The 135,103-nt window shown below is 42.6% G+C and overlaps 1 non-coding gene and 4 pseudogenes across 1 annotated transcript; 3 read left to right on the top strand and 2 right to left on the bottom strand.

Moving 5' to 3' along the window:
• The first annotated feature begins 19,935 nt into the window (after positions 1-19,935).
• Positions 19,936-46,260, top strand: LOC130018787 (RNA-binding motif protein, X-linked 2-like; annotated as a pseudogene).
• Positions 46,261-57,439: 11,179 nt separating this feature from the next.
• Positions 57,440-84,309, top strand: LOC130018786 (RNA-binding motif protein, X-linked 2-like; annotated as a pseudogene).
• Positions 72,890-72,996, bottom strand: LOC130018798 (U6 spliceosomal RNA). Its single transcript, XR_008791646.1, has one exon. It is a non-coding gene; the product is annotated as a U6 spliceosomal RNA (small nuclear RNA).
• A 4,050-nt stretch (positions 84,310-88,359) lies between the features above and the next one.
• LOC130018779 (elongation factor 1-beta-like) lies at positions 88,360-89,030 on the bottom strand (annotated as a pseudogene).
• Positions 89,031-128,680: 39,650 nt separating this feature from the next.
• LOC130018785 (glucose-dependent insulinotropic receptor-like) lies at positions 128,681-129,666 on the top strand (annotated as a pseudogene).
• Positions 129,667-135,103: the final 5,437 nt, after the last annotated feature.

The following is a 135,103-nucleotide window of genomic DNA, read 5'->3' as shown; positions in this document are numbered from 1 at the left end:
GAAATCTTTCATGTTGAATTAGATCTGGCTTCCTTGAGAAAGTTTTTCTACATTGTTTTTATTTGTGTTTCTCTCCTGAGAGACTCTGTTTTGAGTTATCTCTCATCCATGGCTCTACTCCTTGTTTTATTTTTATTTTTTCATGGCTCTACTCTTTCTTCAACTTGATGATTGCTTCAGGTGTGATGACAGAATGTCCCAATGATTCCAGGTCCTGTAGTTTTCCAGTGTCACCTCACTGAACGGGGTCCTCTGTTCATCAGCCAGGAACTGTCATTCTTTCCATGTGAAGTTCACACGCTCCTCCTCAAACAGCACTGTCCCCAGACGTGATTTCATTGGGAAAGCACTAGCATCAGAGGACATGAGTATGTATGGGATGGAGGGCTCCTGAGGTACAGAAGGAATGGTCTTGTGTTTTAGTTGTTTTGTTTTGTTTTGTTTTGTTTTGTTTTGTTTTGTTTTGGGACCACACCTAGCGATGCTCATTCATTATTCCTGGGTCTAAACTCAGGACTTAATCCTGGCAGAACTTGAGGAACCATATTAGATGCTGTGGATAGAAGGTGGATTCAAGAAGTAAAAGGCAAATGTCCTACTCACTATTTAGTGCTCTTGCCCAGTGTTCTGGTAGTTCTAAGAAAAATCATAAGCCAATTCTTGTCCACAGTCTGAAATCATATTTTGGGTGGTCTTGCCATTCCTGGATGCAAAATGCTTCCTGGGTTCCACAATACTCATTTCCTATTCGAGCATTCCAAAATCTTTGTTCCTGCCATCCAACCAATCAGTTTGATGTTGCAGGGGCAAACCTGGGAGTCTTTTGTGTTGGGTCCTGCTTTTCCCATGGACAGGATGCCAGGATTGTTGTGTTCCTAGATGAAATTCTCCTTATTCTGCATCTCCTTAATTTTTTACCTTTTAAAAAAAACATTTAATTGTAGCCTTTGTCTATCCAGTGCTTTGTGATGTGCCCTCCTAGGGTCTCACACCTATCCCTGCTTTCTGACAGGAGAATGCAGGAGTCTGGCCACCAAGTGAGAGTTCATCATCAACAGGCACAGTTTTAGGGGGCAATGGCGGCTTGGCCCCCATGAGGGAGACTCAGTGTACCCAGTCTTTCTGAGGTAGCAAGGAAGCTTTTTCAGTGATGTTGATGGCTTTTTAATTATTTATCTTCACATCTGGATGGCAATGGCAAATGGTGCGTATAGTTTTGGGCCTGTACCACTGCAAAGAAAAAAAATACATAGATAAATAATTTAATAGAAAATATATATACACCTGGTGTCTTTAAGACCTGTTCCGAAAGAAACTAGGCTAGGATTATTATAAACACAGAGAAAAGATATTTACTGTAGGAAGTGTCTAGAACCTGCATATGCACACGCTGCATTGGTCCCATCAGAGGTACTTTTTCTGAAGTATCTGAACTTTGGGACGGTGGGGCTGGAGGAACTCAGGAGGGGTCTGTAGTGTGGTTGGGGTCCCGGGTGTGGGGGCCTCGGGCTCTGGTTCCGTGTTCAGCTCAGCAGCATAGACGATTAGGTCGGCGGTGTAGAAGAGCAGGAGTTTCACCAGGTGGAACTTAACCTGCTGTTGGGGTGTGAGGGGGTCGCCCAGGATCTGAACAAGTGCACTTTTTTTTAAAATCTACTTTACAATGTGAGGTTTTTCGTCAGGGTGACTTCCATATTTTTGAATTAGATATTCTAGTGGGAAAGATTTCCGACATGCTTTACACCCCTAAGATTTCATTCTGTATGAATTTGATATTGATGAATTCTGCATGACGTTCGTGAAAATGTTTTGTTCCGTTTCACATTTGAAATGTTTATCTCCAGAGGGTCTTCTATATTGCTGAAGTAGATGTGATTTCAGTGGGAAAGATTTCCAACCTGCTTGCTTGCTTTGTATGCAGCCCATCGGTTTGATCGCTGGCATCCCAGGACTCTGTCTCAGCATTTGAGGTCTGGTAATTTGCTGACAGATACCAAGTGATAAGTGTTTGTTATTTTGTTAATACCCTGGCTGGCAGATACTATTTGAAAAGTTTCTTGAGGATTTGACTCGCATTACCCTGATCTTTCACTTGCCTGGAATATACTATTCTCCGGATATATGTATCTGTTAGATTCTAGCAAGTAAACAACTCGGAAGTGAAGAATGTAGCCTCTTTTGGAGAGGCTTGATCTGATTGGCAAGGCCCACTAGAATTTTGAGGTTACTGACTTATACTTAAATATTTCTAGGGCTGGGGCCACCCCGCATCAGGTAAGATGGTTCCCTTGTATGTGGTCGACCCGGTTTGATCCCTGGCATCCGAATAGTTGCCTGAGTGCAGATCCAAGAGTAAGCCCTGAGCAGATTGTGCACTGGACCGGACTGGGATTGATCCCAAATCCAGAAGAGATATTGCTGTAACTTGCATGGGCTGCTGGTAAATTTAAGAGAATCAGAAAGAACAAAGGACTCATCAGGCAGTCTCACCTATATGAGGTGTAAGGAAACAAGGTACCACCCAAGGATAGTGGAAAGAAGACCAGGAGGATTATTCCATGGTAGGAAGCCTGCCTGAATGGCTGAGGGATTCCCAGTGTCTCCCTCTTTGGGTTTTTAATTGAATTAGATATTTTTTGTGAGAACGTTTTCCCACCTCTTCCGTGAAAATTAAACCTGTGTTTTGCACTAAGATCCTCCTTCACATCACAATGAATTTGAGTGAAGCAGCGATTTTGACCCAGGATAACCCTGGCAGCAGCAAGTTCTGGTGGATAGCGTCAATGGAATTTTGATGGGCTCTGCAGGAAATCTTTTGAATGCTTTGGACTGACCAGGAGAATTGTGCCACCCCTTGAACACCAGGGTTTTCTTCCCTGGTGATCCTGATAGGAAAAGTGTATCCCTTGAGCTCTGTGTAAAAAAGCTGTGGCAGCTACTGCTCTTAAAGCACTTGGCCATCCTGCTGCACCTGGCTCTGGCTTCTTGTTTGAATATCCCGTTGGTCTTTTTCTGGGACCTAATGACTGGGTTAAATCTCCAGATGCTATGCCTAACTTTTGGAGTCAAACATTAAAGCGCTTGCGTGTGCAGCTGTGGCAAAGGTAAAGCTGGGGCTCACGTTTAAGCCCACATTGGGGCCAGAAAGGCAGTTCTCCGTTCAGATCTACAAAAGAGGAGGAATATCCTTGGCATCCCTCAGACTTTCACGTAGGGCTTTATTGCACTGTAGAATCAGTGGTTCAGTCCACACTGTGAGGCTTGAAGGTGCTTCTGGGTTGTAGGCATTGAAGCGTCAATATAGCATGGAAAGTCTGGTTCTAAGGTTCTAGTCGTGGGGACCCGAATAACTCCCAGGCATTTCACCTGTTATTGGTTGAGCTTGGCCTTATTTCTTAGGATTTCATACAGCGGGTAGGGCGTTCGCCTTACACGCGGCCAACATGGCCGACCCGAGTTCGATTCCTCCGCCCCTCTTGGAGAGCCCGGCAAGCTACCGAGAGTATTCGATATGCCAGACACAGTAACAACAAAGTCTCCAATGGAGACGTTACTGGGCCCGCTCGAGCAAATCGACGATCAAAGGGAGGGCCTTTACCTTTACCTTTACCTTCATATCCCCAAAGCTAAACATTTAGAGGAGTTTGCACAGTTTTTGTTAACCTTATTGTGTAGGGGAACAGATGAACAGATTATCCACACACTGAACAGGTTTTACCTTTGTAAGAGTACATCCTCTGGATCATGACCCAGAGCGCGTGCACATAGAAGAGCATGGTTCCAAAAATCCTGAGGAAATAGACCTAATAAAACGAGTAGGTTGTTTCCCCGCATCCCACTTTAAAGGTAATAGGTGCTGCGAGTCTGAATGCAGAAAGGATTTTTTCGATCTACTTCTGTCAACCAGAGTGTGGACGGAGAAATGTTTCCCAAGATACAGTTGGGATTTGGTAGTGTAGGCTAGATTGGAATAAGAGGTTCCTGGGGTGCTCTTAAAGGACTTTTGTACCATCCTTCATTGCGCACACCTGGTGATGCACAGGGGATACTCCTGGCTCTGCACTCAGGAGTTACTCCTGACCATATGGGATGCTGGGACTTGAACCCAGTTCGGCCACATGTAAGGCAAATGCTCTACCCGCTGTGCTGTCTCTCCAGCCCCTGTTCTGGTAGTTTTAAGAGAAATCATAAGCCATTAATATTGTGCACAGTCTGAAATCATATTTTGGGTGGTCTTGTCATTGCTGGATGCAAAATGCTCCCTGGCTTCCACGATATGCATGTCCCTTTGCATGCCAAAATCTTTGTGCTTGCATTCCAACCCGTGAGTTTGATGGTGCAGGGGAAGAACTGCGAGTCTTTTGTATTGGTTCCTGCTTTATGCCATGGACAAGATGCCAGGATTGGTGTGGTTTAAGATGAAATTCTCATGATTCAGCATCTCCTATTGGTTTTTTTTTTATTTTTAAACTTAGCCTTTGAATATCCAGTGGTTTGTAATGTGCCCGCCTAGGGCCTCACTCCAATCCCTGCATTCATAATAGGAGAATGCAGGAGTCTGGCCACTGAGTCAGAGTTCTTCAGCAACAGACATACTTGTAGGGGGCAGAGAGTGGCTTGCTCCCCCAGAGCGAGACCTAGTGCTCCCCTTCTTTCTGAGGCAGCTTTCCCGTCTTTCCCTGGTGGTGCTCAGGGAACCGTATAGATACTGGGAATGGATCCCGGGTCAGCTGCGTGCAAGGCAAAGGCCCACCCGCTGTAGTATGGCTCCAGCGCTGAAGGTCTGATTTCTTGTAAAAAGTTTTCCTCTATTCTTTACATTCATAAGGTTTATTTCCTGTATGAGATTTACAGTGACTCAGGAGAACTTTTAGGCAGAAGAAATTTTTCCTTCAAAAGATTTCTCTCCTGCATGAATTCTTCGTTTTGAGTGAGACAGGATTTGGGAAAGTCCTACTGTGTTTATTACATTTCATAGGGTTTCTCACCTATACAAATTCGATATTGCTGAATTCGATATGATTTTAGTGAGAACGACTTCCCACGTTCTTTCATAAGGTTTCTCTCCTGTATGAATACGATAGTGTTGTATTAGGTATGATTTTAGTGAGACTGGGTGTCCACAGACAACTTCATTCACAATGATTATATGTGGGCAGAAGAAACCTTGTATATGCGAGCCAAGTCGTTGTGGTTTCAGAGTTTGACACTCTCCCGTCCTCAAAGTATGCCCTGCTAGACCATTCTGAGTCATCTCCCAGGAGTCAGTCTCTTTCACCATTTGCTGTTATTTGTTAATAGAGTTGATTACAGATAAACTCATTGTTGATTTGATTTGCATTTTCCTGGTGTAGGAAATTGTCAATTAAATCTTCCTTGGCTGGGATGTACAACTTTTCCATATATATGTGTCTGTCAGATTCTAACCAGAAAACTACTCAGAAGTCAAGAAGTTAGCTTCTTCTGCAGAGGCTTGATCTCTCTGGGTAAGACCCACCAGAATTTTGAGGTTACTCACTTAGACGAGTGTATTTCTAGGGGTATAGCGATTGTGCAGCAGGTAAGATGCTTTCGTTGGTTGTGTTTGACCGGGTATGCTCCCTAGCATCCGTACAGTTGCCTGAGTGCAGAGCCAAGTGTAATCCCTGAGGCGTAGTGTGCGCTGGACCGGCCTGGGATTGATCCAAATCCAGAAAAGCAAATGCTGTAACTTGCATGGGATTGGATGGACTTCGGGTAAGGGAAGAGAGTCAGAAAGAACAAAGGGCTCATCGGGCAGTTTCACCTATGTGAGGTGAAAGGAAAGAAGGAATGAACCTAGGACAGTGGAAAGAAGACCAGGAGGATTCATCCATGGTTGGAAACCTGCCTCAAAGGCTGTGGGATTCCCAATGTCTTTGTCTTTGAGTTTTTTAATTGAATTAGATATGTTTTTGTGAGAACATTTCTGTACCTCCTCCGTGAAAATTAATGGGGACTGTTAACTGTATGAATTTAATGTTGTTGACTTAGTTGTTACTTTAGTGAGAAAGGTTTCTCTCCTGTCCGACTTTGATATTGTTGAATTAGTTACGATTTCAGTGGGAACGATCTCCTACATGCTTACACCCCTCGGATTTCTTACTATATGAATTTGATATTGTTGAATTCTGCAGGACTGTCACGAGAAAGTTTCTCTGCCTGTTTTACATTGAGGAGGTTTTTGATCATAGTGACTTCCATATTGTTGGTCTCCATATGATTCTAGTGGAAATGGTTTCCGACATGCTTTACCCCCTTAAGATTGCATTCTGTATGAACTTGATCTGGCTGAATTCTGCATGACTTTGTGAAAATGTTTTGCTCACTGTTTCACATTTGAAATGGTTGTCTCCTGAGGGTCTTCTATATTGCTGAAGTAGATGTGATTTCAGTGGAAAAGATTTCCTACATGCTTGCTTGCTTTGCATGCAGCCCATCGGCTTGATCCCTGGCATCCCAGGACTCTGTCTCAGCATTTGATGTCTGGTATTTTGCTGACAGATACCAAGTGGTACGTGTTTGTTATTTTTTTAATACCCTGGCTGGCAGATACTACTTGATAAGTCTCTTTAGGATTTGACGTGCATTACCCTGATCGTTCACTTGCCTGGAATATGCTATTTCTTCGATATATGTTTCTTTCCTATATTAGCTAGAGAACTACTCGGAAGTTAAGATGTTAACTTCTTCTGGAGAGGCTTGATCTGATTGGGTAAGATCCACGAGAATTTTAAAGTTACTTACTCATACAAGGGGATTTCTAGGATTGAATTGATTGAGAATCAGATATGATGCTTCCCGTGTCTCTGGTCAACCCGGGTTTTTTCCATATTATCTTTATAGTTGCCTGAATGCAGAGCCAAGAGTAAGCCCTGAGCACAGTGCGGGCTGTTCTGGGGTGAGATTGGTCCAAATCCAGAAGAGAACATTCTGTAACTTTCATGGGATTGGATGGAGTTCTAGTAAGTGAAGAGAATCACAAAGATAAAAGAGGTCATTGGGCAATCTCACTTATGGGAGTTGTAAGGAAATAAGGTACCACTCAAAGACAGTAGAAAGAAGACCAGGAGGATTGTTCCATGGTTGGAAGCCTGCCTAAAAGTCAGGGGGATTGCAATGTCTCCCTGTTCTTTTTGCTTTATAATTTTATTAGATAGGATTTTTATGATAGCATTTTACTACGACCTATTAGAAAATTCATGGGTTTTCCTACCTGTACCCATTTAGTGTTAATGAGTTAAATGTGACTTTCGTGAGAAAGGTTTCTCACCTGTTCTGAATTTGATATTGTTGACTTTGATATGATTTCAGTGGAAAAAGTTTCCTAAATACTTTAGATCCCTCGGATTTCTTACTATATGAATTTGATATTGTTGAATTCTACATGCCTTTCATGAGAAAATTTTAGTACGTGGTTTACATTGATAAGGTTTTTCATCAGAGCGACATCCATATTGGTGAATGAGATATGATTCTAGTGGGAAAGATTTCCTACATGCTTTACACCCCTAGAATTTTATGCTGCATGTTTTTAATATTGCTGAATTCTGCATGACTTTCGTGCGAAAGTTTTGCTACCTGCTTTACATTTGAAAGGTTTATCTTCAGAGTGACTTCCATCTTGTTGAATTAGATGTGATTTCAGTGGGAAAGATTTCCTACATGCTTGCGTGCTTTGCATGCAGCCCATCGGTTTGATCCCTGGCATCCCAGTACTCTGTCTCAGCATTTGATGTTTAGTATTTTGCTGACAGATACCAAGTGATTAAGTGTTTGGTATTTTCTAAATACCTCCCTGGCAGATACCAAGTGATAGTTCTCTTGTGGTTTTGACTTGCATTTTCCTGATCTTTTCCTTGCCTGGGACATAGTATTTTCCCAATATATTTTTCTGTCAGATTCTAGCAAGAAAACAACTTGGAAGATAAAAGTTAGCTTCATCTGGTGCGGCTTGATCTGATTGGGTAATATCCACCAGACATTTGAGGCTAGTCACTTACACTTAAAAATTTATATGGCTGGAGCATATTAGATGCATACAGCAGATTAGATGCTTTCCTTCCTTGGGTCCAACTTGGTTTGATCCCCTGCACAGCAAATAATTTCCTGAGTACAGAGCAGTTGGGATCAGAATAGGGACCATTTGACAATGATGGTTGGAAGGGATTTCTCTGGATGGAGATGTGTTTTGAAATTGGGTAACGGACCAAACATGATGATCTCTCTGTATCGGTATTGGAAGCTGTAAACCCAATAGTTGAGAGAGAGAGACAAGATTAAATATGCCTGTCTACAGGAACACTTGGTGGCCCAGAATGTGTGGAGCTGGTAGAAGGGAAACTCAGGACATTGGTGGTGGTAAGTGTATTTGGTGAAAGGATGGATGTTGGAACATTGTATATCTGAAACCAGATCACGAAAAGTTTTTAACTATCTCACATATTCAGTTCAATTACTATGAATTAAATAATATAGGTACTATTATAAAATATACATACATATTTTAACTAAAAGTACAATGGTTAAGGGTGATCTGTACTTTGGTGCTTTCTAAAATGCACAATATCTTTGTACTTGAAAACTATATATGTTAATACTTTCATAACATGTTACTTTCAGTGCAATGAAAATGAAAGAAAAATGTAAAACCTCCTCTGGTGGAGGTGGGCACTTTTCATTGGGAAGTTGTAATTTTGGTTGAGGGAAATGGAGACTATGGTCTGGACTGTGGTGTTTAAAGGTTATTTTCTGAAACGTTATCATTGACAATATTGTAAAATTGTAAATTTCTCTGAAATTAAAAAAAAGCATTTTATAGCAACTGTGCTCTCCCTGATTACTTGATGGCAATAAACAATCTGCTGTTCTGTGTATACAAAATACAAACCAAAATTCTTGACCACTGTATAGGTTATAACTGTTGTAAGCACATTGCCTTCAATGTAATAAAAATTAAATTTTGTGTGTTTGTTTTGTTGCTTTTTGGGTCACACCCAGCAGTGCTCAGGGATTACTCCTGGCCCTGCACTCAGGAATGACTCCTGGCAGTCCTGAGGGGACCATATGTGATGCTGAGAATCGAACCTGGGTCGGCCATGGGCAAGACAAACACCCTATCCGCTGTGCTATTGCTCCAGCCCCGTAAAAATTAAATTTAAAAAACCCTACTGTTTCCTGTTATTACCTACATCTACATAAATTTTTGTAGCTTTTTGCTCAGACCCAGAGATGCTCACGGATTACTTCTGGATCAGAACTCAGAAATTATTCCTGGCGGTACATGGTGGACCATATGGGATGCTGAGAATCATACCCAGGTGGGCAGCATGCAAGGTAAATGCCCTATCCACTGTTATATGGCTCCGCACCCTGCATATATGTTTTTGCAGTAACACTGAGTTTGACACTTACTAACTGAATACTTCAGCCTCAGTGGATACTGTAGCCTACTATCCCATCCCCAGGCCTCAGAAATATCCTGCTATTGCATAAAAATGCTATGAACCCTTAACATATGTTACACTTGGATCATGTAGGGCAGTGTTTTCTTCGGGGGCTTTCAAAAGTGGGGATATGGTGTAATACTTGGGGGACGACTGGAGTATCAGAGATAGTGCACTCGCCTTGCATGCTGTCCACTCAGGTTTGATCCACAGCATCCCAGATGCTCCCCTGAGCCTTGCCAAGAGTAATTCCTGAATACACAGCCAGGAGAAATCAATATCACCAGGTATGGACCCCAAAAGAAATCAATACAAAACAAAAAGTAGTGGGAACCCCCAGTAAGAAAATACGGATGGAAGGAGATATCATGGTCAGAAAACGGTTGAGAAACACTGATGTTGGGTTTCATCATAAATACCAAAATATTTCTTATTAGAAGTTATATAATTTTTCTCTGTATAGTCAATAACCTGTGAACTGTTTCTATTTTTACCTGTTTGTAGGTATGAAACTTCACTTGGCTTAATTCAGGTTAACATAAACGTTAATCATCACAATTTACACTTGTTCGTGGAGGGGGCTGTTTCAGAGGTTTCCACTTTCCTCACTCTGGCATCACTGAAACTACAGGCCAAGGATCCACTTAGAAGTTAACTCCCAACTGCCGACTTACTCCCACTTATGTATGGTGGACTTGAATATGGCTGCTGTGTAAGTGTGCGGGCCCGTTACAGGCCTCTTTTAGTTAGTTATTACTTGGCCCCTGTAAGCATCCAGTCTAACAGGAGCTATGAGGGTGGTTTTCAACCTCTATCTGTACTGCTGAAAGCTCAGCACCTCTTTCTTGCTCTCCATAGGTCTGTTTCCCCAGTATGCACACATTCAAGTAAGTGCCTATATGATTCACCTTGGGATAAGCAGCGGGGAATTCATCATTGCCACATAGTACCCTTCCTCCTTGAGACCCTGTTACTTATCACAGATCTAAAAGGCTTTAAATGGAAACTAAGCAAGGAATTATGACTTTTCATTGGGAGGGCCCCTTGGTGTAAACACCCTGCTTCCCCATTCTTCCCTCTCAGCTTGCAGATCTTGTGCTGTACTGTTTGTAACTCTGTCTCTATTCTTTCAAGGATCACCATGATGGTACTTAGCATCTCCCTAGATCTCTCTGGGTATAAACCCCTTAGCTGCCATTTGGACCTTGTGGTTCATATTGGTATTTGGTGGACAAGGCGTTGGTCCTGGCTTGTAGTGGAAAAGCACTTTTATGTGGCATTTCATACTCTGGGTCCCTAGTTTGCTCACTGTTGGCTAGGACTTCTCATGGGCTTCAGAGATCCACATAGTTTTCACCCTGGTACCCTGGGGATTAAATCCTGTGTAGAATAACACTGCCACGGGGAGCTCAGGTTTGTCTGGTCACACCCATCACAGTGCTCTCAAATCACTCCCATTCCTCTGTTTATCTTTAAATTCTTCTCTGTGCTCTCCTCCCCAGCCAGTTAATCACCTTTTCTCCCTAATCAGATTCTGTTAGCTTGTAAGATCAGATCCTTCTAAGGATACTGATCTTGTATTGTAATTTATGTCCTTTGCATATTATACCTGAAAGCAATGTCCTTTCTGTATCGACACAGGAAGACAGTTAATATTATGTTTTGTAACTTGGGAGTTGATTGAGTCCAAATAATATTTACTCGTGGGCATCTGCCTTCTTGTCTCAGTTGCCCTTAGTTCCTAGCACCCCAAAAGCAGGGTCCCACCGAGGGACTTAATGGACCCAGGGAAAGCTATGGCATCGAAATGGGACAGGCCAAAGCGCCACGATGCTCAACTATAAATTGAGGGCATGATCATAGACAAATGCTGTCATGATCCAAAAGTAAGTAACGACGAGACTAGGATCCTGCTGGGCTAGGAAGACTAACCTGGCCTGAGGACTCTAATATATATATATATATATATATATATATATATATAGTGAGATGTCCTCAGGGAGAACCAAACTGTAAGTTTATCTCTTGGTGTGCTCATAGAGAATGACATAATGACATTGCTAGAATTATTAGAAGTAGACTTCCTACAACTATTTAAGTAGATTACAAGATGAGGAAAGAACACACCCTTGTTGGGATCCCACACTTGAGCTGATCTCCTAGTAATCTGGAATAAATCTCTTTAGATGCGATTTAATCCTTGAGTTAATCTCCTCCAGGAGTGGTCTTATCTCTCTTTGCTTATTTGTTAATGTTCAACCCACCTTTGTGTCACCACCCTATGTGATTGCTATATAAACTAAGTCTGTAAGCTCCAAGGAAGCTTGGGCTCAAGAGAGCAGAGACTGAGTTGAGGCTGAGGCTGAGGCCCGGGCAGAGGCTCAAGCTGAAGCGCAGGATCGGGCTCCGGAGCTTAGGCTCCAGAGGGCAGAATCAGAGGTGAGAGTGAAAATTGGAATAAACTACATTTGATACCGACCATCCTGGCCCTCGTTCGTTCCTTTGCCTGCCCATCGCCATCGACTTCCCTGAGGTGGGGGACACGGCTCGAGACTACCGAATGTGGGTGGCAGGAAAGATAGAGCGCCCCTGGACCTTCTGTAAATACACAGTCCTGCATCCTGTTACATTGTTTTTGAAAAAAAGTTTTAACAACTTACTTATGTAAATCTCCTGCCCCCTGTTCCAAGCTGTCTCAGCCGGGAGTGGGAGAGCCTTGGAGGTGGGTGAGTTGAATTTCCCTTCCCGCCCCAAACAGAGCCCCTCAGCCTCCTCTGTCCAGATCTCCAGGTTTTTAGTAGCTTGGTAGTCACAACCACAAACTGCCCTGTGCACAGTGTAGTCTCATCAATAACCAATATCCAGAGACTATAAAAAAAGTTCCTGGAAGAGAGCAATGCAGAATCTCTTGCCCCTGCGCCAGGCTGTTTTCACCTGGGACCCTTGACAGGAAGGTGGGTTGAGTTTCCCTCCCTGTCCTAAGCAGAGCCCTGGCAGCCAACAAACTCCAGAACCCAGCCACAACCATGTTCAAGGCCACTCTCCACTTGCTCAGGTGAGATCACCCATGAAGGAACCCTCAGAGGAACCCAGCTATGTGGGGCTCATGGCTGAAATCTCCAAGCCTGCTTGGATCGAGACTGGGCCCCCTCCACCCAGATCCCCAGTTTTCCAGAAGCTTGGCAGCAACACCCACAGTTCGCCCCTGGTTCCATGTAATCTCATCAACAGCCAAGATCCAGAGAATATAAAATAAATCTCCCCCAAAAGAGCAACGCAGTTTTTCCTGGAGAGTGTGGCCGACCAGTGGACCGAAAGCTTGCATTCGGTGGACAGAGAGTAACTGTAAAAGTGATTAGAGGCCGCCCCAGAAGCCTCTGTCCTTCCCCGAGAGCCTGGCAAGCTAGCGAGAGTATCCTGCCCGCATGGGAGAGCCTGGCAAGCTCCCTGTGGCATATCGGATACGCCAAAAACAATAACGAGCCTCATTCCCCGTACCCTGAAAGAGCCTCCAGTTCGCCATTGAGCTATGCTAGCATGTGACAGGGATTAATGGAGTAATTACTGGTGCCTGCTCAAGCCAATCAATGATCAGCAGGATGACAAGTAACTGGTGTAAAATATGCAATTCAAAGGAGTTTAGCTTGATGCATCTCTGTGTGTTGGTGTCACTGTCTTCACATTAAAAAAAGATCTTGTAAGTTATAAAGGAATATGGAACAACAAATGGCGAAAGTCATTGAAATTGAAGGTCTTGTTTGCATGAAAAGTGTAAGCAGTATTCTCATAAATCCTTCTATCAGAATGGTTTAAAAAACAGAATCCTGCATGTTGAGAAAGTGTCACGGTCTATGACTTCTTATTTTTCTGTTCCTGAAAGGGGGCTTTTGATTGTGGGGAGAAACGCACCCCCAGCATCTTCTGCAATGAGGCAAGTGCTGGTTCTTACTAGGGCACAACAAATTGAGGCTGAGCAGGGTGGATGCAGAGCAGACATCCTCAGGCCTGGGTCAGGACAGCCCCCCCCCCACCATGCCGTGTTTCAGAGTTTACCAACCAGATGACCTTGGCTTTGACGTAGCAGACCCACGATGTATTAAATATGGAGCATTACATCTCGGAGTTCCATTACTATTTTTGCACTTCTCTGGTGGTTCTACTTTGGCCATTTCTCCACTGTTGGAAATGAGAGCCAATTTGTGTGCTCTACAGAAACGCTCTCTTAGTCTTTTTTCTACTCCCGAACTGTCATCCATTTGCCATCACGCTAATAGAGAGAATTAGTGCAACCATCACCATATTTGTAGGCCTTATTCCTCCCATAGTTTTTCAAAATGGAATCAGCTCAACTGCAGGGCCAGCCTCTCTTTTCCCAGGTCATCCAAAGACATACTGAACAAGCTATCTTGGGCCTCTTGATTCCCACCCCAAAATGTGCTGTCTTAAAAAAATAATTTATTTTGTTTGGGATGAGGGTTGGTTTGGGGGTCACACTCCGCTCTGTTCTGCTCAGTTCTTAATTTTGGTTCTATATTTAGGGTGTTCACAGTACTGAGAAGACCATATGCAGTGCCAGGATTGAATGTGGGGTTGGCTATGTACAAGGAAAGCAATATTTTTCACTATATATATATTATATTTACAAACATAGTTCACAATAGTTCATTACAGAAATAGTTCATTACAGATAATATTTAAACACCAATCCCACCACCGAGCACCTTCCCACCACAGTATAGAGGTAAGTGTGTGAGGGTTGTTGTCTTTTATTCTGGAGCCATTTTAGCCCGAATATGAGAGAATGCAAGCAAGTATATTAGAAACCAAACAAACGTGTGATACTTTTCATAAGTAAGTGAGGTAGAATATATGAGGTCGCGTGGCCGAAAATGTGGCCGCACTCTCCAGGGAGGCAACTTAAGCCCTATCTTATCTCTCTGGCCCCTGAGCATAGTGCCTTTTTTCCCCAACATACATTGACTGAAGCATGCCAGAACCAGCTGTTTTCTTGGTCTCTCCTGCAACCATTTGTGCTAGTCCGGGATTCTCTGAGAATGGGATTCCAAAATGGGATTAGGCATGCTGGATTTAGGAAAACCTCTGGGAGAGGACCATGGGGGTGAGGAGCTAGAGCTGTAAGGTAGAGCTGTCAGACCGGACACAGCTTTCACCCTTGTGGCAAAATGAGGGGAGAGCTGACGGGGTTGCAGGAAGGAAAAGCCAGACTGCAGTGAGGTGCTAAGAACTGGCAAATCAAATGTGTAAGGAGAGGCAATCCACCCTGGCCCTCAAGCATCCCATTGCATGTTCTTGGTATGGATCTTTATTCATTCATTCATTCATTCATTCATTTATTGCTTTTTGGGTCACAGCAGGGATGCTCAGGGTTTACTCCTGTCTCTGCAGTCAGGAATTCCTCCTAGCAGTGCTCGAGGGACCATATGCGATGCTGGGAATTGAACCTGGATTGACCACGTGCAAGGCAAATGACCAAATCTGTGTCCCTAGTGTGGACCTTTAAAGGAAGATGTGATACGGAACATTTCCTGTAAGACAAGGTAGCATTTTGTGTTAGTAAGTCCTGAGAACAACCAGATATGGCCTGAAAACAATCAACAACAAAACCCAAACCCCCACAATATTGCATTACTTTTCACTCTATAATGAACATGCGTCAAAATGTTGTGTTTTCCATTTAGAATGGAGAACAGAACTTTGGGAATGATTGCAGACATGTAGGTTCTTTAAAGAAACCATTCAGTCTTAACTAATGCTTTGCTCTCATGCTTGTGAGAAACAGATAATACCATCCCATTCCATTCTCCTTAGTTTACGTTTAGAATTGGCTTTTGAAGAGATGTTTTTAATGACACTGATGATGCTTTTATTTATTTAGTTTATTTTTCTTTCTGGATCACAGCCGGGGATGCACAAGGGTTCCTCATGGATCTATACTATGGATTTACTCCTGGTGGTGCTTAGGGGCCCATATGGGATGCTTGAGATAGAATATGGGTCGGCTGCATGCAATGCAGACACCTGCAACCCCATAGCTCCAGCCTCCTGATGATGCCTTTCAATGAGAAAGGTGTTAACTAATTAACAGCAAAAAAATCCTTCATGATTATTAGTTTGACTCTCCAGTGTCTTTGAATTGTTATAAGTATACCATGGGGTATAAGTCAATTATTTGTTTTAAAATGTGATGAGTTTCAGGATCAGAGAGATTGTACATTGAGTAAAGTGCTTGCCTTGCACGTCCAGGCATGATTCCTGAGTGCATATCTAGGAGTAAGCCCTGAGTGCACATGGGTGTGGCCCTGCTATTTGCATCTTTTTTTAAATATACCTTTAATTTACCATGTTTTGAGCATATAGTTGTAATATTTTAATTTGTACAAAGGCTCAATGCCTTACTTTGGTTTTTGGGCCACACCTACCAGTGCTCAGAGCTTATTCCTGGCTCTGTATTCAGGGATCACAACTGGTCGTACTCGGAAGAGCATATGAAATGCCGGGGACAGAACTCGGGATAGCTGTATGCAAGGCAAATGCCCTATCAGCCATGCTATCTCTCCGGCCCACCTTGACTTACTTTTTAATATCACGTTTAATAATCTTGTGAAAATTTTTGTTCTTTTAAATGTCACCTTGTTAATGATTTCCTTTTGCACAGCGGGTAGGGCGTTCGCCTTACAAGCGGCCAACATGGCCGACCCGAGTTCGATTCCTCCACCCCTCTCGGAGAGCCCGGGAAGCTACCGAGAGTATTCGATATGCCAGACACAGTAACAACAAAGTCTCCAATGGAGACGTTACTGGGCCCGCTCGAGCAAATCGAAGATCAACGGGAGGGTCTTTTATTATTTATTTTATTACTGATTTCCTTAGACCACAGTCCCCAAAATGGAAGCAGAAGATGCAAAAAAAAAAACAGGTTCATAGAACCATAAATTGTCTTATTAAATTGCTTTTATGAAAGATCAGGTATGTGGAACCATCAGCACTATGAAGCTTATGTTCAATTATTTCCCTACAGTCTGACAACACTGGGCTGTATTCCTTTTTTTCCTCTGCAAGGTATATTGTGTTAACTTCAGGCTACTCTAATTTGCAGTTTTAATTGCGACTCGGCCATGATTTCATTTTTAGTGCTTTTGTGTGTTTCTTTGTATTTAAGTAGTTCCTTCTCCAATAAATAATTGATCTACAGAATTGAGTTGTTGGGGGTGGGTGTTGAAAGGGAGGGTGTTAGGTTCGTTGCGGAGCTACACTGGTGGTGGGTGTCATGTTGAAGTTATGTGCATGAGAAACCATTATTAATAGTATTGTAAACCACAGAATATAAATCAATATATTTTTAAATGTGATCATTTTCAGGGTTCGAGAGATAGTACATCGAGCAAGGTGCTTGCCTTGCACCTCCAGGAGTGATTCCTCAGCACAAAGCTAGGAGGAAGCTCTGAGCATGGATGGGTGTGGCTCCCCCAAAAGTGATCAACTTGTATATTTTTTCAAATATACATTTTAATTTACCTTGTTACAAGCATATGCTTGTAGCATATTAATTTGTATATCAAAATGCGATGTGCAAATAAATGTTACTTAAGCTAAATAATTATAAAATATAACTACGGGACTAGGCACAGAGCTCAGTGTGAAAGCACTTGACTTGCATGTGTGAAGCTCTAGGCCCGATTCCTAGTACTGCAAAAGGTATAACGCAAAAAGTCTACAATTTATGTTCTGTATGTGATAAATAAGTTAGGGCAAGGATGAGTGTGTACATGAAGGCAACAATATGAGGCAGAATGGTTTACCATTCTCTTTCCTAACTCTGTCACAATTTTTGGAATATAGGTAGAGCATAGAGGAAAATTTGTTTTGAAATATCTCCTTAGAGAGTCTGATAAGTTGGGACCTATCTCTGCCCTAACTTCTTAGATAAACCTGGGGGATAAGAGTAGTTGAGTGAGAATCTTCTTGTGATATAAGAGAGAGGTGGTCAGCGGGGGAAGGAGGAGGAGATGAGAGAGAGTGGGTGGGGAAGAGAGAGATTAGAACGGTGTTTTCAGTGGTAAAGTGGTTTCTGTCACTGAAAGCAGTTTCCTAAAAATACTGCTTGTAGGAAAGTCTTTCATTTGCTCTGTGGTTTCTTGACTTCGTATTCTAGATGGCGCCTGAGTTATGTAAGGAGGCTTTAATTTTTGTCCTTGCTAGAGGTTGTGCGAGATTTGGTGACAGTGGCATCAGTTTGTAAAACACTTTGGAAAAAGCTGATGAAACTAAATTTCATCATCTTAGATCCACGTTTCAAAGTGTTCTTTATTTCAGCATCTGTGAGCAAACCAAAAGAGAACTAAGGTCATTTATTGGGTTTTCCAACAGAGCTGTCAGGCTAGGGGGGATTGATAATTTAGAGTGAAAAAAAAGTATTGATGTAATGACGGAGGTTTAAATTTTTTTTAATTTTTAAAAATTTTATTAAAGAGCTAGGATTTACAATGTTACTGATAGTTGAGTTTTAGGCATACAATAATTCTACACCAATTCCTGCATCAGTGTCACTTCTCTCCACCAGTGTTCATAGATTCCCTCCCCAGCCCAATCCCCACTCCATCCCTGATTGTCGACTTGATAGGCACATTACAAAAGTTTCCGTGATTATCACTTGGATCTCATGTTTTCAGTTATATTGAATCTATGTTTTGGAGATAAGGCTGTATCCCTCACTCGTATCACTGGTATAACTGAAGCCCTGATGCCTTTTCACCCATTACTTCCCCTTTCGTTCTTCATTTCTTTCCTTCTCTGTACTTCTCCTCTCTAAACACTGGGGCAAGGGTCACCTAGGCAACCCCCTTTTACAGCAATACATTTCCTCATCCGGTATTCTATATACCACAGACAAGTGAGCTCACAGTGTATTTGTTTTTCTTCTTCTGGCTTACTTCATTCAGCAAGGTGTCTTCCAGCTCTAACCAAGTTGCAGAAGTTGCATGATTTCATCGTTCCTTGGGAGCTGCAAAGTATTCCATTGTGGATTAAAGTGTTATTATGGGGACTTTAGAAATAATATAGTGGGTAGGGTACTTATATTACATTTGGTCAACACGGGTTTCATCCCTGGCCCACCACATCCCCCGGTCTGCCAGAAGTAAGTCCTGAATACTGCTTGTTGTGGCCACAAAACAAAACAAAAATTTTATTATGAAGTGAAAACAATTCTATTTGCATTTATCTCTCCATACATATAAATATAGGTGTATGATGCGTACATATAAAATAGCAGTATTTATTAAATCTGTCTTGCAACACTTGCCAAGCTACTTGTGTCAAATATGAAGGGTTTGGGGCCATATCTGGTGCTCCACTGGTCTATTTACATCTTAGTTTTATTTTGTGAATTTCCACTACAATGGAATTACAACTATTGCTGATATCTTCTGATTAGAATTAGTAATGAATACATTTGTAAGGTCAATAAGTGACTATCATGTATCAGTGGCCATACTATTATTTCCTACCAAATATAAGAAACCTGAGTTCACTGTATCACTGTATAACTGTCATCTGTTGTTCATCAATTTTCTCGATCAGGCACCAGTAATGGCTCCTTCTTCCTAGCCCTGAGATTTTGAAAAGTGCCACATTTGAGGCTCTTTCAGGGTCAGGGGAATGAAACCCATCATTGTTACTGGTTTTTGGCATATTGAATACGCCACAGTGTGTTTGCCAAACTCTGTATATAATAAACATATAATTCAGTATATCACTTGGTGGAGTTCATTATTGTATATTATCTCTCAGGCTCCATGTTATTTTTATAGTTCAAACTTGCAATGTCTAAAAACATATAATGAAGATTGTCACTTTTATTTACTTTAGAGTGGAACTTTTACAATACTCTTTTTTTTTTTGCTTTTTGGGACCCACCCGGTGATGCACAGGGGTTACTCCTGGCTCTGCACTCAGGAATTACTCCTGGCAGTGTTCAGGGGGACCATATGGGATGCTGGGAATCAAACCAGGTTTGGCCATGTTCAAGGGAAACACCCTATCTGCTGTGCTATCTTTCCAGCCCTCTTTTATCATTTTTACAAGTAGCAATGTTGCATTAATTGTACTCAAATGGTTTGGCTGAAGTTGTTTTAAAAATTTTATTTGTTTTTTCTATTATTATCACTCTCAGGCCATAGGAAAAGTAATAAATGCAAACATTGTTCTAACTATAATATTTGCTTATTACAGTGATCTCACTTGTAGTAATAAAAACTCACTACAGAGTGGGTCTGAAAACTCAGCAGGACCATTTTAAGTCAGATCTGAACCAGCATTTAATCCTGTCTTCACATTTCTATTTCCTAGCAAGCCTAACAATAAAACTCTGTGACCTTGGACTCTAGGCTCAACGGGACCTGGGGCAAAGATCCTCTGCCCACTTTCCCCAGTCTCTGGTGAGCCAGAGGTCATGCCCACTAGCCACCTCCTGCTGGCGCAAGATAATCGTGTCATCGGCCACCGTCCAGATCAGGCCCCCATAACCATGCCACCTGACTCACGCCAGGCTGTTTCAAATGGGGTGTGCCAGAGCAGGGTGGGTGAGAACCCTCCCTACCCCAAGGGACCCAGCTCCAGCAGCCAAAACCTCCACAACCTAACCATGGCACGCTCAAGGCCGCGCCTCACGTATGAGTGAAGTCCTACAGAACACCCAGGCATTGCGGAACTCTGTGAACTTAGACTCTCGGCTTAACAAAACCAGGATCTCCACAGTTCCTCTGGCTGCTTTGCCCAGTCTGTCAAGGCAGGGGTCACACCCATACGCCACCTCCTGGCGGTGCTAGATAATCTAATCTTCAGACTCCGTCCAGATCACATGGCTGCTTCTCCCGAATGGGAGCATTACATGAGGCCCCCATAACCATGCCACATGAATCACGCCAGGCTGTTTCACATGGGGTGCGCCAGAGCAGGGTGGGTGAGAACCCTCCCCGCCCCAAGGGACCCAGCTCCGGCAGCCAAAATCCTTCACTGCCCAACCGCCACAATGCTCAAAGCCATTCCCCATGCGCTGTGGCCTAGCCTCACATACGAATGAACATATTCCTGGACACATTATAAAACACTCCCTACTCATTCTCCATAATTATCACACCACACCACATTTGATGGCTTCAGATATTAGGCAACAAATCATAGATGGAAATTATATATATGCATATATTTTTAGATATATATACCAAAGCTCACATCACCCAAACATTAAAAACATGTTAGTGATATCCTATAGAATGTCTTAATGGGTCCGGCCAAAATAGAACAATCTTCACACTGTTTCCTATATGGACACTTTGTTGTAACCATGTTTGTAGGATTACATTGGTTTGTTCTTTCTCCCTTGCCACAGGGAACTTAGGTTTATCGGGTTACACTCGTCACAGTGCTCCCAAGTCAATCCCATTCCTCTGGGTTTATCTGTAAACTCTTCTCTGTGCTCTCCTCCCCAACGAGTTAATCACCTTTTCCCCTAATCAGATTCTGTTAACTTGTATGGTCAGATCTTTCTAAGGATGCTGAACTTGTAAGTTAAATATTGCTTTTCTCGATCCTTTGGACAGTTTACTTTTTTTTGCTTTTTGGATCACACCCAGCGATGCTCAGGGGTTATTCCTGGCTCTGCACTCAGGAATTACTTCTGGCGGTGCTTGGGGGACCATATGGAATGCCAGGGATTGAATCCAGGTCGGCTACGTGCAAGGCAAACGCCCTACCCGCTATGCTATTGCTCCAGCCCCGATTGCACAGTTTACTTTTAAGCTTACTTTTAAGCATTGCCCTTTTTGTATGGACACAGGGAGACATTTAATATTATGCTTTTATAACTTGGGATTTAATTCACTCCAAATAGTCTTCACTCCCGGACACTGCTTTCTCGACTTAAGCCTCAGTTGCCCTTAATTCCTAGCACCCTAAAAGCAGGGTCCAGACGAGGGATTGAATGGACTCAGCGCAAGCTGTGAGTTACCCTGACGTTAGGGGAGAATTTATCATCTTGCCTTTACTCGTTTTAGAAACGCTGTGCAATTCTTGGCTGATGATTATTTCCTTGCATCTCGTCAACCTCTTGCTTCCACGGACACATCCCATCAAACAACCAAGCAACCCACTCTAATCTCCTGTTTCTCTTATAATGATCTTTGTAATTACAACATTGAGCCCACCTGGGAAGTCCAGGCAACTCTCCCCACCACAAGAATCTTAATCACATCTGCAAAGCTCCTTTTGCCAACATAATTACAGGTTCCAGGGATTAGAACATCTATACCTTTGTTTTATTGTGGTTTTAGTTTGGGTCACACCTGATGGTACACAGACTTACTTGTATATCTGTGCTCAGAGATCACTTGCAAGGGTCTTAGAGATGATATGGGGTGCTGAGAAACAAAACCCAGTGGGCCACAAGAAAGGTAAGTGCGCTTCCCACCGTACTATGTCTTCAGATCCTGGACATATGCATATTTGGGATACTTCCATTCACCTTATCATCACCAAGCTTATGCTAAGTTGACAGCAAAAAATTCATTGGACAAAAAGTAACAACGAGATTATTTTTACGAGGGGCGAATTTGGGCTACCCTCTGCACTATCACCCCAGGACTAAAAATTGTATTCTATACAAACCTTTGCCATTCCTTTCTAGTTGGTTAACCTTAGATAACTCCTTTCATCTCTTCAAGAATCAGTTTCTTCATGTGGAATCTGTGGATAACAGAAACACCTAGCTCAGACGGTGTGACTTGAACCTCGAACGTTCTTTGTAAGTACAGTAACCATCACAGAGCAGGTGTAAGTGTTTGATAAGTATAAGGGTTTGATAGGCTTTTTTCCCACTACACACACTGAGCACAGCTTAGCCCTTTGGCCTACAAGAGGCTATGTGCTTGATGGCATGTTTTTGAGCTTAAGATGGGATGAATCCTTTGTTTTCAGCAAAACAGTGGAACCTTAAACACCTGAACCCATGACTGTTTGAATGCTTGTAGGGAAAGAAGCTTTGGAACAGAGCCAGCTTTCTCTTATTTCTCTACAAAAGAGAATTCCCCTAATATCTGAGGGGGCTAATGCCACCAGAATTCCAATAAGTCATCTGGTTCAAATTCAGACTCAGGCATCACAGCACCTAGCACTAAGCAGAATTATAATGGATCAGTGCAAGGCCCACACACACTTGCCTCACACCCAAATATTTGATCTTACACAAAGAGAGATATGAAGATATAGATTAAGTTAAAACATTTTAAGACGGGGGTATTTCATGGATTACACAGGAAGTCCCACTGAAATCACAGGGGTTCTTGAAAGAGCGAGACAAGAAATAGATTACCGATACGGAGAGGCCATTATGTTTGGTCAGCTACCAAATTTCAAAACATCTCCATCCAGAGCAATCCCTTCCAAACATCATTGTCAAAAAGGTCCCTATTCTGATCCAAACTGCTCTGCACTCAGGAAATTATCTGCTGTGCAGGGATCAAACCCAGTTTGCCCCAAGGAAGGAAAGCATCTAATTTAATGTACTATTGCTCCAGCCATATAAATTTTTAAGTGTAAGTGACTAACCTCAAAAATCTGGTGGATCTAACCCAATAGATCAAACTCACAAGATGAAGCTAACTTCTTTTCTTACGAGTTGTTTTCTTGCTAGAATCTGACAGAAAAAAATATCGGGAAAATTGTATGTCCCAGGCAAAAAAATATTAGGAAAATGCAAGTTAAAACCACAAGAGTCTTATCCCTTGGTATACGCCAGTAAGGTATTAACAAAATACCAAACACTTATCACTGGGTACCTGTCAGCAAAATACCAAACATCAAATGCTGGGACAGAATACTGCGATGCCAGGGATCAAACAGATTGGCTGCATGCAAGGCAAGCAAGCATGTGGGAAATCTTTCCCACTGAAATCGTATAGAAGTCAACAATATCGAAGTCACTCCAACGAATAACCTTATAAATGTAAAGCAGGTACTAAGACTTTGGTATAAAAGTCATGTAGAATTCGGCAATATCAAATGCATATCAAATATAGTAAGAAATCCTAGGGGTGTAAAGCATGTCGGAAATCTTTTCCACTAGAATCATACGGAGTTCAACAATATGGGAGTCACCTTATAAATGTAAAGCAGGTAGGAAAACTTGCTCATGAAATTCCTGTAGAATTCATAAATATCAAATTCATAGAATAATAAATCCGAGGGGTTTAAAGCATGTAGTAAATCTTTCCCACTGAAATCATATCTAACTCAAGAATATCAAAATCGAACAGGTGAGAAACCTTTCTCACTTAAAGTGACATCTAAGTCAACAATATTAAATTCATACAGGTAACAGTCCCCATTAATCCTCACGGAGGAGGTAGGAAAATGTTCTTACAAAGGAATATGTAATTCCGTTAAAATACCCAAAGAGGGAGACACTGGGAATCCCCCAGTCCTTGAGGTAGTCTTGCAACCATGGAATAATCCTCCTGGTCTTCTTTCCACTGTCCTAGGGTGGTACTTTGTTTCCTTACACCTCACATAGGTGAGACTGACCGATGAGCCCTTTGTTCTTTCTGATTCTCTTCACTTATCAGAAGCCCATCCAATCCCATGCAATTTACAACATTTTCTCTTCTGGATTTGGATCAATTCCACCCCGGTCCAGCACACAATCTGCTCAGGGCTTACTCTTGGCTCTGCACTCAGGCAACTATACGGATGCCAGGGATCAAACCTGGTCGACCACATAGAAGGGAAGCATCTTACCTGATGCACAATTGCCCCAGCCCTAGAAGTACTTAAGTATAAGTTAGTAACCTCAAAATTCTAGTGGGTCTAACCAATCCTATGAAGCCTCTCCAGAAGAAGCTAACTTCTTGACTTCCGAGTTGTTTTCTTGCTAGAATCTGACACATATATATATCAGGTAAATAGTATATTCCAGGCAAGTGAAAATCAGGGTAATGCAAGTGAAAACTGCAAGAAGCTTATCAATTGGTATCTGCCACAAGGGTATTACCAAAATACCAAACACTTATCTCTTGGCATCTCTCAGCAAAATATGAAACATCAAATGCTGAGACAGAGTACTGGGATGCCAGGGATGAAACCAATTGGCTACATGCAAGGCAAGCAAACATATAGGAAATCTTTCCCACTGAAAAAAACATTTAACTCAACCATATTGAAGTCACTCTGAAGATAAACATTTCAAATGTAAAGCAGGTAGCAAAACGTTCACAAGCAAGTCATGCAGAATTCAGTAATATCAAATTCATATAGTATGAAATCCTAATGGTGTAAAGCTTTTAGGAAATCTCTCCCACTAGTATCATATCTAATTCAACAATATGGAAGTCACTCTGATGAAAAACCTTATCAATGTAAAGCAGGTAGTAAAACTCTCCCTCGAAAGTCATGTAGAATTCAATAATATAAATTTCATCACTGTCACTGTCTTCCCGTTGTTCGACTATTTGTTCGAGCAGGCCCAGTAACATTGTGAGATTGTTTACTGTGTTTGGCATATCGAATACGTCACGGGTAGCTTGCCATGCTTTGCTGTGAGGGCGAGATATTCTAGGTACCTTGCCGGGCTCTCCGAGAGGGGTTGAGCAATCGAACTCAAGTTGGCCATTTTTGCTGCGTGCAAGGCAAACGCTCGAACTGTTGTGCTATCGAAATCAGAGGGGATGTAAAGTATGTAGGAAATTTTTCCTATGAAACAAATCAAATTCAACATCATCGAAGTCACTCTGAAGACAAATCTTTCAAATATAAAGCAGGTAGCAAAACTTTCATGCAGAGTTCAGCAATATCAAATTCATACAGTATGAAATCCTAGGGATGTAATGTATGTCGGAAATCTTTCCCACTAGAATCATATCTAATTCAACAATATGGAAGTCACTCTGATGGAAAACCTTATAAATGTAATGCAGGTAGTAGAACTTTCTAACAACAGTCATGTAGAACTCAACAATATCACATTCATACGGTAAGAAATCTGAGGGGTGTATAGCATGTAGCAAATATTTCCCACTGAAATCATATCTAACTCACCAATATCGAAGTCGGACAGGTGAGAATCCATTCTCACTAAAGTCACATCTACGTCCACAATCAGGAACAAACCCCATGAATGTTCAAGGAGGAGGTAGGAAAATCCTCTCACAAAAATCATATCTAATTCAATTAAAATCAAAAACCAAAAAGGGAGACGTTGGAATCCCCCAGCCCTCAAGGCAGGCTTCCAAACATGGAACAACCCTCCTGGTCTTCTTTCTACTGTTCTTGTGTGGTACTTTGTTGCCTTACACCTCACATTGGTGAGATTGCCTAATGAACCCTTTGTTCTTTCTGTGTCTCTCGACTTGCCAGAACTCCATCCAATCACATCCAAGTTACAGCATTTTCTCTTTTGGACTTGGAGCAATCCTACCCCGGCCTAGCACCCCACAATGCTCTGGGCTTACTCTTGGCTCTGCACTCAGGCAACTATACGGAAGGCAGGGATCAAACCAGTCTGACCACATACAAGGTAAGCATCTTACCTGCTGCACAATCGTTCTAGCCCTAGAAATATTAAGTATAAGAGTCAAAAACCTGGTGGGTCTTACCGAATCAAATCAAGCCTCTCCAGATGAAGCCAACTCCTTGTCTTCTGAGTATTTTAATAGCTAGAATCTTACAGACATGTATATCCTAGGTAAGGAACCTATCGGGAAAATGCAGGTCAAAAGCGCAAGGAGCTTGGTATTTATCAGCAAGGTATCTGTTACCAAGAATATTGAAGTGACAGGGATCTAACCTGGTGGCCACATGCAAGGCAAGGAAACATCTTACACTGCTTTAATATGGTCCCAACCTTAACAGTATTTACGTTTACATTACTTACCTCAATACGTATAAGTGACTACCTCAATTATCTGTTGGGTCTTACCAAACACATCAAGCCTTTCCAGATGAAACTTACTCCAATTCTTTAGAGTTGGTTCCTTTCTAGAATCTGACAGACACATACATAGAAAAAATTGTATATCCCAGGCAAGGAAGATTCAAATGACAATTTCCTATATCAGGAAAATGCAAATCAAATAAATAATAAGTTTATCGGTAATCAACTCTATTAAGAAAATAACAAACAACAAATGCTAAATGAGATCTATTCCTGGGAGATGACTCAGAAAGCTGTAGGATGGCATCCTTTGAGGAAGGCCCATTGTCGATCTCTGGAACCATATCAACTTGTCTCGCACATATAATGCTCTGTCTGCCCTCATGAGGCCATTCTGAACGAAGTTCTATATTGATCCCCAGTCTCACTAAAATTGTATCCAAATCAACAATATGGAATCCATACAGGTTACAAACCCTATGAAGCAATGCAGGAAATCTAACTCACTAAAATGATATCAAATTCAGCAATACAGAATTCAAACAGGTGAGAAATCCTATGGATTGTAAAGAATGTAGGAGGACATTCTCAATCAAATATGTTCACACACGAAGAATTCATGCGGGAGAGAAATCTGTTGAAGGAAAAAATTCATTTGCAAAAAAGTTGTCCCGAGTCACTGTAAATCTCAAGCAGGAAATAAACCTTATAAATGTAAAGAATGGATGAAAACTTTTTACTGGAAATCTGACCTTCAAGGCTGCAGCAATACTACAGCGGGTAGGGCGTTTGCCTTGTACGCAGCTGACCCAGGTTTGATTACTAGTATCCCAATATGGTCCCCTGAGCACCGCCAGGGGCGATTCCTGAGTACAGAGCCAAGAGTAACCCCTGTGCATTGCCGGGTATGACCCAGAAAGAAAAAATAAAAGAATATAGGACAAGAGTTTCTGTGAAATTAAACTTCACTGAACATGAAGAGATCTGACAAAGGAGATAAAGCCTCTGAGCATGGAATGCACATAAAGATTCAACGTGAAATCAAATTTCACTGAACATGAAAAGGATTCACAAAGGAAAAAAATCCAATGACTTTACACAATATATATATATCGGAGGGATGGGGGCCTGCTTAGGGACTGCCCAAACCCTGCAAAACCTTCACCATGCCATTGGCAGGACCTCATTGCCTTGGTATTAAGCCTCTCCTGCAAATTAACTTACTGAATATTCAGGTATACTTGTCCTTGTGATTGAAATTCCAAGGATTTCTCAGAGTCAGTATGGGCTACCTGTGCTCTCCTTCCTGTACTTCTAGAAGCCCAGGTACTCAGGCCTATGATCCACCTCTGCCACATGGAAGCTCATCTACTTAGAGTACTCTACTTTATGAACCCTTGAAACAGACTCATAAATAGATCTCAAAAGAGGACAACCAGCCGCCAATAATCCTGCGGACACCCAAGCATGCCTGAGACATCAGGGTCACCTGAAGGATGGGGGGCCAGCTCGGGGAACTCCCAAACACAACCCCAGTAGCGCCTTGTTCCCATTCTGGGAGAACATCAAATAGCATTTGCAAGATCTTAAAGGGAACTTCAACACCCAGAACCTCCAGAAAAAAGAATTTTCCAGGGGAAAAAATGACCAGAGACAAGACTGCTCTGTGAGAGTTTCAATTACTGAGCCCCCTTTGCGGTGCCCACACAGACCCTGAGAGCTTCCTTCTTAAGAGGCCTCCCAGGACCGTCTGACCCTGATGGATGTTTGTCCGGTGACCATGAACAGGCAGGCAGATACTTGCGCAAAACTGGACTCATCTATAGATATCCCCAGGTTGCAGCTGCTGCCATAAGACCCTTTAATGTACAGATGTTTACCTTGAATGCTATGTAAAGTTCTTGTTGCTGACCTTACCATGTATGATTATATTGCTTTTGCTTGTGACTGGGCCGCTCCGGATCCTATATAACAGCCTGTAGCACTCAATAAAGTCTTTCCCTTTTCTTCTCTGTTTCTACACTGCACTCTGTCTCGTGTCTTCTGTTCATTCGGTCGGTCCCTCCTTGCACCTACGGACCATAGGGCCACATCCGCGGGCCGGAGGATTGGTCTGGAGGGGCCCCCCGCACATGTACTAATTTCCTTCTGCCCCTATATAATCACTGCTTACCATGAATAAAGTTGTATAATGACCACCAGACGTTAGTCTGTGTCTTTTGACCATCCGTTGATAGTCTAATTTGCCTACCAGCTCCATGCACCAGGTAACCATACAGCCTGACAGTTCACCTGTGTTCAACACAGGTCCGCCATGTGCAAGGCTCACACCCTACCCACTTAACATTTGCTCCAAAGAAGCCTTGTTTTAATACTTATCATCATGATTTCCTAAGATATCTCCTGAAATATGCTGCAGTGCTTCCCAGTGCCAGAGATTAGTAAACACCATAGGCACACCGCCAGAGCATTTTGTGGAGCAGACGTCCCATTTATTCTCAGTATATTTTTACAAGTTTCTGGAAAACAATCTCTTGGGAATTTCCAGACTACCATTCTGGTCTTTAGTTTTTCAAACCTTAACAAATTGAACATGGACCAAAAACAGACGGCCGCTCCCCAGAGAACATGGAGTGGAGGGTGAGCAAAATAGGGTAAGGGGCTTAAGGGATGCACTTTCCTTTCAAACGACACCATTATAGAGAATCCCTATTAACCGTGCAGCTCAATTCTCCCCTGTAGGCACTATGATCCTCCACAAAGTATTCTACAGCTGTTCTGTAGTGTTCATTAAAACTCCATGATTCTTCAGAGACCCAGAACAAAGTTTAAGGACATCTGTTAAGGGACCTACAGAACAAATTCTGAATACACAGTAAGTGTTCTAAGGAAAGAGAACATGCAAGAACATGCAAGTGTCCATCTCCTGACACTGAACAGGACAAAACCCAGAGCAATTAAAAGAGTGTGGCCCTTAACTGTAAACATCTAGTCAGAAACAACCAATCTGGTGAAGATAGCTTTAAAAAAATTTTATTAGTGACAAACCATGAGGTACAGTTGTAGACAAAGATAGCTTTGACAGGGAGGAAAGGGTAACACCAGCTGGTTCTGTCAGAGCTCACAGGCAGTGGGGATGGCACAAAAGTGAATCGAAAGACTCACTCTCAACGTGCAAAACTCAAAATGGGGAAATAGATCAGATCCCTGCCACACCAAGGAAAGATGACAGCCTTAGAGATTCAACCACTAACAGCCAGGTATATAAACACGGACAAGTACTTGAGAGGAAATTCTGAAGATGTGCTTGTAAAGTGGCAGTCAAAAAACCCATGACTTTTGTATAAATAAATAATGAAATAAAAGAGGGAGAAATTGAAAAAATAATCCAAGTGCCCAGTAGCTTAACAAAAGAGGAGAAATCCCAATACAAGGAAAGCTATGAAACATTATTTAAATGAAGGATGCCAGGGTTAAGAAACACATTCCTTGCTTATAAATCAGGACGACAAATACTGTCAAAATGGAAATACTCTCCGAAGCACTATAAAATTTAATGCAATCCCAAAACATATCAGTTAAACATCCATGAAATTCATTTGGAAAACAACCCCCAAGTAGTCAAAGCAACCCTAGGGGAAAAACATGGGAAGCATCACATTCCAACTTCAAAGTCTACTACAAATCTGTAGTAATTAAAATCAAATGGGACTAGAATAAGGAAAAACTCTCAGATCAATTGAAAAGAATTGAAAATTCAGAGAGCTAAAAGAAAAAAAAGTAAGAGAGACCACAAATGTCCCAAAAACAATAGAAATGAGATCTGCCTATATGGCCCCAGGAGTAATTCCTGAGTGCATAAGCCAGGAGTAACCGCTGTGCAACGCTGGATGTGACCCAAAAAGTAAAAAATTTAAAAATTAAAAATAAAGGAAACTGTACAACATTTAAAAAAAGAGGAGGACGGGGATGGTGCGATCAGGCAGGGGGCGAGGGGGAGAGGAGGGTAAGAGGAGGGGGAGAGCAGAGCAAGGAGAGGCAGAGAGGAAGACCAGGTAAAGCCACGTGGACATTAAGAGCAGAGGGAGAAGAGGGGAGAGGAGAATGAGAAAGGAAACGGGGAGGGGCAAGAGAAAAAGGGAATGGGAGGGCGAAACGGAGGGGGAAAAAATCAAAACTGTCCACGTGAGACACGTCCCGGTTCTAGTGCGCATGCGTTGCCCGCGTTAAGGCCCGACGTGCCTAATCTCTTCCGGTTTGAACGATCTCTTCCGGGGGAGCTCCAGTCCAATGGGATTGCGCGCTGAAGCCAGGCGACCGTTAAACGGCTTTTTCCGGGGGTCGTTACATCGGCATCTTGCAGCGGGAACCGGTGGAAGATGAAGTAAGCTCCGGCTGTCCTCCGTGGAGTGTGGGAGTTCGGGGCTGGAGGATTGGGATGCGGGGCGGGAGGAGCTGAGGGAAGGGGCTGGGGGAGAAGCGTCCGAGGAGGCGGGGGTTGCGAAGTCCGGACAGCGCCGAGACTCTTCCAGGGGAGCCCTAGTTGGGCGCTCTCCGTCGCCTGGCCGTTTCTTTACTCTGCGGCAACTTCCGCAGCCCGTTGACGAAAGTGAAGTTAATCAAGGAGGTCAAGGAGCGAGGGGTCCAGCTGGGGTGGCGGAGAAGGTGTCCTGGCACTCCGAGTACAAGGACAGCAGCGCCTGGATCTTCTTGGGTGAGTTCTGCCGTGGTGCGCCTCGGGTTCCCCGCCGCTGGGCTTTCCAGGGAGGGTTTCAGCCTTCCGGCTCTCTTCTCCCTGGCTCTCGCGCCGCCCCCCCCACCCCCTCCTCGTTTAGGTGACACCCAGCGATGGTCAGGCGTCACTCCGGGCTCTGCATTCAGCAGTTCCTTCTGGCGGTGCCCACAGAACCAATGGGATGGTCCAGGGATGGTGCCAGGGATCGAACCTGGGTCAGCCTCATGCAAGACGATTGCCCTACCCGCTACACGAGCGCTCCAGTCCTGCCGGCATGTATTTCTGCTTCTTATCTTGGGGGCCACACCGGGCAGTTCTCCTGGGTTTCTCCTGGCTCAATGCACGGTGTCTGGGGAATATATGGTATGCCAGAGATGGGACCCATGATTTTGGCCACGGTCACGGCAAGCGCCATACCCACGGTACTATTTCTCCGGCACCCTTATTTCTGTTCTTTTTCCAGGTTTTCATTTTTTCCCTCCTTTTCACACCCCCCATTCCCTCTTTGTCTTCCCACTCCCCCTTTCCTTTCTCATCCCCCTCTCCTCTTTTCTCCCCTCCCCTTCATGTCCACTTCCCATTCCCCTGTCCTCCTCTCCGCCTCTCCTTGCTCTCCTCTCCCCCTCCCCGTGCTCTCCGCGTCTTCTTTCCACTCCCCCTGCTCTCCCCGTCCCCTTTCCTCCTCTTTTTTTAACGTTGTACAGTTTTCTTTATTTTTAATTTTTTAATTTTTTTTAATTTTTCGGTCACACTCGGCCTTGCACATGTGTCACTCCTGGCTTCTGCACTCAGGAATTACTCCTGGGGCCATATAAGTTCCTGGGAATCAAACCGGGTTGGCCACGTGCAAGGAGTTTGCACTACCTGTGCTATCGCTCAAGTCCCTGTCCTCCTCTTACCCTTCTCATCCTCTAATAATCCTCTCCCTTGTTCCTTTTTCCCTTCCCCTTCTCCCCATCATCCTCTTTCCCTCTCTTCCCCCTCTCTCCCCTCCTCCTCTTCCCCTTCCCTTCCCCGATTTTCTCTCTCCCACTTGCCTTTCCCATGCCTCTCTTCCCCCCACTTCTTCCCTCTCCCCTTATTCCTCCACCTTCCCCTTTTTTGCCTTCCTCCACCCCTCCCACCTCTCCCCCTTTTCTCTTCCCTATGCCCTCCCTCTTTTCTTTTTCCTTACTTTCCTCTTCCCTTTCCCCTTCCCCCCTTTGCCCTTCTCTGTTCCACCTCTTCCCCCTCTTTCCTTTCTCCTCCCCTACCCCTTACTCCTCTCTTCTCCTTCCCCCTGTTCCTCTTCAGTTTCCCCCTCCTCTCCTTGCTTTGTCTGGGACACATTCCTGGCTGCTTTGAACAATGTCATGAGTCGTACTAATAAACGCGTTTATAGAGGTTGGACATGTTTGCATGAGGATTTGCTTTGGTAAAATGCCTAAAAGTTTTATTATAATCCTTAGTCTGTGTGAGGTAGGTTTAGTATTTGCATATTCAAATTGATTTGGGGGGGCAAGGAGATAGTGGGTTAGGAGCGTAGATTATTAAACTAGGTCTGATGTCCCATAGCACTAAAAGCACTGCTCACTGCTTCAACAGGTGTAGCCTTGGTGGCTCCAGAGCACTGCCAGGTGGCACTGGAGGTTCCCCAATCTGCAGTGTCAGTGCAGCACCACATCCTTGGGCCCTTCCAGTGAGTTGTTTGACCCAATATCCACGGAATGGTCCCTGGGTTCTGTTTGTAAGGCCCCTTGCAGACATTTGATTTTGAAGGTAGCTATGGTAGATAATGAGCAGATGACTTGAACAATTTTTTTTTTGTATTTTGGGCACAGTGCTGCTCAGGCTTACTGCTGGTTCTATGCTCAGGGCTTCTTTCTAGTGGGGCTTGGGGAACCATCTGTGGTGCAGGAAATTGAACCTGAGCAAGCTGCATACAATACAAACGCTCTAATTGCTCTAGTATGCTCAGGTCAACTTTATTTATTTGTATATAAACACATACATATATATGTATGTGTACACACATATGTATACACACATATGTATGCAGATACAATCATATCTATACACACAAATTTTGGTTTTGGGGCCACACCCGCTGTGCTCAGGAGTTACGACTAGTTCTACATTCAGAGATCACTCTGGGCTTGGGGGAGTCATATTGGTTACTGAGGATCAATGTTGGGGTAAGGCTAGCATCTGCTATACTCTCCTTTACATGCTGATAATGTATTTTAAGAAATATTTGTCGTGTTGGAAACTAACTCCTTTGTCTACAAAGTTTTGCTTGTGAAGGCCAGCAAGAATATTAGGGTACAGCCTTGAAACTTGCTGACCTTAGTTGCATACCACTTTACCACTTGCCATTTATGGTCCCCTGAGTACCTCTAGGAGTGATCCTTTCGCATAGCTGGATCTCGCAACATAATTGAAACAAAACATTTTAAAACCTAAAAAAAGAAATTGGGGGTTTGAGGAAAGATTATTTTGCTCCATTACTGGTTTTCTTTTGTTGTTGTTGTTTTTGTATTTTTATTTTATTGTATCATCATGAGATAGTTACAAGCTTTCATGTTTGGGTTACAATCACACAATGATCAAACACCCATCCCTTCACCACTGCACATTACCAACCACCAATATCCCTGGTATACCCCACCTTTCCTACCCTCCCCCTGCCTCCATGACAGACAATATTCCCCATGGTCACGGTCACGGTCCTACCGTTGTTCACTGATTTGCTCGAGTGGGCCCAGTAACGTCTCCATGTGAGACTTGTTGTTACTGTGTTTGGCATATCGAATACATCACGGGTAGCTTGCCAGGCTCTGCTGTGCAGGCGAGATTCTCTCGGTAGCTTGCCGGGCTCTACGAGAGGGGCGGAGGAAATGAACTCGGGTCGGCCATGTTGGCTGCGTGCAAGGCAAACACCCTACCACTGTGCTATTGCTCCACATTACTGGTTTTCTTGACCTTTCCATGTTCAAACTTAAAACTTTTTCTATACTTCTGGTGTACTGCATTCTATCAGATGGTGAGTTCAGATCCTCTTTTTTGGTAACCTCAAGGCTAGGCCTAGATCTGGTCCATAGTGCATGCTAGGTCAATGTTTGAACTGAAGTGTGATTTTTCTCTTGTAGGAAGACTTCTTTGTGAACTGACTAAAGGGGATGTTATCTGTGTCTTCTACCAGTAAGTCCGCTTTCATTTTCTGCTTCATGGATTATAGGTATCATTTTCTTCCACGATGATAAAATTTGTTTCCTTACATATTGTAGACTGACTGGCATTTCTCCAGAGGGAGAGCTCAATTCAAGTTTTTGCTTTAGTTTTACCCAGGACATAGATCTAGAGCTCTCCCAGTGTGGAAAACCCAGCAACTCCTCTTGAGGCTTCTGCTCTGCTTCTTTTCCTTTTCTACTTCTTTTTTTGCACTGCGGGGAATCCTTCCTGACTCTGCTTAGGAATCACTCTTCTATTTTCTGTATGGCTGTTTCCTTGATCTTTCATTGAGACTTTTTAAACCTGGTCCTGCGGTAGAGCCGATTAAAAGACTCCTAGAAAGCTACAGTTCCCCTACAAAGTTACTTTTTGACCCCCTACAAACTAAGGATAACAGCCCTTCTCTGCCTGTGTGACACTTTTCACTTAGGGCAAAGTTTGCAGGATTTAGGAGAAAAAGCAAAATATTTAGGTAGCAGTTTGCTTTCTTTGTTTCCAGATAGGTGTCAGGTTACTGAGCCGACCAGATCTCCTCTGGCTGGACAGCTTAGGGGACAGTAGGTTCTGGTCAGGGGATGCGTACCATAGAGGTTAGAGGCCCATGGGAAAGAAACTTGGCAGTGTTTGTGAGAAGTGAACCATGGGTATAGGTTTTGGGCACCCCACTCAGGCTGAGAGCTCTGGCAGGAGTAGAGGTGTCTTCCTCCTAGCTTTTGGGTGTTGGGGAAATTCACAGTAGGTACAGCCCAGGATTATGTCATTTCGTCATGGTATCTGTTCCGGGTCTAGTCTCTCATCTAGGGCTTCATCCTTGCATATCACCTGCCTGCAGACTGGTCCATGGATCCATTGATCTAGATGTTTCTATCTTGTTTCTTTTGAGTGATGGTCAGCTAGTATGTGTATTCTAGTTCTTGCTCCACCGTGCTCTTAATAAAGACCTTTTGCCATTGTTAATAATGCCGTTGAAAAATATTTTTGATTTAGATCATTTGTCTAGGGTTTGGTTCGAACAGAGTGGTTGACTATGTGGAGTTACTGTGAGGGACTTTGGATGGTTATGGAACTGTCTTTGAAATTTCGGAAAAGTGTTTTATTTGGAGACTGAAAGCTAAGGACAACAAACAAACATTGGCAAATTCACTACAGAGTTTTGTTTTTTATTATCAGAGAATTACATTAGTAATTACAACTTGTGAAAAAAATGGTATTGAAAACAATATAGGAAGGAGGACCAGAGAGTACAGTGGTTAGGGAAGCAGGAAAACACAATGGTAGAATTGTCTTTTAATTGTTGACAATGTTTCCAGTAGTTTGCTGTTGTAAATTAAACCATAATATACGTTTTAGTATGCAGCTCTTCTTTGTGCAATTATTGGATTAATGTTGCCAGTTTTCTCTTTACTGATTTAAATTTTTTTTTTTAGTTTTGAGGCTGCACCAGTCTCTGTTTAAGTATCCTTTCTGAAGAGCTCAAGGGACCATATGAGGTGATCAAAGATGGATTGGTTTTGTGCAAGGTAAGCAGCCTGGCTGCTGTCCTCTCTCTCCAGTCCCTCTTTGCTAACTTTTAAATATTACTTTAAGATGTATTTATATTATTGTCAGATTGCTCACCATAAAGGTCTTCCAGATTTTGCCTCAATAGAATGTCCCTTTTTTCTTTATTCTAATCAGCAGAGATTTGTTATTTAAAAATATATTTGCCATTGACTTTCTTAAATTTATTTTATTAAAGACTTATGTTTTCCAAAGTCATTTGCAGTTGAGTTTTAGACATGTATTTCAAAACTTATCCTACTACTGGTGTTCTCTTATTCCCTCCCCAGCACAACCCCCAAACCCCCACACCATTGCCCCGCCTGTCAACTTGGCAAGAACATTACAAAGTTTCAGTGGTTACAGCTTAGATATAATGGGCTATTTTGGGGTCACACCCAGCAATGCTCAGGGGTTACTCCTGGCTTTGCACTCAGGTATTAGTCCTGGTGGTGCCCTGGGGACCATCTGGGATGTTGGGGATTGAACCCGGGTCGGCCGCGTGCAAGGCAAACGCCCCACACGCTGCGGTATTGCTCAGGCCCCTAGATCCCATTTTTTTTAAGTTTTTCTATGTACTTGCTTACTCTTTTACTTTGCTTTTAAGTTCACCATCAGTGACATTAAACATCTTTTTCATAGATCAACAGGTCTATGAAATTCCCTTTAGTATGTTATGTACTTTGCCTATTTTTTTCTAGTGGTGTGTTCCTCATTTTCATAGTGATTTTACAAGGCTCCTTGATAGACTATGCATATTAGTTTTGTTATATCATTTTATCATGACACTGTCACTGTCGCTGTCACGGTCACTGTCCTCCCCTTGTCATCGATTTGCTCGAGTCAGCCCAGGAACGTCTCCATTGGGACATTTGTTACTGTGTTTGGCATATCGAATATGTCCCTGGTAACTTGCCAGGCTTTGCCGGTTTTATCATGTATTTATTGATGTTTAAAATGTGATATATTAGGCTGGACAGAATACATAGATTAAGGTCCTTCCCTTGCATACTATTTTTAACTACAATAGTGGCTCAAATTTGGGCACTGGAGCGATAGCACAGTGGTAGGGCGTTTACCTTGCACGCAGCCAACATGGCTGACCCGAGTTCGATTCATCAGCACCTCTTGGAGAGCCCGGCAAGCTACCGAGAGTATCTCGCCCGCACGGCAGAGCCTGGCAAGCTCCCTGTGACGTATTCGATATGCCAAACACAGTAACAACAAAGTCTCCGATGGAGACGTTACTGGGCCCGCTCGAGCAATATGATTTCTTGAACACAGCTAGCAGTTGTCACTGAACTTCTCTGGGTTTCCTTCTCCAATTTGATGTGTGCTAGAACTGTGCCATCATTCTTTTTTGATGAGGAGTTTTCAATTTGAGACCTAGAAAGGCCTTTTTAACCGGTTCCTCTACTGTTTCTTTGATTTTTATCTTGAAATACCTCTTATATTCCATGTTCATGTATTTTATGCTTTTATTTCAAAACTAATACAGAAAAATTATAAAATGTAAGGAATGCCACTGTATCCCCTTAGCCAAGTCCCTGAATATTACTATTGTAACTAATTGTTATTACTATTTATACCTGTTTGACGGTTTCTGATTTTACTAAATTATCAGAGAGTCCTTTGCAAGACATGATTTGTGTGTTTGGACCATCCCTGGCGATGCTCAGGAATTACTCCTGGCTGTGCACTCAGGAATTACTCGTGGTGGTGCTTGGGGTAGCATATGGGATGCTGGGGATTGAACCTCAGTCACAAGGCAAGTGCCTTTGTACTGCTATCCAGCCCAGTACCAAAATCCTTCTGTTTGTTTTTCAAAAAAAATATGCCATCAGGAAATTAACTCTGATACAGAGCTATTATCAAACCTTTCTGTTTTATTCATTTTCACCCCGTCTCAAAAAGCCCTCTTTTTGTTTCTGGGCCATATCCAGTGGTGCTTAGGGGCTACTCCCAGTACATTACTTGGGTTCGTTCTCACTGGTGCTCAGGGGACCATGTGGTGCTGGTGATCAAACCTGGATCTCCAGCATGCAATGCAGTTGTATCAGCCCTTTGAGTCATCTCCCCAGCTTGCTGATAATCTATTATTGTAGGAGAAATTGCTTTCTGGTCCTTGATCTGTCATGTAAATTATAAAAATCTCTTAGTCTTTTTAATTTTGCAGAAAGTTTTAGGGTTAATATGCTTGTCTTGAATGTGGCTGACCCTTTTTTAATCCCCAGCACTACAGATGTTCCCCTGAGTGCCTAGATTGAGCCCTGAACATAGAAAAAGCCTAGGAGTAACCCTCCAAGCACCAGTAGGTATTTATTACAGGATACAACACATTTTAGGGAGTTCATTTTTTAAAAGTTTGTGTTGAGTATTGATAACAGGGTCTCACATGTACTGTAATGCTGAGCCACCTTCCTGGCCCCTATAAATTTTAGTGCATATAATTTTGTAATCATCACCTGAATTAGATTGAATATCAGTTCCATTACCCTCAAACTTCCTTCGTGTTGTACCTTTTGTAGTCTTTCCTTTGATTTTATTTCTCTATTTTTCTTTGAGTCTGGGCACTCCCAGCTGTGCTCAGGGTTTACTCCTGGCTCTGTACTCCATGATTACTCCTGGTAGGCTCCGGGGACCATATGTGGTTTTTGTTTTCTGGTTTTGCTTTTATTTTATTGGCCATAGCCAGTGGTGCTCTGGAGTTGATATTCTTGGCTCAGTAGTCTGAAGTCATTTCCGGTAGACTCGGAACGAACTCCACCTCCCTCCCACACCGTCGTTTGATTATTTTTCATGGGAAATTGTATCATTCATTCATGTTTCTGGATTTGGAATCAGTTATAAGTGTTTCTACTCACCCACTGGTCTGATTTTTTTTCTCATTTGTATGGCTTTAGTACCATAAATTTAAATCCCTGATCGTTTTAGATTTATTTTTATGGATTTTTTAAAGATACAGATTCAATTTGTCTTTTCAAATGACTATTTTTTGTAGCACTGTTTGTTATTTTACCCTCACAAATTGAAACATTAACCGTACCACATTTGTATACTAATTCATATATGCTTAACTTTCTTGTTTTTTTTCTTTCATTTTATTGGTTTGTCTCTTCATGAGCACATACCAACTAGTTAATCATATGAGCTCTTCCAAGTTTTTCTCGTTCTTTTTTCTTCGTTTTTGGGTCACACCCGGCAATGCACAGGGGTTACTCCTGGATTTGCACTCAGGAATTACACCTGGCGGTGCTCAAGGGACCATGTGGATTGCTGGGAATTGAACCCGGGTTGGCCACATGCAAGGGTAATGCCCTATCTGCTGTGATATCACTCCAGCTCCATTCCTAGTTATTCTTTCTTTTCTTTTCTTTTTTTTTTTATTTAGTGAATCACTGTGGGAAAAGTTACAAAGCTTTCAGGTTTAAGTCTCAGTCATTCAATGATCAAACACATTCCCCTTGACCAGTACTTATTTTTCACCACCAAGAACACCAATATATGAGCCACAAGAATGTTGGAAATTGTTCACAAGAATTTAATACATTCATTATTCCAGCACCAATTCCACCACCATTACACCTTCTCACCCCCATTATTTTGGATTGTCCTACTGCAACTTAAGCCTGCCTTCAAACCAAGTCCTAGATAATACATTTTGTATTACTTGTTATGAATAATGCATTAAAATGATCCAAAAATGTTTTCTTATTGGTATATGTGTGAATATTTTTGTATCTCACCCTAGAGCCATTAAGCCGAACAAGGAATATTTTTATATTTATTTAAATCTCTGTTTCTTTGGGGAGATATAAAAAGTATTACTAAAAGTACAATTTATACTTTATTTTTCTTTTGGGGTCATACCTGATGGGGCTCATGGCTTATTCCTGGCTCTGTTAGAGGTGACCCCTTGTGTCAGATCTCAGGGCCCATATGTCATACCAAGGATTAGGCCAAGTCTGTCACATTTAAGGCAAGCGCTTTGACCCCTGTACTCTCTCTCCAGCCCTGATCAAGTCCATTTTCATTATTTACTTACTCTTTGTTTTGTTTTGGTCATAGTCTGCGTGCTCCGGGCTTATTGCTGGCTCTGCATTCAGGAATTAGACCTGGCAGTGCTTGGGGGACCTTATATAGGGAATAGAACCCAGGTGGGATATGTGTAAGGCATGTGCCCTATCCACTGTACTCTTTCTCCAAACCCTCAAGTTTATTTATTTCTTTATTTTTGTTTTTGGACCATACACGGCAGCAATGCTCAGGGTTTACTCCTGGCTCTGCCCTCAGAAATTTTTCCTGGCAGTGCTTAGAAGACCATTTGGGATACTGTGGATTGAATTCATGTCTGACACTTGCAAGGCAAGTACCTTCCCTACTGTACTATTGCTCTGACCCCTGAAGTTTTTTAATTTTATTTTTCTTGCTAATTATAAATGTGGCTCCTCCTCCATTATATATTTCTAACCAATCACTGTTTGAATTCAAGAAAGTGGTTTATTTGTAATTATATCCTAGTTTTAAGAAAAATTTTAATTAGGCATTGTGATTTTTAAGTAAATCTTGGACTCTTAATTAAGAGTATTTTGGGTTTTCTATAGTACAATCACATCTAATCTTCAAACAGATATGGTTTCACCTTTTATTTCTGATTTATATGTTTTCTCCTAATTGCATTGGCAGATAACAGTACACTGCAACACTGTCCTCCCCTTGTTCATCGATTTGCTCCAGTGGGCACCAGTAACATCTCCATTGTGGGACATGTTGTGACTGTTTTTGCCATATCAAATACGCCACAAGGAACTTGCCAGGCTCTGCCATTCGGATGGGGTACTCTTGGTAGCTTCCCGGGCTCTCCAGGAGGGATGGAGGAATCGAACCTGGGTCGGCTGTACACGCAAGGCAGACGCCCTACTCTCTATGCTATCACTTCAGCAATTAAGTAAGTAAAAAGTTCTTGGTATCACTTGAGCTGTTTTAGTACTTTCTGTTAAAGATTCTAGATTTTGGCAGAAATCTGTGTCTGATTATGTTTATAATGTATTCATCAATTTTTATTTGTTCTTTTTGTTATTTGGCACTATCCAGTGATGTCTGGGAACTTTTCCCAGCTTAGTGCTGGAGGATTACTTCTCGTGGTACCTGGGGGAGCATTTGGTACCAGGAATTGAGCCTAGGTGTCCTACTTGCAAAGCATATACTGAACTCACCACTGAGTTTTCTGCTTCCTGTTTTCTTTTTCTGACTCTATTAAAAATACTAGTTTTTGTTTTCCTGCCTCACCTGGCAATACTCATGGCTTTGGGCTCAGGAATCATTCTTGGTGGTGCTCGGGAGAATGAATGAGATGCCGGGGATTGAACCTGGGTTGGCCGTGTGCAAGACAAGCACCTTACTAGCTATACTGTTGTCCCAGTGACACCGAGCTCTACTCAGAAATTACTCCTGGGTCTGTGCTCTGGGATGTGTCCTGGCAGTGATGGGTATGTTAATTTCGGTGGGAGGCATGCATTTTGAATCTTAAATACTATCACTATGTTTAAACCTTTTACCTTTCTTTTTAATTGAATCACTGTGAGATAGACCCTTACAAAGCTTTTCAAGTTATAGTTTCAGTCAGTGTTCCAACACCCATCTCTCCACCAGTGTACATTTCCCAGCACCAGTGTCCCCAGTTTCCCCTCCCACCACGCTTCACCTCCCACTCTCTAGACTTCCTCTGTGGCAGGAACTTTTCTTCACTCACTTTTTAAATGGGACATTTCCTATTATATTAACTTTTTTTATCTTTTTGGGGGGTGTTACACCAGTGGTGCTCAGGGATCACTCCTGGTGGGTTCAAGGAATGATATGGGGTGCTAGGGATTGAACCTGGTTGACTGCATACAAGGCAAGAGCTCTACTCACTGTCCTGCTTTAGTTCGCTTGGTATACCTTTTTGTTGTTAACCTTCATTCATCATCTGGTTCTAGCTTTGTCTTTTATAGTCAATATTTAAGTTTTGTTTTTCATCCATTCTGAACATTTTACTTCAAATAGTGTGTTTTTTTGGTAAATAGACATGGTGAGATCGTTAACATAAATCTGGTACGGAATAAGAAGACTGGGAAATCCAAGGGATTCTGTTTACTTTGCTATGAAGACCACCGGAGGACAATTCTGGCTGTTGACAATTTTAATGGCTTCAAGGTGAGTAAAAGTATGAAGCAGAATTTGGCTGAATATTTCTGATGTAATGGTTTGGTTTGATTTTTCCCCTGATTCACACAGGCCTAGGGGCCACTAGTATGAGACAATAAAAGTTTCAGGGATGTGGGGAAATTGTTCTAGGAAGCAATAACATGGGCCTCTGCTCCAGTCAGCACTTTTTTCTTCCTCAGTATTAGCTATACCACCACCCACCCAGGGAGGCCTTTGTTTCTTACCTTTCCCACCTCACCACTGTATTTCTCCAGCCCAGGAGAGTTACTCTTAGAGAATTTGTCACTGATTGCACCAGTAATAAGTAGTTACGAGGACAGCATGGAATGGGGTTATAGGTTTTCATTTTATGGATCCTACATTCAAAGTCAGTCAAAGAAGGGATGGTTTTCAAAACATTTTTCCCTCTTTGGTCATACGTAGCGATGCTCAGGGTTACTCCTGACTCTGCACTCAGGAATTACTCCTGGCCTTGCTGAGGAAACCATATGGGATGCTGGGGATCGAACCTGTATCGGCCACATGCAAGGCAAATGCCTTACCCTCTGTGCTATAACTCTGGCCCCTCAAAACTGTCTTTATTTATTTATTTATTTTGGGTTTTTTATGACATCTGGGGATGCACAGGGACTCCAGGCTCTACATTCAGGAATTAATTCTGGCCTTACTGGGGGGAGCATACGGGATGCTGGAAATCGAACCCAGGTCGGCCACGTGCAAGGCAAACGCCCTATCCTCTGTGCTATCTCTCCAGCCACTCAAAAATGTTTTTAAGTTGGAAATTGGATAGATGATAAGAGGTAGATTAGACTTAAAGGTAAAACTAAAATCAGACCTTGTATTGGAACAATAAAAGCTAGACTTTGGGAATGTTGGGTGCCTAATGACTATAGAATTAAGTATCTATTAGAGAGTGAAGTGATCCTACAGTTGGTAGGGCTCATACCCTACTTGTGCCTTACCAGGGTTATGATCTGGACACCCTATATCATCTGAGCACATTCAGTATTGTTTCAATAACCCCCACCATCAAAAAAGAATTTTTAAGTCTATGCTTAAAAAAATGAAATGATGTTGATTAATGTGAGTGATGACTATTTTGTTGTTTGCCCAGAGTTTGTATTTAACAGCAAAAGTATCAGTGTGGGCTAGTCACAAAAATTCCTGGAGTTTTTTTTTTTTTATATCATGACATCAATACAGCACAAAAATATTTGTATGGCACACAGGGGTAAACTGACAGAAGATGCTAGTGCACTTGCCTCAGGGGCTCAGTAGCCCTAAGGCCTGCAGAGAAAATTGCTAGCTGGGAAAGAGTACTCAAACACAACAGTTGGGCAAAGAGTGTTGGAGATTTCCCCAGAGATAGAGTTAGCAGGAAGTTTTTGTGGGTCACTTCATTTGGTAGGAGGGCTGTCTTTGCTGATGCGTCGACTTTCTGTCTTAGTTCAAAGGACGAACTCCTCCAGTGGATCATGTGTCTAACTATAGGGCTCCTATGGACTCAGATGAATTGGATACTGTGTCCAGACTGCTTCAGAAGACGGGCTGTGGGGATTACACACCTACAAACAGTTCATCTAAGGACTCTGAAGATGACAAACCAACAAAAAAACACATAAAAGGTAAAATTTTATGACCAAAAATGATTCCAGGTGGTCTTAATTTTTTTGATGAATAAAGCTGTTTATTGAACGATAAAAAGGTAAGTTTATTTTCAAATAGGAAATAAATGTTCATATAACCAAAACTGTTAAGAAATAGTGACATAACCAAACCACAGAGACAGTCTACAGAATGGGAAAGGATATTCGCCAAATACACATCTGATAAGGGGTTAATGTCAGAGATATACAAAGTACTGGTTGAACTCCACAAAAAGAAAACATTCAACCCCATCAAAAAATGGGGAGATGAAATGAATAGAAACTTTCACAAAGAAGAAATCCGAATGGCTAAAAGGCACATGGGAAAATGCTCCACATCATTAATCATCAGGGAGATGCAGATCAAAACCACAATGAGATATCACTTCACACCACAGAGACTGGCCCATATCCACAAGAACAAAAGCAACCAGTGCTGGCGTGGATGTGGTGAGAAAGGGACACTCCTTCACTGTTGGGGGAATGCCGACTGGTTCAGCCCTTTTGGAAAACAGTATGGACGATTCTCAAAAACTTAGAAATTGAGCTCCCATTTGACCCAGCAATACCACTCCTGGGAATATATCCCAGAGAGGCAAAAAAGTATAGTCGAAGTGACATCTGCAATTGTCTGTTTATTGCAACACTCTTTACAATAGGCAGAATCTGGCAAAAACCTGAGTGCCCGAGAACAGATGACTGGTTAAAGAAACATTGGTACATATACACAATGGAGTACTATGTAGCTGTTAGAAAAGACGGAAGTAACGAAATTTGCATACAAGTGGTACTACATGGAAAGTATCATGTTAAGCAAAATGACTCAGAAAGAAAGGGATAGACATAGAAAGATTACATTCATCTGGGGAACATAAAGTAACAAAATAGGAGACTAACACCCAAGAATGGCCGAGATTAGTACCAGGAATTTTACTCCATGGCTTGGAGGCCAACCACACATACTAGGGGAAAAGGGAGCTCAGATAAAGAAGGGAACACCAAATAAAGGTGTCGGGATGATCCTCCCAGGGTGGGAGAAGCATGCGGAAGGTAGACTATAGACTAAACATGATTGTCACCCATTGACTCATTTGCAAACCACAACACCCAATAAGAGAGAGAACAAAAGGGAATACCCTGCCACAGAGGCAGGGTGGGAGGGCGGTATGGGGGGTGGGAGGGATACTGGGATCCGTGGGTATTTGAGCATTGTATAATTGAAACCCAAGCACAAAAATGTGTAAGTCTGCAACTGTACCTCATGATGTCTCACTATTAAAAATTTTTTTATTAAAAAAAATAGTGACTTAGTAAACTTAAGTTTATTTCAAGATACAAGTATAGAATCACAATGTTTTTCTTTTTGGTTCATACCCGGCAATACACAGGGGTTACTCCTGGCTCTGCTCTCAAGAATTACACCTGTTGGCGCTCATGTGACCATATGGGATGCTGGGAATCGAACCCAGTTCGGCAGTGTGCAAGGCAAACGCCCTACCTGCTGCGTTATTGCTCCACCCCGATACTGTTTTAATTTATCCGACTTCTCTAGAGAAACGTAAATTTAAGGAATATACTGATGGGCTTACGAACTTTCTAGAAAATCTTCTAAGACTTTTACAAAGCTCATCATTTTTAAATTGGAGGATGACGATTGGGATACTTTGACTCTTCATCTTATAAACCTTGCTGTTTTTGCTGTCTTGCCATGAATATTAATATACTATTAAAATTCAAATTATTAAACTGGATGATAATAGTACAGTGAGTGGGTTGGGTGTTTGATTTATACACAGCCAACCCAGTTTTGCACTCTTGCATACTATGTGGTCCTCCAAGCCCCACCACCCCAACTTCAAATTATTTTTGGGGGGTGGGAGTCACACCTGATGGTGCTTTGGCTTACAACTGGTTCTGCATTTGATCTAGTGTATTTAGAAAATAGGAAACTTTGGGGAGAGTTGTATGTTTTTTCATTTCCTATTTGTTCCTCCCGTCCATTTTTTTTCTCTCCAGACAAAAAGGAAAAAGAGAAAATCAAAAGCGGGAGGTACAGCCAGATCCACCAGTCTCCTCTTCATCACCCAGAAGCAAGATGCTAAAGGAAAACAATTCCCTTGACTGTAAAAAGTTCAACAGCAAGAACTCTGAAAAGGTTCAGAAGTAAGAGTCCAGGGAGGGGCTGAAGCAGTACCACAGCTCCTCTGAGGTCAGGACAGCCTACCACTCCGGAGCAGAGGCCCAAGACAGGGAGCCAAAGAAGAAGCCAGACAGGCACACAGGTCCTTATGTAGGAGAGTGGAAAGGGAAGAAAAGAATAGGCCTAGGGACAGAGATCAAAGGTCAGATACCCACTTTGGCTGGCAGGCACAAGGAGCGTTCTGAATGGCATGGTCGCAGGAGTAGGAGTAGGTGTAGGCTACGAGTAGGAGCGGTGATAACTCCCACAGGTATCAAAGATCCTGGCACTCCCAGGATTGGGGATCCCCTACTTCCAGAGACTACAGGCGTCACTGAGACTGCAGCCGATTGAGTTGCTTGGTAGAATTTGAGATGAAATGGTTTCTTATTGTGTGTGTGTGTGTGCGCGCGCGCGCACGCGTGCGCGTGCGTGTATGTATGTAGAGTCCCATCATGAGGTACTCATGACTTCTAGCTCTGGTTTAGGGGTCAATCATGGCAGGGCTCAGAACTATATGAGGTTCCGGGGACAGAACTTAGGGCAACTGCCTGGAAGAGAAACAATCTGTACACCGAACTGTCTCTCTGGCCCCAGATTTGAACTATTTTAAGAAGCAGTTCTTAAAAAGCAAAACCAATTATTTCTCACTTTTGAATATGTAAAATCTTCTGAAGATCAAATATTTTATTCCCTTGTATATCAATCCTTGAGAGAGATGTACTCTCTATAGTCGGATGTCCTTACTTCTTTTCGAGGGGGGGCAGGTAACACCTGGCGATACTTATGGATTTCTCCTGGCTCTGTACTCAGTACTATTGACAGTTCTTGGGAGACCATGTTGGATGCCACGGGAATTGAACGCAGGTTACCTATTTGCAATCGAACGCCTAACCTGCTTTTTTATCTCTCCGTTGCCTGATGTTCTCAATTTTTAAGCGCAGTTTGTTGTCCTTGGGAATATATTTGGTACTAATCAGATTACATGTGGTAAATTGGTTCATATATAGATCCAAGAACCTATAACCCCCCTAAGAAGGATGAGAAATATTTAAGAAATAGGAAAATATCAGTTCTTGAATTTTCGTCTGTGTTGGATGACTGTCCATTTGGCAGATAAAACCGATAGAGATGTGTGACTTAATTCGGTATAAGTAGCGTGATATAGATACAGTAATGAAGCTGTTAGTCTGTTCTGTTTATGTTGAGATGTGTCTTTTCCTGAACAATTTTGTTGATACATTTCCACATATGTTCCTTGCCACTTATTTTTATTGATAAATTGACACAACAAAATTTGCCTCATACAAAAATGCAGTTTTTCAAAATTGCCTTAAAATTGGTTTGAAATATTGTGAAGGTTCTGCTGTTAGCTTCAGACCTTTATATGTGTATAATTGTCACAACATCCACCACCAATCTTTGAGTGCTATCCCACCACGAAAAAGACCGTGCTGGTTCCTTCCACTACCAACTCCTTCTCTCTGAGAGTCACCATTGTGTTCCTTCAGTCTAGAAAGTTTGTTATTTTCTTTCCTTTTTACTGTTTTTGGTGAAGCAAGAGAGTTTTATTATTTTTTAAAACTCAAACTAATTGATTTTTTGGGGGGTCAGACCCGGTGAAGCTCAGGGGTTGCTGCTAGCTCTACCCTTAGTTAATTACTCCTCGCTGTACTCGGGAACCACATGGTTTTGTATTTTAGGCCATATCTTGCTCTGCTCAGGTCTTACTTCTGGCTTTGTACTCAGGAATCACTCCTGACAGGTTTGGGAGAAAATATGCTTTGCTGGGGACCAAACCCAGGTCTCCTGCATGCAAGGCACACACCTTACTTAAATACTCTGTCAATCCTTGAGAATTAACCATTTTGTCATAGACTCGCAGACTGTGATTCTCAGGGTTGATATCTCGGCTCTGAATTCAGGATTCCATGGTTCTGAAAGTTCCATCATTCCTTTAAGTTTCGAAGTTTATTTAAACACTGATTTACAAAGTAGCCTGTCCCAACACTGAGAAAGCCTGTAGATTTTAGTCACAAAGCCTGTAGATTTTGCACACCTGAACTTTCAGCAGGTCAATTTCTGGGTAAGGCTCTGTTCTGAGAGAGTGGAGTCTCTCCAGATGCATGACTGCGATTTTGCTGTTGGAGAGTGAGCAGCTTCTGGGGCTCAGTTTGAACAGGCCCTGGGCTGGCCCCTGAGGTCTCAGCCATGCATGGGTGATAGAAGGAGTTTTGGCTGCTGCTTCATCTCTTTCATGATTTTGAGTCTCTGGAGCAAGAAAAATAGATGAACCTACACGGAATGGTGGGCGATTCATGGGTTTTACTGCCAGAGCTTCTAGAAGTACCAGGGAGGTAAGGGGAGGGAGCCCATCCCAAGTCAAGATATCAGCCACAAAAACTTGCATACTTGAATTTTCAGCAAGGTAATTTCTCAATAAGGCTCAATCCTGAAACAACGGGGTCCACTCAGAGAGAAGGCAGTGTGGGCTGGCTTTCCCACCGTGTAGAAAGTTTTCTTGCATTCACAGGGTTTCTCTCCTTCATGAATCTTCTCAAGTTTAGTGAGGTTTCATTTCATGGATAATCTTTGCCTACGTTTCATGCTCTAAGGGTCTGTCTCCTTTGTAAGATATGTTGTGTATCGGGTGACCTTATTTGTTGTAAAAAGTTTTCATCCACACTTTACATTCATAGGGTTTCTCTCCTGCACGAATTATGTTGAGTGAGGTACAATTTTATCAAAAAGGTTTTCCTACATTCTTTGCAATAAACAGGGTTTTCACGTGTATGAATTCTATATTGTTTAATGAGATATGATTATAAGGAGAAAGTTTTCCTGTTTACTTTCCATTCACAGGTTTTCTCTCCATGAATTTCATTTCTATTCAGTGAGTTATAATTTTTTTTACTACTTGAGTCACACCTGGTGATGCACAGGGGTTACTCCTGGCTCCGCACTCAGGAATTACCCCTGGCGGTACTCAGGAGACCATATGGAATGCTGGGAATTGAACCTGGGTTGGCCGCGTGCAAGGCAAATGCCCTACCTGCTGTGCTATCGCTCCAGCCCAATGTGAGGTATGATTTAAAAGGAGAGTTTTCCTACATGTATAGGGTCTCCTCTCATGGTTAGTGAGGTTTGATTTCAATGAGAATGTTTCTCTACATTTACAGGGTTTCTCTCGTGTGAATCCTGTTATGTTCAGTCAGTAATGACTTAATGGAGAAAGATTTCTTCGTGCATTCACTGCATTGGTAGGGTTTATCACATGTGAATTCTTATGTTTAATCAGACATGACTTACAAGAGAAAGATCTTCAGCATTCAGCACATGAATTAGGTTTCTCTGTTGTTTGAGTTCTTATGTTGAATGAAAGAGGATTTCGCTGTGAATGTTTTCCAACATTTTTTTTTGTACATAGGGTTTCTCTTCTGTATGAAATCTTTCATGTTGAATTAGATCTGGCTTCCTTGAGAAAGTTTTTCTACATTGTTTTTATTTGTGTTTCTCTCCTGAGAGACTCTGTTTTGAGTTATCTCTCATCCATGACTCTACTCCTTGTATTATTTTTATTTTTTCATGGCTCTACTCTTTCTTGAACTTGATGATTGCTTCAGGTGTGATGACAGAGTGTCCCAATGATTCCAGGTCCTGTAGTTTTCCAGTGTCTCCTCACTGAACAGGGTCCTCTGTTCATCAGCCAGGAACTGCCATTCTTTCCACGTGAAGTTCATACGCTCCTCCTCAAACAGCACCGTCCCCAGAGGTGATTTCATTGGTATCTTTTAGAAATTCGGTGAGCTCTTGAAGTAGAGTTGAGGAAGATTGGGAAAACTGGCATGGTTGGCTCCTGTTTTTTAAGACTCTTATATTTATGGGTTGATCAGAAGATTGCACAATTTCATGATCATGCCAAATTAGAATCTTTCCTTCCTATACCTGCTGTCTGTGCTCTTCTGCTGCCTTACAACCTGTGTTTGGTACCAAGGTCTTCCAAAATGAATTTTATTGAAGCAGCCCATCATGTGGAGCGAATTTTGCCCATGACGACTCTGGCAGCTGCAAGTTCTGGTGGAAAGCGTCATTGGAATTATGATGGGCTCTGCAGGAAATCTGTTGAAAACCAGAAGAACTGTGCCACCCCTTGAACACCAGGGTATTTTTCCGTGGTGACCTCTGACAGGGAAAGTGTATCGCTTGAGCTCTGCCCCTCATTATGCTTATCCCAAATTGATCCTCTCTGGGGAGAAGTAATCTATTCTTGGTTAATTTTAATTTTTCTGGGTGGAGGCTGGTGGAGATGGGTATACCACCAGGTCTCAGGGCTTATTCTTGATATTAAGCTCAGGAATCGATCCTGGGTGAGCTGTGTGCAGGGCAAGTTTATTAGTCCTAAGGCTATAGTGAACATCATTGAAATTGGTATGAGTATGTCAGGCAATCTGTTAAATAGTTTTTGTAGGATGGTCAGGATAATGGGGGTAATCTGCTCCCCCCCCTTGGTGAACACAAACTTTTCTTCCACTTCCTAGTTTCCTCTAATAAGGAAATTATATTTCTGGTACCCTTCACCTGTTTTGTTCCCCCCCCCCCCCCCAACAATTGATCCAGCCGTGCCTGTTGTACTGGCTCTCTAGCTCTCTTTTTTAAATTTTTTTTTTAAACTCAAAAATGTAAAGCACAAAACCCTGATGTGTGTATTCCTAAGAGATTGAGTTTTTCAGAATAGCAGCTCCTTCCATCGTTGAATGAGGTGTGGAAAGAGGAAGCTAGCCACAAGCCAGTTGTGTCATGGAAAGGCTCTGGGCTTCCCCTATAGCTCCAGGACTGAATTTGAGTCAGCCACGAGCAAGGCAAACTCCCTATGCTCTGTATTCTGAATCTAGCCCCTTCTGTAATATTTTGGACAACTCGCTCATTGTTTTATTTATTTAATCATGAGCTTCTGCAATCTCACTGAAAGTGGAAAGGGAATATATAATAATATGAAACTGAAAGGAAAGCACTAGCATCAGAGGACATGAGTATGTATGGGATGGAGGGCTCCTGAGGAACAGAAGGAATGGTGTGGTTTAGTTGTTTTGTTTTGTTTTGTTTTGGGACCACACCTAGCGATGCTCATTGGTTATTCCTGACTCTAAACTCAGGACTTAATCCTGGCAGAACTTGAGGAACCATATTAGATGCTGTGGATTGAAGGTGGATTCAAGAAGTAAAAGGCAAATGTCCTACTCACTATTTAGTGCTCTTGCCCAATGTTCTGGTAGTTCTAAGAAAAATCCTAAGCCAATTCTTGTCCACAGTCTGAGATCAGATTTTGGGTGCTCTTGCCATTTCAGGATGCAAAATGCTTCCTGGGTTCCAAAATATTCATTTCCTATTCGAGCATTCCAAAATCTTTGTTCCTGCCATCCAACCAGTCAGTTTGATGTTGCAGGGGCAAACCTGGGAGTCTTTTGTGTTGTGTCCTGCTTTTGCCATGGACAAGATGCCAGGATTGGTGTGCTCCTAGATGAAATTCTCCTTACTCAGCATCTCCTTAATTTTTTCCTTTTTAAAAAAACTTTTAATTGTAGCCTTTGACTATCCAGTGGTTTGTGATGTGCCCTCCTAGGGCCTCACTCCTATCCCTGCATTCATGACAGGAGAATGCAGGAGTCTGGCGACCAAGTGAGAGTTCATCATCGACAGGCACAGTTTTGGGGGGAGGGTGTGGCTTGCTCCCCATGAGGGAGACCCAGTGCTCCCAGTCTTTCTGAGGCAGTTTGGATGCTTTTTCAGTGATGTTGATGGCTTTTTAATTATTTTCACATCTGGATGGCAGTGGTAAATGATGCGTATAGTTTTGGGCCTTTACCACTGCAAAAAAAAAACCAGATAAATAATTTAATAAAAAATATATATACACCTGATGTCTTTAAGACTTGTTCTGAAAGAGACTAGGCTAGGGTTATTAAAAAGAAAGAGAGAAAAGATATTTACTGTAGGAAGTTTCTAGAACCTGCATATGCATACGCTGCATTGGTCCCATCAGAGATACTTTTTCTGAAGCATCTGAACTTTGGGACGGTGGGGCTGGAGGAACTTAGGAGGGGTCTGTAGTGTGGAGGGGGTCCTGGGTGCAGGGGCCTCGGGCTCAGGGTCCGGGTTCAGGTCAGCGGCATAGAAGATCAGATTTGCGGCATAGACGAGCAGGGGTTTCAGCAGGTGGACCTTATCCTGCAGCTGCGCTGTGAGGGGGTCTCCCAGGATCTGAACAAGGTGCCAGTCTGCTTCTTCACGTCCTGCACGATGATGTTGCCTTGCTGCGGTCTGGCCTTCACTGTCTTGATGATCAAATCTTTGCAATTGATCAGGGAGCTCCACAGGTGCTCTGCAAAAGCTGTAGTGGTAGGTCGGTTGAAATGTTCCGCATAACATAGCCTGTTCACTTTCTTTCTTCCTTTTGGGGTCACACTCCATGGTATGGAGGTTTTTCATCTGGCTCAGTCTCAGGAATTACTCCTGATGCTGTTTGGAGGACCCTGTGGGTCAGAATCTCCTATTGATGAGTACTAATCTGCTGGTGCTGTTATGGTGAAGGAAGACTCACCCCGGGATTATTTTGGGAAAGCAGGAACTTTTGTAACCAAAGCCTTTCTTACTGGTACTCAGCAAAAAAATTCTGCTGACTTTGAAAGTCTGCACTTCCCTGCACAACTATTGGATTTTTTTCTCCTATCCCATTCCAATCCATCTGTCAGGTTTCCTCCTGAAGGCAGATCTCATTTCTGTTGTTTTTGGGACATTTGTGGACTCTCTTCCTTTTTCCTTTTTTGAGCTCTCTGAATTTTCAATTCTTTTGAATTGATCTGAGAGTTTGTTCCTTATTCCAGCCCCACAAGATTTTAATTGCTCCAGATATGTAGTACACTTTGAAGATGGAAATAACAGGTTTATGGGGTGCTCTAAAGGTACTTTTGTGCCGTCCTTCATTGCACATCAGATTTCTTTTCTCCCACATTTGGAGATGTACATGAGGCATTGGTTGCAGTCCTGCCCTCACGTGCAGTTTTAGGAAATAGAGATGTCACTCTGAAGGTGATTGAAGTCCTTTAATTGACTACACAGTGTGGAATGTGTCAAGGTTCTCTGTAGTCTACCTGCTGCCTAGAGAGCAGGGTCATCTTACACCATGTTATCCCTCTGCTGAATAACAGGAGGAATAATGGTACTTGGTATCTTTAATAGTGGTGACCAAGAGAGATGGATGCCTTTAAATCTTAAGGATGTCTCTGCACAAATATTATATGAGAAGTCATTCATTACCAAAAAGGAATGACTAAAAATGATCACATCACTGAATAAACGGTGGGTATGTTATGTTAGTTACATAACTGACTGTGGCCTCAATAAGTTGACCAATTTTGAGAGATCAGGGTCCCCAAATAGGACTCTAAAATAGAGCAGATACTTTATGTATTCAGAAGAAACTTTATAAACGTTTTTTTATCTGCTTTACATTGATAAGATTTTTCGTCAGCGTGACTTCCATATTGTTGAATTACATATTCTAGTGGGAAGATTTCCGACATGCTTTACACCCCTAGGATTTCATACTGTATGAATTTGATGATGCTGAATTCTGCATGACTTTTGTGAGACTGTGTATGTTTCACATTTGAAATGTTTGTCTTCAGAGTGACTTCGATATTGTTGAATTAGATGTTTTTTCAGTGGGAAAGATTTCCTACATGTTTGCTTGCTTTGCATGCAGCCCATCAGTTTGATGCCTGGCATCCCAGTACTCTGTCTTAGCATTTGATGTTTGCTATTTTGCTGAGAGATATCAGGTGATACTGTGTTACTGTTACTGTATTTGGCATATCGAATACATCACAGGTAGCTTGCCAGGCTCTGCTGTGAGGGCAAGATACTCTCAGTAGCTTGCCGGGCTCTCCGAGAGGGGCAGAGGAATCGAACTCGGGTCGGCCATGTTGGCTGTGTGCAAGACAAACGCCCCACCGCTGTGCTATCACTCCAGCCCTCCAGGTGATAAGTGTTTGGTATTTTCTTAATATCTTACAGACAAATACCAATTGATAAGCCTCTTGAGGATTTGACTTGCATTACCCTGATCTTTCACTTGCCTGGAATATACTCATTTCCTGATATATGTATCTGTCAGATTCCAGCAAGTAAACAACTCTGAAGTCAAGAATGTAGCCTCTTCTGGACAGGCTTGATCTGATTGGTAAGGCCCACTAGAATTTTGAGGTTACTGACTTATACTTAAGTATTTCTAGAGCTGGGGAAATCCTGCATCAGGTAAGATGCTTCCCTTGTATGTGGTCGACCGGGTTTGATCCCTGGCATCCGTAGAGTTGCCTGAATGCAGAGCCAAAAGTAAGCCCTCAGGAGATTGTGCACTGGACCAGGATGGGATTGGTCCTAAATCCAGAAGAGAAAATGCTGTAACTTGCATTGGATTGGATGGACTTCTGGTAAAGTTAAGAGAATCAGAAAGAACAAAGGGTTCATCGGGTAGTCTCACCTATATGAGGTGTAAGGAAACAAGGTACCACCCAAGGATAGTGGAAGGAAGACCAGGAGGATTATTCCATGGTAGGAAGCCTGCTTGAATGACTGGTGGATTCCCAGTGTCTCCCTCTTTGGGTTTTTAATTGAATTAGATATTTTTTGTGAGAACATTTTCCTACCTCTTCCGTGAAAATTCATGTGAACTGTTACCTGTATGAATTTATTATTTTTGTCTTAGATGTTACTTTATTGAGAAAGGTTTCCCACCTGTCCAACTTTGATAGTGTTGAGTTAGGTATGATTTCAGTGGGAACGATTTCCTACATGCTTTATACCCCTCGGATTTCTTCCTGTATGAATTTGATATTGTTGGATTCTACATGACTTTCATGAGAAAGTTTTACTACTTGCTTTACATTGATAAGGTTTTTCTTCAGAGTGACTTCCATATTGTTGAATTAGATATTCTAGTGGGAAAGTTTTCCGACATGCTTTACACCCCTAGGATTTCATACTGCATGAATTTGATATTGCTGAATTCTGCATGAATTTCGTGAGAATGGTGCTGTTTCAAATTTGCAATGTTTATCTTCAGAGTGACTTCCATCTTGTTGAATTAGATGCGATTTCAGTGGGAATGATTTCCTACATGCTTGCTTGCCTTGCATGCAGCCCATCGGTTAGATCCCTGGCATCCCAGTACTCTGTCTCAGCATTTGATTTTTGGTATTTTTCTGACAGATGCCAAGTGATAAGTGTTTGGTATTTTGTTAATACCCTGGATGGCTGATACCAATTGATAAGCCTCTTGAAGATTTGACTTGCATTACCCTGATCTTTCACTTGCCTGGAATATTCTATTTTCATGATTCTAGCAAGTAAACAACTCGGAAGTCAAGAATGTAGCTTCTTTTGGAGAGGCTTGATCTGATTGGTAAGGGCCACTAGAATTTTGATTTTGCTCACTTATACTTAAGTATTTCTATAGCTGAGGCAACCCTGCATCAGGTAAGATACTTCCCTTGTATGTGGTCGACCGGGTTTGATCTCTGGCATCTGTATAGTTGCCTGAGTGCAAAGCCAAGAGTAAGCCCTGAGCAGATTGTGTGCTGGACCGGACTGGGATTGATCCAGATCCAGCAGAGAAAATGCTGTAACTTGCATGGGATTGGATGGACTTCTCGTAAGTAAAGAGAATCAGAAAGAACAAAGGGCTCATCAAGTAGTCTCAGCTCTATGAGTTGTAAGGAAAGAAGGTGCCACCCAAGGACAGTGGAAAGAAAACCAGGAGGATTATTCCATGGTTGGAAGCCTGCCTCAAAGGCTGGAGGATTCCCAAACTCTCCCTCTTTGGGTGTTTTAATTGAATTAGATACATTTTTGTGAGAACATTTTCCTGCCTCCTCCGTGAATATTAATGGGGACTGTTAGCTCTATGAATTTATTGCCTGTACGGAACTTTCGTGAGAACGTTTTACTACGTGCTTTACATTGATAAGGTTATTCATCAGAGTGATTTCCATATTGTTGAATTAGATATGATGCTAGTTGGAAAGATTTCCTACATGCTTTACACCCCTTGGATTTCATACCGTATGGATTTGATATTGCTGAATTCTGAATGACTTTCTTGGGAATGTTTTGCTACCTGCTTTAAATTTAGAAGGTTGCAGTAGCCGATCTGTTTGATCCCCAGCATCCCAGTACTCTGTCTCAGCATTTGATGTTTGGTATTTTCCTGATAGATACCAAGTGATATGTGTTTGTTACTGGGTCACTTGCAGGCAGATACCAGGTGATAAGCCTCTTGAAGTTTTGACTTGCATTGCCCTGATCTTTCACTTGCCTGGAATATACTATTTTCCCAATATATGTGTCTGCCATATTCTAGCAAGAGAACAACTCGGAAGTTAAGATGTTAGCTTCTTCTGGAGAGGCTTGATCTGCTTGGGTAAGCCCACCAGAATTTTGAGGTTACTCACTTATACAAGGGTAATTCTAGGGCTGGAGCAAATGTGCATGAGGTATGATGCTTCCCCTGTCTATGGTCAACCGGTTTTTGTCCGTGACATCCGTATAGTTGCCTGAGTGCAGAGTCAAGAGTAAGCCCCGAGCAGATGGTGCACTCGACCTGGCTGGGATTGTTCCGAAATCCAGAAGAGGAAATTCATGGGGTTTCTTACGTGTACCCATTTAGTGTTGATGACTTACACGTGACTTTCGTGAGAAAGATTTCTCACCTGTCCAAATTTGATATTATTGTGTTACATATTATTTCAGTGGGAAAGACTACATGCTTTAGACCCCTCCTATTTCTTACTGTATGAATTTGATATTGTTGAATTCTTCATGACTTTCGTGAGAAAGTTTTAGTACCTGCTTTACATTGATAAGGTTTTTCGTCAGAGTGACTTCCATATTGTTGAATTAGATATTCTAGTGGGAGGCTTTTCCTACGTGATTTACACCCAGAGAATATTGTACTACATGAATTTGATATTGCTGAATTCTGCATGACTTTCCTGGGAATGTTTTGCTACCTGTTTCACATTTTAAATGTTTATCTTCAGAGTGTCTTCGATATTGTTGAATTAGATGCGATTTCAGTGGGAAAGATTTCCTACATGCTTGCATGCTTTGCATGCAACCCATCAGTTTGATCCCTGGCATCCTTGTACTCTGTCTCAGCATTTGATGTTTGGTATTTTGCTGAGAGTTACCAGGTGATTAGTGTTTGATATTTTCTTAATATCTTGCAGACAGATACCAACTGATAATCCTTTTGCAATTTTGACTTGAATTTTCCTGATCTTTCACTTCCTTGGAATACACTATTTTCCCGATATATGTGTCTGTCAGATTCTAGCAAGAGAACAACTCGGAAGTTAAGATGTGAGATTCTTCTGGAGAGGCTTGATCTGATTAGGTAAAAGCCACTAGAATTTTGAGGATACTCACTTATGCATGAGTATTTCTAGGGCTAGAGCGATTATGCATCCGGTAAGATTCTTCCCCTTTATGTGATCAACCGGGTTTGGTCCAAGACATCCGTATAGTTGCCTGAGTGCATAGCCAAGAGTAAGCCCTGAGCACTGTGTGGGCTGGACTGGGGTGGGATTGGTCCAAATGCAGAGAGAAAATGCTGTACCTTACATGTGATTGGATGGAGTTCTGCTAAGTGAAGAGAATCATAGAAAAAGGGGTTCATCAGGGACTCTAACCTATTTGAGGTGTAAGGAAACAAGGTACCACCCAAGGACAGTGGGAAGAAGACCAGCAGGATTGGTCCATGTTTGGAAGCCTGCCAATTGTACTGGAGGATTCCATAATTTCCCTCTTTTTTATTTTTTAATTGAAATATATAGGATTTTTTGGGTACATTTTCCTGCCTACTCCTTTAAAATTCATGGAGTTTCTTACCTGTAACAATTTAATATTGTTGACTTAGTTGTGACTTTCGTGAGGTTTCTCACCTGTTTAAATTTGATATTGTTGAGTTAGATATAATTTTAATGGGAAAAATTTCCTACATACTTTTCACCCCTCAGATTTCTTACTGTATGAATTTGATATTGTTGAATTCTACATAACTCTAGTAAGAAATTTTTAGTACTTACTTTACATTGATAAGGTTTTTCGTCAGAGTGACTTCCATATTGTTGAATTAGGTATGATTACAGTGGGAATGATTTCCTACATGCTTTACACCCCTAGAATTTCATACTGTATGAATTTGATATTGCTGAATTCTGCATGACTTTCGTGGGAAAGTTTTCTACCTGCTTTGCATTTGAAAGGTTTGTCTTCAGAGTGACTTCGATCTTGTTGAAATAGATGCGATTTCAGTGGGAAATATTTCCTACATGCTTGCTTGCCTTGCATGCAGCCCATCAGTTTGATCCCTGGCATCCCAGGACTCTGTCTCAGCATTTGATGTCTGGTATTTTGCTGACAGATACCAAGTGATGAAGTCTTTGGTATTTTCTAGATACCTCCCTGGCAGATACCAAGTGATAGTTCTCTTGTGGGTTTGACTTGCAGTTTCCTGATCTTTTCCTTGCCTGGGACATACTATTTTCCCGATATGTTTTTCTGCCAGATTCTAGCAAAAAATCACCATGGAAGACAAGAAATTAGCTTCAGCTCGTGAGCTTGATCTGATTGGGTAAGATCCACCAGACTTTTGTGAGTAGTCACTTATACTTAAAAATTTATATGGCTGGAGCAATAGTACAGCAGAATAGATGCTTTCCTTCCTTGGGGCCCACGTGATTTGATCCCCTGCACAGAAGATCATTTCCTGAGTACAGAGCAGTTGGGATCAGAATAGGGACCATATTGACAATGATGGTTGGAAGGGATTTCTCTGGATGGAGATGTGTTTTGAAATTGTGTAACTGACCAAACATGATGGCCTCTCCGTATCGGTATTGGAAGCCATAAGCCCAAAAGGAGACAGAGAGACAAGATGAAATATGCCTGTCTACAGGCACACTTGGTGGCTCAGAGTGTGTGGAGCTGGTAGAAGGGAAACTCAGGACATTGGTGGTGGAAGTGTATTTGGTGAAATGATGGATGTTGGAACATCGTATGTCAAAAACCTGATCACGAAAAGTTTATAACTATCTCAAATATTCAGGTAAATTAAAATGAATTAAATAATATTGGTCACTGTCACTGTCCTCCATTGTTCATCGATTTGCTCGAGCGGCCCCAGTAACGTCTCCATTATGAGACTTTGTTGTTACTGTTTTGGCATATCGAATACCTCACAGGTAGCTTGCCAGGCTTTGCCCTGCAGGGAGATACTCTCTGCAGCTTGCCGGGCTCTCTGAGAAGGGCAGAGGTATCGAACTCGGGTTAGCCATGTTGGCTGCGTGCAAGGCAAATGCCCTACCCGCACAGCTATCGCTGTAGCCCCATAATATTGGTACTATCATAAAATATACATATATATTTTATACAAAAATTCAGTGGTGGAGGGTCTTTGGTACTTTGGTGCTTTCCAATGTACAATAACTTTGTACTTGAAAACCATAAATGTTAATACTTTCATAATGTATTACTTTCAGTGCAATAAAAATGAAAGAAAAATGTAAAACCTCCACTGGTGGAGGTGGGCACTTTTCATTGGGGTGTTTTAATATCAGTCAAGAGAAATGGAGACTATGGTGTGGATTGTGGTGTTTAAAGTTTGTTTTCTGAAATCTTATCATTGACAATATTATAAAATTGTAAATCCCACTGAAATTTAAGAAAAGCATTTTATAGAAACTGTGCTCTCCCTGATTACTTGATGTCAATAAACAGTCTGCTGTTCTGTGTATACAAAATACAAACCAAAAATCTTGAACACTGTACAGGTCAATACTTTTGTAAGCACGTTTCCTACACTATAATAAAAATTAAATTTTGTTTGTTTTGTTGCTTTTGGGGTCACACCCAGCAATGCTCAGGGGTTACTCTGAGTATAGAAAACCGTTTAAGTTTGAACATAGAAAGGGCAAGAAAACCAGTAATGTGAGGAATATTGTCTTTAATGGAGGCAGGGGGCAGGTGGGAAAGGGGAATATACCAGGGATATTGGTGGTTGGTAATGTGCAGTGGTGAAGGGATGGGTGTTTGATCATTGTGTGATTGTAACCCAAATATGAAAGCTTGGAACTTTCTCATGGTGATTCAATAAAATCAAAATACAACAACAACAAAAGAAAACCAGTAATGGACCAAACTAATCTATCCTCAAACCCCCATTTTTTTATGTTTTGAAATTTTTTGTTTCAATTATGTAGCGAGATATAGCTATGCGAAAGGATCACTCCTAGAGGTACTCAGGGGACCATAAATGGCAGGTGGTAAAGTGGTATGCAACTAAGGTTAGCCAAGTTCAAGGCCTTAACCGAATACTGTTTGGCCTTCAGAACCAAAACTTTGTAAGCAAAGAAGTTAGTTTCCAACACGACAAATATATCTTAAAATATATTATCAGCAGTTAGAGAGTATAGCAGATGTTCCCCTTACGTGTAGCCACCCCAACCTTGATCCACAGCACCCAATATGATTCCCCCAAGCCCAGAGTGATCTCTGAATGTAAAGCCAGGAGTAACTCTTGAGCACAGCAGGTGTGGCCCCAAAACCAAAATATATGTGTGTATAGATATGATTGTATATGCATATATATATATGTGTGTATACATATGTGTGTACACATACATATGTATGTATGTGTTTATATACAAATAAAGTGGACCAGAGTCATGCTAGAGCAGGTGGAGCGTTTGTATTCTATGCAGCTCGCTCAGGTTCAATTCTTTGGACCACAGATGGTCCACAAGCCGCGCCAGAAGGAACCCCTGAGCTCAGAACCAGGAGTAAGCCTGAGCACCACTGTGGCCCAAAAATACAAAAAAAAAATTGTTGAAGTCATCCGTTCCTTATCCCCCATAGCTATCTTTAAAATTAAGTGTTTCTAACGGGGCCTTACAAACAGAACTCAGGGACCATCCCGTGGATATTGGGTCAGACAACTCACTGGAAGGGCCCAAGCATGTGGTGCTGCACTGACTCTGCAGATTGGGGAACCTCCAGTGCCACCTGGCAGTCTCTGGGGCCACCTTTTGATGCTGTGAACAGGGCTTTTAGTGCTGCGGGAATCAGACGTAGTTTAATAATCTACGCTCCTAAACCGCTATCCTGTTGCCCCCCAAAATCAGTTGAAATGTGCAAAGATTAACCCTACCTCACACAGACTAAGGATTATAAAGAAAACTTTTAGGTATTTAAGAAAAGTAAATCCTCGTTCAAATATATTCTACCTCTATAAATGCGTTTATTAGTATGACTCATGAGAGTGTTCAAAGCAGCAAGGAATGTGTCCCAGGCAAAACAAGGAGAGGAGGGGGAAAGTGAAGAGGGGCAGGGAGGAGAAGAGAGGAGTCAGGGATAGGGGAGGAGAAAGGAAAGAGGGGGAAGAGGTGAAAGAGAGAAGGGCAAATCAGGGAAGTGAAATCTGGAAGAGGAAGGGAAGGAAAAAGAAAAGAGGGTGGGCATGGGGAAGAGGAAACGGGGAGAGTTGGGAGGGTGGAGGAAGGCAAAAAAAGCGGAAGGGGAGGGATAAGGGGAGAGGGAAGAAGTGGGGGGAAGAGAGGCATGGGAAAGGCAAGGGGGAGAGAGAAAATCGGGAAGGGAGGGAAGAGGAGGAGGGGAGAGAAGGGGAAGAGGAGAGGGAAAGAGGATGATGGGGCAAAGGGGAAGGGAAGAAGGAACAAGGGAGAGGATTATAAGAGGATGAGAAGGGTAAGGGGAGAACAGGGACTGGAGCATAGCACAGCGGGTAGGGCGTAGGCCTTGCTCATTGCCAACCAGGTTCGATTCCCAGCATCCTATATGGGCTCAGGAGTAATTCCCGAGTGCATAAGCCAGGAATAACCCCTGTGCAAGGACTGTTGTGACCCAAAAAGTAAAAAAAAAATTAAAAATAAAAGAAAATGCACGACATTAAAAAATAGAGGACAGGGGATGGGGAGAGCACAGAGAGGGGGATGAGGAAGGAGAGTGGGAGAGAAAGCTAGGAGGAGGGCGAGAGCAGAGCAGGGAGAGGCGGAGAGGAGGACTCAGCCAAGTGGACATAAAGGGGAAGGGAGAAGAGGGGAGAGGGTAATGAGAAAGGAAATGGGGAGGGGGAAACGGAGGGGTGAAAAAGCTAAACTGTCCGCGTGAGACAAGTGCCGGTTCTAGTGCGCATGCGTTCCTCGCATTACGTCCCGACGTGCATAATCTCTTCCGGATTAAATGGTCTCTTCCGGGGGAGCTCTAGTCCAATGGGATTGCGCGCTGAAGCCGAGCGACCGACCGTTGAACGGCTTTTTCCAGAGGTCGTTACATCGGCATCTTGGAGCAGAAACCTGTGGAAGATGAAGTAAGGCTCCGGTTGTCCTACAAGGAGTGTGGGAGGTCGGGGCTGGGGGATTGGGATGCGGGGCGGGAGGAGCTGAGGGAAGAGGCGGGGGCCGAAGCGTCCGAGGGGGCGTGGATCGCGAATTCTGAACAGGGCCGTGACTCTTCCAATGGAGACCTAGTTCGGCGTCTGGGTCGCTGGGACATTTCTTTACTCTGCGGCAACTTCCGCAGCCCATTGACGAAATTGAAGTTAATCAAGGAACTGAAGGAGCGAGGGGTCCAGCTGGCGGTGGCAGAGAAGGTGTCCTGGCACCCCGAGTACAAGGACAGCGCCTGGATCTTCTCGGGTGAGTTTTGCCGCGGTGCGCTTCGGGTTCCCCGCCTCCTGGCTTTCCAGGGAGGGTTTCAGCCTTCCGCCTCTCTTCTCCCGTTATTCCTCTCCTCTCCCTGGCTCTCGCGCCCCCCCTCCTCGTTTAGGTGACACCCAGAGGTGGTCAGGCGTCACTCCGGGCTCTCCATTCAGCAGTTCCTTCTGGCGGTGCTCACAGAACCTATGGGATGGTCCAGGGATGATGCCAGGGATCGAACCTCATGCAAGACGATTACCCTACCCGCTACACGAGCGCTCCAGCCCTGCCGGCATGTATTTCTGCTTCTTATTTTGGGGCCCACACCTGGTGGTGCTCCTGCGTTTCTCCTGGCTCAGTGCACCGGGATCACGACTGGCGGTGTCTGGAATTATATGGTATGCCAGAGATGGGACCCACGATTTTGGCCACGGGCACGGCAAGCGCCTTACCCATTGTACCATTTTTCCAGCACCCTTATTTCTGTTCTTTTTCCAGGCTTTCATTTTTCCCCTCCGTTTCTCACCCTCCCATCCCATCTTTTTTTTTTTCATTAATGAAACACCATGAAGTACAGTTGAAGACTTACAAGTTGTTGTGCTTGGGTTTTGGTTATAGAATTGATTGAGTACCAATCCCACCACCTGTGCCCATTCTCCACCCCCACCAATACTGGTATCCCACTCCAACCCCCATCCCCCATCTCACCCTGCCTCTGTGGTAGGGCAGTCCCTTTTGTTCTCGCTCTCCTTTTGGGTGCTGTGGTCTGCAGAAGAGACATTGGGTGGCAGTCATGTTCGGTCTATAGACTACTTTCAGCATGCATCTCCCATCCTGGGCAGATCTTCCCAGAACCCTTTATTTGGTGCTCCCTTCTCTATCTGAGCTGCCTTTACCCCTAGATTCTGCCTCTGAGCCATGGAGTGAACAACCTGGTATTTATCACAGCTGTTCTTCGGTGTTAGTCTCTTATTTTGTTACTCTATGTTACCCAGATGAATGCGATCTTTCTATGTCTGTCCCTCTCTTTCAGACTCATTTCACTTAGCATGATATTTTCCATGTAGTACCACTTGTATATATATTTCATGACTTCCTTTTTCTAACTGCTACATAGTACTCCATTGTGTAGATGTACTAAAGTTTCTTTAACCAGTCATCTGTTCTCGGGCACTAAGATTTTTTCCATATTCTAACTACTGTCAACAGTGCTGCAATGAACAAACAAGTGCAGATGTGACTTCGACTATACTTTTTTGCCTCTCTGGGGTATATTCCCAGGAGTGGTATTGCTGGGTCAAATGGGAGCTCAGTTTCTAATTTTTTGAGAATCGTCCATACTGTTTTCAAGAAGGGATGAACCGGTCAGCATTCCCACCAGCAGTGAAGGAGGGTCCCTTTCTCGCCACATCCGTGCCAACACAGGTTGCTTTTGTTCTTTTGAATGTGGGCCAGTCTCTGTGGTGTGAAATGATATCTCATTGTGGTTTTGATCTGCATCTCCCTGATGATTAATCATGTAGAGCATTTCTCGTGTGCCTTTTAGCCATTCGGTTTTCTTCTTCGAGAAAGTCTCTGCTCATTTCATTGCCCCACTTTTTAATGGGGTTGGGTGTTTTTTCTTGTGGAGTTCAACCAGTATTTTGTATATCCTTGATATCAACCCCTTGTCGGATGTGTATTTGGAGAATATCCTTTCCCATTCTGTAGATTGTCTTTGTATTTTGGTCAGTGTTTCTTTGGAGGTGCAGAAGCTTCTTGGTTTAAGATAGTCCCATTTGTCTATCTCTTTTCACTTGGTTGGCCAGTGGCGTGGCATCTTTGAAGATACCATTAGCTTCAATATCATGGAGGGTTTTGCCAACTTTGTTTTCAATGTACCTTATGGATTCCGGTCTGATGTTGAGGTATTTGATCTATTTTGATCTTACATTTTTTTCATGGTTTTAGGCAGAGGTCTAAGCCCAGTTTTTTGCATGTAGTCATCCAGTTTTGCCAGCACCATTTGTTAAAAAGGCTTTTCTTACTCCACTTCGCATTTCTTGTTCCTTTATCAAAGATTAGATGAGCATTTGTTTGAGGGGAGATGCCAGTATATTCAATCCTGTTCCATAGGTCTGCAGCTCTGCCTTTGTTTCAGTACCATGCTGTTTTAATTAATACTGCTTTGTAGTAGAATTTGAGGTTTGGGAGGTTAATTCCTCCCATTTTCTTTTTCCCAAGTGTTGCTTTAGCTATTTGTGGGGGCTTATTGTTCCATATAAATTTCAGGAATGTTTGCTCCATTTCTTTGAAGAATGTCATGGGTATCCTAATAGGGATCGCATTGAATTTGTACAGTGCTTTGGGAAGTATTGCCATTTTGACAATATTAATTCTCTCGATCATGAACAGGGGATATTTTTCCATTTCCTCGCGTCCTCTTTTTATTTCCAGAAGTAGCGTTTTGTAGTTTTCTTTGCACACGTCCTTTACTTCCTTCACTTCACTTAACTTAATCACTTAACTTCCCGTTAGTCGGCGATTTGCTCGAGCGGACGCCAGTAACGTCTCCATTTGTCCCTGTCGCGTGCTAGTGTAGCCCAATGGCATCTGTTCGCTCCGGGAACATGAAGGGCCTCAAACCGATCGTTCATGATCTTCACGAAGACGTCTGACCATCTGGTAGGTGGGCGGCTACGCTGTCTTTTGACATCCCGTGGAATCCAGTCGGTAACAGCTCTAGTCCAGCGGTCATCTTTAAATCTCATTACGTGACCAGCCCATCTGATTTTCGACACTTTGGCAAATGAGACAGCGTCCCTGATTCTTGATCGTCGACGGATGTCAGAACTCCGGATTCTTTCTCTCATTTGAGTGAAACGTGATATTCCAAGCATAGCTCTTTCTATTCTTCTTTAGGAGACCTGAATAGCGTTCTCATCTTGTTTGCGTAGGGCCCAGGTCTGTGAGGCATATGTTAATGTAGAAACAACAGTGGAATCAAAGAGACGTGCCCGGAGCCGGAGGTTCTTCGTCCTCTTAGCTATTTCTTCGACGTTCTTGAAGGCGTTCCAAGCCGCTCTCTTCCTCCTGGGCAGCTCGGGTGCCAGGTCATTTGTCATGTTGACCTCTCGACCTAGGTACACATAGCTGTTGCATTCGGAGATGGTCGTTCCATTGAGAGTGAATGGGGAGTCAGGAACGAGGCTGTTTCTCATAAACATTGTCTTCGTAAGATTCAGCTGTAGTCCTACCTTTCCACACTCACGGTCAAAGTCGGCCAGCATTTGTGTCGCTTGGCTGATGTTTGGTGTTATTAGAACAATGCCATCAGCAAAGCGGAGGTGGTGTAATTGCCGACCATCTATCTTCACTCCCATTCCTTCCCATTCCAGTCGTCGCATGATGTTCTCGAGGGTGGCATTGAAGAGTTTCGGTGAAATGGTATCACCCTGCTGCTCCCCTCTCTTGACATCAACGATCACTTCTTTGTAGAAGTACTTCCTTAGTTAAACTAATTCCTAGGTAGTTGATTTTGTGGCATACAATTGTGAACGGGATTGTTTTCTTCATGTCATTTTCTTCTCTCTCACTATTTGCGTATAGGAAAGCCATGGACTTTTGGGTATTGATTTTGTAGCCTGCCGCTTTATGATACAAGTCAATCATTTTTAGGAGTTTCTTTTTTTTTTATTTTTGTGTCACACCCAGCAATGCACAGGGGTTAGTCCTGGCTCTGCCCTCAGGAATTACCCCTGTCAGTGCTCAGGGTACCATGTCGGATGCGGGGACATTGAACCTGGGTTGGCAGCGTGCAAGGCAAACTCCCTACCCGTTGTGCTATTGCTCCAGCCCCTCTAGGAGTTTCTTGGTAGTGGTTTTAGGGTTCTCTAAGTATAGTATCATATCATCTGCGAATACTGAGAGTTTGATTTCTTCCTTTCCTATTTAGATGCCCTTAATCTCTTTTCCTTGCCGAATCGCTAATGCTAGTAATTCCAGTACTATGTTGAACAGTAGTGGAGACAGTGTACATCCTTGTCTCATCCCTGATCTTAGGGGAAAGGCTCTCAGTTATTCCCCATTGAGGATGATGCTTGCTGTATGCTTGTGGTTGATGGCTTTAACTATATTGAGGAAAGACCCCTCTCTCCCCAATTTGGCGTGAGTTTTCATCATAAACGGGTCCTAGATCTTGTCAAATGCTTTCTCTGCATCTATTGATATGATCATATGCTTTTTATCTTTTCTTTTTTTATATGATGGATTATGTAGATTGATTCCCGAATGTTAAACCATCCTTGCATCCACGGGATGATCCCACTTGCTCATGGTGTATGATCTTTTTGATGAGTTGTTGAAATCTATTTGCTAGTATTTTGTTGAGAATCTTTGCATCCGTGTTCATCAGGGATATTGGCCTGTAGTTTCCTTTTTTGTGGTGTCTTTGCTTCCTTTTGGTATTAGAGAGATATGGGCTTCATAGAAACTGTTTGGGAGAGTTTCTGTGTTTTCAATTTCCTGGAAATTGCTTGTTGTTCCCTATGAGATTTCTGTTGCTGATCTTCAAGCGCGCTGATCCTCTCTTCAGCTGCACTTATCCTATTGCTAAGGGTATTTACTTGCTTTTTAGTTTCACCTACTGAATCCTTTATTTGTGACGCTTCTTTGTGTAGCTATTTTATTTCTGCTCTCATTTCTTCCTGTATTTTCTCGACTATCTGTTCTATTGTTTCTTTCATTTCTCCTTTTAGTATTCTGGACATCTCTTCCATTGACTCTTTGAGTAGATCCTTGAAGACCCTCTGCATTTTGTCCCGGAACTCTTATTCAAAGAGAGCATGCATAATTGTGGACAATCTCGGTTGAGGATTCGCGATTCTTTTCTTCGTATTCTCCTTGTAGTGGAGATTTGCGTTGTTTCTTCATGTTGCTTTGGTTGCTAGAGGTAGAATGCTGAAATCACAGGCACTGTTCCGTCTTATCGTGGGAAAGGATTTTGGTTAAGATTGGTTGATGGTAGCCACCCTTCTCCCAGTCTAGAGTCCGACTTTCTATCGGTAGCTTGCCGGGCTCTCCGAGAGGGGCGGAGGAATCGAACTTGTGTCGGCCATGTTGGCTGTGTACAAGGCAAACGCCCTACCGCTGTGCTGTCGCTCCAGCCCTGACATTGAGTGAAGCTTTGGAGGAGGTGCTTTTTAGGATTGAGATTGTATAGCTTATTTCATACTGGCCTTTTGTTAGAAGTAGAGTAGGCCAGTGGGATGTTGTTATATTGTAGTAGAGGTGGTCAGAAATTTTTGGTCGGTATTAGGAGACAAAGTATGGGATGAAAGTCCTGAGTGCTCAGATTGGGAAATATAACTGTGGCCAGGAGAAGGACACACCCACTTCTGGGAGGCCACGCAGCCTATGTAGTGGCCACGCCCCTGGCCTGCCCCCCTCCCGTTGCCCTCTCCTTCACCCTCCCTGTGCTCTCCCCCTCTTATTCCCATTCTCCCTGCTCTCCTCATCCCCTGTCCTCCTCTATTATTTAATGCTGTACAGTTTCCTGTATTCTTCATTTTTAATTTTTTAATTTTTGGGTCACACCCGGCCTTGCACAGGGGTTACTCCTAGCTTACTCACTCGGGAATTACTCCTGGGGCCATATAGGATGCTGGGAATCGAAACCGGCTTGGTCACGTGCACGGCAAACGCCCTACCCACTGTGCTATCGCTCCAGTCCCTGTCCTTTCACCCTTCTCCTCCTCTTATAATCCTCTCCTTGTTTCCTTCTTCCCTTCTCCCCTTCATACTCTTTCCCTCTCCTCTTCCCCTTTTCTCCCCTCCTCCTCTTTCCCTCCCCTTCCTCAGTTTTCTCTCTGTCCCCCTGGACTTTCCCATGCCTCTCTTCCCCCCACTTCTTCCCTCTCCCCTTCTCTCTCCTCCTTCCTCTTTTTTTTGCCTTCCTCTACCCCTCCCACCTCTCCCGCTTTCCACTTCCCCATGCCCTCCCTCTTTTCTTTTTCCTTACCTTCCTCTTCCCATTTCCCTTCCCCCCTTTGCCCTACTCTCTTCTACCTCTTCCCCCTCTTTCCTTTTTCCTCCTCTACCCCACACTCCTCTCTTCTCCTTCCCCCTGCTCCTCTTCACTTTCCCCTTCCTCTCCTTGGTTTCCCTGGGGCACATTCCTGGCTGCTTTGAACAATCTCATGAGTCATACTAATAAACCCATTCATTGAGGTAGGTTATATTTTAATAAGGCATTACTTTTGTGAAATGCCTAAAAGTTTCCTTCTTAATCTTTAGTCTTTGAGAGGTAGGGTTGATATTTGCATATTTAAACTTATTTTTTGGGGGGGCAAGGAGATAGTGGGTTAGGGGCACAGTTTTTGTTTTGTTTTGTTTTTTATTTTTTTGCTTTTTGGGTCACACCCGGGGATGCACGTGGTTATTCCTGGCTCTGCACTCGGGAATTACCCTTTGCAGTGCTCAGGGGACTATAAGGGATACTGGGAATTGAACCTGGATCGGCCGCGTGCAAGGCAAACGCCGTATTCGCTATGCTATTGCTCCAGCCCCAGGGTTGCAGATTATTAAAGTAGGTCTAGTGTCCCCCAGCACTAAAATCCTGCTCACAGCATCAACCCATGCAGCCTTGGTGGCCCCAGCGCACTTCCAGGTGGCACTGGAGGTTCCCCAAGCTGTAGTGTCAGTGTATCACCACATCCTTGGGGCCTTAGAGTGAGTTGTCTGACCCAGTATCCAGGGAATGGTCCTTGGGCTCTGCTTGGAAGACCCCTTTGAAAACATTTTTTGAAGGTACCTATGGTGTATAAAGAGCGTATGACTTTAAATTTTTTTTTATTTTTGAGCCACAGGCAGTATTGCTCAGGATTACTGCTGTTTCTGAGCTCAGGGCTTCCTTCTGTTGGGGCTTGGGGACCATATCTGGTGCACAGGATTGAACCTAGGCCAGCTGCATATAAGACAAGCTCTCTACCTGCTGTAGTATGACTCTGGTCAACTTTATATATATATTTATATATATATATGTGTGTGTGTATGTATATACATACACATATACACAGATACATACATGCATATGTATTTATATGTATACACACATATATGTATATATAATCATATATCCATACACATATTTCGGTTAGGGGGCCACACCTGCTGTGCTATTGGTTTACTACTGCCTCTACATACAGAGATCATTTCTGGGCATGGGGGAATGATATTGGGTGCTGGGGTCAAAGTTGGGTTGGTACATGTAAGATGAGCATCTGCTATACTATCTCTTTAACTGCTGATAATGTATTTTAAGATACATTTGTGTTGTTGGAAACTTAACTCCTTTGTCTACAATTTTTTTGTTTTGAGGGACACCAATAGTACGTAGGTAAGGCCTTGAAATTGGCTTTCCTTAGTTGCTCACCACTTACCACATAGGGTCCCCTGGATATCTCTAGGAGTGATCTTTGAGCATAGTTGAATGTGGCAAGATCATTGAAACAAAACATTTTCAAAACAAAAACAAATTGGGGGTTTTGAGGAAAATTTATTTGGGTCCATTGGTGGTTTTCTTGACCTTTCCATGTTCAAACTTAAAAACTATTCTATACTACTGGTGTGGGCTGGAGCAGTAGCACAGCAGTAGGGCCTGTGCCTTGTGTGCAGCCGGCCCGGCCAAGCCGGTTTTGATTCCTCCGCCCCTCTCGGAAAGCCTGGCAAGCTACTGAGAGTATCTTGCCCGCAAGGCAAAGCTTGGAAAGCTACCCGTGACGTATTCGATATGCCAAACACAGTGACAACAAGTCTCACGATGGAGACGTTACTGGGCCCGCTCAAGCAATCGAAGAACAACAGGAGGACAGTGCTACTACTGGTGTAATGTATTCTATTAGATTGTGAGTTCAGATCCTCTTTTTTGATAACCTCAAGGCTAGGCCTAGGGCCTTGTAGATAGTACATGCTTGGTAAATGTTTGAACTGAAATGTGATTTTTCTCTTCTAGGTGGACTTCCTTATGAACTGACTGAAGGTGCTGTTTATCTGTGTTTTTGCCCAGTAAGTTCGCTTTAATTTTCTCCTTTCTAGATTATCTGTGTCATTTTCTTCCATGATGAAATTTGTTTCCATACAAATTGTAAGCTGGCTGGCATTTCTGCATAGGGAGAGCTCAATTCAAGATTTTGCTTTAGTTCTACCCAGGACGTAGATCTAGAGCTCTCCCAGTCTGGAAAATCCAACAATTTGTCTCTAGGCTTCGGCTCTGTTTCTATTGCTTTTGTTCTTCTTCTTTTTTTTTATTTTTCGTTGCAGAGTCCTTCAAGCAGTTACTCCTGACTGTGCTTAGGAATCACTCTTCATTTTTCTTTTTGGGTCACACCTGGCAATGTGCAAGGGTTACTCGTGGCTCAGGATTTACTTCTGGCATTGCTCAGGGGACAAATGGCCTGCTGGGAATTGAATCAGGAATCGGCCACATGCAAGGCAGGCACCCTACCAGCTGTGCTATCACTCCAGCCCCAGAACCGCCCATGGTGTGTGGTGCTGGGGATTGAACTCCTGTCAGCTGCATGCAAGTAAGGGCTGTACCCCCTGTATTTTCTCTATGGATATTTCCTTGATCTTTCATTGAGACTTTTTAAACTTGGATCTATAGTAGAGCAGATGAAAGGACTTTTAGATAGCTACAGTTCCCCTACAAGGTTTCTTTTTGACCCCCTACAGACTAGGGATAACAGCCCTTCTCTGCCCACACCTGTGTGACACTATCCATTTAGGCAAAGTATACAGGATGTAGGGGAAAAGAACTAATGGTTTTGGTTGTAGTTTGCTTTCTTTGTTTTCAGATAAGTGTGAGGTTAGTGAGCCGACCAGATCTCCTGTGGCTGGAGAGCTTAGGGGACAGTAGTTTCTGGTCAGGGGATGCGTACAACAGAGGTTAGAAGGCCGTGGGAAAGAAACTTGGCAATGCTTTTTATGAGAAGTGAGCCATAGGTATAGGTTTTGGCCATCCCACTCAAGCTGAGAGTTCTGGCAGGGGTTGAGGTGTCTTCCTCCTAGCTTCTGGGTGTTGGGGAGGTTCACAGTAGGTACAGCACATGATTTCCATTTCTTCATGGTATCTGTTCCTGTCTAGTCTCTCATATAGGGCTGCATCCTTCAATATCACTGGCCTGCATACTGGTCCATGGACTTGTGTTTGAAGACCTATTAATCTAGATGATTTTGTCTTGTTTCTATTGAGTGATGGTCAGCTAGTATGTGTATTCTAGTTTTCGCTCCACAGTGCTCTTCATAAAGACCTTTTGGCATTGTTAATAATGACTTTGAAAACCATTTTTGATTTAGATCATTTGTCTAGGATTGGGTTCGAGCAGAGTGGTTTACTCTATGCGGGTAATATGAGAGATTTTGTAGGGTTATGGAACTGTCTTTGGAATTTTGGAAAAGTGTGTTTTCTGGAGACAAACCTAAGGACAACAAACAACCATTGGCAAATGCACTGCATAGTTTTTTTTTTTAAATTCTTAATTGTCTTTTATTTGTGAGCAGTGTTTCCAGTAGTTTACTACTATAAGTTAAACCATAATATATATTTTAGCATGCTGCTCTTCTTTGTGAAATTATTGGATTAATGTGGCTAGTTTTCTCTTTACTGATTTTTAATTTTTTTTTCGTTGTGAGGCCATACTAGTCTCTGTTTAAGTATCATTTCTGAGGAGCTCTAGGGACCATATGTGGTTATCTAATATGGTTTGGTTTTGTGCAAGTCAAGCACCCTGCCTGCTGTACTGTCTCTCCAGTCCCTCTTTGCTAACTATTAAATGTTACTTTAAGATGTTTTTATATTATTTTCAGATTGCTCTCTATAAAGGTTTTCCGGCTTTCCGCTCAATAGTATGCCCCCTTTTTCTGAATTCTAATCAACAGTGATTTGTTATTTTAAAATTGTTTGCCATTGACTTTCTTTCTGAAATTTATCTTATTAAAGAATTGTGGTTTCCAGAGTCATTGAAAGTTGAGTTTTAGACATTTATTTCATCATCAGCCCTACCACCAGTGTTCCGTTATTCCCTCCCACCTCAACCCCCACATCATCCTCCACCTGAAAACTTGGCAGGAGCATGACAAGTTTCCGTGGTTGCAGCGTAGATCCCATGTTTTCAGTTTTTGTATTTCCTTGCTTTCTCTTTTATTTTTAAAAATTTTTTTAAATATGGAATGCTTCACAAATTTGCATGTCATCCTTGTGCACTGGCCATGCTAATCATCTCTGTATTTTTCCAATTTTAATATATGTGCTGCCAAAGCGAGCACTTGCTTTATCTTTTCGTTTGCTTTTAAATTCATCATCACTGTATCATTGTAGCACAGTCATCCCATTGTTCATCGATTTCTTTGAGCAGGCACCAGTAAGGTCTCCTTTCGTCCTCAACTGAGATTTTCACAAGTTCCACATTGGAGACTTTCTCAGGGTCAGAGGAATGAGAGCCATCATTGTTACTGGGTTTTGGCATATCGAATACGCCATGGGGAGCTTGCCAGACTCTGCCATGCTGTTGGGATACTGTTGGTAACCTGCTGGGCTCTCTGAGAGCGAGAACTAGACACAGAGAGGTCATGCGGCCGGAAATGTGGCTGCATGCTTTCAGGAGCTTGGTTCATCAGCAGTGACATTAAACATCTTTTTCATAGATCAACAGGTCATTATTCTTTTTAGTATGCTATGTACTTTGCCTATTTTTTTCTAGTGTTGTGTTCCTCATTAGTGATTTTACAAGCCTCCTTGATAGAATATGGATATAGTTTTGTTATATCATTTTATCATGTATTAATGGGCTGGAGCGATAGCACAGCGGGTAGGGCATTTTCCTTGCATGCGGCCAACATGGCCGACCCGAGTTTGATTCCTCTGCTTCTCTCGGAGAGCCCGGCAAGCTACCGAGAGTATCTCACCTGTACGGCAAAGCCTGGCAAGCTACTCATGACGTATTCAATATGCCAAACACAGAAACAACAAAGTCTCAATATGGACACGTTACTGGGCCCGCTGGAGAAAATTGATGAACAATGAGAGGACAATGACAGTGACATGTATTAATTGATTTTTAAAAATGTGATATACTAGGATGGAGAGAATACATAGATTAAGGTCCTTGCCTTGCATACCATTTTTGGCTACAGTAGTGGTTCATTTTTGAGCACTTTATATGATTTCTTGAACACAGAGCCAGAAGTTGCCACAGAACTCTCCTGGGTGTCCTTCCCCCACCCCAATTTGATGTGTGATAGTACTGTGCCTTTATTCTTTCATGTTGAAAAGTTTTCAATTTGAGGTCTAAAGAGGCCTTTTTAACCGATTCCTCTACTGTTTCTTTGCTTTTTATTTTGAAATACTACTTATATTTCATGTTAATATATTTTATATGTTTATTTCAGACGTAATACAGAAAAACTATAAAATGCAAGGAATGCCACAGTATTCCCTTAGCCAAGTCCCTGAATATTAGCATTGTACCTAATTGCTACTACTATTTTTTATTAGAGAAACACCATGAGGTACAGTTACAGACTTACAAATTTTTGTGCTTGGGTTTCAGTTATACAGTGATCAAGTACCCATCCCTCCACCAGCACCCATCCTCCACCACCACGGGTCCCAGCATCCCTCCAACTCCCCATCCCCCCATCGCACCCTTTAATACATGCCTCTGTGGTAGGGCATTCCCTTTTGTTCTCTCTCTCTCCTTTTGGGTCCTATAGATTGCAAGAGATGCATTGAGTGGCAATCATGTTTGGTCTATAGTCTACTTTCAGCATGCTTCTCCCACCCTGGGAGGATCCTCCCAACACCCTTTATTTGGTGCTCTCTTCTCTATCTGAGCTTCCTTTTCCCCTAGCGCGTGTGGCTGGCCTCCAAGTCATGGAGCAAAACTCCTGGTACTAATCTCGGCCACTCCTGGGTGTTAGTCTCCGATTTTGTTGCTTTATGTTCCCTGGATGAATGCAAACTTTCTGTGTCTATCCCGCTTTTTCTGACTCATTTCGCTTAACATGATAGTTCCACTTGTATTACCACTTGTATGTGAATGTCATGACTTCATCTTTTCTAACAGCTACATAGTACTCCATTGTGTAAATATACCAAAGATTCTTCAACCAGTCATCTGTTCTCGGGCACTCAGGTTTTATCCAGATTGTGGCTATTCGAAAGAGTGCTGATCCCTATAAGGATACCCATGATATTCTTGAAAGAAATGGAGCAAACACTCCTGAAACTTATATGGAACAATAAGCCCCCACAAAGAGCTAAAGCAATTCTAGGGACAAAGATAATGGGTGGAATCAACCTCCCCAACTTGAAGCTCTACTACAAAGCAGTAATAGTTAAAACAGCATGGTACTGGAACAAAGGCAGAGCTGCAGACGAATTGAACCGATTTGAATATACTGACATCTCCTCCCAAGCATATGCTCATCTAATCTTCTGTAAGGGGGCAAAAAAGTGAAATGGAGCAGGGAAACCCTCTTTAATAAATTGTGCTGGCAAAAGTGGATGGCTACATGCAAAAAAGTGGGCTCAGATCTCTGCCTAACGCCATGCACAAAAGTATGATCAAAATGGATTTATGACCGCAACATCAGACCGAAATCCATAAAGTTCATTGAAGACAAAGTTGGCAAAACCCTCCATGATATTGAAGCTAATGGTATCTTCAAAGATGTCACGCCACTGGCCGAGCAAGTGAAAACAGAGATAGACAAATGGGACTATCTTAAACCAAGAAGCTTCTGCACCTCCAAAGAAATACTGACCAAAGTACAAAGACAGTCTACAGAATGGGAAAGGATATTTTCCAAATACACATCCGACAAGGGGTTGATATCAAGGATATACAACGTACTGGCGGAACTCCACAAGAAGAAAACACCCAACCCCATCAAAAATTGGGCGAGGAAATGAACAGAAACTTTCGCACAGAAGAAATCCGAATGGCTAAAAGGCACATGAGAAAATGCTCTACATCACTAATCATCAGGGACATGCAGATCAAAATAAGGAGATATCATTTCACACCACAGAGACTGGCCCACATCCAAAAGAACAAAAGCGACCGATGCTGGTGTGGATGTGGCGAGAAAGGGACCCTCCTTCACCGCTGGTGGGAATGCCGACTGGTCCAACCCTTTTGGAAAACAGTATGGACGATTCTCCAAAAATTAGAAATAGAGCTCCCATTTTTCCCAGCAATACCATCCTGGGAATATATCCCAGAGAGGCAAAAAACGTATAGTCAGAGTGACATCTGCACTTGTTATTGCTATTTTTACCTGTTTCACAGTTTCTGATTTTACTAAGTTATCAGAGAGTCCATTGCAAGACATGATTTGTGGGTTTGGACCATGCCTGGCGATGATCAGGGATTACTCCTGGCTGTGCACTCAGGAATTACTCGTGGTGGTGCTTGGGGTAGCACATGGGATGCTGGGGATTGAACCCCAGTCACAAGGCAAGTGCCTTTGTGCTGCCCTCCAGGTCAGTACCAAGATCTTTCAGTTTGTGTTTCCAAAAACTAAGGCCATCAGGAAATCAACACTGATACAGAACTATGATGAACCTTTTGGTTTTCTTCCGTTTCACCCTCTGTCTCATAAAACCCTTTTTTGTCTCTGGCCCATACCCAGTGGTTCTTAGGGGCTACTCCCAGTCCATTGCTCAGGGTCGTTCTCACTGGTGCTCAGGGGACCATGTGGTGCTGGTGATCAAATCTGGATCTCCAGCATGCAATGCAGTTGTACCAGCCCTTTGAGCCATCTCCCCAACTTGCTGATAATCTCTTTATTGTAGGAGAAAAATTGCTTTGTGGTCCTTGATCTGTCATGTGCCCCTCTCGGAGAGCCTGGCAAGCTACCGAGAGTATTCGATATGCCAGACACAGTAACAACAAAGTCTCCAATGGAGACGTTACTGGGCCCGCTCGAGCAAATCTGTCATGTAAATTATAAAAATTTTAGTCTTTTTTATTTTGCCAGAGAGAAAGTACCAGGATAAAGGTGCTTGTCTTGCATGTGGGTAACCCTGGTTTTTATTTTTTTTTGGGGGGGGTAATATAATTTTTCTTTTATTTATGGGATTGCTATTATTTTTTTTTTACATTTAAATTTTTTTTTTAGATTTTTAGTAGTGAAACACCATGAGGTACAATTGTGGATTTACAAATTTTTTTGCTTTGGATTCATTTATACAATGATTGAATACCCATCTCTCCACCAGTGGCCATTCTCCACCACCACTGATCCCAGTATCCCTCACACCCCCCGTCTCCCCCCATCACAGCCTGCTTTTGTAAATTTTATTGAATCGCCGTGAGAAAGTTATAAGCTTTTATGTTTGGGTTACAGTCACACAATGATCAAACACCCATCCCTCCACCAGTGCACATTCCCCACTACCAATATTCCCGGTATACTCCCCCCTTTTCCCACCCTCCCCCTGCCTCCATGGCAGACATGATTCCCCATATTCTCTCTCTACTTTTGGGCATTATGGTTTGCAATACAGACCCTGAGAGGTTACCATGTTTGATCCTTTATCCACTTTCTGCACACATCTCCCATCCCAACCGATTCCTCCAGCCACCTTTTTCTTAGCGATCCCTTCTATATTCCAGCTGCCTTCTCACCTTTGCTCATGAGGCAGGCTTCCAGCTATGGAGTAATCTATCTGTCCTGTGTATCTACTATCTTTAGGTGTCAGCCTCGTGTTATGTTGTTTTATACTCCACAAGGGCTGGAGTGATAGCACAGCAGTAGGGCGCTTGCCTTGCACGCAGCCAACATGGCCGACCCGAGTTCGATTCCTCAGCCCATCTCAGAGAGCCTGGCAAGCTCCCCGTGATGGATTCGATATGCCAAACATAGTAACAACAAAGTCTCCAATGAAGACGTTACTGGGCCCGCTCGAGCAAATCGATGATCAACGGGAGGGCCTTTACCTTTTACCTTTTATTTATTTTATACTCCACAAATGAGTGGAGTCCTTCTGCGTCTGTCCCTTTCTTTCTGACTCATTTCACTTAGCATGATACTTTCCATGTTTATCCATTTATAAGCAAAGTTTATGACTTCATCTCTCCTGAGAGCTGCATAGTATTCCATTGTATAGATGCCCCAAAGTTTCTAGGGCACTTGGGCACTTGGCCCAGATTTTGGCTATTGTGAACAGTGCTGCAATGAACATAGAGGTACAGATGTCATTACTACTGTGCTTTTTTGCATCCTTGGGATATAGTCCCAGAAGTGTTATTGTGGGGTCATATGGAAGCTCACTTTCTAGTTTTCGAAGAATTGTCCATATTGTTTTCCAGAAAGACTGGACTAGTGGGCATTCCCACCAACAGTGAAAGAGTGTCCCTTTACCCCCACATCCATGCCAGCACTGGTTGCTTTTGTTCTTTTGAATGTGTGCCAGTCTCTGTGGTGTGAGATGATATCTCATTGTTGTCTTGATTTGCATCTCCCTGATGGCTAGCAATGTGGAGAATTTTTTCATGTGCCTTTTGGCCATTTGTATTTCTTTTTTGAGGAAACTTCTGTTCATTTCTTCCCCCCATTTTTTTCATGGGGTTGGAGGTTTTTTTCTTGTACAATTCTACTTGTGTCTTGTATATCCTGCATATTAATCCCGTATCAGATGGGTATTTATTAGGTAAATATTCGTTCACATTCTGTGGGCTCTTTTTGTATTTTTGCCACGGTTTCTTTTGAAGTGCAGAAGCTTCTTAGTTTGATGTAGTCCCATTTGTGTATGTTTGCTTCCACTTGCATGGGGCTGACCCTGTGTTAATGTCCAGCATTGGTCCCCTGAGTGCCTAGAATGACCCCTGAGTATAGAGCTAGGATTAACCCCCGAGCACCTCTGGGTATTTATTATAGGATAAAACTCATTTTTAGGGTGTTCATTTTTTAAAAGTTTTTGTTGAGTATTGATAACAGTGTCTCACATGTGCTGTAATGCTGAGCCATCTTCCTAGCCCCTGTAAGTTTTAGTGCAATTATTTTGTAATCATCGCCTGAATCAGAATGAAGCTCAGTTTCATTACCCTCAAACTTTCTTCACGTGGTACCTTTTATAGTCTTCTCTTTGATTTTATTTCTGTATGTTTTTCCTTTGAGGTTGGGCACTCCCAGCTGTGCTCAGGGTTTACTCCTGGCTCTGTACTCCAGGATTCTTATTCCTGGTAGGCTCGAGCGACCATATGTGGTTTTTGTTTTCTGGTTTTGCTTTTTTTTTGTTTTTTTGGCCACAGCCTGTGGTGCTTTGATATTCCTGGCTCAGTACTCTGAAATCATTTCTGGTGGACTCTGAACCAACTCCCCCTCCCCCGCCGCCGTTTGATAATTTTATGTGGCAAAGTGTATCATTATTTCATGTTTCTGGATTTGTAATCAATTATAGGTGTTTCTACTCACCCACTGCTCTTTTTTTTCTCATGTGTAAGATTTTAGTGCCATAAATTGAAATCCCTGATCCATTTATAGTTATTTTTATGAATATTTGTGGGACATGGATTCAGTTTGTCTTTTCAAATGGCTAATTTTTGTAAATTGAAACATTAACCGTACCATATTTGTATACTAATTCATATACGCTTGACTTTCTTGGTGTTTTTCTTCCTTTTTATTGGTTTATTTATTCATGACACATACCAAGTAGCTAATCTTATGAGCTATTCAGAGTTTTTCTAGTTCTTATTTTTTTTCCCTTTTTGGGTCACACCCGGCAATGCACAGGGGTTACTCCTGGCTTTGCATTCAGGAATTACTCCTGGCTGTGCTCGGGGCACCATGTAGAATGCTGGGAATCAGACCCGCGTCAGCCACGTGCAAGGCAAACTCCCTACCTGCTGTGCTATCATTCCAGCCCCATTCCTAGTTATTCTTATGTTCATTTTTCCACAAGAATGTTGGAAACAATTTACTCTGCTCCAGGGGAAAAAATGTGTGCACTTTAAAAGTGGAATTGCGTGAAATTTATATATTATTTTTTGAAGGACTTTTATTTTTGCTTTTTTTAAAATTTTTTATTAGTGAATCACCATGAGGTACAATTACAGACTTGCAAACTTTCATGCTTGCATTTCAGTCATACAATGATCGAGTACCCATCCCTCCACCAGTGCCCATTTTCCACCACCAATGGTCCCAGCATCCCTCCCACCACCCCGCCCCGTCCCTTCCACCCCACCCCGCCTCTGTGGCAGGGCATTCCCTGTTGGCTCTCTCTCTCTTCTTTTGGGTGTTGTGGTTTGCAGTAGAGCTATTACGTGGCCATTATGTTCAGTCTATACTCTACATTCACCCTGCATCTCCCCTCCCAATTGGGCCCTCCTAGCACCCTTCTCTATCTGAGCTGCCTTTTCCCCCAGCATGTGAGGCCGGCTTCCTAGCTGTGGAGTAATCCTCCTGGTACTTATTTCTACTAATCTTGGGTGTTGGTCTCCCATTCTGTTACTTTATATTCTAGAAATAAGTGCAACCTGAGAAGGATTTTTAGTGCCTTTGTTATGTTGGGTTATCCTAACCAACAACAAACGATATTTTCCCCTCAATTTTATTTTTATAATGTTGTTCACAAGAATTTATTACATTCAGTATCCCAACACCAATTCTACCTTCATTACACCTTCTCACCCCCATTGTTTCAGGTTGTCCGTCCACCAGTTAAGCCTGCCCCCAAAGAAAGCCATAGGTAATTTATTTTGTATTGTTTGCTATGAATAATATGTTACAAATGATTCAGAAATGTTTTCTTTGAGAAAATTGTGTGAAGATTTTTGTATCTCACCCTAGAGCCATTAAACCCAACAAGGGATATTTTTATATTTATTTAATTCTATGTTTCTTTGAGGAGTTTTAAAAGTTTTACTTAAGATACAATTTGTAGTTTATTTTTCTTTTGGGGTCATACCTGATGGTGCTCATGGCTTATTCCTGGCTCTGTTGTCAGTGACCCCTTGTTTCAGGGCTCAGGGCCCATTTGTCATACCAAAGATTAAGCCAGGTCTGCCACATTTAAGGCAAGCACTTTGACCCCTGTACTGTCTGTCCAGCCCTGTTCAAGTCTTTTCATTATTTATATGTTTACTTATTATTTTGGCCAGACTCTGCAGGGCTCAGGGTTGATTCCTGGCTCTGCATTCAGGAATTAGACCTGGTGGTGCTAGGTGGATCTTTTACTGGGAATAGAACCCAGGTTGGATATGTGTAAGGCATGTGCCCTACCCAATGTACTCTTCATCGGGTCCCTCAAGTTTATGTATTTATTTATATTTGTTTTTGGACCATACACGGCAATACTCAGGGGTTACTCCTGGCTCTGTACTCAGAAAGATTCCCTGGTGCTTCTTAGGGGATCATTTGGGATACCGTGGATCAAATCCGGGTCTGACACTTGCAAGGCAACTGCCCACACTACTGTACTTTTACTCTGACCCCTCAAGTTTATTTATTTATTTATTTATTTATTTTGGTTTTTGGGTCTCACCCAGCGATTCTCAGAGGTTATTCCTGGTTCTGCACTCAGGAATAACTCCTGGCGGTGCTTGGGGAACATATGGGATGCCGGGTATTGAACCCAGGTCACCCACGTGCAAGGCAAATGCCCTACCCAATGTGCTATTGCTCCAGCCATTAAATAGGTAAATAGTTCATGAAATCACTTTAGCTGTTTTTAGTCGTTTCTGTTATAAGATGCTAGATTTTGGCAGAAATTTTGTGTCTATGATTATGTTTATAATGTATTCATCAATTTTTTTTTGTTCTTTTTGTTATTTGTCCCACTCCAGTGATGCCTGGGAACTTTCCCTAGCTCGGTGCTGGGGGATTACTTCTGGTGGTGCCTGGGGGACCATTTGATACCAGGGATTGAGCCTAGGTGGCCTACCTACAAAGCATATGCTGAAACGCACTAAGATTTCTGTTTGATATTTTCTTTTTGTGACTCTAGTAAAAATATTATTTTGTTTTTGTTTTTGTTCCTCACTTGGCAATAGTCATGGCTTTGCGCTCAGGAATCGTTCCTGGTGGTGCTCGGGAGAATGTATGGGATGCCCGGGATTGAACGTCATTCGGCCGTGTGCAGGGCAAGCACTTTACCAGATTTACTGTTGTCCTGGTGACACCATGCTCTACTCAGGAATTACTCCTGGCTCTGTGCTCTGGGATCTCTCCTGGGAATGATTGGATATATTAATTGGTGGGGGGAATTTTGAGTCTTAATTTTTATCACTATTTTTAAACTTTTTATTTCTACTTTTAATTGAGTCACTGTAAGCTAGACCCTTACAAAGCTGTTCAAGATTAGGTTTCAGTCAGTGTTCCAACACCCATCTCTCCCAAGTTTACATTTCCCAGCACCAGTGTCCCCAGTTTCCCCTCCCATCACCTTCCCCCCACCCCCCAGCCTGCCTCTATGGCAGGCACTACTCATCTCTTCATTCACTTTTTAAATGGGACATTTCCTATTATATCCTTGAGTAACTTTTTTTGTCTTGTTTAGGGGTGCCACACCAGTGGTGCTCAGGGATCACTCCTGGTCGGGCTCAAGAGACCATATGGGGTGCTAGGGATTGAACCGGGTTGACTGCATGCAAGGCAAGAGCTCTACCCACTGTCCTGCTCTAGTTCCCTCCGTATACCTTTTTATAGTTAATCTTCATTCGTCATCTGGTTCTAGCTTCGTCTTTTATACTCAGTATTTAAGTTTTGTTTGTCAAGCATTCTGAACATTTTATTTCTAATAGTGTGTCTTTTTTGTAAATAAATAGATACGGTGAGATTGTTACCATAAATCTGGTACAGGATAAGAAGCCTGGGAAATCCAAGTGATTTCTGCTTCCTTTGCTATGAAGTCCAGCAGAGCACAATACTGGAGGTTGACAATTTTAATGGCATCAAGGTGGGTATAAGTAATAAACAGGATTTCGCTGAAGGTTTCTGATGTAGTAGTTTAGTTTTATTTTTCCCCTGGTTCAGAAAGTCCCAGGGGCCACCAGGATGAGACATAAAGAGTTTCAGGGGTGTGGAAAAATGGTTCTATGAAGCAATTACATGGGCCTCTGCCCCAGTCAGCACTTTTTTCTTCCTCAGTATTAGCTATTTCTCCACCCACCCAGGGAGGCCTTTGTTTCTTACCTTTCCCTCCTCAACACTGTAGTTCTCCAGCCCAGGAGAGTGACTCGTGGAGAATGTATCAATGATTGCACCAATAATCAGGAGTTTCAAGGATAGCATGGAATGGGGATATAGGTTTCCATTTTATGGAGCCTATATTCAAATTGCCTCAAAGAAGGAATGGTTTTCAAAACATATTTTTTCTTTTCGGGTTGTATGCAGCAATGCTCAGGGGTTACTCCTCGCTCTGCACTCAGGAATTACTTCTGGCCTTGCTGGGGATGGAATGCTGGGGATCAAACCTGGATCCGTCAGCTACAAGGCAAATGCCCTACCCTCTGTGCTATCGCTCCGGCCCCTCAAAAATATTTATTTATTTATTTATTGCTTTTTGGGTCACACCTGGCAATGCACAGGGGTTACTCCCGGCTCATGCACTCAGGAATTACTGCTGGCGGTGCTCAGGGGACCATATGGGATGCTGGGAATCGAACCCGGGTCAGCCGCGTGCAAGGCAAATGCCCTACCCGCTGTGCTATCGCATCAACCCCTCAAAAGTGTTTTAAATGGGAAATAGGATAGATGAAAAGAGGTAGATTAGACTTAAAGATAAGACTAAAATCAGACCTTGTATTGGAACAATAAAAGCTAGACTTTGGGAATGTAGAGTGCCTGATGCCTATAGAATTAAGTATGTATCGGGGACTAAAGTGATCCTACAGTGGGTAAGGCTCATACCTTACCTGTGGCTGACCAGGGTTATGATCTGGACACCCTATATGACCTTCTGAGCACATTCAGTAGTGGCTCAACTCCCCCCACCATCAAAAAAGAATTTTTAAGTCTATGCTTGAAAAATGAAATGGTTTTGTTTGATGTGAGTAATTACTATTTTGTTCCTTGCACAGAGTTTGTGTTTCACAGCAAAGTATAAGTGTGAACTAGTCACAAAATTTCCCAGAGTTTTTTTTTATGTCATGACATAAATAGAGCACAAAAATATTTGTATGGCACACAGGGGTAAACTGACCGATGATGCTAGTGCACTTGCCTCAGGGGCTCAGTAGCCCTCAGGCCCCATGTGGTTGCCCTGAGAGCAGAGAAAATTGCTAGCTGGGAAAAAGTGCTCAAACACACCAGTTGGGCAAACAGTGTTGGAGATTTTCCCAGAGATTGAAATATCAGGAAGTTGGTGTGGATCACTTAGTTTGGAAGGAGGGCTGTCTTTGATGATGCGTTGGCTTTTTGTCTTAGATCAAAGGACAAACTATTCGAGTGGATCATGTGTCTAACTATAGGGCTCCTAAGGACTCAGATGAACTGGATGATGTGACCAGACTGCTTCAGGAGAAGGGCTGTTGGGCTCACATGCCTTCAAACAGTTCAGCTGAGGACTCTGAAGATGACAAACCCACCAAAAAAAAAACACACACAAAAGAAGGTAAAATGTTATGACCAAAAAAGATTCTAGGTGGTCTTAATTGTTTTTTTTCTTATGAATAAAGCTGTTTATGTAACCATAGAAAGGTATGTTTACTTTCTAATAGGAAATGTTCATATACAAAGCTCTCTAGAAATCATGACTTAGTAAACTTGTTTATGTCAAGATACAAATGTAGATACTCAATTTTTTTTCTTTTTGGGTCGTACCCGGCAATACACAGGGGTTACTCCTAGCTTTGCACTCAGGAATTACTCCTGGTGTTGCTCGGGGTACTATATGAGATTCTGGGAATCGAACTTGGGTTGGCAGTGTGCAAGGCAAACACCCTACCTGCGGTGTTATTGCTCCAGCCCTGATACTCATTTTATTTTATCTCGACTTCCCTAGAGAAAAGTAAATTTAAAGAATATACTGATGTGCATACACACTTTCTAGAAAATCATTGAAGACATTTTCACCGCTCATCATTTTTAAATTGGAGGATGATAATTTGAATCTTTTGACTCTGCATCTTATAGACTTTGCTCTTTTTTGCTGTCTTGCCATGAATATACTATTAAAATTCAAGTTATTAGACTGGATGATAATAGTACAGCGAGTGGGTAGGGCGTTTGATTTATACACAGAACCAGAGTTTGATCTCTTGCATACCATGTGGTCCTCCAAGCACCACCACCCCAACTTCAAGTTAATTTTTGGGGGGTGGGAGGTCACACCCGTTGGTGCTTTGGCTTACTCCTGGTTCTGCATTTGATGCAGTGTATTTAGAAAATAAGTACGTTGGGGGAGAGCTTTTTATTTTTTCATTTCCTTTTTGTGGCTCCCTTCCATTTTTTTTAATCTCCAGACAAAAAGGGGGAAAAAGAAAATGAAGACAGAAAAGTGGGAGGTACAGCCAGAACCAGAGGTCTCCTGTTCATCACCCAGAAGCAAGATGCTAAAGGAAAACGATTCCCCCGAATGTAAAAAGTTCATCAGCAAGAACTCTGAAAAGGTTCTGAAGTCAGAGTCCGGAGAGGGGATGAAGCAGTACCACAGCTCCCCTGAGGTCAGGACTGTTGGAGTACACGGAGCTTAGGTTTATCAGATTGTACCCATCACAGTGCTCCCGAGTCACTCCCATTACTTTGTCTGTCTGTAACCTCTTCTATGCTCTCTTCCCCAACCAATTTGTAAGGTCTCATCCTGCTTAGACACTGAAGCTGTACTGTAAGTTAATATTGTCTTTCTCCTCTCCTTATGTCTTTTGAGCAGTTAACCTTAATGCAATGTCCTTTTGTATAGATACAGGAAGACAATTAATTACTATGCTCCGTAACTTAGGAATTGATTGGCTTTGAATGTTATTCACTCCTGGGCATCTGCCTTCTCAACTTAAGCCTCAGTTGCCCTACTTCCTAGCACCCCAAGGGCAGGGTCCCGACGTGGGACTGGATGGAACCAGGGCAAGCCGGTAAGTTATGTGCTACCCTGGCATCGTGATGGGCCAGGCCAAGGTGCCACGATTCTTAACTATAAGTTAAGAGTTTGATCATAGGCAAATGATGTCATGATCCAAAAGTAACGACGAGACTAGGGCCCTGCTGCTAGGAATAGGAAAGATATCTGGCCTGAGCACTGCAGTCTGAGATCGAGATGGTCCTAGGAGAGCAATTCTATAAGCTCAAAGTATTTCTTACTGTGTCCATACAAAATGATTAATATTATGTATGCTTATATATTGGTTGGACAAGGAGAGGAGAAACACGTCCTAGAAGCAGTTTCCTGTGTGTCCTGACTAGAGTGGATGAGACTGCTTTTATGGAGATGTAGATTCCAAGCTCTAGCAGACTGGTCTTTGTTGTGCTAATCTATGTGCTTGTAGCTTGTGAAAAGGTGAGGCCAGGATTACTGGCCTGGGGATGTAAGGAAACAATGTATGTTTGCTGCCTCAATGTTCTTTCTGTAACTCCTTTTGATGACATCATTATATTGCGCCCTTCAGAGGTACTATGATCTATATAAGGGAGATTTCAGGGCTCTCTGGGGGACACGTGCATCAGAGAACCTGGGAAGATGGGGCTGAGGACAGAAGCGGAGAGAACAAAGGCGCACGTGCTCGAGGATTCCTGAGGCCTCCATGACATACATCTCTTCCATGTAATAAACGGCTACTAAGACCAACTAGCTTGGCCTCGTTCCTTCCTTCACCTGACCATCGCCATCGACCTCCCTGGAGTGGGGAAGTGGCCAGACCGCCGGCCGTTTTATTTTTTGTGTGTTTACACAAGGACAGACTCCCACTCCAGAGCAGAGGCCATAGACAGGGAGCCAAAGAAGGAGAAGCCCAAACAGGAACACAGGTCTTTAAGTAGGAGGGAGGAAAGGGAAGAAAAGAACAGGGATAGGAACAGAAATCAAAGATCAGATATGCAAGTTCGCTGGCAGGCACAAGGAGCGTTCTGAATGGCATGGTCGAAGGAGTAGGAGTAGGAGCAGTGATAAATCCCACAGGTATCAAAGATCCTGGCACTCCCGAGATTGGCGATCCCCCACTTCCAGAGACTACAGGCATCACTGAGACTGCAGCCAATTGAGTTGCTTCGTAGAATAGGACATGGAATGGTGTGTTCTTGTGTGCGTGTGTGTGTGTGTGTGCGTGTGTGTGTGTGTGTTGGGTCCCACTAGGAGCTACTCATGACTTACTCCTAGCTCTGTGCTCAGGGGTCAATCCTGGCAGGGCTCAGGACCATATGAGGTTCTGGGGACTCAACTTAGGGCAGCTGCATGGAAGAGGAACACCCTGTCCACCGAACTGTCTCTCTGGCCCCAGATTTGAACTGTTCTAAGAAGCAGTTTTTAGAAAGCAAAACCAATTATTTCTCTCTTTTGATATGTAAAATCTTTTGAAGCTCAATTATTTTATTCGCTTGTGTATCAATCCTTGAGAGAGATATACTTCCTAAAGTCTGATATCCTTACTTTTTTTGGGCGGGGAAGGCAGGTAACACCTGGCGATGCTTAGTGATTCCTCCTGGCTCTGCACTCAGATATTACTCTTGGTAGTGCTTGGGAGACCATATTGGATGCCATGGAGACTGAACGCAGGTTAGCTATGTGCAGTTCCTATGCCTGACCTGCTTTTTTATCTCTCCATTTCCTGATATTCTTAATTTTTTATGCACAGTTTGTTGTCCTTGGGAATATATTTGCCATTAATCAGATTACATGTGCTAAAAATGGTTCATATATAGATCCAAGAACCTATACCCCCCCAAGTAGGGTGAAAAATATTTAAGAAATGGGAAAATAGGTGTTCTTGATTTTTCATCTGTGTTTGATGACTTTCCATCTGGCAGATAAAACCATAGAGATGTGTGACTTAATTCGGGTTAAGTAGCATGACATAGATACAATAATGAAGCTGTTAGTCTCTTCTGTGCATATTGAGATGTGCCTTTTCCTGAATCATTTTGTTGTTGATACATTCCCACATATTTTCCTTGCAGTTTATTTTTATTGAGAAATTGACACAACAAAATTCACCTCGTACAAAAATGTAGTTTTTCAAAATTGCCTTAAAATTGGTTTGAAATACTGTGAAGGTTCTCCTGTTAGCTTCAGACCTTTGTATGTATATAATTGTCACAACATCCACCACCAAGTTTTGGGTGCTATCCCACCACCAAAAAGACCCCAGCTGGTTCCTTCCACTACCTACTCCTTCTCTCAGAGAGTCACCATTGTATTCCTTCAGTCTAGCAAGTTTGTTATTTTCTTTCCTTTTTACTTTTTTGGTGAAGCAAGAGCGTTTTATTATTTTTTAAAACTTAAAATAATTGTTTTTTTTTTTTTTGGTAAGACCCGGTGAAGCTCAAGGGTTGCTGCTAGCTCTACCCTCAGTAATTATTCCTTGCTGTACTCGGGAACCACATGGGATTCTGGGGGTAGAATGCAGGTTGGTCCTGTGCAAGGCAAATGCTTCACTCACCGTTCTGCTGTCCCGGCCCTGAAGCAATTTAGTTTTGTTGTTTTTGTTGTTCCTGCAAGCCTTTATTGAAGAGCCGTGATCCATAATGGATTTAAATCTCATTGAAAGCAGCCACATCCATGGACTGCACCTAGTACTCAAAAGCAGTGATCTGCTCCTCCAGCATATCTGTTCCAACTTTATCATCTTCAACCACACACTGTATTTGAAGTTTGCTAATTACGTATCCTACTGGTACTAGTTTGGTAGAGCCCCAAACCAAGCCATCTGCTTGAATGCTTCTGATGCACTCCTCTAATTTTGCCATCTCCGTTTCATCTTCCCAAGGCTTCACATCTAGTAAGATGGAAGACTTGGCAACAAGTTCAGTTTTTTTGGCTTTCTTTGATTCATACTGTGCAAGGCGTTCTTCTCTTAGATTCTTTGCTTCTTCGCTCCCCTCATCCTCATCAGATCCAAAGAGATTAATGTCGTCATCATCTTTACTGTCCCCAGCTCCACTTCCCGTGGTGTCTTCCACATTAGCAGGGCCACATTTGCCCAGAGCTTTCTTCACCCCTAGCAGACTGGCCTTCTCCTTCTCGAAGGACTTGATGTGGTTGTACCAGCGAAGGGCATGATACAAGGGGGTGGGCCTGTGACCTCCTCAAACACCGCCACGTTGGTCTGTGACGACACGTACCCCTCGATGTAGCTTTTGTCCGCCAGGTAATCTTTGAGCACCTGGAGGCCTGCGGGAGTCTTCTGAACTCCAAATCCCATGGCGCTTGGCTGCTGCTGCTGGGGCGAGTCTGCCGAGGGAAAGGGTGACGCGGAGCGAGGAGGCAAGAAACGCTCGCCTCTAAGAGGCAGGAAAAAAAGGGCAAAGGAATTTAGTTCTAATTAAAACTTGAAAATCTGTGAGGACAGAGAAAGGAAGAAATGTGTGTTCGGGAGAGAACACAGGATTCTCCAGAGTAGAAAAAGGCAAGTAAAGAACACAGAAGCAAGTGGTATGCATGTTTAAGTGAGTACATGGGCTTAAAGAGCAAGCCAATTTTGTTATTTCTTCGGGGTGTACTTTCTTTAGTAATGCATACTCCAAATGAGTAAATAGTGATGATTGTCTTTAACTTCCAGACTTGGTCTATTCCATTTTGTCCAGAATGACATTTTATCTTTTAAAATGACAGAATAGTATTCCAGTGTCAGTATGCTCTTGCTTCTTTGGCTAGTCATATGTGGATGGGCATTTAGGTGAATTCCTATCTTTTCCCTATTTTGAATATGATATAATCAAAAAGGGGTGTAAATGTCTCTAGATAAGTGTTTTTTATGTCAGATGACTGCCCAGGAGTTTTTTTTTTTTCCAGAAGTGATTTTGTTGTGTCAAAGAATTTCTTTTCTTGTTTTGTATTTTAGGCCATATCTAGCTCTGTTCAGGGCTTACTTTTGGCTTTCTACTCAGGAATCACTCCTGGCAGGTTTGGGGTAACATATGCTTTTCAGGGGACCAAACCCGGTTCGGCTGCGTGCAAGGCACAGCAGCTACTTGAATACTCTTTCCAATCATTGAGTGTTAACCATTATTTTGCGTCACACCTGCGGATCAAAGGGGTTACTCCTGGATTTGCACTAGGGAATTCCACCTGGCGGTGCACAGGGGATTATATGGGATGCTGGGAATCTTACCCGGGTTGACTGATTGCAAGGAGAATGCCCTCCCCGCTGTGCTATAATGCTCCAGCACCGAGAATTAACCATTTTATTGGTAACATTAGTGGCATTTGGTCAATTCATAGTGTTGTGAAAGCACCACTTCTGTCTAGTTCAAAGTATTTTAATCTGCCCTTAATAAAACCCTGTACCCATTAAGCTATGTCTCCTCATGCCTTCCTTGCTCTTCCAAATTCACCCATCTGTTTTCCATTTCTATGAGTTTGTCCATTCTAAGTGACATCCTATAACCATTAACCTTTTGTGTCATTTTTTATTTCAGTTAGGATAATGTTTTTGAGGTATATGGTATGAAAGAAGGATGTGGTGTCATTTTGGGTTAAGTGGAGCATAGTTATCTTAGCGGCATTTGCTGAGGAGCCTTTCTTTGGCCTAACTTCATGAATTCCTCTCCTTTGTAATAGACTCAGACAGAGCCTCTGACTCTGAGGGTTGATATCTGGGCTCTGAATTCAGAATTCCATGGGTCTGAAAGTTCCATCATTTATTTAAGTTTGGAATTGTATTTAAACACTGATTTATAATGTAGCCCATCCCAACACTGAGAAAGCCTGTTGATTTTGGTCACAAAGACCTGCACACCTGAACTTTCAGCAGGTTTATTTCTGGGTAAGTCTCGGTTCTGAGATAGTGGAGTCTGACCAGATGCATGACTGCGACTTTGCAGTTGGGGAGTGAGCAGCAGCCAGGGCTCAGTTTGGGCGGGCCCTGGGCTGGCCCCTGAGGCCTCAGCTATGCATGGATGATAGAAGGAGTTTGGGCAGCTGCTTGGTCTCTTTCAAGATTTTGAGTCTCTGGAGCAAGAACAATAGATGAGCCTACATGGTACGGTGCGTGGTTCCTGGGTGTGACTGCCAGAGCTTCCAGAAGTACAGGGAGGTAAGGGAGGTAGCCCATTCCGAGTCAAGATTTCAGTCACAAAAACTTGCATACTTGAATTTTCAGCAAGTTGGTTTCTGACTAAGTCTCAATCCTGAAACAGTGGGGTCCACCCAGAGAGAAAGCAGTGTGGGAGTAAGAACCTTCTGGGACTCTGTTTGGGCCTTTCCTGGCCTGGCTTGCCGACCTTGGAGAAAGTTCTCTTGCATTCATAGGGTTTCTCTCCTTTGTGAATCTTCTCAAGTTCAGTGAGGTTTGATTTCATGAATCAGCTTTTCCTACATTTCATACTCTAAGGGTTTGTTCTCTTTGTGCAATATGTTGTGTATAGGGAGACCTGATTTGTTGTAAAAAGGTTTTATCCATTCTTGATATTCATAGGCTTTCTCCCCTGCATGAATTATGTCGAGTGAGGAACAATTTTATCGAAAAATTTTCTTACTTTCTTTACAATTCATAGGGTTTCTCACGTGTGTGAATTCCATATTGTTTAATGAGATATGATTATAATGAGAAAGTTTTCCCGTTTCCTTTCCATTCACAGGTTTTCTCTGTGAATTTCGTTCCTATTCAGTTAGGTATGATTTGAAAGGAAAGTTTTCCTACATTCATAGGGTCTCCTGTGTAAATCCTCTCATGGTTAGTGAGGTTTGATTTCAATGAGAATTTTTTCCTACATTTACAGGGTTTCTCTCGTGTGAATCCTGTTATGTTCAATCAGTAATGACTTAATGGAGACAGATTTCTTCCTGCATTCACTGCATTCGTAGGGTTTATCTCATGTGAATTCCTTATGTTCAATCAGACATCACTTCTACGAGAAAGATCTTCTACATTCAATACATGAACAAGGTGTCTCTCTTGTTTGAGTCCTCTCATGTTGAATGAGAGATGATTTCACTATGAATGTTTTCCTACATTGTTTATGTACATAGGGTTTCTCTCCTGTGTGCGTTCTTTCATGTTGAATTAGGTCTGGCTTCCTTGAGAAATTTTTTCTACATTGTTTTTATTTGTAGTGTTTCTTTCCAGAGAGTCTCTGTTTTGAGTTATCTATCATCCATGGCTCTACTCCTTATTTCATTTTTACTTTTTCATGGCTCTACTCTTTGCTTCAACTTGTTGATTGCTTCAGGTGTGATGACAGAAAGTCCCAATGACTCCAGGTCCTGTAGTTTTCCAGCATCACGTCACCGAACAGGGTCCTCTGCTCATCAGCCAGGCAGGAACTGCCAGTCTTTGCACGTAACGTTCACAGGCTCCTCCACAAAGAGCACCGTCCCCAAAGGTGTTTTCATAGGTATCTCTTAGAAATTCCGTGAGCTCTTGAAGTAAAGTTGAGGAAGATTGGGAAAACTGGCATGGCTGGCTCCTGTATCTTAAGTCTTATGTTTATGGTTTGGACAGAAGTCTGCATAATTTCATGAGCATGCCAAGTTAGAATCTTTCCTTCCTGTACCTGCTGTCTGTGCTCTTCTGCAGCTTTACAACCTGTGTTTGATACTAAGATCCTCCTTCACGTCACAATGAATTTAAGTGAAGCAGCAATTTTGGTCCAGGATGATCCTGGAAGCAGCAAGTTCTGGTTGATAGCGTCATTTGGAATTTTGAAGGGCTCTGCAGGAAATCTTTTGAATGCTTTGGACAGACTAGAAGAATTGTGCCACTCCTTGAACACCAGGGTTTTCTTCCCTAGTGATCCTGATAGGGAAAATGTATCCCTTGAGCTCTGCCCCTCATTTTTGTTTCATTTTAAATCTTAATGATTTTACCCGAGATCTCGTGCTGGGGGTTAGGTCAATTGTCAAAACTCTTGGAAAAACACCACTTTTGACTACATTGGTTGAGGTCACTGCAGTATATCTGGACTTAGTGGTGCCCTGTTCCAGAAAGCAGCTGCAATCTGTAAACAGTGAGATCCGAATTTCAAAAGGAGTGTTAGAGAGATCAGGTCTTTTGGTGTATGTATATTCCTAGGTTTGTAGATAAGACTTCTTTAGAGGAGGACCGTGGCCTAGGCAATAAAGTAGCAGGGTTCAGGGTATTACATGAATTTAAGGTGAAAACTGGATATTCTGAAAGAGGACATAACATTGAAGAAGCAACAATCTATCATGCAAAAAATGTGTGTCTTGGTTTTAAAGAGTAGTGTTAATTGATGAGAGATGTGGATTATTCATGCCTGTCCCCAACCTCAGTTATTCGCCTATGTAAAAAAGCTGTGGCAGCTACTGCTCTTAAAGCACTTGGCCATCCTGCTGCACCTGGCTCTAGATTCTTGCTTGAATATCCCGTTGGTCTTTTTCTGGGACCTAATGACTGGGTTAAATCTCCAGATGCTATGCCTAACTTTTGGAGCCAAACATTAAAGCGCTTGTGCAGCTGTGGCAAAGGTAAAGCTGGGGCTCACGTTTAAGCCCACATTGGGGCCAGAAAGGCAGTTCTCCGTTCTGATCTACAAAAGAAGAGGAATGTCCTTGGCATCCCTCAGACTTTCACGTAGGGCTTTATTGCACTGGTTCAGTCCACACTGTGAGGCTTGAAGGTGCTTCTAGGTTGTAGGCATCGAAGCGTCAATATAGCATGGAAAGTCTGGTTCTAAGGTTCTCGTCGAGGGGACCCGAACAACTCCCAGGCGTTTCACCTGTTACTGGTTGAGCTAGGCCTTGTTTCTTAGGATTTCATATCCCCAAAGCTAAAAAATTAGAGGAGTTTGCACAGTTTTTGTTATCCTTATTGTGTAGGGGAACAGATGAACAGATTATGCACACACTGAACAGGTTTTACCTTTGTAAGAGTACATCCTCTGTATCATGACCCAGAGCACGTGCACATAGAAGAGCATGGTTCCAAAAACCCTGAGGAAATAGACCTAAAAAAATGAGGTTGTTTCCCCACATCCCACTTTAAAGGTAATACGTGTTGCGAGTCTTCTATTCTCTGAATGTGCAAAGAAGGATTTTTTTGATCTACTTCTGTCAACCAGAATGTGGACGGAGAAATGTTTCCCAATATACAGTAGGGATTTGGGAGTGTAGGGTAAATTGGAATAAGAGGTTCCTAGGGTGCTCTTAAGTTACTTTTGTACCATCCTTCGTTGCGCATCAGATTTGCTTTCTGCCACGTTTGGAGAAGTACATAGGGGCTCAGGTGTTTTAAAAGACCAACCAGCAGCTCAGATTTTGTCTCTAATTGTTTACAATCCTGCCCTCACTTGCAGTTTTAGGAAATAGTGGTGTCAGTCTGAAGGTGATTGAGGTCCTTTAATTGACTACACAGTGTGGAATGTGTCAAGGTTCTCTGTGGGCTACCTGCTGCCTAAAGAGCAGGGTCATCTTGCATCATGTGATCCTTCTGCTGAATGAACACGACTTCTAATAGTACTTGGTACCATTAATAGTGGTAAGCAAGAGGGACTGATGCCTTTAAATCTTGAGGATGTCTCTGCACAAATATTATATGGGAAGACATTCATTACCAAAGAAGGAATGTCTAAAAATGATCACACCACAGAGAGCGTAGAGGGTGGGTATGGTATGTTAGTTACATAACTGACTGTGGCCACAAGAAGTTGACCAATTTTGAGAGATAAGGGTCCCCAAATAGGACTCTAAAATAGAGCAGATCCTTTTTGTACTCAGAAGAAACTTGATAATCTTACCTGCTACTTCCAATATTACCGTAGGTTCTTCTGTAATATATTTTAAAATTTGGGGGAGGTTGGGAGGTAGTCCCAGCGGTGCTCAGGGCTGACTTAAAAATTTTTTTATAAAGTTCACAATTTATTACACTCAATGTTCAAACACCAATCCCACCACTATTACACCTTTCCAGCACCACCCAATCTGGCCCCCAAAGCAGGTCTTATATTTCATTTTCATTTTATTTCATTTCATCATCCTGTTATTCGTCGATTGCCTCGAGCAGGCCCCAGTAACGTCTCTTTCATCCTAGCCCTGAGACTATATTCAAAGCTATTTAGGAGAATGAGACCCATCATTGTTACTGGTATTTGGCATACTTGGTGCGCCACGGGGAGTTTGCCAGACTCTGCCCTGTGGGCAGGCTACATTCGATAGCCTGCAAGTTTGTCCAAAGTAGGAATAAGACAATAAGATGTCATAAAAAAAAGACCTTAACAGGTCTTATATTATTTTGCATTATTTCTTATGAAAAAGCCTCTAAAATGATCCAAAAAGTTTCCTTAGAGGAAAGTGTGTGAAGCTTGTTGAACCTCACAATAGAGTTGTTAAGCCCTTGTGTAACAACAGGTAATTAACACGTTGTTACAGGCCAAGCCTTGTGTGATTTAATTGGTTGTCTTCTACTTTACACCCCATCTGATGTGGTGTGCTATTCCTGGTACATCAGTGGTGTAGAGTATGGGTTGTTGCTCCAGGAATTTTACAATTTTAAATAGGGTGATACAGCTGGAGTTAAATGTTTAACCTTATGGTGGCTTTGAGGTCTGGAGCATCTCTGCAGCTTGTTGCTCTCTTCTAAGATTTGTGAGTCTCTGGCTCATGGACTTCAGTGAACTTTTATGGCCCCAGAGGCAGTTCATGGGCATGACTGCCAGGGATATGGGGAAAGTCACCCAGTGTCAGTGCTGACTCTTGAGTTTCAGCTCAGGAAGCAAACTTGAGTCAACTGCGTGCAGGCCAAGTGGCTCATTTCGGGGCCCGAAAGGCAGTTTCCTATTCGAAACTCCAAAAGAGGAATGTCTTTTGCATCCCTCAGACTTTCACATGGGGCTCTAGCTAATGAGTTCCAATGTAGAATCCATAGTGAACTCTACACGGCAGGCTTGAAGTTGCTTCTGGTTTGTAGGCATTGCAGTGTCAATATAGCATGGAAACTGTGGCCCTAAGGTTCTAGTCCTGGGAATCAGAATTACACCTAGGTGTTTCACCTGTTATTGGTTGAGCCTGGCCTTCTAATGATTTCCTGGCTCTGCACTCAGGGACCACTCCTGGAAGGGCTCTGGGGATCAGCTATAGCACCAGGACTGAACTTGTGTCAGCCACGTGCAAGGAAAACTCCCTATGCTCTTTATTCTCAACCTAGCCCCTTCTGTAATATTTTGGGCAACTCGCTCATTGTTTTATTTATTTAATCATGAGCAACTGCAGCCTCACTAAAAGTGGAAAGGGAATATATAAAATAATGTGAAACTGAAAGAACTGCAGGGAAAGCCCAAGCATCAGAGGACATGAGTATGTATGGGATGGAGGGCTCCTGAGGTACAGAAGGAATGGTCTTGTGGTTTATTTGTTTTGTTTTGTTTTGTTTTGGGACCACACCTAGTGGTGCTCATTGGTTACTCCTGGCTCTAAACTCAGGATTTCCTCCTGCCAGAACTTGAGGAACCATATTAGATGCTGGGAATTGAAGCTGGATTCAGGAAGTAAAAGGCAAATGTCCTACTCACTATTTAGTGTTCTTGCCCAAAATAGTTTAGTGTTCTGGGCGTTTTTTGGTTTTTTTTTTTTTTGCTTTTTGGGTAACACCTAGTGATACACAGGGGTTACTCCTGTCTCTACACTCAGGAGTTACTCCTGTTGCTGCTCAGGGGATCATATGGGATTCTGGGACTTGAACCCGGCTAGGCCACGTGCAAGGCAAACGCCTTACCCGCTGTGCTACCTCTGCAGCCCCTGTGCTGGTAGTTTTAAGAGTAAACATAAGCCATTAGTATTGTGCACAGTCTGAAATCATTTTTTGGGTGGTCTTGCGATTCCTGGATGCAAAATGCTCCCTGGCTTCCATGATATTCATGTCCCTTTCACCATGCCAAGATCTTAGTGCTTGCCATCCAACCAGTCTGTACGATGGTGCAGGGAAAGAACTGCGAGTCTTTTGTGTTGGTTCCTGCTTTTGCCATGGACAAGATGCCAGGATTCGTGTGCTTTAAGATGAAATTCTCATTATTCAGCATCTCCTATTGTGTTTTTAATTTTTAACCCTAGCCTTTGAAGGTCCAGCGGTTTGTAATGTGCCCGCCTAGGGCCTCACTCCAATCCCTACATTCATAATAGAGAATGCAGGAGTCTGGCCAGTGAGTCAGAGTTCTTCAGCAACAGACACAGTTGTAGGGGGCAGAGAGTGTCTTGCTCCCACAGAGGGAGACCAGTGCTCCCCGTCTTTCCAAGGCAGCATTCCCGTCGTTCACTGGCAGTGCTCAGGGAACCAAATGGGGTACTGGGAATCGATCCCAGGTCAGCTGCATGCAGGAAAATGCCCCACCCGCTGTAGTATTGCTCCAGGCCTGAAGGTCTGATTTCTTGTAATAAGTTTTCATCTGTTCTTTACATTCATAAGGTTTATTTCCTGTATGAGATTTACAGTGACTCTGGAGAACTGTTAGACAGAAGAATTTTTTTCCTTCAAAAGATTTCTCTCCTGCATGAATTCTTTGTTTTGACTGAGAGAGGATTTGCATGAGAAAGCCCTACTATGTTTTTTACAATTCATAGGTTTTCTCACCTGTATCAATTCAGTATTGCTGAATTCGATATTATTTTAGTGAGAAAGATTTCCTACATTCCTTCATAGGGTTTCTAACCTGTATGAATACGATAGTGTTGTATTAGGCATGATTTTATTGAGACTGGGTGTCAACATACAACTTCATTCAGAATGATTATATGTGGGCAGAAGGAACCTTATATATGCGAGCCAAGTCGATATGGTTTCAGAGATTGACACTGGCCCTTCCTCAAAGTATGCCCTCCTAGAGCATTCTAAGTCATCTTCCAGGAATCGGTCTCTTTCACCATTTGCTGTTATTTGTTAGTAGATTTGACTACAGATAAGCTCATTGTTGATTTGATTTGCATTTTCCTGGTATAGGAAATTGTCAATTAAATCTTCCTTGGCTGGGATATACAACTTTTCCATATATGTGTCTGTCAGATTCTAGAAAGAAAACAACTCTAAAGACAGGGAGTAAGTTTCATCTGGAAAGGCTTGATGTATTTGGTAGGACCCAACAGATAATGGGGGTAGTAACTTATACGTATTGAGGTAAGTAGTCTCTATTTCAATACTACTGTGTTTGAGGTCATCGTATAGAAGTTTAAGATGTTTGCTTGCCTTGAATGCAGCCCGCCAATTAGATCCCTGGCACTTCAATATTCTTGGTAATAGCCCTGGTAACAGATATCAAGTGATATGCTCCTTGTGGTTTTGCACTCTATTATCCTGAAAGATTCCTTACCTGGGATATACTATTTTCCCAATATATGTGTCTGTCATATTCTAGACAGAAAACTACTCAGAAGTCAAGAAGTTCGCTTCTTCTGCACAGGCTTGATCTCTTTGGGTAAGACCCACCAGAATTTTGAGGTTACTCACTTATACAAGAGTATTTCTAAGGGTAGAGCGATTGTGCTGTTTCTTACTAGGGCACAAAAAATTGAGGCTGGGCAGGGTGCATGCAGAGCAGATATCCTCAGGTCTGGTCTCAGGTGGTCCCCCTCCCACAATGCCGTGTTTCAGGGTCTACCAACCAGATGACCTTGGCTTTGATATAGCAGAACCACAATGTGTTGAATATGTAGCATTTCATCTCAGAGTTCTGTCGCTCTATTTGCACTACTCTGATGGTTTTGTGTCCATTTCTCCACTCTTGGAAATGAGATCCAATTTGTATGCTCTGCAGAAATGCTCTCTTAGTCTTTTTCTACCCCTGAACTGTCATCCATTCTGAACTGTCATCCATTTGCCATCACGCTAATACCGAGCTTTAGTGGAACAATCACTGTCTTTGTAGGCCTTATTGCTCCCATAGTTTTTCAAAGTGAAATTAGCTCAACTGTAGGGCCAGCCTCTCTTTTCCCAGGTCATCTCCAAAGAAATACTGAACAAGCTATCTTGGGCCTCTTGATTCCTACCCCAATATGTGCTGTCTTAAAAAAAATAGTTTAAGTATGGACGTTTCTCAAAAAATTAGAATTTGATCTCCCATTTGACCCACTAACACCACTCCTGGGAATATATTCCAGAGAGGCAAAAAAGTATAGTCGAAGTGACATCTGCACTTGTTTGTTCATTGCAGCACTCTTTACAATAGCCAGAATCTGGAAAAAACTGAGTGACCGAGAACAGATGACTGGTTAAAGAAACTTTGGTACATTTACACAGTGGAGTACTGTGTGGCTGTTAGAAAAGATGAAGTCATGAAATTCACATACAAGTGGTAATACAAGTGGTACTATCATGTTAAGCGAAATGAGTCAGAAAGAGCAGGATAGACACAGAAAGTTTGCATTCATCTGAGGAACAAAAAGCAACAAAATGGGAGACGAGCACCCAGGAGTGGCAAAGATCAGTACCAGGAATTTTGTTCCATGACTTGGAGGCAGACCACACGTACTAGGGGGAAAGAAAGCTCAGATAGAGAAAGGATCACCAAATAAAGGGTGTTGGGAGGATCCTCCCTGGGTGGGAGAAGCATGCTGAAAGTAGACTATAGACCAAACATGATTGCCACTCAATGCTCTCTTGCAAACCACAACACCCAACAGGAGAGAGAGAGAACAAGGGGGAATGCCCTGCCACAGAGGCAGGGTGGGAAGGGGGAGATGGGGGGTGGGAGGGATGCTGGGACCCGTGGTGGTGGAGGATGGGTGCTGGTGGAGGGATCAGTACTTGATCATTGTGTGACTGAAACCCAAGCACAAAAATTTGTAAGTCTATAACTGTACCTCATGATGTTTCACTAATAAAAAAAAATAAAAGAAAAACAAGAAATACAAAAAGGCAAAAAATAAATATATTTAAAAAAAGAAAAGAGAAAAAATAAAATACAGGGATGGGGACACCATTCCAATGGCAAAGCTTAAAAAAATGCAGCTCAGATATAGAACGGACCCCCAAGTAAAGGGTGCTTGGAGAGCCTACTGGGGTGGGAGATGTGAGCTGAAAGTAGATTGTAGACCGAACATGATGGCCACAAAATATATGCATTGCAAACCACAACACCCTAAGTGAGAGACAGAGTAAAAGGGAATGTGCCTTCCAGAGGGAGGGGAATGAGAGGAGGGATACTGGGAACATTGGAGGTGCAGAATGTGTACTGGTGGAGGGATGTGTACTCAATCATTGTATGACTGAAACATAAGCACGAAAGTTTTTAAGTCTGTAACTGATGGTATTTCATTAAAAATTTTTTAAAAAATTTTAAGCCTCTTCACTCCTCACGCTGCGCTCATCTCGTCCCAAACCCAGGTCAGTTCAGCTGCCGCCTCTTGAACCCGGGACTTGCATCTCTCCCTTCAAGACCCCAGGCGACCCCCAGACGCCTGGAGTAAAGCAGTTATGAGCGTCTGCCCTCCCCTCTTCACACCTCACACTGCACCCATCTCGTCCCAAACCCAGGTCAGTTCAGCCGCTGGTTCTTGAACTCGGGACTTGCATCTCTCCCTTCAAGACCCCGGGCGCCCCCCAGACGCCTGGAGAAAAGCAGTTCTGAGCAGCTGCCCTCCCCTTTTAACTCCTCACGCTGCGTCCATCTTGTCCCAAACCCAGGTCAGTTCAGCTGCCGGCTCTTGAACCCGGGACTTGCATCTCTCCCTTCAAGACCCCAGGCGTCCCCCCAGACGCCTGGAGAAAAGCAGTTCTGAGCGTCTGCCCTCCCCTCTTCACTCCTCACTCTGAGCCCATGTCGTCCCAAACCCAGGTTTCTGTAGAGGCTTGGCCTCTACACAAGTGGGCGTGGCTTCTGCAGAAGTGGGCGTGGGCAATTTTTCGGCGGGCCAACGCTGATGCGGCCGCAAGAGGTTACCCATACTAAGGTATGGAGCGATAGCACAGCAGTAGGGCGTTTGCCTTGCACGCAGCCAACATGGCCGACCCGAGTTCGATTCCTCCGCCCCTCTCGGAGAGCCTGGCAAGCTACCGAGACTATCTCGCCCACACGGCAGAGCTTGGCAAGCCACCCGTGATGTATTCAATATGCCAAACACAGTAACAACAAAATCTCCAATGGAGATGTTACTGGGCCCGCTCAAGCAAATTGATGAACAACGGGAGTGCCTTTACCTTACCTTAAGGAACCTAATCCCCATGGAATCTAGTCCCCAGCCTACACAGCAATATGAAGAAACAATGCAAATCCCCACCACAAGGGGAGGACAACGAAAACAATCTAGAAGATTCTGTCGGTACTCCTCACCTAAGGGACCTCTCTGACACAGAATTCAGATACAAAGTCATGAAGATGTTCAATCAACTCAATGAAACACTCAGACAGACATCCAGTAACACCACAGAAAAAATTGACAAATTACGCAAAAAAATAATAGCAGAAATGTCAAGATTAAAAGATTCCATAGATGAAATGAGAAACTCAGTCTCTTCTCTTAACAATAGAATAACCGCAGCTGAAGAGAGAATCAGTGACCTGGAAGATCAGCTGCACCAAGCCAAAAGGCAACAACAAACAGTGGCAAGGGGCCTCAAAATAGCTCTACAGGGAATCAGAGTTCTAGCAGATGATTCCAAGAGGAACAACATTAGAATCCTTGGACTTCCAGAAGCTCAGGGAAACAATTCCAATGAAAAAAAAACACCGTCAAACAAGTCATTGCTGAAAAATTCCCAGAGCTTCACAATGCAGCAATCCAGGTTAAAGGAGCCCAAAGGGTGTCAGCTAAAAGAGACCCTAACAAAAACACTCCAAGACATATCATAGTTAGAATGATTGATGCTGCCGATAGAGATACAATACTCAAAGCAGCAAGGTCAAAGAAGGAATACACATACAAAGGAGGACCCCTTAGATTCACAACAGATCTATCAGAGGAAACCCTCCAAGACCGAAGGCAGTGGCGAGATACAGTGAAAAAACTCACTGAAATGAATGCTTCACCAAGAATACTCTATCCGGCTAAACTCTCACTCAAAATTGAAGGAACAGTACACTATTTTCTAGACAAACAGCAGCTCAGGAAATTCATAGACTCAAAACCAAACCTAAAACAAGGGCTAAAGGGGCTACTATAAGACAAGACAAACCCTACAACCATAACACACCCTCATAGAAAGATGACACAAAACCCCATAACAATAATCTCTCTCAATGTCAATGGTCTAAATTCACCAATTAAGAGACATAGAGTGGCAAAATGGATTCAGAGACAGAACCAAACATTCTGCTGCCTACAAGAAACTCATCTCAATGGTCAGAGCAAACATAGACTCAAAGTCGAAGGATGGAAAACAATCCTGCAAGCATACAGCTCCCTCAAAAAAGCTGGAGTGGCCATACTAGTATCCGACAGCATTAATTTCGCATGGAAAAAGATTAGAAGGGACAGCGAAAGCTATTTTCTCTTCATCAAGGGATACGGACAACAGGAAGAAATCACACTCTTAAATGTATACGCACCTAATGAGGGAACAGCTAAATATTTAAAACAACTGCTAAGAGATTTTAAGGAAGACATTGCTAGCAACACAATAGTAGCTGGAGATTTCAACATCGCCTTATCACCCCTGGATAGATCAACAAGAACAAAACTCAGCAAGGAAACATTGGCTTTGAAAGATGAAATAGAAGAGAAAGGACTTATAGACCTATACAGCGCTTTACACCCCAAAAAGAAAGAATACACATTCTTCTCCAGTGCGCACGGAACATTTTCCAAAATAGACCATGTCCTAGGCCACAAAACATACCTAAATAGAATCAGGAAGATAGAAAAAGTATCAACAGTCTTTCCAGATCATGACGCACCGAGAATAGAAGTGAATCACACACAGACACGGAGAACCAAATCAAACACCTGGAAATTAAACAACTCAATGCATAACAACGAGTGGATCAGGAATGAAGTCAAGAATGAAATCAAAAGATACTTGGAAACAAATGAGAATGAAGACATGAGCTACCAGAACTTATGGGATGCAGCGAAAGCCGTTTTTAGGGGAAAATTTATAGCTCTGCAAGCATATCTCAGGACAGAAGAAAGGATGCACACAAACACCTTGACTTCACAGCTCAAGATCTTAGAAAAGGATCAACAGAAAGAGCCCAAATTGGGCAGAAGGAAAGAGATCATAAAACTTAGAGCAGAAATCAACGACATGAAAAACAATGAACAATCCGAAAGATCAATGAAACCAAGAGCTGGTTCTTCGAGAAAATAAATAAGATAGATAAACAACTAGCAACACACACAAAGAAACAGAGAGAGAGCCCTAATAAATCGAATCAGAAATAAGAATGGGGATATCACAACAGAAACTAAAGAAATTCAAGAGATCATCAGAGACTACTTTGAAAGTCTGTATGTCACAAAACAAGAGAACTTAGAAGAAACGGATAAATTCCTGAATTCCTATCATCTCCTAAAGGTGAATCAAGAAGATATAGAGTACCTGAATAGACCTGTTCACATCAAGGAAATTGAAACTGTAATCAAAATCTTCCCAAAAACAAAAGCCCAGGTCCAGATGGATTCACTAGCGAATTTTTCCAAACATTTAAATAGGACCTACTGCCAGTCCTTCTCAAGCTTTTACAGGAAATTGAAAACACAGAAACTCTCCCAAACTGTTTCTATGAAACCCATATTTCTCTAATACCAAAAGGAAACAAAGACACCACAAGAAAAGAAAACTACAGGCCAATATCCCTGATGAACACGGATGCGAAGATTCTCAACAAAATACTAGCCAATAGAATTCAACAACTCATCAAAAAGATCATACATCATGACCAAGTGGGATTCATCCCAGGGATGCAAGGATGTTTCAACATTCGTAAATTAATCAACATAATTCATCATATTAATAAAAGAAAAGATAAAAATCATATGAAAATATCAATAGATGCAGAGAAATAATTTGACAAGATCCAGCACCCATTCATGATGAAAACCCTTGCCAAAATGGGGATAGAGGGGACTTTCTTCAATATGGTTAAAGCCATCTACCACAAACCTACAGCAAACATCATCCTCAATGGGGAAAAACTGAGAACCTTCCCCCTAAGATCAGGGACGAGACAAGGATGCACACTCTCTCCACTACTCTTCAATATACTACTGGAAGTACTTGCAGTAGTGATTAGGCAAGAAAAAGATATTAAGGGCATCCGGGTAGGGAAGGAAGAAATTAAGCTCTCACTATTCACGGATGATATGATACTATACTTAGAGAACCCTAAAACTCTACCAAGAAACTCCTAGAAACAATAGGTTTGTATAGTAAAGTGGCAGGCTATAAAATCAATACCCAAAAATCCATGACTTTCCTATACGCAAATAGTGAATGAGAAGAAAGTGACATGAAGAAAACAATCCCATTCACAGTTGTGCCCCAGAAAATCAAGTACCTGGGAATCAGCTTAAATAAGAAAGTAAAGGACATATACAAAAAAACTACAAAACGCTACTCCAGGAAAAAAAAAGAGGACACGAGGAAATGGAAAAATATCCCCTGCTCATGGATGGGGAGAATCAACATTGTCAAAATGGCAATACATCCCAAAGCAGTGTACAAATTCAATGTGATCCCTATAACGATACCCATGACATTCTTCAAAGAAATGGAGCAAACACTCCTGAAATTTATATGAAACAATAAGCCCCCACGAATAGTTAACGCAATTCTTGGGAAAAAGAAAATGGAAGGAATCAGCCTACCTAAATTCAAGCTCTACTACAAAGCAGTAATAGTTAAAACAGCATGGTACTGGAACAAAGGCAGAGCTGTAGACCAATGGAGCAGAGTTGAATATACTGACATTTCCTCCCAAGCATATGATCATCTAATCTTCGATAAGGGGGCAAGAAAAGTGAAATGGAGCAGGGAAACCCTCTTTAATAAATTGTGCTGGCAAAAGTGGACTACTACATGCAAAAAAATGGGCTCAGATCTCTGCCTAACACCATGCACAAAAGTAAGATCAAAATGGATTTATGTCCTCCACATCAGACCGGAATCCATAATGTTTATTGAAGACAAAGTTGACAAAACCCTCCATGATATTGAAGCTAATGGTATCCTCGAAGATGTCACGCCACTGGCCAAGCAAGTGAAAACAGAGATAGACAAATGGGACTATCTTAAACTAAGAAGCTTCTGCATCTCAAAAGAAACAGTGACCAAAATACAAAGACAGCCTACAGAATGGGAAAGGATATTCACCAAATACACATCCGACAAGGGGTTGATATCAAGGATATACAAGGTACTGGTTGAACTCCACAAGAAGAAATCACCTAACCCCATCAAAAAATGGGGCAAGGAAATGAACAAAAACTCGCAAAGAAGAAATCCGCATGGTAAAAAGCACATGAGAAAATGCTCTACATCACTAATCATCACTAATCATCAGAGAGATGCAGATCAAAACAACAATGAGATATCATTTCACACCACGGAGACTGGCCACATTCACACGAACAAAAGCAACTGATGCTGCTGCGGATGTGGCGAGAAAGGGACCCTCCTTCACTGCTGGTGGGAATCCCGGCTGGTCCAACCCTTTTGGAAAACAGTATGGACGATTCTCAAAAAATTAGAATTTGATCTCCCATTTGACCCAGCTATAGTACTCCTGGGAATATATCCCAGAGAGGCAAAAAAGTATAGTCGAAGTGACATCTGCAATTTTTGTTCATTGCAGCACTCTTTACAATAGCCAGAATCTGGAAAAAACCTGAGTGCCCGAGAACAGATGACTGGTTAAAGATACTTTGGTATATTTACACAATGGAGTACTATGTAGCTGTTAGAAAAGATGAAGTTATGAAATTTACATACAAGTGGTACTACATGGAAAGTATCATGTTAAGCGAAATGAGTTGGAAAGAGCAGGATAGACACAGAAAGATTGCATTCATCTGGGGAACATAAAGCAACAAAATTGGAGACTAAAACCCAAGAATGGCTGAGATTAGTATCCGGAATTTTGCTCCATGACTTGGAGGCCAGCCACACGTGCTAGGGGAAAAGGAAGCTCATATAGATAAGAGAGCACCAAATAAAGGGTGTTGTGAGGATCCTCTCAGGGTAGGAGAAGCATGCTGAAAGTAGACTATAGACGAAACATGATTGCCACTCAATGTCTCTCTTGCAAAACACAGTACCCAAAAGAAGAGAGAGAGAACAAGGGGGAATGCCCTGCCACAGAGGCAGGGTGGGATGGGGGCGCTGGATGGTGGGAGGGATGCTGGGTCCCGTGGTGGTGGAGGATGGGCACTGGTGGACGGATGGGTACTTTATCATTGTATAACTGAAGCCCAACCACAAAAATTTATAAGTCTATAACTGTACCTCATGGTGTTTCACTAATAAAAAAAATTTTAAAAAAATCAATTCACCACCCCCCCAAAAAATCACAGCTGGGGGTTGTTTCTTACTAGACCATGATCCAACATGATTCACGTCCAATCACGGGAGTTTAAAAAAAGGGGGTTTATGAATTTGGCAATTGATTCCAAAGCAGCTTTGAACATTCAAGCCACAGGAAAGAAGGGCAATGATTCACTGGGGCCTCGCGAAGAGATGAAATCAGAAATTGAGTCCTATAAAATATTCTCTCCCTCTTGACTATATTTTTCTATGTATATTTAGCTTTATTTTCTCACACTGCAAACTTACCCTCTTCCCATGGAGACAATTTCCATCTTAGAAGTCTCTGAATTTCACCACTCAGTTTCTTCGAGCAGGGGGATGACAGATACTTGGTCTAAATTTCAGAAATCTTAGAAAATATATCCAATTATCCCACCCTGAGTAACCTTTATGCTGCTACATTCAGAAAAATGGTGTATAGGGTTCAGAGAAAAACATAAGACAAAACTGTGTGGATGGAGCAGAGCGAGAAATATTTTCAGAAAAAAAAGAGATGGTTCCAGATGAATAGCTGACAAATACTGAAGTGTAGATTATACATGGATGTACATATACATAAGTATATATAATTTAAGTAAACGTTTAACAGAAATTTTCAGTCCATTTCTATTATACTACATATAGTTCTCAGATCATTTAATATAAAATTTGGAAATAAAAAATGAACAATAAAACTCAAAGAGAAACGATTTTTACTTAAATTCAATATTAATAAGCAAGTCTGGAAATGTGTACTCATTTGTAAATCATGAAACATAAATATATAAATGTTTCTTGCTAATACATTTGCTAATGTATATTTAAATAAAATATTTTTAGCTTATCAATATATGCAAAAGATTACCACACTGCATTATTTGTTATTATTTCTACTAGCAGTTTTTCTTGAGACACAGTTATTAAATATGATGGCCACATCTTATTTTTTATTTTATTTTAATGTATAAATTAGAAGTCAAGAAAAATATTACTATACAAATATCTTATTCTTCTCTGTCAATGACGATATATCCTATTTCAAAGTGATGTTCATATTAAAGATTATTTTCAAAGCTTAAGGTTCTTAATAAGTCTATCACTCCTCACAATGAAAAAAATTTTAAAAAATAGTTTATTTGGTTTGGGGTGGGGTTGGTTTGGGGGTCACACTCCGCTCTGCTCTGCTCAGTTCTTAATTTTGATTCTATGTTTAGGGTATTCACAGTGCCAAGAAGACGATATGCAGTGCCAGGATTGAATGTAGGGTTGGCGTTCTGCAAGGAAAGCGACTGTTTTTTTTTCATTATGTATATTATTTTTACAAACGTAGTTCACAATAGTTCATTACAGATAATATTCAAAAACCAATCCCACCACCAAGCACCTTCCCACCACAATAAAGAGGTAAGTGTGTGAGGGTTGTTGTCTTTTATTCTGGAGTCATTTAAGCCCGAATATAAGAGAATACAAGCAAGTATATTAGAAACCAAACAAATGTATGATACTTTTCATAAGTGAGGTAGAGTATATGAGGTTGCATGGCCGCAAATGTGGCTGCACGCTCCAGGAAGGCAACTTAACCCCGAACTTATCTCTCTGGCCCCTGAGCATAGTACATTTTTTGTCCAATGGGCATTGACTGAAACATGCCAGAACTTCATCTTATCACCAGCTGTTGTCTTGGTCTCTCCTGCCACCATTTGTGCTAGTCCAGGGTTCTGTGACAAGGGGATTCCAAAATGGGATTAGGCATGCTGGATTTAGGAAAACCTCTTGGAGAGGACCGTGGGGGTGAGGAGCTAGAGCTGTAAGGTAGAGCTTTCAGACCGGACACAGGTTTCACACTTGTGGCAAAATGAGGGGAGAGCTGATGGGGTTGCAGGGAGGAAAAGCCAGACTGCAGTGAGGTGCTAAGCATTGGCAAAGCAAATGTGTCAGGAGAGGCAATCCACCGTGGCCCCCGAGCATTCCATTGCACGTTCCTGGTATGGATCTTTATTCATTTATTTATTTATTGCTTTTTGGATCACACCAGGGATGCTCGGAGGTTTCTTCTGTTTCTGCACTTAGGAATCCCTCCTGGCAGTGCTTGGGGGACCATATGGGATGCTGCAAATCGAACCTGGATTGACCACGTGCAAGGCAAATGCGCTACTTGCTGTGACCCTGGTATGGACCTTTAAAGGAAGATGTGATACATTGCATTTCCGTAAGATAAGGTAGCATTTTGTGTTAATAAGTCCTGAGGAAACTAGGTATGGCCTGAAAACAATCAATAACAAAACTCAACCCCCCACAATATTGCATTACTTTTCACTCTATAATGAACATGAGTCAAAATGTGTTTTCCGTTTAGAATTGAGAACAGAACTTTGGGAATGATTGAAGACATGTAGGTTCTTTAAAGAAACCAATCAGTCTCAACTAATGCTTTTCTCTCATGCTTGTGAGAAATAGATAATACCATCCCATCCCATTCCCCTTCCGTTAGGGTTAGAATTGACTTTTTTTTTCCCTTTATTGTATTTTATTTTTTTTTAAAGTTGTAGATTTACAATTTTTTGTGCTTTGGTTTCAATTATACAATGATCAGATACCCATCCCTCCACCAGTGCCCATTTTCCACCACCATGGATAATATCCCTCCCACCCCCATCCCCCCATCCCCCCTGTCTCTGTGGCAGGGCAATCCCCTGTGTTCTCTCTCTCCTTTTGGGTGTTGTGGTCTGCAAAAGAGGCATTGAGTGGCAAACATGTTCAGTCCATAGTCTACTTTCGACATGCATCTCCCCTCCTGGGAGGATCCTCCAAACATCCTTTATTTGGTGCTCTCTTCTCTATCTGAACTGCCCTTTCCTCTAGGATACCCGGCTGGCCTCTAAGTTATGGAGTAATCCTCCTGGTGCTGATCTCAGCTATTCTTGGGTATTAATCTCTTACTTTGTTACTTTATATCCCCCAGATGAATGCAATCTTTCTATGTCTATCCCTCTCTTTCTGACTCATTTCGCTTAGCATGATACTTTCCATATTGTACCACTTGTATGTAAATTTCATGACTTCATCTTTTCTAAGAGCTACATAGTACTCCATTGTGTAGATGTACCAAAGTTTCTTTAACCAGTCATCTGTTCTTGGGCACTCAGGTTTCTTCCAGTTTCTGGCTATTGTAAAGAGTGCTGCAATGAACAAACAAGTGCAGATGTCACTTCGACTATACATTTTTGCCTCTCTGGGATATATTCCCAGGAGTGGTATTGCTGGGTCAAATGGGAGCTCAATTTCTAATTTTTTGAGAATCGTCCATACTGTTTTCCAGAAGGGCTGAACCAGTGGACATTCCCACCAACAGTGAAGGAGTGTCCCTTTCTCGCCACATCCACGCCAGCATCGGTTGCTTTTGTTCTTTTGAATGTGGGCTAGTCTCTGAGGTGTGAGATGGTATCTCATTGTGGTTTTGATCTGCATCTCCCTGATGATTAATGATGTAGAGCATTTTCTCATGTGCTTTTTTGCCATTCGGATTTCTTCTTTGAGAAAGTTTCTGTTCATTTCATTGCCCCATTTTTGGATGGGGTTGGATGTTTTCTTCTTGTGGAGTTTAACCAGTATTTTGTATATCCTGGATATCAACCCCTTGTCAGATGTGTATTCAGCGAATATCCTTTCCCATTCTGTAGACTGTCTTTGTATTTTGGTCACTGTTTCTTTGGAGGTGCAGAAGCTTCTTAGTTTAAGATAGTCCCATTTATCTATCTCTGTTTTCACTTGCTCGGCCAGTGGCGTGGCATCTTTGAAGATACCATTAGCTTCAATGTCATGGAGGGTTTTGCCAACTTTATCTTCAATGTACCTTATGGTTTCTGGTCTGATGTTGAGGTCTTTAATCCATTTTGATCTTACTTTTGTACATGGTGTTAGGCAGAGTTCTGAGCCTATTTTTTTGCATGTAGCCGTCCAGTGATGCCAACACAATTTATTAAAGAGGCTTTCCTTACTCCACTTCACATTACTTGCACCTTTATCAAAGATTAGATGAGCATATGCTTGAGGAGAGATGTCAGTGTATTCAACCCTGTTCCATTGGTCTGCAGTTCTGCCTTTGTTCCAGTACCATGCTGTTTTAATTATTACTGCTTTGTAGTACAGTTTGAAGTTCGGGAGGTTGATTCCTCCCATTTTCTTTTTCCCAAGAATTGCTTTAGCTATTCGTGGGGGCTTATTGTTCCATATAAATTTCAGGAGTGTTTGCTCCATTTCTTTGAAGAATGTCATGGGTATCCTTATAGGCATTGCATTGAATTTATACAATGCTTTTGGTAGTATTGCCATTTTGACAATGTTAAGTCTCCCGACCCATGAGCAGGGGATATCTTTCCATTTCCTCATGTCCTCTTTTATTTCCTGAAGTAGCGTTTTGTAGTTTTCTTTGTACAGGTCCTTTACTTCCTTAGTTAAGCTGATTCCTAGGTACTTGATTTTCTGGGGCACAATTGTGAACGGGATTGTTTTTTTCATGTTGCTTTCTTCTCTCTCACTGTTTGCGTATAGGAAAGCCATGGACTTTTGGGTATTGATTTTATAACCTACAACTTTACTATACGAGTCTATTGTTTCTAGGAGTTTTTTGGTGGACGTTATTGGGTTCTCTAAGTAGAGTATCATATCATCTGCGAATAGTGAGAGCTTGATTTCTTCCTTTCCTACCTGAATGCCCTTAATATCTTTTTCCTACCTAATCGCTATTGTAAGTACTTCCAGTACTATATTGAACAGCAGTGGAGAGAGTGGGCATCCCTGTCTCGTCCCTGATCTTAGAGGGAAGGCTCTCAGTTTTTCCCCATTGAGGATGATGCTTGCTGTAGGCTTGTGGTAGATGGCTTTAATTATGTTGAGGAAGGTCCCCTCTATACCCATTTTGGCTAGGGTTTTCATCATAAAGGGGTGCTGGATCTTATCAAATGCTTTCTCTGCATCTATTGATATGATCATATGCTTTTTATCTTTTCTTTTGTTGATATGGTGGATTATGTTGATTGATTTCCGAATGTTAAACCATCCTTGCATCCCTGGGATGAATCCTACTTGGTCATGGTGTATGATCTTTTTGATGAGTAGTTGGATTCTATTTGCTAGTAGTTTGTTGAGGATCTTTGCATCTGTGTTCATCAGGGGTATCGGCCTGTAATTCTCTTTCTTTGTGGTATCTCTGTCTGCTTTTGGTATCAGTGTGATATTGGCTTCGTAGAAACTGTTCGGAGGTGTTTTTGATATTTCAATTTCGTGGAAAAGCTTAAAGAGCATCGGGAGTAAGTCCTCTTTAAAGATTTGGAAGAATTCACTCGTGAATCCATCCGGGCCAGGAGTTTTGTGCTTGGGGAGATTTTTATTACCATTTCAATTTCCTTGATGGTGATAGGTCTGTTCAGGTATTCCAGGTCTTCTTGGTTCAGCCTTGGGAGTCTGTAGGAGTCTAGGAATTTATCCATTTCCTCGAGGTTTTGATGTTCCGTGGCATAAAGCTTCTCAAAGTACTCCCTGAGGATCCTCTGAATTTCTGTGGTTTCTGTTGTAATGACCCCCTTTTCATTTCTGATTCGGTTTATTAGGGTTTTCTCTCTCCCTTTCTTTGTGAGTTTTGCTGGAGGCTTATCGATCTTGTTAATTTTCTCGAAGAACCAGCTTTTGGTTGCATTGATCTTTCGGATTGTTTTTTGGGTTTCCATCTCGTTAATCTCTGCTCTGAGTTTTATTATTTCCTTTCTCCTGTTCGGGTTGTGCTCCTTTTTTTGGTCCTTCTCCAAGCTCTTAAGCTGTGAGGTTAGGTTACTTTTGTGTGCTCGCTCCTCTTGTAGAGTTATAAACTTTCCTCTTAACACAGCCTTTGCTGTGTCCCATAAGTTTTGGTAACTCGTGTTCTCATTTTCATTCGTTTCTAGGAATCTTTTGATTTCCTCTTTGATTTCCTGTCTAATCCACTCGTTGTTCAATAGTGCACTGTTTAATTTCCAGGTGTTTGATTTAGTTTTCTGTTTTTGTGTGTGATTTACTTCTAATTTCAGCGCATTATGGTCTGAGAAGATTGTTGATACAATCTCTACCTTCTTAATTTTATGGAGGCATGTTTTGTGGCTCAGCATGTGGTCTATCTTGGAGAATGTTCCATGTACGCTTGAGAAGAATGTGTATTCAGCTTTTTGTGGATGAAGTGTCCTGTATATATCTACTAAGTCCCTTTCTTCCATTGTTTCCCTCAAATGAAGTATGTCCTTGCTAAGCTTGAGTCTGGTTGATCTATCAAGAGGTGACAAAGCAGTGTTGAAGTCTCCCACTAGTATTGTGTTGCTATTGATGTCTTTTTCCAAATCTATGAGTAGTTGTTTTAAGTACTTTGCTGGTCTCTCATTAGGTGCATATACATTTATTATTGTAAGTTCTTCCTGTTGTACAGATCCTTTGATCAATAAGAAATGGCCTTCACTGTCTCTTATGACCTTCCTCACTCTGAAATCGATGTGGTCTGATATAAGGATGGCTACCCCAGCTTTTTTATGGGAGCTGTTTGCCTGTAGGATTGTTTTCCAGCCTTTGACTCTGAGTCTGTGTTTGCTTTGACTATTGAGATGCGTTTCTTGCAGGCAACAGAATGTTGGGTTCAATTTTCTAATCCATCCTGCCACTCTATGTCTTTTAATTGGTGCGTTTAGCCCATTGACATTGAGAGAGATTATTGTTATGGGATTTTGTCCCATTGTTCTGTTAAAATTTGGTGTATTTGAGGGGCCTTTCTTGCCTTAAAGTAGCCCATTTAGTTGTTCTTGCAACCATGGTTTTGAGTCTATGAAGTTCCTGAGCTGTTGTTTGTCTGTGAAACTGTGTGTTGTTCCTTCTATTATGAATGAGAGTCTTGCTGGGAAAAGTATTTTGGGGGAGGCATTTATTTCATTGAGTTTTTTTACTATGTCCCACCACTGTTTTCGGGCCATGAGGGTTTCATCAGAAAAATCAGCTGTGAATTTTAAGGATGCTCCTTTGTAAGAGATTTCTTTCTTCGATCTTGCTGCTTTCAGAATTTTGTCTCTGTCTAAGGTTTTGGTCATTTTGATCAGAATGTGTCTTGGGGTATTTTTATTCGGATTTCTTCTAGCTGGTACCCTTCGGGCCTCCTGAATGTGGTCACAAGTTTTCTTCAGCTCTGGAAATGTTATAGCAATGATTTCTTTGACAGTTTCTTCTTCATCGAGGTTTTCTTCCTGTCCCTCTGGGACTCCAATAATTCTTATGTTACCCCTCTTGGCTTCATCACGATCTTCTCTTGCCATCTGTTCCCGAATTGTGAGTCTCTTTTCCATTCTCTGCTCTTTTCTGGAGAGTCTCTGAACTTCATCTTCGAGCTCACTGATTCTGTTCTCAGCAGCTGTTACTCTGCTGCTGAGGCCTTCCACTGAGCTTTTCAATTCGCCTACGAGATTTTTCAGGTCTGACATTTCTGATTGCATTTTCCTCATTTCTGCCTTCAGATCCTCTTGTCTTCTATTGGCATTGCTTTCCATTGTTTCTTTTAATTCCCTAAGCATCCTAAGTAGCTCCCTTCTGAATTCCTTGTCAGAGAGGTTGTCTAACACTACAGTACTGTTGGTGTCATCTGGGCTAGACTCTTCAATATGAAAGTTTGGTGGGCTTTTGCGTTGCTTTACCATTGTGAGAGGTGTGGTTTAGTCCTTCACGTTCACTGTTACTATTCTGCTTTGATATGCAGTGTGAGTTAAGATAGGCTTATGAGTTATTGGCTACTGTGTTTCTAGTGGCTGAGCTAAAATAGAGAAGTTTCCATCTAAGAAGTTAGCTTATGGTTCCTATGGCATATGTAGTGGGAAAATATTTCGCGGCCGCATTAGCGGCCGCGGCTCCGGAAGGAGTCCCTGGCACTGGCGAGGAGTTGGGAAAGTCTCCTGTTTGGAGTTGGAGCGGTTCAGCTTTGTTGCCCAGAGCTGGGCCTCTGTGCCCGTCCCACGCAGATCAGGGGTTGAAAACCGGCTGTCTAGGGGCTGTTTCTAGCTGCGTGTGCCCAGAGAGGGACCCGAGCCCTTGGGGGCGGGCTGTACCTGTTGGAATTGGAGCCGTTCAGCTTTGTTGCCCAGAGCTGGGCCTCTGTGCCCGTCCCACGCAGATCAGGGGAGAATTGACTTTTGAAGAGATGTTAGTAATGACACTGATGATGCTTTTATTTATTTATTTATTTATTTATTTAATTTTGCTTTTTGAGTCACAGCCAGGATGCACAGGGGTTCCTCATGGCTCTACACTCTGGAATTACTCCTGGTGGTGTTCAGGGGACCATATGGGATGCTTGGGATCGAACATGGGTCGGCTGCATGCAATGCAGACACCTTACTTTCTGTACTATAGCTCCACCCCCTGATGATGCTTTTTAATGAGAAAGGTGTTAACTAGTTAACAGCAAAAAAGTCCTTTATTTTTTATTAATATGACTGTCCAGTATCTTTGGATTGTTATAAGTATACTGTGTAATCACACAAAAAAGGAGGGGCAAAAGCGTGGCAGCAGCCTATCTCTCCCACCGCCCGCGTTCAGTGGTCTCAGGCCATTTCCCCACTCCAGGAAGGTCAATGGCGATAGTCAGGTGAAGGACAGAAACGAGGGCCAGGCTGGTTGGTCTTAGCAGCAGTTTATTACATGGAAGAAATGTATGTCATGGAGGCCTCAGGAGGCCTCAAGCAAGTGCACACTTGTTCTCTCAGCTTCTGCCCCATCTTCCCAGGTTCTCTGATGCGCGTGTCCCCCCAGAGAGCCCTGAAATCTCCCTTATATAGATCATATAGATCATAGTACCTCTAAAGGGTGCAATATAGTGATGTCATCAAAGGAGTTACAGAAAGAACATTGAGGCAGCAAACCATACATTGTTTCTTTACATCCACATTGTTTCTTTACATCTGCAGGCCAGTAATCCTGGCCTCACCTTTTACAAGCTACAAGCACTTGGATTAGCACATCAAAGACCAGTCTGCTAGAGCTTGGAGTCTCAAAGATCAGCCTGCCTAGAGCCAGGCATCTACATCTCAAAGATCAGGCCTGCCTTAGCACCTGGGATCTGCATGCCTAAGACCAGCTAGGTTCCTGTGAGATAAGGGAAACTGCCTCAAAATACTGAAATCATTTACTGAAGGCAGTTTGAAGGGGTAAAAGGTTCTGTCTCAGCCAAGCTAGTCAGGACACCCAGGAAAACTGCTTCTAGGACAGATTCTCATTTAGCAGATCAACCCACCCTAGGACAGATTTCCCTGGATGTGTTTCTCCTTTCCTTGTCCAACAAACATGTAAGCATACATAATATAAATCATTTTGTATGGACACAGTAAGAAATACTTTAAGTTCATAGAATTGCTCTCCGAGGGCTATCTCCATCTCAGACTACAGTGCTCAGGCCAGATATCCTTCCTATTCTTAGCAGCAGGGTCCTAGTCTCGTCGTTACTTTTGGATCATGACATCATTTGCCTATGATCAAACTCTTAACCTACAGTTAAGAATCGTGGCACCTTGGCCTGGCCCATCGTGATGCCAGGGTAGCACATGACTTACCAGCTTGCCCTGGTTCAATCCAGTCCCACGTCGGGACCCTGCTCTTTGAGTGCTAGGAAGTGAGGGCAACTGAGGCTTAAGTTGAGAAGGCAGATGCCCAGAAGTGAATAATATTCAAGGCCAATTAAATCCTAAGTTATAAAGCATAATATTGTCTTCCTGTAGCTATACAAAAAGGACATTGCATCAAACAATTCAAAAGACATAAGGAGAGGAGAAAGGCAATATTAACTTACAGTATAAGTTCAGTGTCCTAGAAGGATGAGACCTTACTGTTAGGGCGCGGATTGTGATCTCCGTTTAACGACAAAGAGACTCCAGAGACTGCAAACAGCAAGCAAGGTTTATTGTAAGAATGGCTAGCCAGGGTCAAGCCACCTACACAGACGCGCAGGTCAGTTAGGTGAGGCAAGACCCCGAACTTCTTCAAAGGGGATCTTATATAGGCCTTCACTGGCCGTTACAGCAAAACCCGCGCATTTCATAGCCAATAGATTTGTAACAACATATACTTTCTTAACCAATCCATTTGAAAGTACATCACTCCTTAGCCTATAGATTCAAAGATCAGCATTTACATACATAGGCATTGTGGCTAGTGGGCATCTGGTAACTCGGACATTTGGTTATCACCTGGCTTCCTTTGATTCTCAGCCCTGCATTCCAGTGGAGGTGGATAAGGGAAAAGTTCCTAACAGAGGTAATAGATAAGGAAGGGCCAACAAATGGTTTCAGAATTTACATTTCAATAAGGAATGGTTTCACTCTAAAGCTCTGCTAGGGAGGGGGCAGGAAACGGAGAGTTACTAATTTGTAGAGTTTTAACTCTGGAATTTCCCTCAGGGTCCCTAGGGACCTTACACTTACAAATTGGTTGGGGAAGAGAGCATAGAAGTGGTTACAGACAAACAAAGTAATGGGAATGACTTGGGAGCACTGTGATGAGTGCAACCTGATAAACCTAAGCTCCTTGTACTCCAACAGTATACCATGGGGTATCAGTCAATTATTTGTTTTCAAATGTCATCAGTTTCAGGATTGGAGAGATTGTACATTGAATAAGGTGCTTGCCTTGCACTTCCATGCGTGATACCTGAGCGCATAGCAAGGAACAATTCCTGGGCACAGATGGGTATGGTCCCGCTATTTGCATCTTTTGTTAAATATGCATTTAGTTTACCATATTTTGAGCATATAGTTGTAATATTTTAATTTTTAAAAAGGCTCACTGGCTTACTTTGGTTTGGGGGCCACACCTACCAGTGCTCAAAGGTTATTCCAAGCTCTGTATTCAGGGATCACTCCTGGTCGTACTCGGAGGAGCATATGAAATGCCGGGGATTGAACTTGGGATAGCTGTATGCAAGGCAAATGCCCTATCAGCCCTGATATCGCTCCGGCCCACCTTGACTTACTTTTTAATATTATGTTTAATAATCATGTGAATATTTTTTTCTTTTAAATTTTGCCTTTTTAATGATTTCTTTAGACCACAGTCCCCAAAATAGAAGCAGAAGATGTAAAAATAACAGGCTCATAGAACCATAATTTGTCTTATTAAATTGCTTTTCTGAAAGATCAAGTATGTGGAACCATCAGCACTATGAAGCTTATGTCTAATTATTTCCCTACAGTCTGACAACACTGGGCTGTATTCTTTTTTTTTTTCTCTGCAAGGTATATTGTATTAACTTCAGGCTACTCTAATTTGCATTTTTTAATTGCAAGTGGGTCATTTGTTTTCATTTTTAGTGCTTTTGTGTGTTTCTTTGTATTTAAGTAGTTCCTTCTCCAAAAAATAATTGATCCACACAATTGAGTTGTTGGGGGGGTGTTGAAAGGGTGTTAGGGTCCTTGCGGAGCTACACTGGTGGTGGGTGTCGTGTTGAAGTTATGTGCATGAGAAAACATTATTAGTATTGTAAACCACAGAATATAAATCAGTATATTTTTAAATGTGATCATTTTCCAAGTTAGAGAGTTAGTACATTGAGCAAGGTGCTTGCCTTGTACCTCCAGGAGTGATTCCTCAGCACAAAGCTAGGAGGAAGCCCTGAGCATGGATGGGTATGGCTTCCCCAAAAGTGATAAACCTGTATCTTTTTCAAATGTACATTTTAATTTACCATGTTATAAGCATATGCTTGTAGTATATTAATTTGTATATCAAAATGCGATATGCAAATAAATGTTACTTAAGCTAGATGAGCAAACTACAGGACCAGGCACAAAGCTCAGTGAGAAAGCACTTGACTTGCATGTGTGAAGCTCTAGGTCAGATTTTTAGTACTGCAAAAGATATAACACAAAAAGTCTACAAGTTATGTTCTGTATGTGATAAATAAGTTAGGGCAAGGATGAGTGTGTACATGAAGGCAACAATATGGGGCAGAATGGCTTACCATTCTCCTTCCTAACTCTGTTACAATTTCTGGAATATAGGTAGAGCATAGAGGAAAATTTGTTTTGAAATATCTCCTTAGAGATTCTGATAATTTAGGACCTATCTCTGCCTTAACTTCTTAGATAAATCTGGGGGATAAGAGTAGTTGAGTGAGAATCTTCTTGTGACTTAAGGGAGAGGTGGTCAGCGGGAGAAGGAGGAGGAGATAAGAGAGAGAGTGGGTGGGGAAGAGAGAGACTAGAACGGTGTTTTTAGTTGTAAAGTGGTTCCTGTCACTGAAAGCAGTTTCCTACAAATACTACTTGTAGGAAAGGCTCTCATTTGCTCTGTGGTTTCTTGACTTTTTTTTCTAGATGCGGCCTGTGCTTTCCCACCCTTTGAGTTAGCATCAGTGCAGGACCATAGTATGACTGGAAAATATAAGCTCGTTCAATGGCCATATAAGAGGTTCGTAAATATTGAAAGAGTCCCTGAGGACACTTGGAAGCTTCCAAACCCCTCTGAGGAATGAGATCTTGCACTGCTTTCCGATATGTTTGGGGTAGACTTTGGATACACGCTCACATGTTTCAATCCTGATTGAATTGGCTGGTGTCTGGGAGGTCCATGAGAAATAGTCTTGTTTTCAATAAGTCACTAGCCACATGTGGTTAAATTCAAACAAATACTCATGCTGGTGTTTCAGTTGCCATGTGGTTGGTGTTAGTTTATGCTGTAGGTTTTATGAACTTTTATGAACATTTCCACCCTCACAAGGCTTATTGTAGGCCCGTGTTAACCAGAATGTTGAGCTAGGAGAGAGAACAGAGTGAAAGTCTCCCTGATGTTTACCCTAACTACCTCATCCTACATGTCCTTTTCACATTGCCTTAATTCCACTTCCTCCGGAAATATCTGACCACTCCCGCTCGCATCCATGACCCCCTTTATGGAACCTCTAAAGCACTGGAATACCTGACCATACATAACCATAAAGGCAGCATACTTTGCATTGAAATTAATCCTAGCTTCCCCCTAAGACTAGAGATCCCTCGATTGCAGAACTTTAACCCCACACTGGCCTACTAGATGTATCAGTATGTGAGACAGAGTGCATGAACCAGAATGCCTATCAAAAGCGTTTTTCAAACCTTCCTTTATTTCAACTACCTTTTGGTACTTTGTTCTTTTTTGCTGTTAGTTTTGGTTTGGGGGCTATACCTGGCAGTTCTCTGGGACCATGTGATACTGAGGATCAAACTCCAGCCGCTTTTATGCAAAGCATACACTTATCCTGCTGAGCTATCTCTCTGGTCTTCTTTGCTATTTTTTGTTTGTTTGGGGGCCACACCCAGTGATGGTCAGGGGTTACTCCTGGTGGTGCTTGGGGGACCATATAGGATGTCGGAGAAAAAACCTGGGTCTGGGGTGTGCGAGACAAGCATCCGATTCGCTGTACAGTCTCCTGTCTCCGCGCCAGGCTGTCCTCATCGGAGCCCCTTGGAGGGGGCGGGTTGAGTTCCCTACACGCCGCGAGCAGAACCACGGCAGCCAAAGACCTCTGGAACTAGCCACAACCATGCTGTGACCACTCTCCACATGCATGAAGGGAACGGCAGAGGAACAAAGGCATGTGGGTCCCAGGGCTGAGATCTCCAAGCCTGCTCAGATCGGGGCTGATCATCCTCCACCCATATCCTACATCTTCCAGTAGGCAGGGGTCACACCCATAAACTGCCTCCCCGGGCGTCGTGTAATCCCATCAATGGTCAAGATCCAGAGACTATAAAACCCAGCTCCTGGAAGCAAATGTGGCCGCATGACATCTTACTATCTCATTCTTGCTCTGGACAACTTGGCAGGCTACCGAATGTAACCTGCCCACACAGCAGAGTTTGGCTAACACCCCGTGGCTTACCCAATATGCAAAATACCAGTAACAACAATGGGTCTCATTCTCCTAACCCTGAAAGAGCCTTGAATGCGGCACTTTTTAGGATCTCACGGCTAGGATGAAGGAGACGTTACTGGTACCTGCTCGAGGCAATCGACAAACAACAGGATCATCGTGATCATGATCTTGATCATTCCAACCCCTCTTTGTTCATATTTTTAGTACTTCTAACATGAAGGAAGACAACTATTTTTGAGGAAGGCCACCATGTTTATTGATGTCAGGTAAGGAAGCTTTAATTTTTGTCCTTGCTAGAGGGTTCGCGAGATTTGGTGACAGTGGCATCAGTTTGTGAAATCACTTTGGAAAAAGCTGATGAAACTAAATTTCATCATCTTAGATCCACGTTTCAAAGTGTTCTTTATTTCAGCATCTGTGAGCAAACCGAAAGAGAACTAAGGTCATTTATTGGGTTTTCCAATTGAGCTGTCAGGCTAGGGGGATTGACAATTTAGTGTGAAAAATAAGTATTGATGTAAAAATGGAGGTTTAATTTTTTTTAATTTTTAAAAATTTTATTAAAGAGCTAGGATTTACAAAGTTACTGATAGTTGAGTTTTAGGCATAGAATAATTCTACACCAATTACTGCATCAGTGTCACTTCTCTCCACCAGTGTTCCTAGATTCCCTCCCCAGCCCAACCCCCACTCCATCCCTGATTGTCAACTTGATAGGCACATTACAAAAGTTTCAGTGGTTGTCACTTAGATCTCATGTTTTCAGTTATATTGAATCTATGTTTTGGAGATAAGGCTGTATCCCTCACTCATATCACTGGTATAACTGAAGCCCTGATGCCTTTTCATCCATTACTTCTCCCTCCCACTCTTCATTTCTTTCCTCCTCTGTACTTCTCCTCTCTAAACACTGGGGCAAGGGTCACCTAGGCAACCCCCTTTTACAACAATACATTTCCTCATCCAGTATTCTATATACCACAGACAAGTGAGTTCACAGTGTATTTGTTTTTCTTCTTCTGGCTTACTTCGTTCAGCAAGGTGTCTTCCAGCTCTAACCAAGTTGCAGAAGTTGCATGATTTCATCGTTTCTTGCAGCTGCAAAGTATTCCATTGTGGATTAAAGCGTTATTATGGGGACCTTAGAAATAGTATAGTGGGTAGGGTACTTATATTCCATTTGTTCAACACGGGTTTCATCCCTGGCACACCACATCCCCCGGTCTGCCAGGAGTAAGTCCTGACTACTGCTTGTTGTGGCCAGAAAACAAAACAAAAATTTTATTATGAAGTAAAAACAATTCTATTTGCATTTATCTCTCCATACATATAATTATAGGTGTATGATGTGTACATATAAAATAGCAATATTTATTAAATCTGTCTTGCAACACTTGCCAAGCTACTTCTGTCAAATGTGAAGGGTTTGGGGCCATATCTGGTGCTCCACTGGTCTATTTATATCTTAGTTTTATTTTTGAAAATATGAATTCATTTTAAAACAGCATTTTCACTATTAACACCTAAATATGTGTCTTCTACATTCTTTGATTGGCGCCCACTTGAGCAAATCAATGAGTAATGGAATGTCAAGTGATCAAGAAGTGATCAAGTGGTCTTTGACACATGTACATAATTTATGTCAGTTTCATCCTGACACCATTTTAGGGAGAGCACTCTACTCATTCCTACTTTTTGTAGCTAACTTGTGTTATTGTCACTAGGGAATTTGAGACTTTTATCACTGTTCTTTTTTCATACTCCGATTGATCTATTGATCGACGTTACTTCCACTACCCAGCCGTCGCCACACTCCAGGATGCTTTCCGGATCCGCGTGGCAGCTCCGGCCGAGACTCACGCACGACTGAAGACCCACAGAACAAGATAAGCAGAACTCTCTGAGACCTTGGACTCCAGGCTCGGTGGACCCAGGGACAGAGCTTCTCTGCTTGCTCCCACCAACCACAGGCGACAAAGGGATTCTAATCAGGAGCCCCACCCTACCCTGCCCTGTCTGCTTCCATCAACCACTCAGGGATCGAATTGCGCACAGGAGACCCATCCTACCCAGATAAATACCCCACTGGCAGACTTCCACTCTCAACACTACTTCCACTACCCAGCCGTCGCCACACTCCAGGACGCTTTCCGGACCCGCACGAAGCGGCCACGCGACACATCATAAGACACTAAATACCCATCTTCCGGAATTGTCGTACCGTATTTGATAGGGTTCAAATATGGTAACACCTACAAGGATGATTAGAGGTCGCCCCAAAAGCCTCTATCCCTCTCGGAAAGACTGGCAAGCTACCGAGAGTATTCCACCTGCATGGAAGAGCCTGGCAAGCTATCCATTGTGTATTCGATATGCCAAAACCAGTAACTACAACTGGTCTCATTCACCTGACCCTGAAGGCTTCACCGACATGGCAGCACTCAGAAGGATGAGAAAGGAGAGGCCGACAAAATCTCAAGGCCGACCTAGGCTGCCACAATGAAGGAAGACCAAAATGATCATCTGTACTTTCAATGCGCGTACGCTAGCATCAGATGCATCCATCGAGGACCTGATGGTACAAGCGCGAATGATCAAGTACGACATCATTGGTCTGACCGAGACAAGAAGGCACGAATCTCACCATGCCGTTTTCGACACTGGAGAAGAATTTTTCCTCGGAACATGCGATAAAAGAGGTGGTGGAGGCGTCGGTGTCCTTGTCAACACAAACTTGGCCAAGAGCATTGATTCATTCGAATGCCTAACAACGGAATCGGACGTTTACATTTGAATAGATGTGGCTCACTGCCTGCAGTTTCTATCTTTGTTGTCTACGCACCAACATCTCATTATGATGAAAGAGAAATCGAGAAGTTCTACATGGAGCTAGAGAAGTTCTATAAAGAAGACCACACCTTCTACAAGATCATTGTGGGTGATTTTAATGCCAAGATAGGACCGAGAAGATCAGCTGAAGAACTTCACATCGGGACCCATGGCCTAGAATGGAATGAATAGGGTGAGAGACTGTCTGAGTTCATCATGTCGACCAAGACCATTCATGGTAACTCACAGTTCCAGAAGGCAGAATCTAAACGATGGACATGGGAGTCTCCCGGTGGACGATTCCACAACAAAATAGACCACATCATATTCAATCGACGGTTTTGCCTGACTGATGTCACTGTTGTCCCAAAATTTCGAACGGGATCGGATCAGAGCGGGGAGAAAGGGCTGCAAAGTTCAAAAAGAGAACTCCCAGAATGACCACCAACTGGGAACTCTTTGGTACTATTGCGGCAACATGGGAAGATGCCATTGTTGACAACATTGACGAGGAATACGATCGACTGGTTCAGCACCTCCATGAATGTGCGAGGAACACCAAGAGAGAGATAGCCACAAAAAATCGCCTATCTTGAAGGATCATTTTCTTCACGTGGAATCTGTGGAAAACAGAAACTCCTAGCTTGGATGGTGTGACTTGAACCTCGAACGTTCTTTGTAGTGCAGTAAGCATCACAGAGCAGGTGTAAGGCTTTGATAAGTGTATAAAATTTTCTCCCACTGCACACACTGAGCACAGCTTAGCCCTTTGGCCTAAAAGAGGCGATGTGCCTGATGGCATGTTTGGGAGCCTAAGATGGGAATGAATGCTTTGAGGCAAAACAGTGGAACGTTAAACACCTGAACCCATGACTGCTTGAATGCTTGTAGGGAAAGAAGCTTTGGAAAAGAGCCAACTTTCTCTTATTTCTCTACAAAAGAGAATTCCCCCAATATCTGAGTGGGCTAATATGCCACCAGAATTCCAATCAGTCACCTGGTTCAAATTCTGCCTCAGGCATCATAGCACCTAGCACTAAAGCAGAATTATAATGGATCAGTGCAAGGCCCACACACACTTGCCTCACACCCAAATATTTGATCTTACACAAAAAGAGATATGAAGATATGATTAAGTTAAAACATTTTAAGACGGGGGATTTCATGGATTACACAGGAAGTCCCACTGATATCACAGGAGTTCTTGAAAGAGGGAGACAAGAAACAGAGTAAGATAAAGGTATGAAATATGGAAGCAATGGTTATAGCGATGAGATAAGGAGTGCACGCATTCTCTAAAATTAAACAAGTGTGGAAGGGGGCAAGGCAATAATAGAGGGGTAGTGCATTTGCCCAGCATGTGGCCAACCAGGTTTCAATCCCAGCACCCTAAATGATCCCCCAAGCACCACTAGAAATGACTTCTGAGCGCAGATTCAGGTGTACACCCTGGGCATTTCCAGATTCGGCCCCCAAAGAAACAAAAATCAAACAAATTACTTCCCCCTTTAGACTCTGGAGGAAACTGCCCTACCAACACTTTGATTTTGCACTATAAGACTCACTTCAACTTGATCATTGTATAACTGAAACCCAAGCACAAAAATTTGTAAGTCTATAACTGTACCTCATGGTGTGTCACTGTCACTGTCACTGTCCTTCCGTTGTTCATCGATTTTCTCGAGCGGGCTCAGTAACGTCTCCATTTTGAGATTTCGTTGTTACTGTGTTTGGCATATCGAATACGTCATGGGTAGCTTTCCAGGCTTTGCCGTGCGGGCGAGATACTCTCTGTAGCTTGCCAGGCTCTCTGAGAGGGGCAGAGGAATCGAACTCGGGTTGGCCATGTTGGCTGCGTGCAAGGCAAATGCCCTACCCGCTGTGCTATCGCTCCAGCCCATCATGTTTCACTAATAAAAAAATTTTAAAAAAAAGAAACACTCACTTCAGACATCTGAGATGGAGAAGTCTAAGACAGTGCATTTTCATTGTTTCAAGCCACTATATCACAGCAGCAAAATTAGATGAATACAGTCAGATATCTGAGACTGTGAGAGAGGAAAAGACAATTTTAATGTACATATATATTACCTAGATATCTTGTTCAAATGAAGACTGCTTCAATAGGTCTTGGGCAGGGCCTGAGTATTTGAATATCTACAAAGATCTCAGATAATACCAGTGCTTCAGATCTGATATATACTATGTTTAACAAGGAAGTGGAAGACACTCAATTATACCCGTGTAACATTTCACAATTAATTCATGAAAGCTGCTTCAGAACCATCAGGCATCATTTTGTCATTCCCCACAACTGTGTGAAGTAGGTATGATTGTACCCATGACACACCTGAAGAAATCCAGTGAGGTATCCCATGTGTACAAAATCAAAAATAATGTTGGGCCAGCCCCCACATGTTTTAACTACAGAGCACATGCTTTTGCCACTGGAAAAATGGCAAAATTTTGTTCTCACCTATGGCAGAATTGGGCTGGAGCGATAGCACAGCGGGTACGACGTTTGCTCCGCAAGTAGCCAACATGGCAGCCAACCTGAGTTCGATTCCTCCGCCCCTCTCAGAGAGTCTGGCAAGCTACTGAGAGTATCTCGCCCGCACGGTAAAGCTTGGCAAGCTACCCGTGGTATATTCGATATGCCAAACACAGTAACAATTGTCATAATGGAGACGTTACTGGGCCCGCTCAAGCAAATCGATGAACAACGGGAGGACAATGACAGTGACAGATGGCAGAATTATTATAGTGATTTGAGGATCTTCCTTTGGGGTTTGGGGTATGGGCCACACCTCGCAGTACTACTCCTTGACAGTTGTTCAGGATTGTTTTCTAGTGGTGATTGGGGGACCATACCAGACTGGGGACTGAACTCAGGGCCTTCAGATGCAAAGCAAGTATTCCAGACCTTTCTATACATAGCCTAAGGAATAGTTTTTAAACTTAAATTTTTACTAAAGAGTTTATTTTAATTATTTGTATGGGGACACATGCAGTGGTGCTCAGGACCTACTCCTTCTCTGTGCTCAGGGATCACTGATGGCGGGTTTGGGGACCAAATGGGGTGGCAAGGGTGAACTCAGGTCAGCTGTGTGCAAGGCACATGCCCTGCTCAAACTACTACTGTCCCGGCCACAGGAGAATTTAAGGAAATAAATGTAGGGCGAATTCTTGTGTACATTTTTATCTAGAAATGCAAACATTCCTCACTGCAGTCATGACCTGAGTTGGAAATACTTATGTTCCTGTGTTTATACTTCTATACCAAGACACAGCCACACTTGTGCAGAACTTTGGCGCAGAGCTTTTACTCAGTCTTCTTAGATGGAACAGAAATTACCATGTGCGCTTTTATTTATTCATTTATTGTTTCTTATATGGGGGCCACATAGGCAGTGCTCAGGTTGACTCCAGGGCATGGCGAGGATTGAACCCAGGTGTGCTGTGTGCAAAGCAAGTGTGCTAGCCACTGAACTATCATGCTGCCCCACATGTACCCTTTTTAAAGAAGGCTAACTGAGGTTTCAGCTCATTTGTGAAGTCAATGCAGCCTTCCCATTAGATTAACAGTAAAGTTCTGGATCAGGTTTGGTATCTGCCTATTTTGCCTTGCTCCACTAAGCCAGCATCTAAGCTGATTCTCTAGAACATATGCCACGATATGTTCGATATGCCACCAACTATCCCAGATGTCAAAGTGTCACTCTCACCACCTCCCTGTGAAACATTTAAAACTCTAGCTACAGAGGTCACACACAACACTAACAATTCCAGAATCTCTTGTAGATACTGAAATATAACAATTCCAGAATCTCTTGTAGATACTGAAATATCAATAGTTCGAGGAAATCACAGAGTGGTTCCAATGCACACAAAAGGCTAAAGAACCCCTGCAACAAAAGCAGTGATTTGCTTTTATTGTTTGGAGGGGATGATTTGGGCCACATTCAGTGATGATCAGGGCTTACTCTTGGCTCTTCACTTAGTTACTACTCCTAACAGGTCTCTGGGGGAGGCATTTAGGGTGCTGGGTCAGCTGCATGCAAGGCCCTATTCACTGTACTCTCTCTCTCCATTCCCAAAAGCATTAATTTTCATATTCCAGTCGTACAGCCAGCAGTATTCTACCACCTCGGAATTTTCAGAGATGCAGGTTTTGGGCCCATCCCAGGCTGAATGGATCTGAAGCTCTGGGAGTGGGACCCAAGAATCTGATTTCTAACAAAGTCTCCATGTGACTCCGATACTTTTGATCCTGAGGAAGGGCTTTTAAAAAAGTCTTCTAACTCTAGATCTAGATACAAAATTAAGCACAGTGTCATGCACCTGAAACGGGCCTCCTGCTGCATGTACCAAATAGTAACTGCTGTCAAGTTGACGACTAGAAGAACAAGTTTCCACTTTATAGCCCTTTTGAGTCTGCAAGAGGCATATCTGCCAATGGCCTACACCGACCGCCAAAACATCCTGGAGTAGATTATTTATCTTGCACCCTGTGCCTTGCTCTCCACTCCTTCACTTAACACACTAATGTTGCCCATTTGTGCTGTCACAAGAACTGAGTAAATAAGCTTCTAAAAGCTCTTTTCCCCTCACCTCTATTGCTGGTATCCAAGATGAGAGTAGCTGGCAAAAGTTATTTCTAATGTGCGCAATCTAAAATTGGAGTGACCTTGTGCTGCTGCCCTCCAAAGCAGAGTCCAGCTCACCCATCCCAGCACCACCACCCTCTGGCAGAACCCTAACAAGTCTTTTTCCTGTGAAATGAAAACTTTCCTAACTCAACCCTAGAGCACGCCTTACCTCCACATCTGCTCCAGCGACACACAGGATCAAAAGAAGCAAGGCTTGGTGCCACTACTCATGAGCAGAGACATCCAGCATGGTGTAGAAAACCGTTTCAATGGACTCAACACTTCACAACAGCCTCACATAGGGAAAGGGCTCTATTCTAAACTGAATGCAGATATTAAGAGTCCTACTTTTCTGAATTTCTAAAACACAGTTTCAACGAATGAGAAAAAGAACCCCCAACCCTTGAAATGAGGCTCTAGGAATACAACTTAAGAAACAGCTTAACATTCCAATTCACTTGCCTTAAAGTATCCTGGACCCTGAAGTAACTTGCTTGCCCTGACTTCCCACATCAACTGATTATTATCACCTTGCTTGACTGAAGGCAACCATAAAATTAACTGAGAATAAGTTACTAAGTAATTGCTTAATTAAGCGGAAATTCGTTTTTCAGGTAGTCCTTTAGCAGGGGTTGGGTGGAGGGTGGAAACTTATTATCAAACTCTGAAGACAAAATGTGATTTATGTTAATTATGTCTTCTGCCAGACAGGACACCTGACTAATATCCCAGTCTGTCCAAACAGAGCCCTCAAATCATCATAAAGGCAGAGAGCCTGGCAAGATGATGTGCACCAGCTACTTAGGAGTTGTCTGGTAACTTGGTTGTTCAAAGGGTAGGGACTAACTCAGGCTCAGGGGATAGGATATATGCCCTTTGATTGCTACCTTCAGAGAGCTGGAGAGGCAAGAGGATGAGGAGTGAAAAGGAGACTGGGAATAACTCTAGAAGACTAGCGGGATTCCAAAGATGGCAAGCTGCCAGCCTAAATGACCAAAGAAGAACAGAACTGTGCCACAGCCCTGAGCCCACAGCTCCTTTAGCCCTTGGGAATTTGAGCTGAGTAAGTGGGTATCATGCTTCTTCAAGACATGGAGTTATCGTCCCCATTTGGAGTGACCCTCGCTGTCCTGTCCTCGCTCATCAATGCAGCTAATTCACTAGTGGTGTGGCTCTGCTGTTTTTGATCCACAAGAATGATGGAGTGAGTCTCTGCTTCACCTCGAACCTAGCTATGACTGATGCTGTGCTTGGTGTAGCCATCTCTGGCCTGGTGACAGATCAGCTCACTAGCCCCACCCGGCCCACACAGAAGACCCTCCGCAGCCTTCGGATGGCATTTATCACTTCCTCGGCAATTGCCTCAGTCCTTACAGTCATGCTGTTGCTTTTGACGGGTACCTTGACATCCAGTAGCCCCTCTGCTACTTCCAGATCATGAATGGGTTTGTGGCTGGGGCCTGCATTGCCGGGCTTTGGTTGTTCTCTTATCTGTTTGGTTTCCTCCCATTTGTAGTCCCTGTATTCCAGCAGACCACCTACCAAGGACCCTGCAGCTTCTCTGTGTTTCACCGGGTCTATGTACTGACCCTCTTCTTGCTGGCTTATTCCTAGTCCTGCCCATCTTTGTCTTCCTCTACTGTGACATGCTCAAGATTGTCTCTGAGAACAGTCAACAGGTCCGAAAGATGGAGCATGCAGGAGTCATGGCTGGAGCTTACAGGCCCTCAAGAACTCCCAAGGACTTCAAGACCATCTGCACTGTGACTGTTCTCATTGGAACCTTCATTCTGTCCTGGACTCCATTCCCTATCACGGGCATTGTGCTAGAGATACTGCCAGGAGCACCACCTCTACATAGTGTTGGAAGGGGTACCTGTGGCTGCTCAGTGTGGGCAACCCTCTACTCAATCCACTGGTATTTGCCTAATGTCAGAATGAGGTGTGGCAGCAGCTATACCAGATGGCTGTAGGAATAAAGAAGGGGCTTGCCTCACTGTTTCTCTTCCTTTCAGCCAGGAATTGTGGCCCAGAGGGATCCAGAGGAAGCTCCTGTCATATTACCACTATCTTCTAGTTTCATGGTTGAGAAATATGATAAGGGCAGAGAGTTTCAAAAGAACTCTCCCTCCCTTACCTGCTCTCCTAGCCCCACTCTGAACCAGGAGAGCATATGGAACTTGTGGAATAAGAACACTTATGTCAGACTATTAAACCCAACCAATGTCATTGTTTGTCTCACCAGGTAATGGGGTAAGATGCTGACTTTCTCCTTGAATCTTTTTTCCCATTTGAAAATCTCTCTCTCTCTCTCTCTCTCTCTCTCTCTCTCTCTCTCTCTCTCTCTCTCTCTCTCTCTCTCTCTCTCCCTCTGTCCTTATTATGCAATGGGTCTGATTCTCCTATACTGGTATACTCTCTTAAAGTACTATTTCTCAACTAGGGGCCATATGACCTCCTGTTGAACCCCTCTCCTTATGTCGATGATCACTTCCTTGTAGAATGGTGAGATCCTGGTGGTGTATCCGTAATACAGCTCTTGGAGGATCCTGTTGTACTGGGTTTGAACACCCTGTTTGGCTAGGGCTGTGATGACTGCTTCAGTCCCAACTGAATCAAATGCCTTCCTAAAATCAATGAACGTTAGACAGAGTGGCATCTTGAACTCCAGAGAAACCTCAATGAGCTTGGTCACCGTGTGGATATGGTCGATCGTGCTGAATCCTTTTCGGAACCCGACTTGCTCACATGGTTGTTCTTTGTCTAGTGTTCTGTCTATTCTTTTCAGGATGACTTGAGTGAACAACTTGTAGACAACGGACAATAGGCAGATTGGGCAATATTTGCCGGTGTCGTGGATGTCTCCCTTCTTGTACAACAGAATGGTCCTTCTGGTTTTCCATTGGGACAGAACCTTGCATTCAGACAGGTAGCATGTGAAGTGCTGAGCTACTGTATTGACGAGTACTGGCGAGCCAAGCCACTGTATTGACGAGTACTGGCGGCAAGTTCTTCAGTTGCTAAGGTCTTACCTTGTCTGGACAAGGTAGCATGAATGCTTCTTTACCATAGCTGTACGCTTCTTTACCAAAGAAATGGTATGTCGTATTTCAGAAAAGGAACATTGGGAATGACATATACATCCTGCGGAATTTGGTAGGTGGGCAGGTGGACGTGGCTATTGAAGAGATCCGAGTAGAAGTCATGGATAATCTCCTTTTTAAATCATTTTCTGAATCGGTTTTCTTCTTGTAGAGTTCAACGAGTGATTTGTATATCCTTGATATCAACCCATTATCAGATGGGTATTGGGTGAATAACCTTTCCCATTGTGTAGATTGTCTTTGTATTCTGCTCACTTTTTCTTATTTTAAGATAGTCCATTTGTTTATAAATTGTTCACTTCTGGCGGGCGACTCCCATCCATGCTAGGGCTTCCTCCTAGCTTTGTGAGGAACCATTCCTGGAGGTGCAAAGCAAGCACCTTACTTGATGTACTATGTCTCTAACCCTGAAAATGATCACATTTTAAAAAATTATTAATTTATAATTTATACTTTGTGGTTTACTTCACATCACTTGATCACTTGGTCTACAATACTATAAATAGTGGTTTCTAATGCACATATTATCAACACAACACCTACCACCAGTGTAGCTCCTCAAGGATCCTAACATGTCTCCCTTTCAATCCCCACCCCCCAACAACACAACTGTGTACATCAAATATTTTTTGAAGAAGGAATTATTTAAAAATAAAGTTAATATACCAAAGGACTAAAAGTGAAAACACATGGCCAACTTGCAATGAAAAATGCAAATTAGAGTAGCCTGAAGATAACAAAGTATACCTTGCAGAGGAAAAAAATACAGCCCAGTGTTGTCAGAATGTAAGAAATGATTAGACATAGCTTCATAGTGCTGATGGTTCCACATACTTGGTCTTTCAGAAAAGCAATTTAATAAGACAAGTTAGTGGTTCTATCAACCTGTTATTTTTGCATCTTCTGCTTCCATTTTGGGGATTGTAGTCTAAGGAAATCATTAAAAAGGCAAAATTTAAAAGGACAATAAAATATTCACATGATTATTAAACATGATTTAAAAAAATAAGGCAAGGGATGACCGGAGAGATAGAACGGCTCATAGGGCATTTTGCGTGCATGCAGCTGTCCTGAGTTCAATCCTTGGCATTTTATATACTCTCTCGAGTACAGAGCTAGGAATAACCTCTGAGCACTGGCAGGTGTGGCCCTAAAATCAAAGTAAGCCAAGTGAGCCTTTTTACAAATTAAAATATTACAACTTTGTACTCAGAAACGGTAAATTAACTGCATATTTAATAAAAGATACAAATAGGGGGCCACAACCATCTGTAATCAGGGCTTGCTCCTCGCTTTGTGCTCAGGAATCATTCTGGGAGGTGCAAGGCAGCACCTTACTAAAAGTACTATCTCTCTAATCCTGAAACTGATGACATTTTAAAACAAATAATTGACTTATAGCCCATGATATACTTATAACAATCCAAATAAACTGGAGAATCAAAGTAATATTCGTGAAGAAATTTTTTTGCTGCTAACGCCTTTCTCATAGAAAAGCATCATGAGGCTGGAGCGATAGTACTGCAAGTAAGGCGTTTGCGTTGCATGAGGCCAACCCACGTTTAATCCCTACCATGCCATATGATCCCTTGAGCACCACCAGGAGTAATCCTGAAAGCAGAGCCATGAGTAACCCCTGCGTATCCCGGCTGTGACTCAAAAGGCAAAATTAATTAATTAAATAAAACCATCATCAGAGTCATTACTAACATCTCTTCAAAAGCCAATTCTAACCCTGACCTAAGGAGAATTAGATGGGATGGAATTATCTGTTTCTCAAAAGCATGACAGCAAAGCATTAGTTGAGACTGAACGGTTTCTTTAAAGAACCTACATGTCTTCAATCATTCACAAAGTTCTGTTCTCCACTCTAAACGGAAAACACAACATTTTGACTCATGTTCATTATAGAGTGAAAAGTAATGCAATATTGTGGGGGTTTGGGTTTTGTTATTGTTTGTTTACAGGCCATACCTGGTTGTTCTCAGGACTTACTAACACAAAAGTCTACCTTGTCTTACAGGAAATGCTCTGTTTCACATCTTCCTTTAAAGGTAAATACTAGGAGAGACCAAGAAAACAGGTGGTGATGAGGTTCTGGCAGGCTTCATTCAATGTCCATTGGACAAAAAAGGCACTATGCTCAGGGGCCATAGAGATAAAATAGGGGTAAAGTTGCCTTCCTGGAGTGTGCGGCCGCATTTTCGGCATGCAACCTCATATACTCTATCTCACTTACTTATCAAAATTATCACACATTCATTCGGTTTCTAATATACTTGCGTGTATTCTCTTATATTTGGGCTTAAATGATTCAGAATAAAAGACAACAACCCTCACACACTTACCTCTATACTGTGGTGGGAAGGTGCTCGGTGGTGGGATTGGTGTTTGAATATTATCTGTAATGAACTCTTTCGGTAATGAACTATTGTGAACTATGTTTGTAAAAATGATATATATAATGAAAAAAAACAGTCACTTTCCTTGCACAACGACAACCCTACACTCATTCCTGGCACTGCATATGGTCTTCTTGGCACTGTGAACACCCTAAACATAGAACCAAAATTAAGAACTGAGCAGAGCAGAGCAGAGTGTGACCCCCAAACCAACCCCACCCCAAAACAAATAAACTATTTTTTTAAGACAGCACATTTTGGGGTGGGAATCAAGAAGCCCAAGATAGCTTGTTCAGTATTTCTTTGGGGATGACCTGGGAAAAGAGAGGCTGGCCCTGCAGTTGAGCTGTTTCCACTTTGAAAAACTATGGGAGGAATAAGGCCTACCAAGGTGGTGATGGTTCCACTAATGCTCTCTATTAGCGTGATGGAAAATGGATGGCAGTTCAGGGGTAGAAAAAGACTAAGAGAGCATTTCTGCAGAGCATACAAATTGGATCTCATTTCCAAGAGTGGAGAAATGGACACAAAACCATCAGAGTAGTGCAAATAGAGCGACAGAGCTCCGAGGTGAAATGCTACATATTCAACACATTGTGGTTCTGCTATATCAAAGCCAAGGTTATCTGGTTGGTAAACCCTGAAACACGACATTGTGGGAGGGGGGCCACCTGAGACCAGACCTGAGGATGTCTGCTCTGCATGCACCCTGCCCAGCCTCAATTTGTTGTGTCCTAGTAAGAAACAGCACTTGCCCCATTGCGGAAGATGCTGGAGGTGCTTTTCTCCCCAGAATCAAAAGACCTCTTTCAGGAACAGAAAAATAAGAATTCATAGACTGTGGCACTTTCTCAGCATGCAGGATTCTCTGTTTTATAAACCATTTTGAGAGAAGGATTTATGAGAATACTGGTTACACTTTTTAGGGAAACAAAACCTCCAATTTCAATGACTTTGGCCACTTGTTGTTGCCTGTTTCTTTATAACTTACAAAATCTTTTTTATTGTGAAGACAGTGACACCAACACACACAGATGAATCAAGCTAAACTCCTTTGAATTGCATATTTTATATCAGTCATTTGTCTCGTAATCCTGCTGATCATTGATTGGCTTGAGCGGGCACCAGTAATGGCTCCAATTAATCCCTGTCACGTGCTAGCATAGCCCAATGGCATATTGGGGCTCTTTCAGGGTACGGGGAATGAGGCCCATTATTGTTCCTGCTTTTGGCATATCGCATACGCCACAGGGCGGAGGAATCGAACTCGGGTCGGCCATGTTGGCTGCGTGCAAGGCAAACGCCCTACTGCTGTGCTATCGCTCCATACCTTAGTATGGGTAACCTCTTGCGGCCGCATCAGCGTTGGCCCGCCGAAAAATTGCCAACGCCCACTTCTGCAGAAGCCACGCCCACTTGTGTAGAGGCCAAGCCTCTACAGAAACCTGGGTTTGGGACGACATGGGCTCAGAGTGAGGAGTGAAGAGGGGAGGGCAGACACTCAGAACTGCTTTTCTCCAGGCGTCTGGGGGGACGCCTGGGGTCTTGAAGGGAGAGATGCAAGTCCCGGGTTCAAGAGCCGGCAGCTGAACTGACCTGGGTTTGGGACAAGATGGACGCAGCGTGAGGAGTTAAAAGGGGAGGGCAGCTGCTCAGAACTGCTTTTCTCCAGGCGTCTGGGGGGCGCCCGGGGTCTTGAAGGGAGAGATGCAAGTCCCGAGTTCAAGAACCAGCGGCTGAACTGACCTGGGTTTGGGACGAGATGGGTGCAGTGTGAGGTGTGAAGAGGGGAGGGCAGACGCTCATAACTGCTTTACTCCAGGCGTCTGGGGGTCGCCTGGGGTGTTGAAGGGAGAGATGCAAGTCCCGGGTTCAAGAGGCGGCAGCTGAACTGACCTGGGTTTGGGACGAGATGAGCGCAGCGTGAGGAGTGAAGAGGCTTAAAATTTTTTAAAAAATTTTTAATGAAATACCATCAGTTACAGACTTATAAACTTTCGTGCTTATG

The sequence above is a fragment of the Sorex fumeus genome, unplaced genomic scaffold, assembly GCF_029834395.1.
Source record: "Sorex fumeus unplaced genomic scaffold, SorFum_2.1 ptg000268l, whole genome shotgun sequence".
NCBI lineage: Eukaryota > Metazoa > Chordata > Mammalia > Eulipotyphla > Soricidae > Sorex > Sorex fumeus.
Note: the sequence above shows the minus strand (reverse complement) of the source record. Positions and strands in the feature narration are given on the sequence as shown.